We start from the raw sequence: 143479 nt of genomic DNA on the forward strand, positions 1-143479 counted from the left end.
TCTGTCTCTGGCAGGCCACTCTTTAGCTGATTGGTACAATCCTTTATTAGGGTTGTTCCCCGAGACATGGATGAGATAATGCAATGGTTTATAAATCATTCACTTCTGAGTCATCCTGTATGGAGTTCACGAAAGACACAAAGGGCTTGAGCTATTCCTGGATGAATGTACCGTAGAGACATCCAAACTCGGTGCAAAAGAAGCAGACATTCATATGCTACTGTGACACAGAATACTTAACCATTTAAGGTTTATGCCAAAATATAATGGCATCAACTGGGACCATCCCATTTTAACCAGTTGCATTTAGCAAGCCAGTTCCCGGACAGCAGGTGACAGCAGGACGTGGATCTCTCCCGTGCAAGCTGTTTTGTGAGCCTGCCCACTGCGACATGAAAGCTTATCTGTGTGTCAAGCTCTGGCATGGACATCTCGCCAACCACCGCCTCCAACCCAGCTCACGCTCACGTTCTTCCAGCAAGACTCACTGGCACCTCCCCACACCTTTCACAGTATGTTTTTCTTAGTCCGGGCACGTGCATACATTCTTCTTTTTTCTTTTTTTTCTTTTTTTTAACTTCATGTCCTACATGTTTTTGAACAACCTGAAAAGGAAGGACTTCTTGATTTTACAGGTTTGGATTTGTTCCTCTGGATTTAGGGCCGTATCTCTTAACAAAAACAAAATGCTGGAGTCCAATCTGTCAAATTAAAGCAAAGATTTACCAAAGGAAAATATGCTTACAAAGTAAATATAAATTAATTTAATTGGTTCCTATTATCACTTCTATTGGAGCCTGCAAGCATAATCTGGTGCTGAAGTAATTAATTGGGTGTGAAGTAGCTACTGTGCCAAAACTCACTTGTAGGGAATGAAACTCGCAGACTTCTTGGCCTGACTGTTACCTGCAGCGTCTTGGCTTTGTTATTTTGCAGAGCGGAGCAAATCACAGCACCGAGCTGTGCAATCAAACGCTCAGATAAATGCCTCACTTTGTGTTTTCATGACGGGGTGGTTACGACTACAGGCGTTTTCCCACCTGGGTCAGGTCGAGATTGGTTTCGGAGGGGAAGTCAGCGGACAGGTTTAGCGCTGCTGGGGTTGCAGGCACTTATTTTTGTGGTTTTCTGTGGCTTAATATAGTCTTGGCTTTAATGGCCCTGTTTTTTCCCCTCCCTGCTCTGGCCTTGCAATAAAGGAGCTTTGTCTGGTGTTTTGCAGAGGGGATGGGAAGCAGAGGGGAGCAGAGGATGCTGCGATGGCACAGGTCTGTTCTCGGCAGCAGCAGCAAGAGAGTCACCACTCATGGCCTTTCATTCCATGTTGCCAGGACGGTTGCTCGTGCAAGCTGGGAATTAGCACAGGCAGACCATCTGGATCAAAAATAACCCAAGCTCAATTAATGCAGAGGTTTTGAAATCTTGACATGTCCCGAGATGATGCTCAGCTGCTGGAGCAAACAGAAGAGAAGGCTCTTCCTGATGCTTCTTCCCACCTCCTGCACTTTTGGACCTCTGGGTGCTTCTCCCCATGCTTCTCTCCAGCCTCCTGTGGCACCTTCCAGCTGCTGTCATCTGCCACTTCGGGGAAGTCCCTCTTCCTCCGTGGCAACATCTGCAAGTGGAGCTGGGCACCATTCTCCCATTTATCCCTCACCTCATCTTGTAGCATCTCTAAACAAGAGGAGTTCCTCTTGTCCCTCTTATTTTGCAATTATGTTATATTCCCAAATCCCACTCTTCTCTGCACTGGGAGCCAAGCTCAGGAATTCAACCCACACTTACGCATTTCTCCTCTGTGTCCAAAGCAAGCAGGGCTGTAGCTGCTAAACACCCCCAAAAGAGCAGGTGTGAGACTGGGATGGTGCTTGGCGAGAGGTGCTGGGTGGCCATCACAGGGACCAGGCTGTGCTTAAGGCACAGGAGCAAAAATCAGCTCCAAACACACCTTCGTGCACCTCCTGCCTCCAGGGTCTCGCAGGCAGCTTACCAGGACATGGCTTTTGGGGGCCGCTTGGAGAAACACGCAAAAGCTTTAGAGGGACAAGGCAACACCAAAAATTCAAGGGCCTTGGGGTGATCGTTACCCATCCGAAGTCTTGATCAAAATTAAAAGTGGTCTTTGGTGGGGACAAGCCTTTACATGCCAGGACACCAGCTCTGCTCCCTGGAGTCTTCAGTAAAAACAGCCAAGCCAAAAGAAGTGCTGCTATTATTAGAGCTAAAATGCTGATAAAATGCTTCAGACTGAAAAAAAAAAAAAAAAGCTTTCTGAGCAAGAGCCCAACCTTAGTAGGAACAGCCTGATCATGATTTTCCGATCTTTTCCCTCCAGGGAAAGCAGAGACCAGCCCTTATCTTATGTCCTTTTAAAGTAGCATCAATGTTCTGGTTTTCATTAAAAGATTTGATTTGTTTAAAATTGTGCAGTTTTTGGTTTGTGAAACTTATTTCTTTCCACCTCTTCCTCTCTCCCTCTGTATAAATATTTACATATGTATTTAACCAAAAACTTATTCTTAAATATGGATTTCAACATCATCTTTAAGGTGTCTGAAGACTTTTGTTCAATTCCCAGCCCTGCCAAGGCCTCCTTTGTGCATCCTTGAGTTGCTCCCTCAATTTTCTTGTATCTACAGATTTGGCTAATGCAATCCCACATCACTGGTGGGACAGAGAGTTAAAGTCATTCTTGCTTGCCAGCCACACAGATTCTCCTGGATGTTGGATGTTCAGGAAAAAGGCCATCCTGTGGGATCCACAATTGCAGGGTCCTGAATTATTGTGGGGAGAAAGTCCTGGGGCACGGAGGAGGGAGCAGGAGCCAAGCTCACCCAAGATGGTGCAGATGCATCCCAGTGCAAAGGCACCCCAGACACATGGGTCTGGCCCCCAACCAAAGCCCCCGGACCCTGGGGGCTCATGGGGGGCATTTGCCAAGGGTAGCACTTCCCTGCAAAGCCCTGATGGACACCGGGGGAGGAAAAACACCCAGACCGCCCCAGGTAGCCTCACCGTGAACTGCCGGGGCTGGGAACGATCGTGGCTCACGGGCCAGCCCGGGCTGGGGAACCTCATAAATCATGTGGAAGTGCAGAGTTATGAGTTTCCTCAGACAAACATCGCTAATTGCAGTGTGCTCTGATTGCTGGTGCGAGGCCACGTAAAATGCCGACGAGCCTGGAGCAGGGGGTGCTGGATGGGGTGGTGCAATCTGCGGGGGGGCAGATGGACTAACACGTCCCCAGGAGGTGCAGGGCTGGAGCACAGCTGAGATGAACATCATTCCCTGCCAGCTCTGTCCCGGAGTTAGCAACCTCAGCGTGCAAAGCCTTAGCCCTGCAAATTGTCTGAATGTGCCCAGTTTTGCTCCTTTTGAGGCCGGCACTTCCCAGCAAAGGAAAAAGCAGCTCAAACTGGGAGGAAAGGCAGGCTGCAAGGCAGTCATTGATGGGAGCTCCTTCTGCAAAGGGCGATTACTTGGTGGTGCAAATACTCCAGGGCTGGGTCTTTGTAGTAAAGTAATCCTTGTGATCACTCCACGCCCGAGCTGAGTGACTCAGAGTAAAAATAATTAAATATGTTAATAATTATCAGGGGCCCCTTTGATTAAAACAAATAAAGCTTGTGGTGTGTAAGCAAGGAAGAATGTGTAGGTTTGCAGGGCTCAGCTCGCAACCAGGAGCCGATAGCAAAAGTGGATGTGGTGCCTGGGTCGGGCATCAGAGGAGCGTGGGGGAAGGCTCGAGTGCAACCCAACCGGAGATGTCAAGGGTGGCCAGGTCCCTGCTGTAGCAGTTGCCCCCATCCTTGACCCCAAAGCACTGCCCCAAGGCCAGAGATGAAATGGGGGACTGGAGGTATCACATCTCCACATCTCAGCCCATGCAAGTGGGAGACCCAGCAGGTTTTGGGTCGCTGGTCCAGGAACCAGCATCACACGAACTGCTGAGGGAAGGTGGAAGGCCATTTTGGAAGGCGAAGAAAAAATTAAATATGATTGATTACAACTTGAAGGGTGTTCATTCAGGAGCCCTGGGCACCCTATGGGTGGAGGAAGGCACTCGTGAAGGGAGATTCAGATCTCATGGGGGTTTAGTTGGGCTTCTGAGGTGCCAGAGGCTTGGGCATTTCGGTGCGGTGCTTGTAGGGTGAAGCTGTGCCATGAGAGGGCTTTTCTGTGCTAACCCTTGCCAAAACGCTGGTCCTGCTTGAGGTGGGATATGGTGGACGCTACTGAGCTTGGAAGAGAATTGCAAAAGCATTTCAGAAGAGGTGGACATGCCCAGAGAAGCGGCCCCTCAGCTCCTTGCTCTACATGGGGCACTTGTCCCCTCTCTCCTTGGAGCCCAAGGCAGCATCTGCACCCGCTGGGCTTTCTGACCAGCAGTGGTCTGCCTCAAATGCTGGAGATCTGCGCTTTTGGCCAAGGGAGGAGATTGTGCCGGTGTGGTGCTTGCACAGGAGAGTGTGGAGCTCCTCTCCTGTGCTGGAATGTGGCTGGGGGCAGGCAGGCGACAGGGGCACTCACAGCAGAGTCTGGAGAAGCCTTTCTATGGCTGTTTTGATCTCTCAAGTGTACAAGTGATAAGAATCAGGGCCTGACATGCTGGGAGGGCCTTTACAGACATAGCGAAATGCATCCGTGGAGCAGAAGGATGAGTTCACACCGTATCACGCTCAGCATCGGTGATGCTCTAGGGAACGAATACCAAAACCTACTGACAGGGTGTGTTTCCCATATGGGTGCTTATACAGCACCATACTTCACCCGTGTGTGTAACACCACATGCATGTTATGGCCATGCTGACTACCAGGAGCCGATGAAGATCTATCTGCCTCAGCTTCACCACAGCTTTTGAAGGCAAACTCTAAGTTGAGTGAAGCTGCAGCCATTGCAGCATCCCAGGGAGGAAACGCTCTTTGTATCTCAAAGCATTTTTATTCCCAGGATGGAGCTCATGTGAAACACAGGACTCAGGTTGTCCTCTCTGCATGGGGCTGAGTGTCCCAGTTCATGAGCAGGTGCAGATTTTCCACTGAAACACGCCACCTCTGGGGCAATCTCTGAGCACACAGCAAGACGACCCAACCGCTGGGAAGGGGAAGCAGGAAAAAAAACCCCAGATCCAGTTCAAACCGATGGGGGCCTTGAGGGAGATTCAACGCAACCCCTCTCCCTGGAAATCAGCCAGGGCACTGGAGCTACCACCCCTTCACAAGCCCAAAAGGGACCCAAAGACGGACAGCAATGGACACTACCTGCAAACAGGACACAGCTCTCGGACCTTTTCTTCCCACTCCTGGAGATGGGGCATGCGGAGGGAGGGTAGCCATCCCCAACACCTTCTGCCATGTGGTCTGTGTCTGTTATTTTGCATCCTGCTGCCCCGCTAATAAAACAAGCGATGTCCTTGTAGTGCTTTCCAGGGGGGAAACACAAAATGCATTTGCCGTTAGTTTATTTTTTTAAAGCCCTATTTAAGAAAAGGAGAGGAAAGGGATCCCTGCAAGGGGCACACTTGCTAACAGGAGAGCGCCATACGCTTGATTGCTTTTTCTTGTCCCGCAGTACCTCACTGACTCCCTGGGAAGGCAAAAAAAAAGGGTTAGGTGATGTAGCTATACAGCGTATAAAGCAGCAGCTCTTTAGCATATGGTTGTAGTTATGCAGCTGGGGAGCGGACACGTATTTTGGGAAGATACCTGGCCAGCGTGCAGCCAGCTGTGATCTGATATCCAGGGTAACTGCGCCACCTCATGGTCCCCAGAGCCAAAGAGTTCAGAAGTGGGAGTCGGATGCATAGCGTGACTCGCGTTCGCTGAAAAGCATCTTCACAGCCTCCTCTGAGAAAAGCTTTATTCACTGGAGTGAAGTCACCTCCTTTAGTAAGGCCAGGTGGGGATTTGCTCCTCCTGGATTACTGCCTTACTTTGACAATCGTCCCAACAGTCTCCAAATGAACTACTCTTCCTTCTAAAACAATGACGAAATAAGAGCTGGAGATGTCTTTCGATACAGATGTCCCCTGCTTGCCTTGGGACTGCTCCTTAGAGCACATGCATCACTTCTTCATCCAGTCCTGCTTTAAAAGACCTGATCCCAGTGCCTCCTGCCGCTTCCCTGCAGATGCAAGCTTGCAGCCCAGTAGATCCCATCGTGGAGAAGGGCTGTCCCAGATTATCATGTCCTGCTTCCCTTTCCTTTGATCCACTCGAAATAATCTCTCCCGTTTGGCACCCCAGGCAGCCCTTCTTTTAGCCTCCTGTTCTCACCCTTCTCACACTTGCAGCTGATTGTTGGCCGTGTCTCTTACAAGCTGTCACTTGGGCATTCACGCCTGGATTTTCCTGGTTTTGCCTCCGTAAGAGGTGTGGGGGAGTTTTCACCGACTTAAGTCCAGCACAAGATAGTCACCTAGTGCTCTCCCACAGTGAAAAGGGAGAACAGGGTATCATCAGGGTTAAGTAAGCCCACCCCAAGCTGGCTATCTAACATAGTCCTACAGCTGCCCTGTGGAAATGCCTCACTTTTTCCCATGGGCCACAGTGTGCGTCCAGTCAACTATGTTTATTTGAAGGCCTTAGAGGGCTAAAGTTGACCTGAATCCCAATGTACACGTCCTATCTGCCTCCTACGGTCCTCAGTGGTGAACACCTTCACCTTTTCCACTTGCGTTCATCCTTCTGCTTCTTCTGCAACCAAATGCATTGCCGAGTCCATGACCTTAACTCCATCCTAACTGTGCAAGGAGAGATTGTCTGAATCTCACCGGCTTCTTCCCCTCATATCTAATTCGTGGTGCACAGTCAATCCTGTCCAGCACTCCCGCTGTCTCCTCCTTATAAGTGTTCAGCCATGCAGACTGCATTTCCATGGATAATTTCCCTTTGCCTCATTGATCCAGCACCAGCCTTTGTCTGCAGCGAGATGATGATAAAGATCACCATTAATTTATGACAATGTCACACAGACTGCGTGTCCACGTATCACTGACTCTTGGCATGGGTAGTTCCTGGCACCATAAAACACATATAAAGTGCAAGCGGAATAAGAAATAATTCAGATACCTGATCTATCCTAAATCTAGATACAGCTATCATTTTTTAAACTTCTGCCCTGCCGGCATCTGTTCATAAAAGAAGGCTTTTGGGAAAAGACGCAATTTGCAGCAATGGGCTTATAGCCATTCTGATTATCGCTCTGCCTCGTCTTCCCCATCCCCTTAAGCCATCGCCTCTCTTTTTCTCCTGGTCCTTACCTGCTTTCAAGGAGCACTGCTGTTCGGTGGGAGCTGGATGCTGGGCTCTGATGTGGTGTTACAGCTGCCTGGGGGCGAAGGCCACTCTTACAGAAAGAGGATTCAGCTTAGGGAAAGGGGTTTTTACCTGCTTTGTTTGGAAATGCTGCCCCAGGAATCACCAGGGAAGAAGTTCTTCAGATCAGGCCAATTTATTAAAAGATGTGGGTTACTTGCAGTTTGGAAATCTCATCTCTGGCTTGACCCAAAATGCAATACAGAACCAGAACAAAATACTTACAAAATATAGACGTAGCTGACTTTCTGTACAAACAGTTTACAAGGTAAAGGAGGGATGAGGTGGGGAAACAGCTGAAATACAGCCAAGGAAACTTATTTCAAGCCATTTGAGAAGCTGCTTGTAAACTTTACTCAAAATCTTTTGTGCGTCCTTGCCTTCAGCATCCACCCTGGGTATGATCTCCCACTTTGAATTCAGTGGTTCTTACTGGAACAAAGAATTAGGGAAAGTTTTGAAGCAGAGAGGAGTGACTGATTGCTCAACTGCTGCCAAACTCCTTGACGTCATGCTTCAGCAAAGCAATGAGATGCAAGGTGTCCTTGGAAAGCTGGAGACATCAGCCCCGAGTAAAGGTGACCCAATAAACCCCATTGTGCTCCCTCCCCATCTCTTCCCCTGCCAGCTTTAGGATTAAGCTCCCAAATGCACTTCATATGCAGGAAGGGACGGAACTGAACAAACCCATAAAAAGCTGAAGCGTTGTGACCTATGTGGCTCATCTTACCACAACATCCAGAGCAGGCACGTAAGTATCTCAGTTGTCTTTATGCCAGGAAAATGAGCACTGCCAAGGCCCGTTCCCTGGCCCGATGGCCAGATGAGATGGAAAGGTCCATACCTTTGTCATTAATCTCTATCGCTTTCCCGAACAGTTTGGTCACACCCATCCTTGTCACCGGGAAGGCTATCTGGCCTGTGCAACTACAGGACTGTTTGGGACTGCTTGGTCTTGGCTAAAACAGTTCCAGGGACCATGCTATAAGTTGAGCTGTATGGCCAGCTGAGACCTGTGCTGGTTATTAGCCTGGATGCAGTCAGAGAGTTTTATTTGCTTGGCAGAGCAATGGTACCACAGCCTCGTCAGTGAACACTGGCCAAGCGAGGTCCAACCTTACCCCATGAGTGAGGATCAAGGGTTCAGATTCAGCTCAGGAGGCCACCTGGAAACAAAGAGAGACCAAGACTGAAATGAAAACCTGATCAGCTGTATTATTTATAAGGAGGAGAAGGAAGAGATTAAAAAAACCTCAGCTCAGTCCCAGCTCTTTTTTCCTTTACATTGTGTTCATGGCCTTTTTTTTGCAGCCAATATTGTCAATAAATCAGGCATCCAACCACTCTGTGCAAATCCCGTTTAACATCTCTCTGGAGTCAGTGGGACAGACTGGCTGGATGGGCTGATAAGACAGTGTCGTGTCCCCATTTGGGTCCTAGCTCTTCTGTCTGCCCTAATTTAACGACGTAATGAGGCAATTTGGCTTCTTCGTACCTGTGGCTGTAACATCCTGTCTCCATCTATGATCACAGCAGTCCAGGCACCACAGGTTTTGGAGCAGGTTCTAAGAACCACTGAATGAAAGTCAATGAGCCGGATGGTGAATTAGATCAGACTAGATAATTAAGCTGGACTCATCCAGCCTTCAAACGGAGGAAAAAGTCCCCATGTAACGCCTTTTAACTGCCAAGGTCATTATTAGTTCTCTATGATAAATCACAGATTATGCCATTAATTTCAGTGGATGCAAACACAAGTTTAAGGCAGCTTTTTTTGCGTGGTATTTGACCATTTGATTCCTGGAAATAGCCTCCATGCTGGAGCATGATTTGCGCACATAACCTTACTAGTTTTCTTCTTCAGTGTGCCAGAGAAACTCATGCAGTTCATTGTCCTCTCTGTCCCCCAGGACTTGTCAAGCATTTAAATATCACAACCTCTTTTGGTCAATATTGCTCTTCTCTGCTTTAGGATGGTCAGACTGAGGAACGGGGATGTTAACCTTACCCACAGAGTGGGAAAGCATCCCTTTGCAATTCAGAACAGTGCTCCGTACTATGCCAAGGTTTCTGCTGACCCGAATCACAACAAAGAAAGCAAACAGAATAAATGAGGAAAGGAGGAAAGGGATTTGCATTCAAACACACATCAGCTTTAGGTGCAGCTTTTCCATTAGTGGGAGCAGGTAAAGAGAGGAGAGAGCTACATATCCTCCCGTTCTCAAGGCTGTTCTTTGGAGATGCCGTATCAGACTCGGGGACCAGCCCAAGCTCTGGATCCCACCTTCTCTTCCTGCAGTTATTGGTTTTAAACTCAGACTGAGTGTGCTGTCATGTGAGTTCAGAAGATATGTTGACCATATTTGCCAGTCCCAGAATTTATATCATACAGTTGTTTGTCAAAGCCCCACCTATCCCGTGCAGCACTTCCTTGCTGATAATTGCTACTGCGATACAGAGCTAAATAATGGAAAGGGGAGAAAGCTCTCTCATTCTCACCATTATCTTGAGGGTAGCCTGTTAAAACATGAACTCTCTGATATTTTCTTCCAAGCTTCTCCCCTGAGATACGCCTCTGAGCATCCCTGGAATTTCCTTGCACTTGGACACTGCCCTGAACTGTCGTGGGAACATGGTGAAATTGGGAAGGTGTCGTTTGGTGTTGAAAGCTTCTCGGTTTTGTGAGGAATGAATGGAAACACAGAGTGGTGAGCTGCAAAAAGGAAAAGCGATGAAGATTTTTTGAAGTCTTGCTGAGTTTATCTATCCATTGTAATGGCAAAGGGATTATAACCCTGAGACTTCACATTCCCCCACAAAGCCTATCCAGGGCATGCTCATGTCTATCCAAGAGGGCAGAAGGTCTCTTAGTCCCTGTAGTGACACCAATGGCAGAAAGCCGTTTTGCACCAGGTTTCAAATCTCAGGCAAATGGCAGTGGCCTCCACTGCAGCCCTGGGATTGCTAAAGTCACAAGTGCAAAACACCACCATACATGCCAGGCTTGCCTACAAGAAAGGTGAAGATGGACTTTTTACAAGGGCACATAGTGATAGGACAAGGGGTAATGGCTTTAAACTGAAAAAGGGTAGATTTAGATCAGATATAAGGAAGAAATTCTTCACTACGAGGGTGGTGAGGCACTGGGACAGGTTGCCCAGAGAAGCTGTGGATGCCCCATTCCTGGCAGTGTCCAAGGCCAGGCTGGATGGGGCTGTGAGCAACCTGGTCTGGTGGAAGGCGCCCCTGCCCATGGCAGGGGGTTGGAACCAGATGGTCTTTAAGGTCCCTTCCAACCCAAACCATTCCATGATTCTATGAAAGGCAATATGAGTAACCCGCTGGGGCCATAGCTTCTACCTCAGGCACACATTGCTTAACCTCTAAGCTGGGTACCCTTTACATCTTAAGAGCTACAGTATGAAAGCTGCTACAGTCTCTAGCACCTCCATTTTGTGACTGTTCCCCAACTCTCAGTATAAGCTGTCAGTAACTGGGGGCAACCCTGCAGCCATGGCCAAAGGATGCACTAACCCCATCCACCTTGCTGTGAGCCAACAGAAGACAACCAGCTCTGTTCAGAGGACACACAGTCACCGCTGTAATCATTTTATCCAGTCCTGGCTCCTGGACTGCACAGTTTAGGCAATATCTGACATGGTTTCCCACCTCGAGCCAACTCAAACCTTGGAGTACAGGAGCTTAGAGTCAACATCTGCACCTGATGATGATACAGTTTGTCCCTAGGACTTCCCTCCCGTCATTCTCATGTCTGTCATTAGCACCTATTGAAATGGTGCCTTCCTCAGACACCCTGAGCTCTACACGATGTCTCACAGCCCTTTCTGCTGGCCACAGGGTGCTTTCAAGGCATTGCTGCTCTTCATCCACAGCACTCGTAGGTGCGTACGAGATCCAGGGAGAACAAACCGCCTGGAAACAAGCAAAGAGACCATCAGGGAGACGGGAAGGGGATGAGAATCAAAATGTCAGAGTAGGCAACAAGTGCTCTGAAATAGGAGCAATGATGGATGACAGCAAGTGTCTTATTCATAGAATCATAGAATCATTAAGGTTGGAAAAGACCCTTAAGATCATTGAGTCCAACCGTTAACCTATCACTGCCAAGTCCATCACTAAACCATGTCCTCGAGCACCACGTCTACCGGTCTTTTAAATCCCCCCAGGGATGGGGACTCAGCCCCTGCCCTGGGCAGCCTGGGCCAGGCCCTGACAGCCCTTTCGGGGAAGAAGTTTTTCCCAATACCCAACCCAACCCTGCCCTGGCGCAGCTTGAGGCCGTTCCCTCTCGTCCCATCGCTTGTTCCTGGGGAGCAGAGACCGACCCCCCCGGCTCCAGCCTCCTTTCAGGCCGTTGCAGAGAGCGATGAGGGCTCCCCTCAGCCTCCTCTTCTCCAGGCTGAGCCCCCCCAGCTCCCCCAGCCGCTCCTCCCCAGCCTTGTGCTCCAGCCCCTGCCCCAGCCTCGCTGCCCTGCTCTGGCCACGCTCCAGCCCCTCCATGGCCGCCTTGGGGTGCGGGGCCCAGCGCTGAGCACAGCATTCGAGGGGCGGCCTCACCAGTGCCCAGCACTGGGGCACCATCCCTGCCCTGCTCCTGCTGGCCACACTATTCCCATTCTGATACTTGAAAAAAGAGAGAGAGCTGAGAAAGCCTCACAGACTCTTATCTCTGTGTTAAACAGAAAATATTATTAATCAGAAACAAACCCCTAGGAACTAAAGTCACAAGCAGGTTTTGTCACAGCTTGATTTCCACCTGGGTCTCTCCTGTTCACCAGCGAAAGCGGCTCATCCCGCGCACTGTGAAGTCAGCAGAGACATCTAGTGGCAAAAATAGCATAAAAATACGCAGGGGAATATACTGGAGTGCTTTGCTTCATCTTACGGACAGCTCGATTATCGCCAGCTTTCTACTACACATAAAAAGGCCTGGTTGAGAGCTCAAGGCTGTATTTTTAACTGATCTGTTGAAAAATGTACTGGAATGCTGCTTTCCTAAATCTCCCAAACCCCAGTTTTATGGAGATAAAACACCTCTGTAACTACTGTGCTTCCTGCCTGTCCTCAGCCTCCCAGGACGTTGTTCACCCTGACTCTCTCCAGCTTTTTGAGGAGTTTGGAGATATCGGTATCGTGTCTGGTTCTGGTTATGTTTTTTGGTCATGTGTGAAGGTTTCTGTATGCCATTGCTGCTGGGCTGATTGATGTGATCTTGTTATACAGCTCAGAACAATTTTTTTTCCATCTGTTCGTTACAAATATGTTTTTTGTTAAGAGCTTTTTGGATTTTGGCTTTGATGGCACTGGGTTTTGTTTAAAGACTCACATTACCTATTATGTTGAACATCTTTGTGCAGCTGTTCCATTTAGTCCAAGCCTGTTCTTCACTGGACACAAACCAGCCACTATTCAGCTTTGGCAGCTGTTTAAAAAAAAACAACTTTAAGAATGTAACAAAGCAATGGCAAAACTCAATTTCTTAGTGGAGCAGGTAATACTGCCGATTTACCTACAGTGAAAATCTGGCTTATCTTCGTCAAAGCCTGTAGTCCTTACTCTGGATTTATTCTACAGTCACAGACAATGGATTAAACATAATTCTGCAAATGAAAAATGAGAGATGTGAACACAGAACTGCCAGTCTAGGTAGCAATTTTTACTTTTATGATGACTTTATAGGGGTCATGTACATCTCACGAAAGACATTTGGCCAAGGACAGGGGATCATCGCTGCGACGGCAGGACAGTTGCTCAAGCAAGAGAAGGCTGTGGCCCAGATTTTAATGGGTATTTAGCGATGTTCGGACTTACAGGAATATTGGAGCGTGAGGACGCGATCATAAGCAATCAAGAGCTCAAGTGAGCGACCTAGCATCCCAATTAGCAAATCTCTGTTCATCGCCTGGGCTGCAGTACCCAACCGTGCGTGTGGTCCTACCCTGATCCACTAGCAGCGTTAAATATTCTAGCTTATTGAAAGCCAGTAAGCTGTGGGCTCTTACATGAGCCAATCAGTTTGGAAAACCAAATTTAGGCTCTGAAGTCAATTAGGCATTGCAAAGTGAAACAGTGAAACACTGGAACACCTCATCACCCTCTGGTTGGGCTAAAGAGACAGTTAGGGATCTCCGAAGCAGTTGGGATCAGATATTTGATGTGATTCCATACTACCTGCGAAACATTAAAAGGTTTAGAGGATTCAGTGGAAAATGAAGGCAATACAAGGGGGTTTTTCTGAGTTACCCTTTCAACTTTGGTAGTGATTTTTTGGTAGTGATTTTTTCTTTTGGTAGTGATATTTCTTTTGGCAGTGATTCCTGACACATTTTAAGTTGCAAAGAAAAGCACCGCTTTTACCAGTAGTGTCCAGATCAAATCCATTAGGCAAATGATGAAGACCATTTTTAAATCGTTTGCAATCTTTCAGCTGTGCTCATAGGTACTCTGTTGAATACCTTGGTCCCCTCACTGTCATTCCTTCTCTCCTTCTGACTTGTCACATCCAGTAGAGGAAGCCTCCTCCACCTCCAAGCACAACTGAAGAAGAGGTAACACCAAAAAAGTCTGCCAAGCATAGGCTGTGCTGATGAGAGAGGAGCACTTATCTCAGAGGGACAAGGGGGTATCACCCAAAATCAATCTGGGGAGGACATTCACTTCTGGAAGGGGCTGCTGTTGTCCCCTCTCCTGCCCTCCTGTGCAACGCAGACCGCAAGGTCTCTGCACACAGAGCAGCAAAGAGCACCCACTCTCCCGTGGTCGGCGTGCTTGCACCCATGAGGCAGGGCTATTGCTGGAGGGAGCTACAGTCCCCCCTGTCTCCACTAATACACCTGCACCCAACTGGAGCACCATCTTACAGAAAAATATCTAATTTAACTCTGAGGCTTTCACGTGATGAAGAATCCACCCTGCCTTCTGGTGACCTGCTCTAGTGCTAATTACTCACCCGGTTGAAAACAACCTTCTTCCAGACTGAACATTGCTACCTTCCCCATCAAGTCCTTGTCTCCAAGCCTGCTAACTCCAGCAGTCCTCTGCAGGCAGGCAGGAATCCAAGAACGGGAGGACACCCAGTGTCTCTGCAGTTCAGAGCCACCTTAATATTAGTGGCTACATCTCTTCTAGCAAATAAAGATGATTCAGGGACTGTTTTCTGGCCTGGAAGACCATTTGCACAGCATAGCTGACATCCATACACGCAAATAATCACCAAAACACAGTGGCCTCAACCATCCTGCCTGCTGAGAGAGACCCGAGGGTTGTGCTCGCCCTGGAAACTGTTGGAGAGCATGGCCAACACCACACCAGGGAACAGGCACAACTACACAACCTGGACTATTTCAGGACAGTAGATGCCTTGGTCCTGGTTAGTTCCAGTACCCTTCAAAGGAAAGATTAGCTGTATAAGGATAAAAACGTTATCTAGAGCTGTAATCAGGAATATTAATCTTAAGGGAGGCTATAAATACCTATGGCTTAGTGTGTGGCTGAACCTCAAGCTACTAGGGAGAAGGAATGGGCCAGGAGAAAGCTTTTGCTTCAGGCACAATACATCCTAAAGAGTTTTTTGCCGTTTTCCCTGTGGTGCTGGGTCTGGCCAGTGTCTGCAGCAAGATACTGAGCTGCACTTTTACACAGAATGGCAATTTCGGTGATGCTGCAGACCAAGGATGTTCATCGTTTTCCAAAAGAAAAAAAAAAACAAACAATGGAGTTGTCCAGTGTGTCTTCCCTTTTGGGAACGGGGAAGATATAAACTAAAAGTAACTATTTATCTCGCAGAACTGGGAAAATCTCTTTTTCTCGGCACTATCAGTGTAATGTAGGAAGCAGTGAATGTGGCTTTTGTCACTTGATACTTCATTTCAGTGCAAGCCTGAAGAGCTCAAATCCACAACAGACCAAGCTCTAAATACTTCCTCAGGACAGGCTTGGCTGCTGTTCCCAGAAACCTCTTCCTTCTCTTCTCTCATCATTATCGGACTTGCTCTCGCAGTGTCAACCCATGAGGTGGAGGGAAACGCTTGGCCAGAGAGTGGGAGGCTCATAGGTTTTACAAGGCTCCTTGGCATCAATTCCAGCTCCCAAATTATTGCTTTTCACTGTTTAAATAATATGAAAAGTCAGTCCAAAAAGACAAGCTATCTGCATGGGAGATTCAAGACAATCTCTGAACCTTCAAAATCAGGCCATTTGTCTAAATATTTAGATATGAGCACCAAAGCATACAATCGCTTACTGAAAGGTGAGTAAGCATGACTTTTATTCTCATTTCTAACCCAGTAAACCCAATTATTACAATCTTTAAGTCCCTTTGATGGTCTCTCATTGCCACCATTTCTCAGAATGGCTGAGGTACTTGGAAATCTGAAATTATATGAAAGAAGACATTTGAATGGCGCCTGATTCCAAAGGCACTGGCCATGAACATACCGCTAGAAAGCCTTTTGGGCAGGGGCTGCAAATTAACCAGCTTAAACCTGAGGCGTCCATCATCACCAGTCTCATTAGAAAATTTGGATGCATTTGCCGGTGACAGATGCTCTCCTTCCTGGCTTGCCTTGCACATCCCTCCTGCTCCGGAGCACATTTAGATTAATGCAAAGAAGGTGAATATATTTAAATGCAGGTGGCTCTCTGTGGTAGGCAGACGACCCCGTAGGGCCATGCTGAAGGCTGCCAAGCAGGAATTTTGCGTTGTCTCTGCTTGCACAGAAGGACCTCAGTGACTTGGAAAGCATAGCATAAGGAAATGTTTTCTCCATGACATACTTTGTGCTGCCTACAATCAGCATCCTTCCTCGGCAGCTGGGCTTGATAAATGTTGTCAGCAGCCTGGGAGTCCTTTTGGGCTCCCAGTGTCAAGAACGAATCTGAAGCAATCAGGCAGGGACAAACACCCCTCTGCCAGAATCGCTCTGGTCACGCTAGAGCGAGTCCTTATGCGACTGGGCTGGAAGACTGAATCCTTCAGAATAAATTCAATTTGAGCTGCTTATTGAGAATAATCAAGTCCCAATTCTGTTATAAGTATCGCATTTAAAAGCAAAAAGAATCCTAATATACCTGGCTTTTCAATAGAAAAAAGTAAATTAATTACCCTATTTGTCTGCTAGGATCTACTAAGTTGCCAGACAGAAATGGCATTAACAGCTCTGCATGCTCTTACATATGCTGTTCTTTGACTTGGTATTTTTAGCCCAGTTTCTGAAAGAAAAAGAATTTTAAAAACCCTGTAATTGTGCTGGGGTATTTCTGTGAGCTTATCAAGCCTTCCACTAGTACCTTTGAACCAACTGGCCAACTTCATACACATATGGGGAAAGAAGACGGGTCCTGCAGAGCTACAAGAGGCAGAGACCCTTAAGTTCCCCTCACTATGGGAAAGAGACGGATGTGGGCTCACCCTTTATCAGACATCAGAGAATCCACACACGTGAGCTCCCCTCGGAGGCACAAATCAAGACGAAATGAAGCTTTTTTGGCTCTGCTAATCCCAAAACAACTTCAATGCTTCTCTTCAACAGAGCGAGGCGATGCCATGCCTTGTGCTTGCATTTCTCTGAGACACAGAAAAAAGGTCCCATTGCACCTTTCCTCTGCACCTTTTCCCATGGTATATATTTTTAAAATCTCTGCTCCATCACTGGGTTTCCAGGTTGACATTTCCACTGCGTTGGGACATTTGGAACAAACTTACCTTTCAATATTACCGCATTCAGGCAACATAAAGTGGTAGCTTAATGGTGCTGCAGGACACACAAGACTCTTTCCAATATTCCCATCATTTACAAAGACCCACGTAAGAGGGGGTCTGAGCCTTCCTTTTGAACCAAAGCTTTAAAGCAGTTTGCTTTGGCCTCCTTTAGAGCTGCAGGCCAAGCGAACTACAGCCATTTGTTCTGAAACCATAAATCTCACAAGCTATAAAGTGGTTGCCTAATCCTTTTATTTTACAGGGCACGCATTTTCTCAGCGAGCCGTGCCCCTTCTTAGCTGTGATTTGGAGAAATCTGCATGAGGAAACCATTCCAGCTTTCGGAGCTGGATTTCTCCAGCTGTTGCATTTTCCTTATTTTCTGGGCTGTCTGCTTGTACAAATTAGGTGCTCCAACCTGTCACAACCACCCTATAGAAGGAAAATAAAAGGATCAGCAGCAGCACCACAATAAAGTTGAACTTGGAACCAAATAAAACCTGTTGCAGAAATTCACTTGATTAATGCTTCTCCTAAAAAAACCAACGAAACAAATAAAACCCACTGAGAAATGAAGGGTTTTGTGGAAAAAAAACAAAACAAAACGAAAAAGGACACACACCTGAGCAAACAGATTTTGAGGTCTGTGGGCCATCCTTCCACTGGGCAGGATCAAAGTAACTCTGCTGGAGCGCATTATGGAAAAAGCCACACATAAATTGGGATCCTGGTGGCTTAGGAGACAAAAAAAAACCAGGGAAGGGCTCTGCTGAAGTTCCCTGTGACCATCCTACTGCAAAGAAATCCTGCACTTAAACATCTAACTGCTGTTGAGAAGGCAATGGGGAAAAAAAAACCTAGAAGGAATAGCACAAACTGCATATGACATTCACTCCTTTGGTCCTTCCATGTCCTCCTGCTGTGGTGCATCCCCTCCTACGCCGCTGAGGTGGTGCAGGCAGGTGGTGGCATCCTGCCTGGCTGAGGGAAACCACTTCCAGAAGACATGTCCTTCAGTGGCAGCTTAGCGGCAGCCACTGCCAGGCCAGCATGGTCAGCCAGTCTCTGCCATATCCACCCCATGATGCCATCTGTTCATGAGGTGGTTGGATATGCGGCTGGAGACAGGGGTTTTACTCATTTGTGAGACCTGGAGGACCTCCTGCCAGGGACAGAGTCAAGAAGGATGGGAGGTGTCTCCAAGGAAGCTGGTACCCTCTTGGTAAACCTCTCCTGCTTCGCCACCGCCATGCTGGGCACGGGTGGAGGAGGTGGGAATGGATGTGTGGATCATGCCCCATCTCTGCTTGCATGGGGAGAGGGAGCCAAGCTCTGCAGGTTACTGGCAGCTCTCTAGGGAGCAGCCAAAGTCACATCAGCAGTCCCCATCTCTGTTCCAATTTCTTACCCCGATCCTGGGTGATGACAGCAACAGAGCGACGCTTTGCAAAGAACAAAGGGAGTCACTGGTAATTTTTCATCCATAATGGGATATGGGCACAGTTTATTCCTAAAAGTAAAAGAAAATAAAACCAAGAAAGAGCTAGAGCTGTCAAACACATCACGGCTCTCTTCGGCCTCCAAGCACCACACTAGTGCAGTGCCTGGCGTACTTAGAGGTTGCTGCAAAATAGGTCCTTTTCAAACACTTGTAGGAACAACTGTTCCTGGGCATTGAAACGTCCTTCATTACAAAGCGAGGGTTTCATTTTAATAATTGCCTACATCGCAAGGGGAGTTTGCATGCTCAGGAACAGTTAGCCAAATGCTTGAGCTGAATCATATGTTAAGAAGTGGCAACGAAATAATATCACACAATGAACATATGAACATCGTTTTTATGTATTACACACAAGTACGGTGAAGTGCTGAGAGCACAGAAAAAGCCACAATTTCCCACTTAGTTCTGCTGAGCTTGTACTGAATCATGAACGTGGGAAAACTTTCCAGAACAACTTTTCAAGATTTAACTACAGCATCTGCAAAGTCTGTTCCAAAACACACGGATCTCAAGGACTCCAGGAAATTTGCACATACAGAATCATTTTGCATTTACCTCGGATCTCACCTGTGTGGAAACCGAAGTTTATTTGCCCACATTGCATTCCTAGTGAGAAATTGTTACTGCCATCTCTATTCCTAGTATACAGTTTTGCTTCTTGTTCTTTGCTTTTTTTAATACAGGAAGGAAACGTTAAGACTGTCAGGTCTAAGGTGACTGCTCTGTAATACAACACATATTTTTATTCCACATGGAAAAGGAATGCCACGTTGTTCAAATACCAGAAATGTTCGTCCTCTCACCCTGCTGCAGTAACACTTGTTACTTCTCTGTAAAAATAAGCAAAAAGCCCCAGCCCTAGACAAAAGATTTGCTTACTGCTCAGCTGTGCACTCACTCTAATGCCTTTATCTATCATGAAAATGAGGTGGCTTGGGGTGATACAGACATATGATTTTATATAGTATTCACCCAAGTTTTTCAACTGAAACTCTGTAAACCGGGAAAATGATGTGTGAATTGCTCTGTTTTCCTGCATGGTTCATTCAGGATGAATGAAACTGTTTTTAAGATGAAATATTTTATTTTGATGATATCTAACCACACAAGTTTGTCTTAATTTGTCTTCAATTTAATCTTGAGAGGATTTTAAATTTATAAAATTATGTTTCACACCAGATTATGACTGTTTATTTAAAAGATACCTTTTTTATTATTCAGGATTATTGTTGAATCAAAAATGCCAATGATTTTATAGCTCTGTTCCCAAATTCTTTCCCAGCCCAGGAGAAGTGGTTACTCTGTAAAGGCTATAATATATTCAAATATCCCTAAAAAAAAATTCTAAAACTGCATACTCATAACTCTTTATGCCTTTAGCACACTGAAATATCTATTGTGCAGCAGCTCTGGGACAAGCAAGGAATGCAAGATACATTTTTATCCGACCTAGCACAAGCCTTACGTGTAATAAGATATTACCAAATTGTCTGTAAATAAAAATCCTAGTGGAGCTCTGCTCAGCTCAGGGAAAGTATCACAATACTTCAGGAAATACTGATTTGCTGGAAATGAAGAAATTATTAGATTAATTTTTTGTCATTAGATAAACACGGGAGGCAGGTTTCTGAGTCAGCTTGTGGATATTTAATGTTTCAAATGGATGTTACCAACCTATGCTCCTTCCCTACACCCACGCTCCTCTCCCCAACCTGTTCCCACCTTCTGCAGAGATGCTCCGTCTCGGGGTGCGAGTGTCGGCGTGAAGAGGAAGGCACGAAATGGAACTGTTCATAAACTGCTGTCACTGCAAGAGGAGACGGTGCTGTTATGGGAGAAGAAGATGCCTAAATAACCAAAACCACATGGAAGGAGTTTCTAAGATTCTTCCTCTGCTGGTGATCCTTCCTTGCCCACGGCTGACAAAGCATGAATCCAAATGGATACTGATGTTAGGAGGGCCTGTCTTCTTACCTTTTATCAATACCATGAGCTGTACATTCATTTATCCCAAACTAACTCGCCCCTGCTACCCCTTCTCTTTAAGTATCGCTTGTCTTGTTTCTGCTGGCTCTCATCATGTCATATCTGGAAGTCCCCTGGGCTAGAGACATTCTTTTATAGCACCAGGCAGGGCTTTGGGAGACCTTGATATAGTGTTCTGATGCACTGCAAATTTTTCATGTGACCAGATGGAGGCCATAATCACTTCAGATATCTGATAACTGGGCCTTATATCCCAGAGATTTTATGAAAATAAATAAATCAATGACATCATAGAAAATACTCAAGAAATGGGGGTCATATGAATATCCATGATTGTATCTACGTGGTCTTTTGCATACAAAAGAAAGTGAGACCACCTGTGTCCCTAGCCAACCAGGAATCCTGGAGCCATCCCCTCATCTGCAGGAGAGCGCACTGGTCCTGCTTTCCACTGCAGGCTCCTGGCTCCCAGTCTGCTTGGAGCACGGGCGGAGGACAGGGTGAAGTCTGCCTGCAAAGACCAGAGACCTGACATCAGAGCAGACCACGATCAGCAAGGTTTACCACTCACGCAGAGTAGTAGGGAGTGGACATGATGATACAAATCAATATTTTAAAACCCAAGAGTCAGTGCAGAGAAGATAAAGTGCAAACAGCAAAGCGTGTGGATCTATACGACCTAATTCAACAGCAGAGTATGGATCCATACAGTCTGGTATCTAACCCAAACCCTCATTGCTAGAACACCTCCTGCTAAGCATGCTCTGCAGTTGACTGCCTATGTGACCATCACATCTCATAACGTTCTCGATCTGTGATGAAGACACAGTAGAAACGCTGCAACTTTTCAGCCATCCGCGATGGCTTGCTATGTATTTAATTTAATCAACGGATAATGACTGTGCCAATAACAAGCTGGTCAATCCAAGAAAAAGTAAGCAAAATAAGTAGCTGTTCCATGTGCATCCTGACTGTACGGGTTGCTACAGTCAGCGGGTAAAGCATCCCTTTGGGGTAATGCTATTTAGGAGCGTAAATTACTGATTAATACACAACACTGTAGTAAGGGCTGTTCCTGCACTCACATTCACCTAGAGGACACTCCAGTGTAAAGCCTAAAAACTTTTTTCATCAGTTCGAGCTGTTTTAAGGCCTTTTCCCGTCAGACTGTAAGGGTAGTTCCCTTGGCTGGGCTCCCTGCGTACCAAGGTTACAGAAGGAAAGCACAAATCTTTAATATTTGAAGAATATTGGTATTCAAAGAAAACTGAAGAGGAACTTGCTGCTTTTCTACAGTTGGGGTCCATAAAAGCAGCATTTTAGGATGGAGAAACAGGAGGCTAGGTGAGAAAATGAGTGAGTTTGTTTGTTTAAACAGTAAACCTAACCCAATCCATCTTGCCAATATGCCCTGGTCAGAATAGAAAAGAGTCTCATAAAGATCAGGAGCAACGACTAACATGTGAACCGGACTTGAGAAGAGAATGCAACTTTGCAGATAAAAAAAGTGAAGGACTGTTGGGCTGAATTTGGGAAGGGGAAAGTAAATGGAGTAAAGTAAAAAAAAATATAGCACGTGTAGTATTTAATAGCAGAAATGGAATACAGTGCATTTTTTCTGTTCTCCAAACCACAATTAAAATGAGGGGATGTATCGAAAAAGGCAGATTTTAAAATTCTTTAGAAAGGTTTCGTTGTCACAGGATCTACTGAAAGCCACCGGCGGCACGCAGTGTGATACCAAGGTAGCTAAACAATACAGCCCCAGCGCGCTCCTCAGGTGCTGAATTTTGTTCCTAGACTGAGATTTTAAAAATCTGTGCATTTTAATGCCTTTAGCTGTGTACGCCCAGCTTGACGCTGCTTTAAGGCTCCCTTCCGCAGAGAGAAGTAATGCTAAACACTTTCTAAAAATCACAGCCTTTCCATGCATCGCCAATTGAGAAACATAATACAGGCATCCAAGAACACCGACCTTTGAAAACACCGAGTTAGGCACAAAACCCTGTGCCATACAGGGGCAGAAAAATAACCCCCAGCCCTGGAAAGAGACCTCTCCTCCTTGAAGCTCTTCCCACATCAGTGCTGGGAGGAGTGCTGAGACCTGAAGGACCGTGTAGCAGCAAGGTGCGCAGCACCTTAAACTTACCTTGGAGAAGCAAATAGTGCAGCAAATGGCTGCGTTGGCGTATTTAGCATTTTTTTTCCCTGGAAGAGTTTCCCAGGAGCAACGGTCCACTCTCAGATGGGCAACTGCATCCAGGCTCTAGCTGTGTTGTCCTGCCTGAAAGGTGCAAAGGGTCAGGATTAGAGTTAAGAATCTGTTCCATCATCCCCGTTGTTAGAATGAGAATGTGAAATAGCCTGGAAAATGCAGAAATGCCTGATGTCAAATCGTATGTATTACAAGTACTTTCCAAATCCAGCTTTTACAATAACGCAGAAGGGTGCCTTTACGTACGCCAAAACCCACGCTGAAGCCACAGGGTTCTCAATAAACACTTCTTCTGCAACGATGATACGCTTACGGGATTAAAGTTTATAAGAACTGCTAAACGGAGAGAGGTCCGCTCACCTGCCAAGCAGTAATTCCTTCAAGCTTTCTGCCGCCTCCGCAGACACGGAGCAGGGTACCCTGCCTTATGCACAACATTGACTTGGAAGGTGTAGTTTTCTACGGTGGACTTGAAAAGTCTTAAAGTCAATGCTCACTTGCATGCTTCCACTTAAATCTTTTCAGAGCGGAGGGGAAAATATCTGACAATTAGCACGTGTTTAGGCTCGTGTTCATGTAACAGTTGTGTGCTTGGATCGTAGGGTACGGGAGGAGCTGCGTACAGTGTGGCCAAAGGCTCCCGGGAATAAGCTGTGGGCCTTTCACTGTGGGTGTGCTTCTTCGGAATCAAAGCACTGCTCAGCAAAGCCGACCTCTGCAAGACAAACAAGTAACTTCATCTGGCTTTGCATGCTTTATATACGTATATACACACACAAAAAATGAACGAAAAAGTGACTTAGAAGTGCTTATTCATTAGGCAGAGAAGTTCTCCAGGGTGCAAAGACTCTCTTCTCAGTGAGGTTCCTGGCACTCATAGCTTTCTGTTACTTTTTTATTATTAAAAAAGGAATTAAATCCATATTTTTCTCATTTCAGTAAGTACCTTTATGATGTCCAAACAACTCCAACAATAATATCATGTCTCTTTCCCCCAGGGAGGAATTTGGGCCAGACCGTGATATTCCTGCTCATTCCTGGAGCACAGAGCCTCACACCAAGGCGAAGGCAGCAAGCCTCACTCCTTGGGGGGGGAAACGCATGTCACAGCGCCGTCCACTTCATAACACATCCCTCCCTCTTCTTGAGAGCTGTTCAACACTATAAATTAAGAGTTAAGGCCTGAGTCCCACTAAGCCTGATCTCTGCAGGCAGATACCCAAGGCTGTTCTTCAGCGGGACGTGCTCACCAGACAGGATCTGCCCATATGGATCCTATTTCTCCATGAATGCTCTTCAGGGTATGCACAACATGTGGCATAATTGGGCTGCAGGCCTCCAAGTGGCCTCTGGTTTAATAAAACAGATGATTCACCTTCAACTCCTTAAGCCCTCCAGTTTAGGAAGGAGGTCAAACGTGCCTTTAGCTGGCTGCCTGCACGACGGTGGACTCGCAGGGATGGATGCGGGTCCAACCTCCCCGGCATCCTCAGCCTCCTCGCAGCCGCCTGCCGCCTCCGGGCTGTCTGCGAGGGACCCGTTCTGTCAGCAGCACAAAGCCCTCCAGGCTGCGTCTGCTCAGCCTGCCACCACCGCAGGCTGGCGGATGGGGATGGAGAAGACAACCAGGACCCCATCTGGGCTTAGCTCTGGGCTTACATCGTACGCAGGCTTGGAGCATCACACCACCAACCAGCCCGTGCCCTTGACCAGCTCTCTCATGTACCTCCCCACCCCTCTCCTGCCTCCCTCGTGACCCAAACCCACGACTTCTCCTTCCCAAAAGCTCCTAAACATCTTTCCTTCACCAAGTTAGCAAGCGCTAACCGTACAGAAGTGCCCTGCTGCTTCACGAGGAAACAGCCATGAAGCTTGAAGATCTGCTCTGGGAGTAAGAGAGGACAAAAAAGCAAGGTGCTGGTGGTAAGTTCTTCCCCGCAAACACCGTGTCCTGTTGACGGCAGATGCTGAAGTCTCTTGGTTGACAGAATCTCCCTGCTAGAAAATCCCACTGAGGCTTGTAGGCCATGTCAGAGGTGGTGTCTTGCTGAGTAGACCTTCTAGAGGTTCTTCCAGGAGCAAGGACAGTCCTTTCCCCAGATCCCCAGACATTTGCTGGCTGAAGAGGTGACAGAAACTGAATTTTCAGGCTCCAGCAGTTGTTTGTGCAGTCCCAGCTCTGACTGTAGACCGTCACAGATCATCAGAGACTCAGCAGTCACCTCTCAGTGAAAGACGCCGTGGGACACCTGTAACTACTGGCAGATGCGCTGAACTGCCTCCATCCTGGCTCCGACGGGGATCTCAATTTTTCAGTGTAAATCAGCATTGCTCGGTATCTTTAATGAAGGTAGAGCTGTCTCCCTAGCTGCTGCGAGGGAAGCCCGTGCTCTTGTCCGGATTCCATAGGGGACGTTTGCAGGCTCCCAGCACGGCTTCTCAGCACGAAGGATCCTCTGTGGCCCCCACAAACGTTTTGTTATCGCGTTGCTGTTGGTGGAGCACGTGGTCAAGAAGGCGTAAGGGTTTGTGGGAGCTCTGCAGATAGCGTGGGTGGTTTTGGGGGATGGTAAAAGCCATCCTTTAGTCGGCACCCCCAACTTCTACAACCAGGAAACTGATTTATTCCTGAAGAGTTTCGATGTCAATTAACATGGGCGCAGGGTCATTGGGAACCTTGGGCAAAACACTTATGCGGTAGCCACTGCAACACGGGAGCGTCATCTACCGTGAGATCACCCGGGTAGTCACACAGACAGTTTAACGGACGTATTTAACTTTGGGACACGGCGAAAGAGAGAACAGGGGACAACACGGGCATCTGTTCTGCCACTGCTGCTCTTCGAGCTCACTGAACAAACCTTATAGTACCCGCCTTGCCTTCAAGGAGGCTTCCAGAGATAGCTATGTTGCCAGCTAAAACAGAAGGCAAACAGGCATGGTTTTAAGAAAAAAAGCAAGCTTGCTACACAGAAATAAATTAATAGAAACACTGGACAACTCTGGGAATAATAAAATGAACAATTACTACATTGTGGAACATGCACATTGAATTCGATTAACAGTGTTATTTTGCAAAGTAAAGAAAACTTACAACGAACAAGCACATATTTTGAAATTGCTATAGATGTGTCTACAATTTCCAACTGCTTTTTTTTTTTTTTTGCTGATGCCTCACTACTTATACATAGGCAAAACGCTGGGGAGGCTGCTTTTCTTTGTAAGAACTGTTTTCCTTAGGGAAAGTAGGGAGCATTAGAGGTCTGGAAATTATTGAATATTAAGCCTGCTTTGGGCTAACACCTATTGTTATTCTAGGTTAGCAACTGTTTCTTGAAACAGATCCAGTAAAGAGATTTATTTTCATCTTCTTAGAGGAATTGGGATGTTTCTGGCGACTCTGAGGTTTGCAGCGTTTCAAGAAACGGAGCGCGGGGGGAAGAGGATAGCTGCACCCAGAATCATTAAGTGGTTCTGGTCCTCTGCTTCTTTACAGCAGAACCTTGGCAGCCAAACGCGCACTTACAGGATTTCTGCAGCCAGCGACAGAAATAACACCACAGGAGACAAAGCCCCAGGCTACTTTTTGAAGAAGCAGTAGTGATTTCTAACAGGAACTCTGTGCACGGGGAAAGGAAATCGAGTTTGTATATTCTTAAGACAAGCATTGCTTTCACAAAACACAAATCAGCTGAGCAGCTAAGGAAAATCCACTTTCGCTAAAACCCATGAATTTCTCAGCAGTGGTACTCAAAAGAATTTAAACAGACATATTGCTTCATTACACCGAGCATGCCAAAAAGCCAGGTCAGGGCAAGGTAAATACCTCAGATACACCTTGGAAATGCATGCTGCCCTGAATTGGCAGGATATTTAAGATGAGAATTTCCTCTGTCTCAAGAATTTGTTAAAAAAAAAAAAAAAATGGAATCAAAATTTATCTTCAGTGATTATTTGTCCCATTTTCAGACACTCCTCTGTCAGTCTCTGACCTGCTCTAGCAATAGTGTTCTCTTTAAAATTATAATGCTGGAGTCCACTTCAGTCGCATCCTTTCTCTGCACCCCTAGAAATAAGATGGGAGCCACTATAGTTTCCGTAAATGGTTTTCTCTTAAGTTAAAGGGGTACCTGCCATTGCAATCTGCTTTTCCTTTGCTCCTCCGCATCCTGCTGAACCATCACTATTCAGCACTACCTGATGGTTCCTAAGCGATGCACTGATGTGCCTAAAAAATGAGGCATTCCTCACCCAGAGGACAATTCCAACCGGCTAAATACGGAGCTTCTGATTGATTACAGACAACCTAAGCATCTCTGTGAAAGGCTGTGCGCACCAAGCCATCTTGGAGCCAGCTAATTAGCAATGCTGGTCCTAACTATGTCGCAGCTGAGCTCCAGAAGACACTTCTGTAGCTAAAGGAGGGTTTTACTGCATTTCCCTTCTTCAATTTGTCTCAGTACATCGGTCAAAAAGATCTCATTTACACAGTCAGAAAGTAGCCTTCAGCTCTTTTGGCCAATTGGGTATCAATTTTCCTTCTCCGATTACGCCCGTAAGCCTGGGCTCATCCAGCCTGACTTTACTGGTTTGGGGCTCACAGGCTCAGAGCTCACCACCACCTCGCACGGTGGTGTTTAGCAGAGGAACTCGCAGGCATTCCCAGGATAGGAAAGATTTTTTTATTTATTTGTTCTATTAAAATTGTAATTGAGATCTTCTTTAAAAAAGACAATTTTCCATATGACTTCTAATTAAAAAAAAAAAAAAGCCTCTTTTTTATAGCATTAACATAGATTTGGGCTATTTTCATATATTCAGAGGAACAGAGCAAGTTGTTAGCTAAAACACTTTTTACTGATCGAGGCAACAATTGCATTAACATGAAAGCATGCCGGAAAGCATATACAAATAGCAGTGGAAAGAAAAGATAATACTTTTTAAGAGTAATTTTTACTGCTCCAATGTAAACAAAAGCTCCTGAAAGCATTTCTTAAGATGTACATAGCCACTTTAATATCTAATCTTACTTAGTAAAGGCTGGTGGGTTTTTTCCAAATTTATTCTTATTGTTTAACTCTACTAAAACATAAAGAACTATTTGTCATAGTCTGCACAATCATTCAATTTTCTGTTGCTGGGGGTCTTTCCCACTGCAACTTGAAAGTACACCAAAGGACAACTGTAAATAAGTTATAAAATTGGCATGCATCAGGATAGCTGCAAAACTTAACTTTTCAACCATTTCAAGCTATTTCTACCTCTTGCAGTTAGACAGAACTTGACAATTAAAAGCACTGTATTTAGTGCTATCTCCAAATATTTTAAAAAAACCTGCAGCAGAACATACAGATCAGAAGTGCTATTACACAAAGGTTCCTGTCTTAAGACAATGCCATTCACTAGAATCGCAAAAACAACGGAGATAAAATTGCCAAAACTAAAAGGTACCTTACAAAAGAATACACATTCTCAAAGAGGCACAGCTTTACTAAGAAATTCAATACTATGTAAAAAGCAATTCACATTTTATTTTAAATTGCAATAAACTGTACAAAAATGTTTCATTCTTGCCAAAAATAACAGCAATATTTTCAATCTTACTTCTAGACAAACAACAAACTCTTATTTTAATCTTTCCTGGGTGAGTTTACAAATAAACAGACAATAAGATGCACGGGTTTGTGTCAGAGTCAGGGTGGAACGAAGAGATTTAAAGGTTTGTGGAATAAATTTTAAGATTTTAGTGTCTTTTAGGAATTTCAGTACTCCTGCCATGCCTGCTAAAAGCCTAAAGGAAAAAAAAAAAAGTTTTGTGTCTCACACAAAGGAATGTAAACAGTCATCGAGAGATTAAAGAGGTTGACTCTTCCAATGAAACCGTAAACGTACCTCTATACCACTAACATTCACCTTACCCGAGAACAGTCCACAGCACGGGGATCGTGCAATAGCTGCAGCCACTCTCCAAAACGCCAATTAAATATACATCAAAGACTTCTTTTTTTTTTTTTTTTTATAAAAAGTTTTCAAAAAGAATAAAATCCTAAGTAACAGAACTGAAATGGATTATACTCCTTTCAACATTTTGAGTTTTTTTTTTCTTATCCTAATTCATGAGCGAATATGTAACAGCCCCATCAGATCTACAATCACAATGTACTTTTTCCAAGATGCAATAAAGTAAACGAGCACCTAGTTAAGTCAATCAGATGCAGAAAGCATCTCTGCCAAGAGCACGGGCTTATTTTCAGGCTTGGTTTTGTTCGCGTAACACATTTAATGCAGACTAACAAAATGTAATTTGGGTCGCTGACCACAGCTCCTTCAGTTCGAGACCTAAAATGGAAATACAATTGCAGTGATTTTATAGATTTCACAGTTTTTTTTTTCTTAGCATTGAAACTTAATTAAGAAAAAGCTGTTTCAACAGATTGGTTAGAGCTTAAAAAATTAAGCCTCTTCTGTTACTTCAGAGTTGTTTGAGGGAATAAAGTCTTCTTGAAATTCCACTTTATATGGATAGAGTTTAATGTAGGTGTCCACCATTAAATCTAAGTCATGTTTTATATCAAAGTTTATGTTCAGCAAAGCTAGGTTGCTTGACCTTTGCTCTCTCAAGGTGTTTTTCACGTATGCCTTTAAACGCTTTCGTCCTATTTCATATTTTTCATTCTCCACCTTCATCACTGGAAGTATGCACAAGACTTTAAGCAACGCGTAAACATTAGGGAAAAACTTTATGTCAGGCAAGTGAAGCGCTTCATAAATAGTAGCTGGAAGTTCAATATCTTTTCCTCTGTGCTTCCACTTGATTCTCCAACAATGAAGCTCAGCAGAAAGCGTGTCTGGATTCGGCAAGTCATTTTTGTACATGTCAGCGTGATGCTCCTCAGATGTATTGAATTTGAGCTGCCCCATGACAGAGGGCACCAACGATAAACACTTAAGAGCTTTTAAATGTTGTTCTGAGAATATGTCTTTTAATTCTTGAATAATGTGCTCCACTGTGGGGACACTAAGGATTTCTTTGTAGTAATTTTCTGATGTTACCTGAGAGTCCAAGTTACCTTGTTGTGCCCTGCGAAATTTTCCTGGGAGTTTAATTTGTACATCCAGTTTCGCAGCCAAATTTGTTGCTTCCTCAAACCAAAATTCATGGTAAACTTCAATATTCTCCATCACTTCATTTAGAGAATGCAACACTGCTGTTAAGCTGCTAGCTGCAAAGAACACATCTGATGTTTGTCCTTGGAGGTTTTTTCCGAATGCTCTCGTAAAAGACAGAACGTTTTTCAGAATTACAATAGTGACAATGAAGTCAAAATCTGTTAATGCACTTGAAAGTACAAACGCTCGACCGGCAATAAAGTTGTTCCACCTGACGGATGAGTCACTGCTTACCGCATCCAAGCAGAGTACCAATGCCTGCATGAGGTCCACTAAAACCTCGAAAGTATCATGCCTGCCCGTCCACTGAGAACGGCAGATCTCCTTCAGCTCGTTACCCTTCTCCTCATTGTTCTGAAAAAGAACAGAAATTGTGTTGTCCAGTTCTACTAGTAATTGCGGAGACTGATTAAAAAGACAGCAAACTTCTTCGATTGTTCCTAATGCAATGGAAACACCAACTACAGGGACAGATTTTGCCAGCCAAACATTTAAGGCACAAGAGGAACACAGCGTATACACAGCTTGTGGATACTTTTCCAGGAGTCTTGTAGCCACAACTTTCATTTTCGAAGCAAACCCACTGGAGACGATGTAGGCTTGACCTCGGCAGTACTCCATGTTTAGACCCCACTTTTCAGTAATAGTCGTGTGGAACTTTACAGCTAAAATTTCAGGATCAGCCTCATAAGGTAAAAAGCCTATGAATTCTTCTCTTAGATTATGAGAATCATCAACAAATCTCACCAACACTGGCAAATGTTCCTCTCCCGCTATGTCTACTACTTCATCGGTGACAATAGAAAAGAAGTGTGAGTCTCTTACTTCCCTCAGCGTCTCTTCTCTAACACAGCTTTCACAGATCTCAAGCATTTGTTTCTGCTGAGTTTTCGAACAATACTCAAGATTGACTGCAGTCATCTCAAATCGTTTCCTCAGAACTTCATCTCCAGCATTTATTCTATATTCCAGTAGAGCCTGAAAGTTATCTGAAGTAAAAATACCTTCTGGAAGCTCATCAACACTATGGCCATCCAAAGGAATATTTTGTTTACCCATTAGGATCAAAATTTCAAACAAAGATTTAAGGTAATCTTTGTTTTCTCTTTCTTCCAGTGTTAAGGGGACAGCTTCTTCCTCTTGTTCCTCCCCTCCTTCCTCCGAGACAGTATTTTGTTGATTGCTTTCGTTCAATTCTTGAGTTGCCTGTTCCCGTTCAAAGGCTTCATCAACTACAAAAGGTAAAATACTGTAAGTGTCAAGGTAACATGAATAAAACCTAACAGTTGCTTTTCCCTACTGTCCCCATTACCTTTAAGTTACTGGAGTCCAGAAAAGAATGTTTCCAGTTTAAAAATGAATGAGTATTTCGGAAAGAGTTTAGACTGGCTGTTTGAATCAAGCAGCAACTCAATTATCCTCCTGATACATATAAACTTACAGTTGTGTGTCCTGCATTACCCTGTCAGCCTTAGTAAACAAAGTTTTTTTATGAATTCAATTATTTCACTTACTTTTTTGTTGCTTCAGTGTTCTTATTTCATCTTCACTCTTAAAAAACAAAAAACCAAAAAACCTTATATTGATGATAATGTCTAGCACATGACCTTAAAATATTAAAACACATCAAGATCAGATACAAATATTGTAGATGAGACCATTTTAAGAGTGTTAATATTTACCAAAAAGTGCTAGAAAGTCCAAGAGAAGGATGTTTCTTCAGGTAGTTTATTGCTGCCACAACACATAGCTACTAACTACATGAGAATAGTTTGCTGCTACTGCTAAGATTCCCATACTTATATTAGGAATTTGTTCAATATGTATTTTGTAATTATCAGTAAATAGATTCCACTAAAGAATTCTCTTTCAATCTGAACATGTGCTGCCAGCAGACAGAACCGTTTTTAACTCTATCTTAGTCAATAAACAGACTCAGTCCAACTCGTTTAGAAATTGTCTGTGATTTTCCAACATATAAGCAGAATTTCGGAGTTGACTTCCTCTTAATTGTCAGTATCCTTATAACCACAGAGACCTAGAGACACTTTTTCTATAAATGACACAAAAGAGGTATCGACAAAACACAATTCTACAAAAACCTGCTTGATCTTGGTTTTTTACATGGATCATCTTTTCAGAACAATAGGCTAAACCAAGCATGTCTGAATTGGTGCAGACTTCAGAAGTTAAACAGGTGAACTGAAGATCACAATCAAGACGTAGCAAGAATTCCAGGTTACTATGCATAACTCATATTCAGTTAGCGCTGTAATAACAAGAAAAAGGAAGCCATGCACTTTCTTTGGAAGACAGAATCAGCTCTGGATCAGTACATTTCATTTTCCAGATTATTTCATTCAAATTTCCTTAGTAGGTAAAATTTTTAGCAGCATAATATTTGGGCATTTCACTTATAATCAACAAAAAGATACCAGAATAGGCAGTACAGAAAATGCAAACATTCAAGTGCTTATATTATTGACATTTTTATACAAAAGTTTCACATGAACTTACTTGCCTTTATTGTTTCAATATTAAAAAAAAAAAAAAAAATAGTCTTACATTAAAAACTTACCAGCTCTTTTATCCTTTTCCTATGTCTGCTGTGGGGATTGTTCAAGTGACTCGTGAGATCAAATATAGTTGGCACAGCATTATCCCGTAAAACCGTTCTGTAAGGGCTCTGTAAGAAGAAGGACACCTAGATTAGGGATATCTTTGGGAAGATCTCACTGCGTGTGCACAAAAAGCCCCTGGAATTTCAGATGCCACGCCTCCCCTCCTTTTCTTTTTTCTACCTTTTTTTTTAAAAAAAAAAAGTAATTTTCACTTTCTGATGTTTCAAATTGAAGAGAAAGCTATGCTATGCAATTCACATCGTGAGGTATCAAGAGAACACTGAAAATGAGAAGAGAGATATTTAAAAAAAGCCCCCCACCCCACCCCAACCCAAACCACAAACACTTTATCCCCATTATCCTCACATCAAAGACCCCAGATGCAATAAATAATACTGTAATATTATGACCTTTTTTTTCTGGATAAAAAGACATCTATGCTTCAGAAAGGAAACCTTTTGTTACTATTGAGTTTTGGTTTTTATCACTTATTTCACAATTCTAGAAACAACCACACAACCATCTTCACAATAACAATATTCAACTGCTTCTTTATGTAGACTTATGAATTCCACAAAACACTAACGTGAAAGATCATATTGAAGGGAAATATATCTGCCAAATGAGCAGGACAAAGAAAAGACTTCTAGATGGTCATGTAAATGTTTCCAGCAGGTAAAGAAAAATATTTTAAGTAAAACTGTATATTTGGATATATTGTAAACGTATGTCGTCTAAACTGGGTCACTTCCAGTAAATACAGAATTTTAACTGATTATATTTATACCTGTCATTAGATTGAAATATATTTTAAACAAACTGAGTTTCATAAAGTTTCATTTCAGATTCAGAATTACTTCCAACATTCATTTGTTCGTTTGTTTCTGGGATGCTGGCTAATCGTGTGTAATACCACCAGGAGCTCAAAGTCTGGCCTGCGTATTTTAATTATCCTTCATAACTAAAGGACTGATTTTGCCTATGTATCAATGTAAAATTCAGCCTGGATATTAAAACATGACACAAAGCCCCAAATCCACCATGTCCTACTGTTACATAAGCTGTTAGAATCAGCGTTATCCTGTTAACAAGAACTGAAAGCTATTATTTCATTAACAGGAAACAGTGCCATGATTTTAGCTGGATAAAACATACCAGGAACCAAAAGCTTGACAGATGCAAAGAATGTTTAAATCTCTTGGCCACAACAGAGTGTAATTTAACTGAATCATAACCATGCATAACCACGTACACACTTCGTAACAGCACATTAATGATTTTAAATAATTAGAAGTATGCAAACTCACATACTTACACCCAATAAATTTATATAATGTTGTAACATCTAGTGACAATAAACAAAATGAGCATTGCTTTGCATGAGGAAAGAACTGCAATGAAGACCAGGGCTCCACAAACATATTAAACCGGCAGGAGCAGCCCTGCTTTTCCCCAACTGCTCATTTCCACTTCATCCTTTGTGCCAACATCTGCGAGGCTGTGCAGTACCCTGGACCATGACAATGATCTCCATTAAGACTAAGAGATTAATTTTCCCAAGGACCAGTTACGCAGGAGATCAAAGATTAAAATGCAACATTCCAATGAAAAACGTTAGTCGTATTTTGCAAGATGCAATAAACAAATGCTTGGTTTTACTTACACTTCTACATATCATAGAAGTCTCAAAATGTTTAGCGCACAATCTGTAATGCTTGTTGAGTTGATCTGGAGTTTTATCTTCTAAATCTGCCCTTCGACAGTTCTCTACCCATCTTTGACATCTGCACGTAAGCAAAAGAATTAGCTAGTTTTAAGACAAAACAATTCCAAACCGTACTCAAAGTCGGAGTCCAGTGAGCCCTGCCCTTTATGCAGGGCTAAGGAAAGTTCTGTGCACCTTCTGTTGCAACGTACCACGAAATCATGTTAAAAATTTGTTTTTTCTCCTTTTGCTCACCACTTACTACCACCCCAGCAAATTCAGGAATCTTTTCCCTTAATTTATGCAGTCTTGCCTTTGTCTCACACACACCAGATTGTAACGCAGTTGCTCATGAAACCTGACCATTTCATTCTTAAGAATTTAATCTTAAAAAGAAAAGTTAAATGAGACGGGCTTGTAGACGAAAGTCATAAAGCTTTTGAAGGCAGCGATTAAAATAGCTGTCTTCTCTGCCTACCTCCAAAATACAGCATTCTTCTTATTTATTGTGGCCATTGGGGAGTTTAGAGTAGATTTTTGAAAACTGAAATAATAAAAATAAAAAAAGCAATCATTCTACAGACAGTGCTCACATGCCTGAAGTTTTTGTTAGATGCATATTTTTACAATTTACTTCTGCTTTGGATTAGCTCTCCAAGATAGAACACAAAGCTAAAGAAACATTTCCCCTGCTAATTGGGCTCCTTTTAGGTATGCAAGATACTATTTCCTCTGGTGAGTAAATCACTTGCAGTAATTGATGCAAATGCATTAATCAGCTTGTACTTCCCCCAACGGGGTCCATGCAATCACTTTCTAGCTATGGATTTTTGAGCAACACCATGCATCAGTCTATACTTATTCTGCACAGCTACTCCAGTAAAACTCATCCACTATTTTATTTGTGCAGTAAAAATACATATGTAAATCAACAAGACTCCAACAGCTATTGATATCTCTGTATTTAAAAGTGTTCTATTTTTTTTTTAAAAAAAAAAGAGATTTCCTTCCTGTAAAAATAATCCTCTGAAGCTGCATTATTTTAATGCACTTGGTTACACCTCGTGGCATCACAGAGACACCAATTTACAACAGCACATAAGTAAACATTGAGTCAAAAACATGCAGTACAGATGACTAAAAACCTTCACATGAACACGACGGAGGATTTGTTCATTATCCTAACTGTACAGAGTGGTTACACAAGCTCCCATTCCTCCGAGGGCAAATCTTTCCCCAGACAAATTCAAGAACGCCAGAGACAACTACATTATATAGAATTACAGTAACATCACAATAATTCTACAGCAAAAAGGAGAAGGAACTTTCACTACAGTCTCAGCGACTTATTTTACTTCACACTCCATCACTTTGCTACATACTTTTCAACACAGACTCATATTTTAAAGTGTTGGGTTGGGTTTTTTTTTAATTGGTACATGTTGGCAATGTCCACAAAGTTCCAGGAACCTACACAGAGAAGTTACATGAAGAGCCTATTTCAGTAGGGCAAAGTGGGGGAGATCTTCCCACAAGCCAATCGTTGCTGAAATTCATGAAAGTGGAAAAAATGACTCGGTCCACTTAAAAACAAAAGGCTTTAAATCTTCTTTTTCATTCCTAAATAAAAAAGAAGAGGGGTCCCGACACAAGAAACAGCTAGAAGTTATAAGAAAGCAATTTTTTTTATTATTTTTGACTGCAAACGCAGAATTATTGCTCACAGGAGCGAGGAGGGAGAAAAATAATTAGTGATTATTCAACAATTTAGGAATGAAGGCTGTCTCGCCAGATGTTTTGGTGGGCCGCCCAAATGAGGAAATCCACAGCTCTGAGTGGATTCACCATCACCCCTACTTTAACTGAGCGCAATAAAGGGCGACTGCGAAGAGGAAAGGGGGGAATCCTGGATTCTGATCTCTGCTGGCTGGACCGTTTGTGCGTCTTAATTTTTCATTCATGCAAAATATCAAAATAACAGTAACAGCAAGTGCCATAAAACAGGGATCATTTCTAATATTGTTCTCATAGATCTACTCATAGTATCCTTAACAATGACTTAAAATAATAATAAGAAAAAAAAATACTGTTTCTTGCTCAGTTTTTTGGCACCACAGATCTCGTTCTCTTGCCTGGACAGTGCAATCACACCAATAAGAAAACAGGAGAGCGTTCTTCATTTAACCAAACGGTATAAACACGGTCTTTTCATATGGGGGATCTTTAGCATACAGATTATATTGAAACCGGCTCTCGTACTTTCTGAGTGGGTGCTGATTACTAGATAACTCATTAAAGGTGATCGCATCAGGCTGATGAGCCTCCCTATAGCCAGTGGGGAGGGTTTCAGTCCAGAGGGGTATCCAGAGGAAGAGCCTGACCCTAGTGGTCTCACCTGCCTCCCTCAGTGACCCAGGGAAGCCGAGGAAGACTGCCAGAGAGCAAAGTCAGAGCTGGGTTTTTGAACATGAGGATAACTCCTCTGAATCGCCTCCAGGCAACCACACGGGCACTAACCGGTGGCAGCGATGGTGCATCTAGAACTGGCAGACAGTTGTCAAGGAAAGACAAAAATCAGCCTGAATCCCTTCACCTCTGATGCTGCTGCCAACCAGAGAACAAGTTAAGTAGATACTCGTAATAGCTAGGGACCAGATCAAGAGTAATGAGTGATGGCAAAAGACGCCATGAGCTCTTCAGAGGGGACTTACTTGGAAAATGAGTCTCACAAAGATTAAATTAACCACCCAATATTCCTCTCCCTTCCCAAATTCTTCTACAGTTACATAAAAGTGGCTGTGGCCGCTGCCTTTTGTGCCGAAGGCAACGCTGTCTGAGCACACGATTCGCAAGAAGCCCTTGGCACGCAGAGCCCCAGCTTGCGGCTCCTGATCAGACACGGGCGCCAAGCTCCTCACCCCATCGGAGCAGCGGATCAGTAATCGGAGCTCTAGACATCTAGGAAACTCTACTGGCAAAGGCTGGAGCGCTGACATTTTCTCAGGTAGCTACAGGACCAGACGGAGATGGTGGAGGTTATGTGACTGGACTCAAACACGTGAGCTCCATCTGAGTCTGAACTCAGCCCTTCAGTCTTGCTATGAGTTTGGCTCCAAACCGAATGCTCTCCGAGGAACGAGGAATGGAAGAACAAAGAGAAAGGAGGTCAGAGCCCTGAAATCACCCAGCAAAGCTCTGCATGGTATTATCCAAGCAGCAATTAAAAAGATTTTAGAGTAAAACTATGTATCAAATTTTCTCCGTTTTTTTTAGTGTTCATCTAACGCACACCGTATACTGTTGCACAAGCGCTTTAGTTGCAAAATATCTGGCACAAATTAAGCGCCATTTCAATGCGATGTGTTACACCACTGCTTAGGTATCGCTCATTAGCTTTTAAGAAGGTTTTCCTCACTTACAAACCTTATATTTTCAGAGATCTGCTGACATCTCATGGAAGCTCAAATGGCATTTTATTTAGGTGCGGATAGAGTGTAACCCGTTTCTGTTGCCTCAATATCGGTCAGCTGCAGGAGAACAGCATCTCTTTGCTTAAGAAGTACTTTGTTCTAAATACTCACGCCTCACCTTACTCAAACCACCGTAACGAACAGAGTCAGAATGAGGGTTAAACAGACAGATCTCACTGTGGGGATCACTGCCTGTACTGTATAAAACTATAAAATATGCGTCCTTATTGGGGTAACAGAGGCTATTTACACTAATGTTTGATATGAAAAGACTACGTACAATCCATTAAATGCATCGGGTTCTTTTTCAAAGCCTAATCTGTGCACCCCTTCTCGTTTTCTCAGGTAGTGACAATAAATGAAGCTAGCTTTAACTAACGGGTTAGCTCTCACAGACTTGCTAACACTCAAAAGATCAGACTTGGAATGCCTAACTGGAACTGCTTAGCACTGAATTGGGAAAACGTAAAGGCAATTATTCAGTTATTGTGGAAAAAATGAAAGCAGTAAGGTAGTACAGAGAATTTACCTGGGACTACGTATTTCTCATCAACAATTTTTAAAAATAAATTTTAATTTTTAAAAAGACGTATTCTAATACCGTGATACTCAACTTCCTCACTGTAAGCTGCCAAGTGCAAACACCGCATTCTTGGCATAAAGTACTTTGCTCGCCAGACCAGCCTGACCTAGAACGGTAAGAGGTTTCTATGACAGCAAGCAGTACAAGCGACACATTGTCATTTACAACCGCAGAAGACTGCCAGAGTTCAAACAGGAGAATAAACCACTAACATCCTCCCGTTTACAAAGCCAAAAGGCTGCATGGATTTACCAGTCTTCAAATGCTGTTGTTAAAACAGAATATATGATCGACTTCCGACATTTTAACATCGGTTTAACTCAGAAAGGTGTAGGATATTGGGGGGGAGACTTGTAGAGAACTTACGAGTGTCATCTTCGTCGCTCCATGTTTTTAAGAGCACGACAAAGAAGCTAGAAACAGTTTAGGTCTAGCTTATCCTTCCTTTGGACAGTGGAAAGGTCTAAATGATCCTTCAGGATCAATTTTAACTCTACTTTCTACTATTCTGTTACAGGAACATTAATCGTATTAGCCTGAACTACTTCAAAGGGATTATGAAGTAGCTATGCACTCAGAAAGCATGCTTACTCACACACTGTAGAAATGTAAGCCAGCACATGCTTCCCAAAACCACGTCTGCGATCTGCTTTAATGCTTGCAAAAGAAACATCCATAAATCTAGATTGTTCCAACTCATAGTAGCTGACACGCATTGTTTTTTTTCCAAAGGTTTTTATTTCTAAACTTCCACAAATGGTGGTTAAAAGTAGTACTAGTCTAATTCCGAAATACAGTTAAAAAAAAAAATAAATCTTTAAAATTAGTGCATTGTTTAATTAACTGCATATTTTTTGATATATCTCTGTATTGCTACCATGGAAAACATTCATTCAAAATGTCTTTCAATAGAAAAAGTATAAACTGAAGGGGGTATTTTCTTCATACAACTGTCACGTATTGACCAATTTTGCACAACTTGACATGACCCAGATTTTACAGCATGGACTCCTTACAAATTAAGACTGAAGTTCAGACAGCACCAAATCTCTTCAGTTCCACACATTTGACTGTGTAAGAACCCGTGGCTCTCACAGGACGGAGCATGGAAAGAGACAACGCTAGGAGTGAATCGCACAAATGAAAGGTTAAGAGTAGGCAATCAACTATTTTGATTTCAGTTTTCATTGAACGTGTAAACATATGCAATATGGATCGTACTAAAAACCTTGCGGTGTGTGGGCATCAGGAGGAGGTCTGGTTATCCCAGCTTTAACGCAAGGCGTTGCATTCACCCAGGAGAGCTTGACGACATGCAAAAACACAGCTTTAAGCAGCAGCTACTACCTATATGAGCTTTTTGTATCTTCTTCTGAAATCACTTACAGGGGATTGTTTTCTTAGAAAAAACTATGTACCCACAATTCCCATGGGTTTTGATTTTTTCCAAAAATCAGGTCAAGCAGCGTCAAGGAAGGAAGCAAGCGACTTACATGTGTAAATCGTCAATAATTTCAGCCTTAACTACCTACTGTTAGGAGAGAGATAACTGGTATTGCTCTAGCACCTATGCACCTTTCAAAATTGTGAGGAGCAAGTTAAGTCAAATGATTTTAAGACCATTATCTAGATTTAAAGGTGAGCTTCTACATGGGGGTTTCTACATCTAAGTGCATGGTTTGTTTTTCATAGTATTGTCCACAGCCTGTCACTCACACAGTTCTTGCTCTACCAGCGCGCCATTCCTGCTCTTCACCCATTGGGAACTTGAATATCCCATTACTTCTGCTGTTGCTCATGATGCTTCACCACCAACCATCATCCTTGCAACCCTGTGACAGCTGCCTGTCACACCAGTGTCCTATTTGTCACGCACACACCTCGTCGTCCAGCGCCACATCACCTCAGTGCACACAGTACGACTGACAGACTTCCCCCACCTGAACCAGTGCTGGCCCTGTGTGAGCTCCCCAGGATGCATGGGTTCCCCTGCCTCATCCCATTGCTCCTGCACCCCTCCAGCTGCCCCACACCTCTAACAGCCTTACATCCCATCGCTGCCCCCCACCCCGAATAGATATGCACCCCCTTACGCCCTCCCACACCCCTCACAGCCGGGCAGCCCTCGCTCCCTCAAGCCCCCTCACAGCCAGGCACTCACTCACACCATTCCACACTCCTCGCAGCCAGGCAGCCCCTTGGCCCCCCACTCCCCTCATGGCCAGGCAGCCCCCCACTCTCTCAGCCCCCCACTCCCCTCATGGCCAGGCAGCCCCCCACTCTCTCAGCCCCCCACTCCCCTCATGGCCAGACAGCCCTTCAGTCCCCCACTCCCCTCACAGCCAGGCAGCCCCTCACTCCCCTCATGGCCAGGCAGCCCCCCACTCTCTCAGCCCCCCACTCCCCTCATGGCCAGGCAGCCCCTCACTCCCCTCATGGCCAGGCAGGCCCTCGGCCCCCCACTCCCCTCACGGCCAGGCAGCCCCTCAGCTCCCTCAGCCCCCCACTCCCCTCACAGCCAGGCAGCCCCTCGGCCCCCCAATCCCCTCATGGCCAGGCAGCCCACCACTCCCTCAGCCCCCCACTCCCCTCACGGCCAGGCAGCCCTCCACTCCCTCAGCCCCCCACTCCCCTCACGGCCAGGCAGCCCTCCACTCCCTCAGCCCCCCACTCCCCTCACAGCCAGGCAGCCCCCCACTCCCTCAGCCCCCCACTCTCCTCACGGCCAGGCAGCCCCTCAGCCCCCCACTCCCCTCATGGCCAGGCAGCCCCTCGGCCCCCCACTCCCCTCATGGCCAGGCAGCCCCTCGGCCCCCCACTCCCCTCATGGCCAGGCAGCCCCTCGGCCCCCCACTCCCCTCATGGCCAGGCAGCCCCTCGGCCCCCCACTCCTCTCACGGCCAGGCAGCCCCTCGGCCCCCCACTCGCCGCCCCCCGGAGCGGCACCGCCACCCATCACCCTCACTCCCACGCACCCCCCGGGGAGGGAAGAGGCGGCCGCACCCGCGCATGCGCAGCGCCTCTCCCGCCTCCCCGCCGCAGGCCGCGGGGTCCCGCGGAGCCCCGCCCTCCCGGCGCCACAGCCGGGGCGGCCTCCGCCAGGAGAGCCGGCAGCTCCGGGCGGCCGCCGGCCCCTCACACCCCCGTCCCTCCCCGTCCCGTAGCGCGGCGGCTCCCCCCCCCGCCCCGCCCCGCCTAGGTGAGGAGGCGCGGAGAGGGGTTGCGCGGGAAGGGGGAGGGAAGGAGGGAGGCGCCTCCCCGCCGCGGTGTCTCCTCAGGCGGAGCGGAGCGCTGCGGGCCGGCGGGGCCTGAGGGGAGAGGCGAGCGCGGCCCGCCCCCCCAGCCCGCCCCTCCGCGGCGCGGGCTGCCTTCCTGAGGCGGCGCCGGTAGTGCGCGGTGGGGGTCTCACCTGACCGGGTCCCGGGGGAAGCGGAAGAAGGCCAGGTCGGACTGGGTGCTCTTGCGGGTGCAGTTGGGAGCCGCACAGAAGTTCGGCATGGTCCCCCGGCTTGGCGCCGCTGCCCCTTTAAATCCGCGGGCCGGAGGGAGGAGGAGGGGGGGTGTGTGTATGTGGGGTGGAGGAGGAGGAGGACGGGGGGGAGGGAGGGAGGGAGGAAGGCGGGGGGTGGGGGGGGGAAGCGGCTCCACACTGCTGTGAGCGGCCGGGAGGATTCACCGCCGCCCTCCGCCGGGACAAGAGCCGCCTCCTTCCCACAGTGCACCGCGCCCAGGCGGCCGGCGGGGCCCGGGAGGAGCGGTGCGCATGCGTCCCCGGGGGCGGGGCGCCGCCCCGAGCGCGCGCGGCGTGACGCCGCGCCTGCGCGCAGCGGAGCGGCCGGCGGCGACGCCGCGCATGCGCAGAGGCGCGGGGGGGGCGGGCAGGGGCGGCCCGCAGCGACAGTAACGGCTGCGTGCGTGTGCTCCGTTGAGTATATTTACCTTAAAAACGAACCTAGGGCGTAGAATGAGGTGGTAACCTTTACATCTTGTCTGTTTTCTTCTGTTCTGCTTTTTAGGAAGGTGTCACTCCACAGCCCGGATGGATAATGAGAGAAACCACCAGGGTTTTAAGCAATAAAGTGATCAAACAGGGATTATACCTAGTGTGGTGGCTTTGCCAGGCCTGTTACGGGTAAAAATGAAAGAAAGCTTAGAAAAAAGAAACAGCAAACTGGAGACTGGGGAGAAGAAAAAGACTCGTTCACCAAATGCGGCCTGCTGGTAGTTTGAGGGAGTAGACGCAGCAGCTGTGAAAGGTATAAATGCCGATGGCACATGATGATTGTTTCAGGTGTAATAGTGCTATGGTGTAAGAATTCAGCTTTGATACATCTTTTATATATCTTTAAATCACATAAAGAGCATCCTGACATGGTGCTTAGGGACATGGTTTAGAGGTGGACCAGGCAGTTAGGTTAACGGTTGGACTCGATGATCTCAGAGGTCCTTTCCAACCTTAATGATTCTATGATTCTATGATTTGTTGGGCTTTAGGAAGCATAATCCAAATATGTGAAATAGCCAAAGTATATGTGTTTTCAAAAAAGTGCATAATGGAAAAACAACAAAAAAAATTATTCATTTGATTCCTGCTGGCTGGCTTAAAACCTTCTAAACTTTTTTATTTAGTATGAGTAGGACAAAAGCTGTCTTTTCCACGAGGAAGCCTTGTCATCAAGTGCCCTTCAGACTTGGAGTCTCAGAACATATTTCATTGGAGTGATTTCAGTAACATCAATTTATTTGGTGTTAATTCTTTGCCAGAATTCTAACTCGGGCATGTAGCCGAGTTCATTCCTTTTAAGTTGTTTTGAGTAGTCATTTAAGCCAATGCTAAAGATAAGTTTAGCTGCACCTGGCTGCTTTCACTTTACTGGGCAGTCGCCAATGTTCATATACAGTGAACTGTATAAGGAAGTTAATCAGATAAGTAACCTTTTTTTTAAATACACTCATTTTCCGTTAGGTTAGATTTAATTCAGGTAACGGCCACCTGATTGCATAAATGTTCATGCTGATGAAAGGGAACACAAAAAAGAGAGCAGGATCATTTTCAATTGCAGTAATAGTTTAGGAGCACGATTGCATAATGTTAGTGTGAATTTTAAAATACTTAAAACCTGTTTCAGTAGGAGAAAATACTTCTTCACCCTTAAATAATAAGAAAATTGTGAGTATCTTCTGCCCAAGATTGAAGGGCCTTTTGTCGTCCGAATTGATTCACCAAACAAAAGCGCGTGCGTGCTGAAACTCCTTAGGGTTCTGAACAAGCAAAACCAGAACATTATGATGTCAGTATTAAAAAGATATTAACCATGGCACATATCTCTGAACTGCTGCTTCTGACTGAAGCTTCTGTTGATATTGCGTCATTTGAATCACTGTACAAGCATGTTAGGGCTGTTATCTTCTCAATGTGTATATATTTGCATATGAGCTTTCCTAATGAAATGGATGCAATGACTTGTGCATAAAGTTAACTTACTGAAGTCTGCTGGATAATGTTTTTTATGCGGAGACTCATTTTTAAGTGATTCCTATGTAATGGAAAGAAAATGAACTACATTATTTTCAAAACCCAACAATATTACAAGAAGCCCATTATTTTTAAAGAAAATTAGTTTACATTACTACTTAGTTGGAAATTCCAAAAATTAGCCTCTGTCATCGAGTACAGAAATCATCAAACCCTGTTTTTTCCTGCAGAGTAGCCTTTGAAGTGTATCCACATAATTTGTATGCTGATGATTTTGTGTCTTTAATAATCCTCCAGATTATTCAAGTATTGCTCACGATATATTTCCAAGTGTCTCTGTTGTCTGTTGACACTGAATAGGGATTATAGACCGTATTAGTAGTGTTGTACATATAATCTGTATTCTCTGGATAAATTATTCTTAAAGGAATTTTGTGTGTTCGCATGGATTTTTTTAATTGCTTTATTTCTCCACTGTGCCTTTAAGGTCAGCTGTATCTTAAATCCAGGATTCTATATCACGTAACAGTGGTTGTAAAATAACCTCTTTAATGTACTTCTGGAAATGAACAGCATGTCTCTTTCCCAGGGTGAAAGTCAGTATGCCTTTATTTTCTGATTGTACTGTTTAGGTACGATTGTGTACTCCTGCAGGTTTCCTGCTATGAAAAGTTTATTAGCAAGAGAATATTTGAAGTCTGAAATGCTTTCATGACTCTTACTGCTATTATATTCTCTTGCAAGTCATGCAGCCCCATTGTTGTTGGGATAACCTGTCTGTAAGAAGTAAATGGACATCAGGTTGATCCCGTAGAGGTATTTTTGTAGATCTGTATCCATGCTCCCTTTGAGACCTGCTGAAATTCTCAATGACAGGATGAAAAACAAGTTGCTTACGGCCAGGGTTTGCCTACAGTTCTGGAGAACAGAAGACAGAGGTGAGGAATAGCTGTGTCTTGCACACTGTATGAGCGAGGACCTCTGAGACTATGTGAGTGCACGTGGAGTATGCGATACTAGTGACCAATATGCAACTTAACTCCGACCCTAAGTTGGGGTAATGCAGCATCCTGGCTCCTCCTTCAGGGTTATTTTTTTGCAGATGAAAGTTAGCGATGCCTGAGATGATATTCAAGGGTTATCAGACCAAATTCCCATTGCATTTTCCCTGTTTCACTGGGATCTTTTTGGTTTTGTTTTTGTTTTTTAATGATTCTGATTCAAAGAATGCTGGTTTTCATAAGTTTTGTATCAGGTCTTCAATATGAGGAAATCCAGAGGGCTGTTGGCTTTGCAACCCTGTACTTACATGCGAGGGTGTTGCTTGTGTCCGGATGATGTAGTTTTGCACACAGGCACAGCTTTCCAAATGACCCGTACTAAGTGATTTATTCATAGTGGTCTGTATTCTGGCCTACAGCTGCTTCCCTCCCTGTGTAGGAAAGCAGCCTTCTAAATTCCAAACAACTGCTTCGAGTCCAGTCCTTGCTTCCGCCTGAGCTCCTGCAGCTTCTGAAGCATCCAGCCAGCCCAAGCAGATGATTACAGCCTACCCTGCTGCTCTGTGGGCAGCACATGCTAACAGAAAGACAAAGACATTTATATCACCATGAAGGAGTTAAAGTGAAGGAATCTGAGTCATTTTTTATTTGCCCTATTTGCTTGCCCCGACCCAGGGGTGACAGGTTATCTTTATTTGTCTGCACGAGCCTTGCTAACCACTGGCGTTAAGACCAACATCTTAAAAAGTACATGAATTTTTCCCGAAGTTTCAGTGAAGGCTGCGCCGTGACGGAGATGTTACTGATGGTGGTTTGCAAACTCAGCACCAACTTGCTTTCCTTTTCTGTTGCTATTTTCACCCTGCAACAATACTGGATGTTTAAGTAAACTTTCGTTTACAAGGTGTTCCAGGATCAATAGAATGTCTTGAATTCAGGGCACAGAAAATGAATAGGATCCTTCAAAACGAGTTGGGCATAAAGAGTTTATAAATGATCGTATTGCTAGGAAAACCAAGGTCAGTGGTTGTCCAGATAAGCAAATGCCTAGTTTCATTGGCCGTTAGGTTGTTACGATCATTAACTGTTTATCCTGTTGTCTGCGGAGCTGCCTTTGTTGTCTGGTCTCCGGAGTGATGGAATCCTTTACAGTTGATACGTTCACTTGCTTCCCCAGCATTTATATAGCCCATCTAGCCTTGTAAAAATCTTTAGGCCAAATCAGGAGCAAATCATTCATTGATGAGTTGTCGTGAACATCCAAGCAATACACACTCTGTCGATGGGTTGGAAGTGCAACTGGAGGGAAAACGTGCAAGCTCCCCTAAAATACAACACAAATCGGGTCCTAGTGTGGCTGGATTCTGCTAAGTGCTAATCTGGGACGTGTTCTTCGAATTGTAGAAGTATGCTAGAGTTACCGATGGTTTGTAATACGCGTATGTGACCATAGATAAGGATGCAACTTGCACAGCGTAGCGATAACTTTAATACTTTGCCTTATTCCCACGCTTTCTATTCTGAGAAGTGCCTTTGCTTCTTTCCCAGCAAGTTTATACGTTCTTCACCAATACAGCGCGCTACAAAGAGGATGGAGGTTTGCATCTGCCTCCCTAGATTGCAGAGGGTACTGGCTTTAATTCGCTCTTTGGTATGCCGCAGAATGACACAATGAAGGTTTTTCTTCGTTATCTGAGGTTATATAATCAAGTTTTTGCCTCCGTGTAGCGAAGTGTTTAAATAGGTGCTCAGCTCGGTGCACGGTGGCGTTTTGATGGATTTAAGCCTTGCTGAATTTAGGTACTTTCAACATTGAAGCTCTTACGATTTGTAAAATAAATACATATTTTGAATATAATATGTATTACTTACGGGGGGGGAGGAATCTCTACTAACTGGCAACACAAAGCTATCTTCAGTGAAAGCAGTTGAAATATCTTTGCGGAATTAAATACAAATAGTCCTGGGTGACAATCTCTGTATCTGACAAGGCTGTATATAAAAGGCTCCTCTGGCAAGCTGCCAGCGCCTAAATGTTGCTGAGGCTTCTGCTCTTATCTTCACCAGGAGAAAAAATGCGACGGGGAAAGCGTTTGAGGAGGAAGAGAGAGTTTAGGAGTGGTCTGAGCGCAATAGAATTAAATTAAAATAGAGATGCTTGTGTCAGGAAAGCGTATCGAGTCACTGAATAACCTCTTAGGAGAAATGGAAACTCCGTTGGTTAGGCCATTTAACTTGAAAATAAAAAAAGGCCAAGACATAATTTAACTTCTGTTAGAATCCAGGCTATTTCTCTCTTATGCAAGACATGGAAGATACTTTAAACCATCTTTAAATTCCCTAAAAATTTAAATTACCTACAGTGTTGCATTCATCTTAGTATAAAAGCGTAGTGGGTTTCTTACTTCTTTTCTTAATTGCTGGCAGGCTGATATAAATAATATTTTTTTCCTTGATTTTCCAATTTTACTTTTGAAAATACCAACCTAAGACTCTTGGAAGCTGAAAATTCACCGTTTGTGGCAGAAAAGAGGCAGCTGCAGTAGCTGTGCATGATTCTCGTTTAGTACCAAGCTGATGTGCCTCTCTTCTACCCTGGAAAGGCTGCTCTGAAGAAAAAGGATTATTTCAGAGTCTGTATCAATCAGGTTGTAGCGATGCGAGTGGAGATGCAGTTAATAATCCAGCGAGAACCGCAGCGAGGCTGCTGTGCTCGTTTCCTACGAGCCCCCGAAGAGCTGAGAAGCGCAGCTTTGTCCTGCTGACCTGGGCTGCATACAAATCACCTTCTCCGCGTGAAAAAATCCCCGCTCCTCCCTTGGGCCAGCTCACCGCCGATGCTTCTAAGCTCCAGCTCATTGTCTTCCCTCTTCCATTGTCTTAGGGGATAGAAGGAAGTGTGGTGAGACATAGATTATTCTGTAAGTGCCCAGAAAGTTTAATTAATTAGACCAGTGCCTGTAATTGATGAGAATCGTATTATTTAAGCTGATGGGGGATTTGAGGATGTCAGGTCGCAGAGAACATAATACAAAGTAGGAGTGCTTGATGGTCACTGTATTTCTTTCCCTTACTGGAAGGAGGAATAAATTTGGCTTAAATGCATATAATTGAGGAAATTTTTAAAAAGAATACCCAGCAGTATGCTGTTATAAATAATAATGCGTGGCTTTTGTATATCACCGTCTGTCATTAGTTTTTAAAATGCTTTATAAACGTGGGAAACGGAGGCAGGAGAGAGGTGATACAACTCATCTGGGGTTGCTCAGTAGGTCACCATCAGATGAAGAATCCTGCAGATCCTGATGAGTCCCAGTTTCATCTCTGCTGGCTGTAACAGGAAAGCTAAGGGTGAGCCGTTCTTAACACATTTAGAGCTATGGCACCAGCCTAATATCACCAAGCTACAAAAATTCAGTGATTTACTGCTTGAAGCTGGTTTAATGATGTGAGTTCTTTGCTTGCCTCAACTGCAAAATAAAATGGATTATTACAAATTACTTTTACCTTGTGGTTTTTTACACTTTTGAGCATTGCCTCCTTAGGAAACAACAAAAAGTTGCTGCTATCGGCAAGTTTCTCTCTTGTTTTGCTTTCTGAACAGTCAGAGTGCTCTGTAATTTTGGGCTTCCTTAACTGATGACTCAGAGCCCGAGGATGTAGGTAATGAGAACTAAGAAAGTGATTAATGTCTGGAAGGCAACTAAGGCTAGAAAAAAATGCTGGCATTTTCACATTTGGCGTTTTCTTCCTTCACCCACAATGAATTTGTTTATTTTATATGAATTTACTGAGAAAATTTCACCTGTGGGACACTTACTCGTTTTTCTGTATTAATGAAGTAAGCCTAAACCATATTGTCTTTATTTTCATTTTTTTTAGTATATAACTGGAACGCTCTTGACAGTTTGTTCATCAGACAGAAAGAAATGCTGTCAAGCCTCAGCCTCGTTCGGGTGACCTCCCTGGATGAGGCTAGAAGATCCAGGCTGGCTGCGTGCCGTCATTCTGAGTGCAGATAACCTTAATTTAATCCGCTGGAAAGATCCGTGCTGCTCCTGGGACCGGTTAGGGCTTCGTGACTCCAGAAGACCCTCCTGACCAAAGCCTGCTGGGCTCGGCGGTAGCTCTGGTGCATCCGCTGGGACTCATCTCCGCGTCTCTGCAGGGACAACCTTGGTGGATCCATCCCGGTTGATCAACCACTGCAGAGCTCTGGCCTTGCTTCAGGTTACTTAGGCTTTTCAAGACTCATTATTTATGTGGTTTGGGGTTTTTCTTCTTTCTCCGTGGTATCTCAGCCCTCCCATTTTTATGGGTAATAGAGAATTGATCGTAGGTTAATCTGAAGTAAATGGCAACGGTGCTGCCAGAACTACAAGCGGACTTCGGACTTTCTGGACCTCTCTCGCATGTTTCCAAGTCTGGGTCTTCATCCTTAATAAAAATAAGAAGTATTCTGGGAAATCATGTTAGGACATCTGCAGAAACGCAGCAATCGCAGCTTCAGACACTTCATACATAACCGGCTCATTTTTTTATATCTCCTGTCTGCTGAAGGAAATGAAGCGTATGCCATTTTCTTGAGTACATACATATGCATGTGCGTGAGTGTCAGTGTGCGTCTGTCCACCTCGCCCATAATAACTTTTGATCCCGTTGGCTAGTTTCATCCACATTTGAAAAAAAAAAAAACCTAAAGATCTAAAAAAAATAACAAATTGATCTAATTTTTAATGACTATAGCTGCTGAGCAGGGCTGAGAAAATGTGTTTGTGCTCTCTCCGAGCTGCAAGGTTAGCGGAGATTTCACTGGAGAGCGTGTATGAGAGCACACAAACTCAAAACATTAGCTAAAATCTGCTCCTTACTAGACAAATTTTCTTAAAAAAAAGAGGGTTTAGTAGTTTCTTGCTCACGGAATGATTTATTCTACAAATATAAGGGTCAGCTGTTAAACACCTCAGATGTGATAAAACTGATCCTCTGCTGGAGCATCGCAGCTACAGCTGACGAATAAACCTCAAAAAGGTTATTTTATTCCGGGAAGCGGCGAGGCTGTCCTGCCTGTTCCTATTGACCAGAGTAATCCACCTAAAAGACACATTTCCAGACCGGTTTGCAGTGGTGTCTCTGACCTGCAAAGGAAAACTTCAACTTCTGGCACTACCCTGGTCTGCATCTTCCTCAGTTTTGTGCAAAGCTGAGGACGTTTATTTTTATTAGGTTATATGACGCAGAGATGATGCTACTTGCCTTCAGCTGGTTCTTGTTTAGGAAGGCATTAAAAAAGAAGGAAAATTGTTCTAACTTTCCTTTACTGTTCCGCTTAATTGTTTTCAAGTACTTGAGATTTACACCGCTGTGAAGAGCGATGGGAAATTGCAAGTGAGAAAATGTTCATCAGTGATCGCAGGGAAGAAACATTTTTATCTGTAGTTAGGTGGAAATAACAGCACTTGGAGATCTGGAAATAGGTGTTGCCATTCAGCACACGCCATCCATCCGCCTTGTCTTCACCTTAGCAAATGTCCAGCTGTTTCTGACATTTTGAAAGCAAACTATAAAATGAGATTTTCTGGGAGAGAGCAGAACAAGGAGGAGCTCTGCCCTCCTCTTCATCAAACTGTCCAGCCCCAGGGCGCCCGTTTGCTTTGCAAAATCTGAAAGCGTGCGAGGTGAAGCGTGGAAAACAAGAGCCTGCAGCAAAAATGAAGCCCTGTGAGATGGAGACCTGATAGCAGAAGCTCATCCTGAAGGGGCTTTACTGTGATTTTCCAGCGGTTGCCTTGCAGACAGTTTTATGGAGCAGATTTTTTTTTGCTTTCTCGCAGCAAGACGCAGCCACAGATTGATGCATTGTTTTTAAGCTTCGGCTGCACCCCCGAGATATTTTCTTTTCTATTTCTCATCTGATCTAAGGACTCTGAAGGAGATAAAATTAGTGCTTTTCTTAGAAATCTGCAGGAAAAAGTTATAATCACTGCTATATATAAAAGAGCTGCCAGGCCCAGGGCTCCTAAATGGGTGCTGGTGGTTTTGGGGAGTAGGTGGTTGCTCTGCTCCGCGGTGAATTGCCGCAAGGAGCAAAAACAACAACAAAAAACCACCCGGAGCGGTTGTGGATGTGTCTTTAGGGCGTGGATTTTATGACCTTATTGTTTGCACAGAAGCGTGGTGACTACAGCCCTGTAACCGGTGCCGGTTTGAAGTCAGAAAGCTGGAAACGGCCAAGTGACGTCAGGGCTGATGCCAACCCGGCCGGATTTCTTTGCAGAAGCGGCGGTCAGCCGTTAATGCCTGAAGTTTAGGGGTACGTGGGTTGCGTTTAAACCACGCCGCGCTTGCAGCTGGTCCGCCCCAGCCCCGGGCGGACAACGCGCGAGGTTGTTTGTCCCCTCTCGCCGCCCGTACGCGGCCGCCGGGCCATGGCGGGACGGCCGGCGCCGCTTCCCACCGCGTCGACAGACGCCGAGAAGACTACAACTCCCAGGCGCGCCCTGCGCCGCCGCGCATGCGCGGCGCGCTCCCCCGCGCCATCTTGGCACCCGCTTCTTCCATCTCCTCACCCGCGGCGGGTGGTGGCCGGGGAGGGCGAGGACTACAACTCCCGGCGTGCACCGCGGCGGCCGCGCATGGGCAGTGCGTCCCGCCGCCATCTTGGCCCGGGGAAGCGCTGCCGCCGCCGCCGCCACTAAACAAACCCGAGAGCGGCACCGGGGGGGAGGAGGGGCCCTGCCGCCGAGGAGCCTTTCGATGTGCCGGGCACGGCCGGGCAGGTGGGTCCCGCTCCCCGGCAGCGTCCGCCGTGCCTCCCCGCCTCGCCTGGGGCGCTTCCCCTCGGGGAGAGGGGCAGCTCCCCCTTCCCTGGACGGCGGGGACCCGCCGTCTCCTCACGGGCCCGGGCCCGCGCCCCGTCCCCCGCCTGCAGGCCGCCGGCGCTGCCCCTCCGCGGGGAAGCGGCCGCCGCCCGCTCCCTCCCTGCCGCCGGCGGGGGCCCCGGGGGCGGCTGCGCCCCGAACCCGGGGGGGACCCGGCGCCGCTGGCTCTCGCCGGTCCCCCCTCTCCCCCCGCACCGAGGGCCGGGGGAGTCCCCGGGTGGCGGCTGCCGCCTCCGGGCGCCCTTGTGGGAGATCCTCCCTCCCTCCCTCCCTCCTTCCAGCCCCGCTTTGGAAGGTGCGACGGCGCCGGGGCTTTTGTTCCCGGTGCTCACCCCCCACCCCCGCCGTCTTCCCTGCCCGGGGAGCGCGGCGCGGCCGCGGGCTGGCACACACCGACTCGCCCCGCTCGCCTCCGGCTCCTCTTTTTTATTTCTATTTTATTTTTTCTTCCCTTATTATCCTCCTTGCAACGGGGAGATGCTCCCTCCTTCCCCGCCACCCCCGGAATCTCGCCGCGATGCGATCGGGCGAGGGGGTGTTCCCGTGTTTGGGTTTTTTTGGGGGCTGGTGTCGGTACGTGGAAAGCAAATTTTCACGGTGTTTTTGCCATTCTGTCATATAATAGGCTAGTGCTAAAATGCGTTCCCCGGGGGGAAGGGGGGCGTGCGGTTAGCTGGAAGAGTTCTTATAATAGGTGCTCTGTGCATAAAGAGAGGGAGGAGACTTGAACATCAATTCGGAGAGCGTTTCAGCATGAAAAAAAGGCTTGGGAAGGAGATAGGAAACTCGGTAAAAAGGCTTGGGTGATGGATCTGAGCAAGAGAGTATAGGAAGTCCGTGCCCTTGTGAAACTGCTGAATTCCTGCATGGCAAAGCATGCCATTACAAAGGTTGGAGCAGGGATGGGAGCGAACCTGTCGGTGGAGTTGGGAGCAGGCTGAGGAGAGTCTACATTAATCGGCTCGGGAAATCGATAAATGATGGACTTGCACTTACTGCATTTATATTCCTTTTTCAGCGAGGCTGAGCTCTGTGGGAGCACAAACACAAGGGAAAGATGCCTGTGGTGTGGCCAACTCTTCTGGATCTCAGCAGAGATGAATGCAAGAGGATCCTTCGCAAACTGGGTACAGTAAGATACAATTTGTGGGTCTGTATGTTTGCCCTTTTAAGATTTGCCTGCCTGCTGCTTCCATGAAATACTTTAATATGTCTACAGGCAACTTACAAGTCATTTCCTGCATTTTGCATGTGTCATTGGTTTGACAGCCCTGGCTTAAAGTGATGTTTGGCAGATGCTCTCTGCCTGAGCAAAATGAATAGAGCAGAATTGTTTTGGTTTGGTAGAACCATGGATGTCCTGATCCATCTCTGCCTCGATCTTGCAGTGTTGCATTGCTGTTCTTTTGACGACTATTAACATGCAACAGGATACTCTGTGAGAGGAGCGTCTTCGTTTGTCTTCCAGTTCTGTATTAGGCACCTTTCTGTACCAAAAAAATCATGGAACCCTGGTTTAATTGACACGGTGGGACTGAGTTCAAGTACTAAAGGTATTATCGTAAAGACTTGAAACAGGAGAAAAAAAAAATTGTGATGGTCTGTGATTTGCAGTTACTCAGATTATCAGGGAAGTGTGAAAGCAATGTTCTCTTTTAACTGTCATAACAACAGGAGCTTTTTGCATTGTTTCAAATGTCTTTCAATATCTGAGACCCCCTGCCTAACAGATATATTTTGGGAGATTTTTTTGTGCTCTGTCTTTGTAAATACATGTGTACAAGGAGACGTGCTTTTGTATTTTGGAAGGTAATAAAAATATTTGCTCTTTCCTCACATCCACTGTTGGCTGCCACAGGAGAGAGAATCCTTTGTTAGACCATTGATTTGATCTTGCACAGTCGTTTTTGAGTTCTTAGAGCTGAATTTCTTTTTATTTAGTTAAGGATTTTTTTGCCAGTTAAATGATGTGTAGTATTGGAAGGGAAAAAAGCCTTAGATTTCTTTTCAGACTTTCTTCTGAGGAGCATAATCTAAGAGATGATGTCAGGAAGAAAGTTGAGACTGCCTCTAACTTCCTGTGACAGTCAAATCACAGCTTTTCTTGTTCTCATTTTACTTGAATGTTAAAAGATGATGTGCTGTACTTCTTAACTGTGCCAAGCTTCTTGTACATCATGAAGCCATCCACTTTATTTTCTGAGAGTTGAGAATTTATTTTCCCTCGCTTTGCTCTTTTTATTTCATTTCTTGGGAATCTGGGATTTGTGTTCTGTTGAAAACAGACTTTGACGCAGATGTCGCGCGCAACATTGCAACGAAGCTGTACATCCATTAGGGTGACAGCCCTAGGTCTTAAGCGAGGCTCAAGAAGTATGAAAACTAGGAGAAAGTGCAGGATGCCGAAAGATTTGGACTGGATCTGTGCTACTAAATTTTGTTAACGTAGCTCTGCTGGCTAGGAGCGTGGAAAAAAAAAAAAAAACTTCCCAGCCCAGCTGATGGCGGTGTGCTGGCAGAGCCCTGCTGGTGCAGCTGAGCCAAACAGAACTGCAGCTACACCTCCTTCAATGACATAACCTAGGCTGACAGGAAAAAAAAAAATAAAAAAAAATATTTTTATTTTTTTTTTGCTGGCATGAGCTGTGTCCCCACAAGGGGGCCCTGCCAGTAACAGAGGATCAGAGCCTGTAGCAGCCGTGTCTCTTCTAGGGTAGAGAAGCTCTCGGTTTAAATAGAGGCACCACAAGACTGGAGAGGGAAAGAGCATGGGCAGTGGGAGCGAATAGCTGTCTAACAGTCATATCCAGCAATATTCATCGGCTTTATAGGGTCCCGCTTTTCCATCTCTCAGCCCCACATCTTATTTGGTTGACCATTCAGCAGTAGCGGGGTGATCCAGAACGAATGAAATGCAGTGGTGTAGGTGAGGCTGAAATGCACCCTGAGGTGTGCAATACCTAGCGTTCCGCAGCGTTCGTGGTTTATAACTGAATAAAGGGATGATGGTAGCACCTTACACTTGAAATGATGGTATTTATTTGTGAAACCTCTTTTGGCCGTTTGATGTGTTTTGTGTTGGAAAGAGAGCGCACCAGTTAGCGATTTCTGTGTAGACATAAGGGTGAGGAAGCTAGTTACAGCTGTTCTGTAATCTTTACTAGCTTCTAAAAAGCTAGAATGTGCCTTTTTAAAGCTCCAGTGTAGAGGATCTCTATTAAAAATGCAGAAAGGGAAAAAAAAAATCTATCCTTGCTGAATAATTATACGGTTGTATGTGAGAATTACTTTATGTTGTTAACAGAGGAAAATAATTAGTATCTTAAATATTGTAACATGGTTGTCTAAATAAATGTTGATATTAGTAATAACCATTGCATTAATTAGCAAATGTTTTATAACTGAAGCTGTAAATGCTTCTGTAGGTCACTCAGCATCCCTGTGCAGGCTGCATAGTTAACCAAAGCAACTCTGCTTTGTGTTTTGTCTGCTTAATCAGGACAGGAGAGCAGGACTTCTTTTCAGCACAATTCCTTGATTTGATTTGTAAATTAGCTCTTTGGAATCCTAATCTGAAAGCTTTTCAGAATAGCATCAGTCTTTCTTTTGCAGCAAACTTCAGAGGTGTTAGGTTTTGGCCTGCCCCTTTTATTCTTGCTTTTGGTTAACTGGGATCTGTTGTGGGGTTGGTTTGGTTGGCTGCTGAAAGGCACCTACGTAAATACGGAAAGAATTTGTATTTCTGGTTTAAAGCAGGAGTTTCAGTAACCTGAAGTTTTCGGTTGCCTTAACCTGTGCTAAGCTTAGAATAGCAAGTCATTCTTTGGCAAATTAGCAGACTGCATTATTTGCACTAGGTGTATTTTCACCCTGCTTAGAAGGACAAAATTCAGAAGCTTCAGTAGCCTTTAACTATTCTATTTTTTTAAAACACTGATGGCATGACATTTACGTAGGTCACCTGGAATTATAAATTTACGTTAAATCGGAGTTGTGTTTTTGTGAGTTAATCTTTGTGATGGCTCTACATTTAAGAATAGCTGGATTGTTTCTTTTGTGTTGAGCAGGTTTAATTTAGTGCGTTGCATTCTTTTCAGATTCAAGCAGTTGTACGTATCAAGTAAATGGGCATAAAAGATTACGATGATCGTATTTAACAAACCAGAGCTGATGTTCTCTGTGCTAATTGGACTAAATGTGCTAAATGACTCTGTGCTAAATGGACTTGGCAGTGATAGGTTAACGGTTGGACTCGATGATCTTAAGGGTCTTTTCCAACCTTGATGATTCTATGATTCTATGAATTAAGGAAAAGCATTAGGAAAAAATCAGTTGCTCTTTTGATAGTGTATTTCTTTTTCAAGCCAAGCTTTTCCATGGAATTTTTAATAATGGTGTGTTTTAAAGATTTTTCTTCTCCCATTTCTAGAGAATTCTGAGCTACTCCAAATTTGGGGACTGTTTCTTCAAGCTTTCTGGCTGAACTATCAGCTCAGAGAGAGCTTGAAATATTCAGTTGGGTTTATAAACTAGATAATCCTCCGTGGTGGTACAATTGTTTCATAGAAAAGCTGTGTGCTGCAGAGTAATTGACTGAGAGAGTTCTACATCATCAATCTCTTTTGAAAAACACTAAATAATTGAAAGGCACGTTCCTTTTAATGATTTTGAAAATTAATAGAATACTGTCAGTAATACTGGAAATAACTTTTTTTTTTTTTCCCCCCCTTTGCTGTGAGCATTAAATAGAAATACTGTTTGCTCTAATTCTTCAGAACTGGAGGCATATGCAGGTGTCATCAGTGCCTTACGTGCACAGGGAGACCTTACGAAAGAGAAGAAGGACCTTCTTGGAGAACTCTCTAAAGTGCTTAGGTAACCCTGACCTTTTTAAAATAAGAACTGATGACCTGTTTTCTTTTAAGGTATTGCGTGCTTTTTCTATCACCAGTATCACAAAGCAAATCTTAAATTAGAGAAGTGATTCTCCATCTTGTGGAGGTTTGATTCCTATCCTGCTTGGAGTTTTTTTTAGTAAGGAAAACAACTGTGCTTCTGTGGTTGGAGCTTTACTGTTTTGGTGTTTTAGGAGATAACGAGTGTTAGAATCCTTACAGCTAACTCAGGAGTGTACGCTAGCTTGGAGTTCCGTCAAGGTAGGACTTCGAGGTCTTTGGGCCCAAGTTGCCTCAAGAAAGAACGCTGCACGTTCTGTGCAAATTTTTCTACTGTGTGTTTTAAATTTATTGCTCTCATTAGGGGGTTGGATTCTAGCTGTTTTGCAGTGGTACCCTGTGAACAGTAATGTTCTTTTTATTCTTCAGTAATATTTTTGAACAATAATACATTCGTTCTTTCTCACTGTGATAGAAAAAGTTAAGTGACAATCTCTTAAATGTAAATGCCTGTTCCCTTTTGTCTCTTGAGCGGATTATTCATAAGTTTCATTTTAGCTAGAAGTTTTAGATAAATGTTCATGTCTCCATCTGACTAAAATATATTGCTATTTTCTTTAATAGTATTTCAACGGAGCGACATCGTGCTGAAGTTCGGAGAGCAGTAAATGATGAACGACTAACGACTATTGCACACAAGTAAGTTATAGGTAATTTTCTGCGTGATTTCCACAGGTACCATTTGGAAAATCCGTTCTGCCTTAACTGAATGATAGAACTTTGAAGACTGATGGCGTTCTAAAGAACAGTAGTTAAAACAGTGTATGGATGAAGGAATTACTGTATGAGATTTACATCAGGGAACTAGAAACAGTTATTTAGTACTGTCGCATTCTGGATCTGAAGGCATCCCATTCACTGTACAAGTACAATATAAGAAACAGTCTTTTGTCATGAAGAGCTTTCTGTAAGATAGACCAGAAGAAACAGAGAGTAGAGGAAAATAGGGGTATCATAAGCAGGATAAATGTTTGCTTTATTATTTTTTGTTTTACCTTTAATTTTATTTAAATCTGGAAAGGTTATATTGAGAGGGACTTAACTATGTAGAAAGCCAACGGGAGGGAAAGAGGTGGCAGAGATTGGTGGAAAACAGTGTATCAGCATAGAGGGGAACAAAATGGTCAGAGTAAAAAAACTGCAGCAAGCTAACGGATGACATCAGTGTCCACTGTTCTCTGCGTGATGCAGCTGCTGTGCTGGCATCAACTGGGCTGGTTCCTCCTTGCGTTTGCTTTCGCAAGCTGCACATGATTTTGAGAGGTGGAGAGGAGCAAGAGGGCGAGTGCTTACGTATCTTTGATAGTTACCTAACAGTCTTACTGTTAAGAGCTGGATTGTAAGTGTCTGTGTCTTTTTCTGTGTTATAAGCATTGATTTTTAAGTTTGACTCCTGTAGCTTAGGTGTTATGGAGAGGAAAAAAAGGAAATCATACAAATAGCAGGCCACGTGGAGTTAGCAATTGTCTGATCCGAGACTCGCCAAAATCGGCATACTGTTTTAGTGCTGCAGAAGGACATTTAACATTTTAGTGTTTTAATGTTCAAGTTTACAGGGTTAGAAATAGGCTGTTTACAAAACAAAAACCACCAAGTTCCTTACACTTCTTTAAGGGGGGGGGGGGGGGGGGGGGGGGGGGGAGAAAAATAAGCATTTAATTGTCAAATCAGGATTCTTTTCTTGAATCAAGTTTCCTTTTTAAGTAGTAGTTCTCTTTTTAGCACTTCACAGAACAAGCACAAAGTTTGTCCTGAGATGTTGAACTTCAAACGGATGAGATATTATAATCCAGACAAGGTGCAATTGTGAAGTGCTGCATCTCTTTATTTTTCCTGTGATAATTCTTTGCAAGTGATGGTTGGTAATATAGTATTGGACTTAAATAATTCTCTAACTCATTAGGAAAGCCGACTTTGCTAGCTTTGCTATGTGCAACATTTGTAGTCGTATTTTTGATTTCAAAAATGTCTTTTTACCTCAGCTGATGTAGCTCTGCTTATACTGTATGAATATGTAAGAAGAACGCTGAAGCGTATCAGGATTTAACAACAGAGCAGATCCTCTGCATTTTACGAACTAATTTGTGGTACCTTTTGCTGCAACTTGCTTGTAATAGTTCACGTGAGAAGTTGTTTTTCAGAATATATTAATACATTAAATGAGTTGATTTGCCTAAGAACGTAACAGCATTGAAAAATAATTTGCCATTTTAGTTTTGCTGATTTGACAAATGACTCATGTAAAACAGTCATAAACAGAAACACTTCTCCATCTAGATAAGAACAACATTTTTTGGAACCGTTCTAGTTTGTGTTTAAGTACTAAGGTTAAGAGAAAATGAGAGCAGCAGGCTGGTTTCTGTTGAGGAAGATGCATGGGGTGTATTTAAATCATTTAATGTTCTGTTATCTTGTTTGGGACTCCTTTAAGTCTGAGAAACTTGTTCTCTTCAGGTAAAACAAGGTTTGCATTAGAAGCCAAGGGTTTTTCCCTGTAACATAATCAATTTCAGTAGTCTTATGAAATCTATTGGATGTCTAGGTATTTTTGTTATCCAGATCTAGAGAGTGTACCAACTCTACCTGAACAGTAGCTAATCTAATATGGGGGTTTTGAACGTGCCGTCCACAGACCTCTGTCCCTGTAAGGGCTCTGTAAAACAAAACAGTAAAAGAAGAAGCAATGCTTAAATTTTCTATGGGAGGATTTCTGCATCAGGTGGGAAAAATGTAAGGGCTTTCACGAAATGAAGAAAGTTGAAGGTTATTGCTCTAGTATGTCTTTAGAAATTGCCTTTTAGACTTTCACTGTTGAAAAAAGGCACTTAAATAAGAGTACTGAGCATTTTGCAAACTCGGCAGAATACTTACAGAATGTGCATTTCTGTTTAGCATGTCTGGACCAAATAGCTCTTCCGAATGGTCTATAGAAGGTCGTCGACTGGTGCCGCTGATGCCACGGCTGGTTCCACAAACAGCTTTTACTGTTACCGCTAATGCTGTTGCCAACGCAGCTGTTCAGCACAACGCATCTCTTCCAGTTCCTGCAGAAACTGGAAACAAAGAAGGTGAGAGAAAGCCGGGATTCTACTGAAGTCTATGGGAATATAAAAATAATGTCGCAGTATAAATTGTTAACTTAGATTTTAAGTGTTAGATATTAAAAAAAAAATCTGGATCATTCTTATTGCACAGTATTCATAGAAATATGAAAAAAATCTTTTTTTAAAGATGCCTTTGAAGCATCTGCAGCATAAATCTGACAGCTTCGTGTTAGTGAGCACGCTAGCAACTGAAATTAAAAAAAAAAACCAAATTGCCAGGAAATGAGGGGGAAATACACTGATTAACTCGTTAAGTTCTGTAAACTATAAAATCTCGGACTGATGGCTTAAGATTTTGTAAAGTTCTGTAAGTGATGAAAGATGTTTCAGAACACTTTGTTGTAAGAATGCAAGTAGGTTTTGGTGAAAGTCAAGAAAATTTTGTTGGTTTTCTTTTTTTTTTTTTTTTTTTTTTTTAAACTTCAGGCTAAACATACCGAGGTAACAAGTTAAAAGATTGCTTTCTGCTTTCCCTATGCCTTTTAAATAATGCTAGTACACATTCCATCTAACTTGGCTGAATAGGCTCAAATTATAACTATATATACTATATAAACTGTAAACTATATAAACTAGAGAATGTGTAACACTTCTTGAAATAGACTGTTTCATTCTGGTTTTGTGAGAAATACTGGATCATTGTACTATTACTTCTAAGCAACAGCTTAAAAAAGCCAATTAGCAAAATGAGTTGTTTGTTACTGAAGGAATATTTCTGGTTTCTTCAACTGACGTAGCGTTGAGGAGAGGCACTAGCTATTTTCTATCTGTTACCAGTTTAGATATGGTCATTTACAGAAAAGCAAAAAGATCAAAATACTGAATTAATGCTAAAATGAAAAATAACAAATTGTAAAGTAAAACATCAGGTTAATACGAATAAAAAAATCTAGAATCGGCAGCACAGATTTCTGGGGATGGGAGGAGGGGAAGTTAGATTTCTATGGTGTCTTTGAAGGCCATTAATTCCATGGCCATGCTTAGGTCAAACTGGGGAATACTCAACAGTAACAGGATTGCAGAGGCAAAGATGTGGATAATGACCCAATAAGCCTTTGGCTTCCATTTCAATTGTTAAAATAGTGATAGAATAATGGGATTCTGCACTTCAGTTATATGGAAGGTGTCTTTTCTCCTCTTCAGTGGTGGTTTGCTATTCCTACACAAGTACCACTTCAACCCCAACATCTACCCCTGTTCCAAGTGGCAGTGTAGCAACAGTGAAGTCCCCCAGACCTGCCAGTCCAGCCTCCAATGTAGTCGTCTTGCCAAGTGGAAGTACTGTTTACGTCAAAAGTAAGTGATACTAGCAACTGATTAACAAAAGGGAAAGAAAGGAGGGACAGTCTTGTGGCTGAAGCATGGACTGAGTTAAACACTCTGACCTTGGGCAAGTCATGTAATGCCTTTATGCCTTCGTTTAGTCTAAAGAATGAATTTATTGCTTCCCTTTTTCAGAGAAATTGTGTTCAGGATACATCCACTCACTGAAAAATGCTGCAGGGAGCAGTAATGGCAAGGACAAGAAGAGTGAAAAGTATTCTGAAAATAAAATATAGGAATTGCTGTATATCAGTGGATTTCTAATCCAGCTTGTTCAGAACTTGTCTTTGAGGTGGCTCTGCTGGTTGCTTCTCTGCAGAGGACTTCCCTCTTCCTTCTGCTTAAATAATGCATAGTAGTCACTTCTTTGAGTTAGAAAAGGTCCCTCCTTTCCGCTTTCAGAGTTGACTTAGACTTTTTTAGAATACAGTAGTTTGGCAAGCATTTATATGCTTACATTAACTATGTCTGACCATTTTGTGACTTACTTACTTGGAAGGGAATCTTAGTGAGGCTTGCATTCCTGGGCAACTGTGAAAACTCCATACGAAATCCCACCAGATACCGACCCTTATGTATTTAAATTTGAAAATCCAGGGCATAATGTCTAGAACGATCTTTTTTTCTTGTCAGCCCACCCCTTCTTTCTTTGGCTAATAAATCACTAGTTCTAAAAGCAGAATACGTCCTCATGCTTATGCCCAGCTCATCAAAGGTAGCTTATTTAACTAATAATTAAAAATGTTTCTTTCTGTCCTTATTTGGTGTCTATCAAAATGCAGGTGACAAGTAAAGATTAATAGTGAAGTTGATAAGTGCTATTTTTATGCTTGCTGTGGATACCTTTAATATTTTAAAAATTATTTTAATCTTTATGCTATATGTGCATGTTTGTATAAACTTCTAGCTAGTCAGAAATTTCATGTTGTACATAACTATAATGTTACCTGCAAGCCACCATCTTTAATGGCTATATCAGCCCACGGAACCCATTACATTAAGTTTTAAATTTTTTCATTTTTCTGATTTAATGCACTAATCACTCAGCTTTAGTTTAAAGATTCAGGGCAAAATGTTCTTAACCTCTTAAAAATTTAATTTGGACCTCTGTTGAATTATTACATGGTAATGAGTATAAAACCAGTCTAGACACACAATAGAGGGATGAAAGGTTCTCATTTTTATTCCATCCATCCCTAGATTTCATTTTTCCTCCACTTCGCATGCTTCATTTTGTTCTTTTTTTTTTTTTTTTTTTTTTTGTGTTAAGGAATCGTGTGTCTTTCAGAATGTGTTTTATCCCTCACGTTAGTTCTAAGAAACCTGCTTAAGAGCAAGCTCAGGAGGCCTGAGTTATAGTCCTGACTTCGCCACTGATCTGTTGTGTGACCTCATCCAAGTCACGGTCTGATTGAGCCATTAACCCCTCTGTGCCTCTGCTTCCTTGCTTGTCAAGTATGAATTATAGTCGAGCTGTATTACCTTTCAGCTAAATGCTTGTGGACAACTTTGTGCAAATGCAATTTCTAACATGAGATTATAGGGATAACGTTCTTGGAGAAACCCAGCAGTGAAAACAGGAGATGAAATGAGCTGTACTTAACATAAAATAATGTTCTGCTAGTTACTTGCTTACTTCTGTGTTGTTTTTTGGGTTTTGTTTTGTTTTTTGTGGATGAGGACTACAAACAAATAGCTTTCTCTTCAGTATTTCTTGGTGACCCACCAAAGTAACAGCGGTGTCCTAACATCCTAGCTGCATGTGGATTTTTGATTCAAATGGATTCTGAGATTCTGAAATTCCTGCACATTTTCAACATGATTAGTGACCTCACAGTTATAAGTTTGCGTAGTGCACTCACAGTAATACTTAAAAGCCTATTCATAATAGACCTTAAAGTCCTGTAACCAAATCTCTGCTTTATAGATGGAGATCACCACTAGGCTTGTTCAGAGCCATAAAGTAAATTGTTGATTAGAGCTTTGAAATCCGGACTCGTAGATCCATGCTTCATCTGTACTGCTACAGCCAGCTAAAACTATTTTTTGGAGTTCAAAGCAAACCTAAAATAGAGCCTTTGCTTCTCTTCGCTGCTTCAGTTTCCCATCTTTGTGTGGATACAACTGTCAGCCTTCTGAAGTGTACCTGCAAATGAGCTGGTACTCGTACCAGGGGAGAATCCCATTTTTCAGAAATCACTTGCTGTGCTGCTGAGCACTTTCTTGTCCATGTTAATTCCTGCATCTTCACTTTTCGAATGCCAGAATATTTAGTTATTTTAATTAGAGATTGACCGTAATTAGATCTTGACCCTAATTAGAGATTGACTGCCAACCAGGTTTCCTTGGGTTACCAGCAAGACTGCTTTTTGCTGTGACAGCATTTTTTGTCTTTAAGCCCCAGGCATACGGACCAATCTTCAGTCATGTTCGGTATAGGGGGGGTTGTGTCTTTTCAGCTTATCTCTGTTTTTTAAAATTGTTTAATGCTGGCTGATTTGGTAAGAACAAGTGCTACCCAGTAGGCGTAAGAGATTTTCAAGGTTATTAAACTGTGTCTTTCTGTAATGTATACCAATTTATGAACCTATTACCTACTTTGGAAAATTTCATATGGATTTAAGATCCATTGATCACGCTATTATCCTTTGCTCAGCTTGAATATTGCAGCAGATTTTTTTTTTTTATATGTGTGCAGCAGATGCTTGTGAGGAAGAATGAACTCCTTTGAGGCTGAACTTCTTTTGTTTTCCATGATTGCATGTTAGGTGCCGTTTTATATCTGTTGCACAAACTACACCAAACAAGGCAGAAGCTGATAAAGTGAGGTTTGACCTCCATAGTTAAAGTATGTCAAAAAAACCCCAAAGGATCTCAAGATGCTGTGTTGTGGTGAAAGGGAGAAGGGTACTATAATGGTAAGCGTGGCATGAAAGTTAGGTACAAAGGTTGAAATGGGAGAAGATAACAGGAGGATAAACTTCAGTAGTCCAGTTGCTGTAACCAAAACCAGCAGCAACAACAGTGTAGTGTAAAATTTTAAACTGCAACGTGCATGGCGTTATCCCAAACCCCTTGTGTGCGTAGTCTCCTTAGTCAAACTTCTGGAGACAGAGTGTACTGGCTCTTTATGTTCTTTTAATCTCTTAAACTGAATGAAGTAACCCAGTAACTGAGTAGCTTGGGTTTTTTGGGGTTTGTTTCTTTGCTTTATGGCACTTTGAGTGTCGTCTGTATCAAGGACTAAGACCATCTGTGGTGTGATACAGGTTAGTTGTGACCATAAGAAATAATTTATCCTTTATTTCTTTTTCTCTTATTTGAAAGCGGGTGTAAGACTCGGCAAGTTTGAAGTGTTTTAGAAAGCATTGAGAGCTGCAAATGGGGAAAATATAATTTAGAAAAAGTACTTCTTTTCCAGGTGTCAGCTGCTCAGATGATGATGAAAAGCCCCGCAAAAGACGGCGAACGAATTCTTCTAGTTCTTCCCCTGTTCTCCTGAAAGAAGTCCCGAAGGCAGTGACTCCTGTCACTAAAACTATCACAGTGCCTGTAAGTGGCAGCCCCAAGATGAGTAACATAATGCAGAGCATTGCCAACTCCTTACCACCGCACATGTCGCCTGTGAAAATAACCTTCACTAAGCCCTCAACACAGACAACAAACACGACAACACAGAAGGTATGTGGGGGAAGCTGCCAAATGTTACTTTATTCTGGTTTTATCAATGAATAAGATGTGATGTTTGACTCTTCCTTTCTATGAACTGTCTGGCTGTTTTTTAAGGATTGCACTTGGGATAAGGTAATCCCTCTTTAAAAAGAACAAAGAGAAAACCAAACTCTTGTATGAATTTAGTTCACCTGTGTGTGAAAGGACCTGGATTGACAGCCGTGGAGACTGAAGCCCTCTTTTTATCCACAGAACAGGTACAGCACAGGCAGCGGGAGTGCAAGCTTCCCCCAGACTGCCCCACCAATGTGCCTCAACCCTGACCTGAAGGGACCACTTCTAGGGATGAGAGGGGATTCAGTCTCCATGCTCATTCAATTCTTGGCCTCTCTGGTGAGACTGCCAACAAGGTTGCCAGTTAGTACCCTTTGTGGTGTTGGGTTTTGTGATATGGACACTAGTCCACTGAGAACTGGATCACATAGGCCACTGAACAGCCTTCAGATGGTAACAACTATTGGTCAAAGGTAATCTTTCTTATTTCTATTTTCCTTATTTATAATTATTCTTTGCAGTAGTAGAATTCCAGGAGAGGTGGCATGGGCTTTCCCTTGCCAAGCCTTTTGTCTAGAGACTAGTTTTTTGGGGTCTATAAAGCTTATTCTTGGAGCTGATCAAAGACTGGGGGGCTTTATTTTCCTTTCAGTACTAGCGTGCCATTTCTCATTCTACATTAACAGTGTTATAGTGCTCAAAATCAGTTGCATTATTTCAGCTGAGTGTGCCCAGCTTTCACCAGAATGCAGCGTGTGGAAAAGGTTTTCTGTGTTGAAATTTTGTATTGGACTCAGATTTTTACGTGCCCCATCTATGGCATGACTATTTTCCCATGCTTTAGGAAGCATTTCAGATGTGTCTACTTTTTTGTTGTTAAGATTTAAAAAAAGATTAATGGCTCAGACCAAGTTCATTCGTGGTACGGTTATTAATTAAGGCAGACTTGGGGCGGGGTGGTCTGTGGAATTAATTTGGCCTTGATACCGACAGACTCATGGTAGGCTGGCTGCTAACAAGCATTTTTTTCCAACTGTGACAGTTTGACTATTGAGCTCAAACCTTCACAGGGTATTTGTTTTATTAGTCGTCTTAATTGTTTTATGACTCTATTTGGATTAGCAGAGTTCCCATGTCCTGATTTTTGGAAACTTTAAAACCAAGGAAGATTAACTGAAGTAATGTGCAATAAAGAACTTGCTTTCTGGCCTTTTCCCACTTCAGAGCTCTTTGATGCTTTCATTTGATTCAGTGTTCTTTAACAGTGTCCTTAATCAAATTTCATCTCTGAATACATGTATAGAAATCTGTGAGTGAGCATAAGCCATCAAATAAAATGTCCTGCATTCAATGCAGTGAATCCACAGCTAGGACGGGGCTTAACCTACCCATTCCGTTGCTCTTGTTAGGCTCATCTTTTGTGCAGGAAGAATTTTTTTGCCTTAAATGTCTGCAGTGTTGTATTAAGTATGAGTGTTATATATCATGGTAGTTAAAGATGGAGTGTATTAAATCTCCGAAAGGAAGAGAATGAACTGTTGGTAGGGTCTTTTCTGCAGTTGTGCTTCTGCTTGTTCTGACATGGAAATTTTAGGGTTTGCTTTGCGTAGTATTTGACTCTCGCTAATCTGCAGTGATAGGAAAATCATCGCTTGGTTCATTAGGGAGCCATAGTAGCATTTGTATCTGAACTTGTCACACTGCCCTCTTTTGTTGGATTTAAGATATGCCAAAATATGTAACTGGATCATTTTGGTGGGAGAAATCCCTTTTAGTAGTTTTAAATCAAATGTCAGGCTTGTTACACTCAACTTGGAAACGTACTATTTTAAACAAGTGCTGTTGGATATGAGTGAGGTTGTTGGATATGAATGAAAGTCTTCGTTTCTGCATGCCAGCTTTCTGAATTGTTTTGACATTTTAGTAGGTTGGAGGAAGATTTGTCGTAACAACTAATAATGTCACAGCTCCAATTTCTGGATTCCCTTATAATAAAGTCCTCCGTCTAGGACCCAGAAGGAATCTAGCTAGTGAGGCTTCTGGCAGTTAATGCCTTTATGTCTTCAGGGACTAGGTTTTGATGTCTCTCAAAATAGAGCTGACAGGACTAATTTTAATGTATGTTAGGAATTAGTTTTTACCTTAGCAATTAAAACAAACAACAAAAAAAAAATCAACTTGCCTTTTTTTTTTTTTTTAAATCAGACAGTCTTTCTGCTGTAAAATGTGATGCAGTTTTGGTACCCACGATGAGGTTACTTTGATCATGTCAACATATGTGAGAAAATAGTATCTCAAAAATTGTTGTGATTTCAGCTGTAATAATTTTAAATTTTTACCAGAAAATTCTGTTTTCTGGATATACTTCATACATGAAGATCACTAAACTTTGTTCTGCTGTGTTAATTTTGAAAGAAGAAACAGAATAGAGACCCAAACCTGCTTAGTCACAGGACAGCAATCGTTGTTGAGCTATAATGCTTTACAAGCTTTTTTCCTTGCATGATTAAATAAAGTGCTATTAAGTCATAATCTTGGATTGATGGTTTTATCTCCATCTTTGAATGAAGAACAACGGTGTTCAGGACTTGTGATGATGCCCAGATTCATCCTACATATCTGTACTTACTTAGTTGAGATGCTGAACTTGCCCTGTTGTGCTATGGATTCTATAGGAAGTATAATGTGAATAATCTGCCTTTTTTAAAGGCAAGTTGTCCTTTGTATTCCTAAATTAGGTATTGTAGGTGGAATGGAACTGGCCCTAAAATTCACACACTTGGGAAGTATTTCTAGTGTTAACTGACTATTTAAGAAACAGGATAAAACTCCAGAGGCACATCATAGGATCTTTTCACCTGCAAGCCTTGTACCAGAATCAAGCTGTGTCATGTTCAGCTCATTTGTGTGGTCATAGCCTAAGAGCAATTTCAGAAGGGTGTTTTGATTAAATCAAGGTTAGGCAGAAGGCAAAAATAAGAATGACGCAGAGAAAACATTCTCCCTGGAGAATGCAATGATGTGGTGGAGCAGCAGATGTGGAAACCTTGTCCTTCAGGCATTGGTTAGTTGTGGTCAACCTGCTGCAGCTCGTGGAGGTAGTAAGGTTTTAGTTTTCCTCAGATCAAGATATTAAAGGCTTAGCTAAGTAGCAAGCACCATAAATCTAAGCACTGGGGGGGAAAGGAGAGGCAGAGGCAGCTGTGGTGGTGAAATTTGCTGCTTTTATTCCATCCATGTGGTTATCTCTTCCCCCCCCCCCCCCCCATTAAAAAAAACCAAACAAACCCTTTAATCTCTTACTGCTTGATCTGTCATTTAAGTCTATTTCTGGTGCCATTATCATATTCTTTCTTTTCTCTGTGAGGCAAGGTTTCAGTAGTCCTTGGGTAGTAGTGTAAGACTTACAGTCCGAGCTGACCCAGGTTTTCTTTACTCCTTCTGTACCTTTTTTCTATCTGCTTTTGTTGCATCAAATCATTAATAAGTTTTAATTTTCAGAGTTTTAATAAATGAATTTTTTGTTGGGACAATTGCATTATTAAAACAATTTCTCAATATTCTTGCATGGTAAACTGAAAATATGTTGTATTTCTGTGCTGTGTGTTTCTATTTTAACTGTGTGTTTGTAAGTACAAGGAGGTACATCTAAGCAGAACAAAAGGAATCTCTTTACATAAACAGTCCCAATATTCAATACATAAGAAATGCTTAGTTTTCTAGGTCAGTTGCATAAGAACAGACCTCTTCCAATGTTATAATGAATTCTATATTTTTTCTATGTCAGATCAGATTCATGGTGTTGTAATTGTAACTCACACTAGGGGTAATGTTTATTGTCTTTAGACAAATGGTTTTCAGACAGATGAGAGAGAATTTCTTGTTATTGAGAGCACTAATTAAAGCAGAAGTTGTTATAAACCTAAACCAGGTTTTTCACTGATGAAATACTGATTGTTTATAGCCTTGTGGATCAAAAATATTTCCCATTACTGACTCAGCAACTGCTTGTTAATCGTTAAAGAGAAAAAAAATCATCTCTTCTCTCATTGCTATTTCTTGATGTGTGTGCACGGTTTGGGAGAAAGGTGTTTAAAATGTGCTTGAAATCCCTTCAGTTCCATTTAAAATGGGCTTTAGGCTTCCTGGCCCAGTTTAATGAAGCCAAGCAGTTCATTCCTGTCTGTTTGCCTTCAGACATGAGATCATTCTGCTTTAATTAGATAGTAATTTCCTCAAAAAAAAAAAAACCAAACCAAACCACCAAAAAAACAACCAACCAAACAAAAAAACCAACCTTCTGATTTTAAGGAAATGTTTATCACCACTTCTTCAAACTAATTGAAATTTTTTTGTTGCCAGCAAATGTGAATATGACACTCTTAATAAACATGTATCCCTAAAACTAAACGCACATAGACAGATACATTACTGAAATTTTATGCTTTTAAATAAATGCAAAGAACAAATGAATTTCTTGTTGTTCTTTTTCTTCTTTCAGGTGATAATAGTAACCACCTCTCCAAGCTCAACTTTTGTACCCAACATCCTTTCAAAGTCCCACAACTATGCAGCAGTTACGAAACTTGTCCCAACATCAGTCATTGCCTCAACTACTCAAAAGCAACCAGTGGTTATAACTGCTTCTCAGTCCTCTTTGGTCAGTAGCAGCAGCAGCAGTAGCTGCTCCACTCCCTCCTGTACTGCAAATACCATTGCTGTGACTGCTGTAGTATCATCAACACCGTCAGTGGTTATGTCAACGGTAGCACAAGGTATGGCAATAATATATTTGTAAAAGCTCTTTCACTGATGAATTGGACTTTGTTTTGAGAACAGCATAGGGGAAATGCACTTTATGTTTACATATGATGAGTAAAGCACAGGAGATGTGAAAGAAGTCTACTGATGAAACTAATCCAAGATACTCAACAAAAGTTCTTGTTGACCTCTTTCCCTCTTTACTTCAACAATTAATGTGCACATCCTCTTTTTAAAGAGAATGTGGTAAGGTGATGTGGCATAGCTTTTTTATTTTGAGAAGATTTTACTTGCAGCATTAAAACACTATAGCCTCAAAATGACTGGCTTTAAGAACTCTGATGCATGGAAAATGGATGTTTCCAATAGTTGAAGATGATTGCTTTTCTTAAAGCCTGATTTACAAAAGCATGCAAAGTTAACATCAAATAAATACAGCTTATGCTTGACGTGCCTAGTCTTTAGAATATTTCTTGTGGTAACTAATCTTGATGACAATTCTGAAAGGCAGAGAAGTGTTTACACCTTTTTATCTGTGTTTTTTATCAGCATGTCAGTTTTCAGGTCCTTAAAAATTAAGATCTGAGTGAGCCTGAATTAAAATTCCTAGGTTTCTGATTTCTAATTCCAACTATGTACGCTAGCTTGACTGATTCAGCTCTGCAGCCACTAGCTAACATTTGGAAGGGAAGCTGTGGGTGAATGAAAGGGCCTCAGTGAGCAGCACTGGAAGAATACTGTGCCTGACAATGGCAAGTGTCACGTGGCAATTTTTCCTGGTCCATATTCTCCGTTCTCCTTCCATTCCACAAAAAGCCGGGCAACCAAATGAAGGCAGAGGAGGTATTTTGCCTTCCGTGTTGCTTCTATTAATCAGGTCCTGAAGATATTAGTCTACAGAGCACAAGGGCTTACAGCAGAATTTCATATTATTTGAACTGTGGATTTTAGTTGGGTTTGATCATGGAAGAGGCTATAATTCTAAAATCTATTAGACAGAGTGTCTCTTTAACAGGTTGTTTTTTTTCCAAGACTATCAGTATCGTTGCAGAAGATGCTGGTGAAATGTTTTGTGACGTAAACTGATAATCACTCCAAATGTGAAGAAAGTTAAATTCGTGAATGAAAACAGCAGATGAAGGAAATGGAGAAACCATCTTAGATGATGCAGTGAGAAAAGGGTTGCTTATTCAGATTGCCAGAATTGTAGTTTATTATGATTTCTGTCATTATCGCTGCCATCTGTAAATGTAGAGAAATAAGAAACGAGATTTTCTTTCTGTTTTCTACTACAGCTGGGACTTGGTTAAAAACTGCCTTTATAAGACATGGACTTTATGTTTGTCTTTTTTGGTGCCTATGGATGTGCAGTTTAGAATTAAAGATGAAGCCAAATTTTGTTGGAAATGTTGTGACAACTGTGTAAGGGAATGACAGAAATAAGTATTAAGATTTGTTTGGGAACTTTGTCTTTCCATCTTACCGCAAACTTGTTTTAATCACTGTATTACTTGTACGATCACCTAGCTTATCAGCACAAAAAATGTATGTTCCACAGTTTTCTAGATTGCGTACCATTACTTGATTCATTCTTTTAAAATAACATCACACTCACTAACAGATGCTCCCTTCTGATATTGATGGGTTTGATATTGGTCACCCTCATATCCTATTTTTTTGTAGTCATGATTTTCACTATATTTTGCTTTCTTGAAGCCTAAAGATCAGGCTTTGAAAATATTTTTGAATTATTTGTACCACAAAAGGTGCAGGCAGTAGACTGGGATCGTGATCTTTCCATTAGCTGCTGTTCTGCTGCCACGTTCAAAATCTGTGTAAAGCTGCCTTGCCTCTGAACAGAGCGCTTCTGCTATGTGGGAGCTTTTTTACTTATGTATATCTATGCATCTTTCAGTAGTAATGACAGTTTAAATGCAAAAATATTTAAGAAATAGTAATATTTTTCTTTCCTGTTGCACTGTTCAATCTTAAACCATTTACTCTTTCACAGGTGTGTCTACATCGGCAATTAAAGTTGCCTCTACCAGACTACCTTCCCCAAAAGGTTTGGTTGGGAATCCAACTCAGATCTTAGCACAGTTTCCCAAACAGCATCAGCAGTCCCCCAAACAGCAGCTGCACCAAATACAACAGGCCCAACAACAACAGCAGCAGCAGCAGCAGCAACAGCAGCAGCAACAACAACAGCAACAACAGCAGCAGCAGCAGCAGCAACAACAGCTGGTGCAGTCTTCTGTAGCTCAACAGCAGCCACAGCAATCTCAGTTGCCACCTGGCATCAAGCCCACCATTCAGATCAAACAGGAATCAGGTAGTTGGAGTTAATCTTGGGTCCTATTGCTGATTGGCGAGGTCTAACCACAACGCAAGGAAGTAGGGCAGAATTCTGTCCCAAAATGTGCATGGGGAGCTATCATTAAGGCATAATTACTTGAGTACAGGATTTGGCATTAAACCTGGATATAAGTAGATAGTGAAGGATGTCTTAATGTTTTCAGCTAACAATAATTCAAGAATTTGGTTCTGTCACTCTTCTTGTTTGGTTCAGGTCTACAGACTATGCTTTAGGAATAAATGTTTTATCTTTAGAGATTGAACGGTATGTAAATATCTTCAAAAGTAATGTGATTTGCAACCTGGAAGACATCGGTTTTACGAAGATCCAAGAGCAGTTCAACTGTATCAACTGGAAAAAGAAGTTAATCCATGTTTTAATTCTTTTCTTGGGTCCAGAAATCAAAACCTACTTTTGAGGTACTTAAAACAAATGCAATTAGATCTGAGACTGGAAGTTGGACTGGATTCTTTTTGTAACATTGATTCATTCCGTTGACTTTGGGCAAGTCATGTGATCTTTCTATGTTGGCTTTACTCTGCTGTAGAATACAGTTCTTATCTCCGTAAGATAGAGTAAGAAGTAATCCTTGCAAAGTTACCTAATTCTAAAGGAAGAAGTGCTATAAAAGTGCAAAGTATTTTTATGTCCATATTATATATTAATGATGTCAGTAAGATTATTATTTTATATTCATACTACTTAGATCAAAGAATTAAAATAGACCATAGAATGAAAAAATGATCAGCCCTACTCCTGTCCTTTGATAAACTTCCTTTTGGATTATAGGACCATTGCCTAAGAAAAAACATCCACTAATGAAGACAGATTAAGAGGCCCCCATCCTCCAGTCAGTGAACAATATTTGATCAATAAGGCCTTCACTCCTTGCCTTCTAGCATGGGTTTAGGCTCAAATGTTCTTTTTAGTTAAAGTTTCTTTGGAAATACCATCTGATACCTATTCTTTCGGGAAGATGTGAATCAGTTTTCACAGAGACTTTGCTTTTCATCTGGTTTTGTGTCTGGATGATGCAAAGGCTTGAATTTCCCTTTCCTAACTTCATTATTTAAGTTTGGAGCTTACTTGCTTCGTACTGCTTTTATAGTCAACGTAGAAAGAAGAAAGCACGGAGGAGGATGTTTCACATCCCGAGTGGACAAAAGTGTTCACCTAGAGATATTTCTGTACAAATACAAGTGCCTACATTTAGATGGGTTAATTCAGGCGGGGTGTTTCATGGCATTTGACCAGCACCACGCAATGCATTTACCTTGTCATGGAACAGAACGTAAGATGCCAGTGTTCTGGATATACTTTTGAACAGATGACCTGAATCTCCTGTTTCGCAACTGAGAAGTGAATCTCGCGGAGGTCCCATTCCACTACACAACTCGAGAGAGAGGGAGCAGTATCCTTGCTGTACCAAGGTGTCCTCATCCTTTGTTCTTGCTGATTCTACTCAGAGCTTGTTTCAGCCCAGTTCTTTTGTGGCTTCAAGATAACCAGTAAATCAAGAGGAGAGAGAGCAGTTTACTTAAAGCAACCTTTCCTAGCCAGTGTCACAGTTGCTTCCTTACACCCACTAATCCTCTGCGCAGAAAGCTTTTTTTAATTTATTCAGAGGCTTGAAATTCAACTAGGCTCATTAAGACACATGAGAATTTACAGACTAAATTGATGAAGAACTATTTCACTTCTAGATGGTGCATTGTATATGAACCAATTCAGTATTGGTTGTAACCTGTTGGTTCCTGGGAAGCGTTCTGTTTTTTGAGTCATGGACCAGAAAAGGTTAAAAATCACTACAACAAATCAATGATGGAATGGAATCCCATGCCTCAGTGGGAGTAGCTACGAATTGAAACAGGCACATGAAAGGCAAAGATGATGACTGTCTTGTTATTTGCGAAATAAAAAATAACCAAGCAAAAAAAAAACCAACCCAAACAAAAAAAAATTCTTTTCAGGATCAAGAATACATGGGCTCAGAATAGAAGCCTTGTGAGGCTACTTGCCTACTAGGGCTTGGTCTGAGAAAGCATTTCAGAAAGTAACTTTTCGTGCCTGTATTTTAACAGTGACCTTTCTCCTTTCCTAGGTGTTAAAATAATCACTCAACAGGTGCAGCCCAGTAAAATCCTTCCCAAACCAGTTACAGCGACCTTGCCCAGCAGTAGCAATTCACCTATTATGGTGGTTAGCAGTAATGGGACTATCATGACAACTAAACTGGTCACTACTCCCACTGGTAAGTTATGGCTCTGAGAAGGGAAGGGAGGGTAAACCCAGACATACAGGTGATCAAACATGGTTTATTAGGGTAAAAAAAAAAAAAAAAGCACCTCTCTCATGAACAGTGAGCACAACAGCACATTCACAATCCTGTTGTTATTTATTCTAGATTAGGATTTTTGCACTGAGTGCTCTTTTATTCCTCTTATGACCTTTCTGAATTGGTACACAAAAGTACAAGCATTCCTTCCCCACTGGGTTTATTTTAAAGGCAGTTTTCTTGCAACTTATACTGATACTTTGCACTTCTGTAGCACCTTATGCTAGATGATTTGCATTAATTTAACTTTTTAGGTACCTCAAGCAGATAGGTCAGCATCGTTCGCATTTTACATATATGGACTTTAAAAGACAGGTGACTTGCTCATAGTCGTGCAGTGAATTTATAAAAAGGCCAGTAAATTGAATTTTAAACTCCCAGTGTTTTTCTGGGGATCTAATTGTATTTGTGTTTTCTTATTGATTAAAGATCAGAAGTAACGCAGACTGTTCAGGTTGTAAATTTGTATGAGGAAAACTTGAAAGGCAGCTTTATTATAGTTTTCAGAAAACTCTAAGTTCCTGAATTTTTAGCATGGGTTGGGAATATTTGCGTAAACTAATGGTTAATATTCTTTTTTTAACTTTTGAAGTACTTCACAAAAACATTCTCAAGTACATTAAAAAAATCCAGCGGTTTTGCAGGTAATTAATTGGCAAAACCTGTATTGTGCTCTCTTGGATTTGAACACATGGCTTTCTTGTTATAACAAACTGGTTTGCTCTGCGATCTTTATCAATTAAGTAGTGCACTATCTGTGGCAGTACGAGCAGAATGGAATTACAATGTTTGTATAGCTGTTGACTCGTATTATTATTTTGAGCAAGTTTCTTTTGTGGACTCAGTTCTGCTTCCATTCTGAGAAGTAGGTCTGAAAAAATTGCATTTATACCATACCAGGAGGTTTCTTTTGTACTGCTAAATGCTAAATCATAAAATTGCATTATCATTGTAAATGATATTTTTTTCTCTTAGAGTGATATTTAGACCAGTCATTGGTGGTGTTCTTCATAAACAATTTGTCAGAGTATAGGTGTCTTTCGAGAGAGGAATGGATCAGTTCTGGTAGTGTCATCAGATGCCTAACTCTTGGGCATCTAAGGGAGCAAGTGGCAAACATACAGGCAGAATCTAAACACCTATTGAAAATTAAAATCCTAGGCACAAGGCTGCGAATTAAAATATGGCAGTCATGAAACATTTGGTAAAATGCTTCAGAAGATGCTTACATTAATTTAAAGTTGGTATATACTTGCATATTGGTCTGTGGGTTTAAAAAGTACTGGGAGAATTGTAAAGGGTGGTGATAAATTGCACTGTGGGGTCTGTTGGAATAAAATCTAATGCTTTTTTCCCTAAACTAACTTATTTTTCCACAAATACTAGTAGAAGATCATGTTCTAACAGTGAACTTTCTTGTTCTCTCTTTAAAACAGGAACTCAGGCAACATATACGCGGCCGACGGTTAGCCCCTCTATAGGGGCTCGGATGGCTGGAACTCCAGGGGCTGCTACTTACGTGAAAACTACAAGTGGTAGCATCATTACCGTAGTACCAAAATCCCTGGCTACGCTGGGAGGGAAGATTATCAGCAGTAATATTGTTTCTGGTAGGCATATGAGTACTTTGATATTAAGACTTATTTCAAAAGTTACTTTAGACTTGCTCTAATTGTTCAGGGCTTTTCTGCGGTTACATGCTCAAATAATTATTAGGACCTTTATTGGAGAAGTTGTTAATTCAGAAGAAAAGTAGCTGAGGATGAAGAAGAAAATAATGGGTAGAAGTTATGGAGGTAAAGTGTTCTTAAGGATTGCAGTAGTTGTTGTGTTTAAGAAGGAAACATCTAATGTGAGGGAAGCCTGGGAGGAAAAGAGAAATGTAGGGGAGAACTACTATATTGTCCTCTGTTAGAGGGCAGAAGGATCAGAAAACTGTATTAGTCCCAATTTAAAGCATTTTGTAATCTGGATCCTGCCCTTTTCTATTCTACTGCCCATCCAAAGAAACAGAATAAAAATCAACTGGGTATGTTAAATTCAGCTCTGCAGTCTCCACCTTATCTTGGTTTTGTTTTATCAGTTTCAGCCTGTCTTTCCCTTACCCCATGTTGTAATTTAAGTTTTTCCTCCCAGCCTCACGTGGACCCTGCTGCTTATCTCTGTTAGTCTGCTGACCAGCCTTAGTGCCAGTATAGCCTCTAAACATAGGGTCTTTTTAGGACCAGGACCAAGCACACCCGCACCAGTCACATTTTCATAGTATCTGTTTTGGACTTTAACAGTGCTAATGCAGAGAAGGTCTGCTGCATTTCCTAGCTAGGTGCACACGTACAGCAAGATCTGCTGGGTCTGTTCCTCCTGTCTAGTAGTATCTTTAAATTACTTATAAAGTCCTGTGCTTAGGAAAGACCTGACACGGCACCAGCCAGCTCCTGTCAGTGGAAGGTGCTGCACAAGCTATCCAGAAAACCCACCCTGGGCTGTAGTCTGGAAGAGGTACCTCAGTTTTCCAGATCCTGATTTCTACAAAATGATATTTAGGGCTGATACAGTAGCTTCTTCGGGAGCAAGTAACTTCTTTAGCCCTTTGTGGGTACGATGAGTTGTTAAGATTTCTAGATCTGTTAGTGAGTTTATACACACATGCAAGTATTATTTTCCTGAGCCCCCGCTAATGCAGGGAAACCCTTGGCTAGTCCTGATAAGGATAAGAACAATTGTCCTAAAACAACAGAAGTTTGGAAAGGATGCCTGCTTTCTTTGTTGTTGTTCCGTGGTGGGGGTTTTTTGGGTTGTTTTTTTTGGGGGTTGTTTTTCTGATTTTTTTGCTAAGGGAGCAGTCTTTAGATGCCTCTGAAGTCACTAGAATTAAGTAAATCGTTATCTTGTCTCAGCATGTCTTCCCTTTCCCAGAATTAGTAGGATTATTAATCTGAAATATGGAGTGAAATATCTACAGGCACAACTAACGGGTAGAAGGTAGCGAGGGGAATCCTTGGGTTTGCAGCTTTGCTGTGACTGAGTGGTACTTTCTTCAAGGAGAAAGTGGAAGGTGTTGATAAAAAGCTGTCGGAGGAGATACTGAAATGGCAGTCTGATAACACTGATGACTTACATATCGGTGTATGTACTCTTGTAGACTGTGGAGGGCTGACCAGAATTACCTGTCACTGCAGGTAAATCAAAACCTGAGACAGGGAATGGAACTAATTAAATACTGGGAGATGAACAGAAATAGCCAACACAGCTCTTCAAAAAAAGAACCTCCCCCCCCCCCCCCCAAACACACTTCTAAACTCAACTTCTAAGAACTGATTGTAAAACAATAGCATATTTTTCTTTTTTCCTTCTTTCAATCCACTACTCGTCACTTGTATTACAACAGTTCAATGCCAGAAAGAGCTGGTGTTTCTCTTGACTGGAGATACGTTCTTGGTACGTAGATTCTTCTACAGAGGTTACCTGTAGAAGAATATTTGTCTGTGCAAATAGGACTTTGAGTTGAGTATTAGGGGTGTCCTTTTCCCCCGGTAATTCTAGCCTTTGCAAAGTTAGACGTGTTAGCCTGAGAAAGCTGTATTGGTCTGCTCCGCAATTTGTGAGAACGGGCTGACTGTCCAAATATAGAATCAATTACTCTGTCCTGGGCGTGCCTGTTTTTACTGTAGGTGAAAGATTTGTAGAGTGGGCATCTAATCTTTATATGTTGAATTGGGTGACATAAATTCCCATTCCAGATGCTGCCCTTTTTTTTTGTTGTGCTGTTATATTTAAATACAATGATTCCTATATAGCTTACCAACTTCTACAGTAGAAGGAAACGTACATGTGATAAACTGCACGTTATTTCTTTTCCCACAAAAATTTAGGAACTACAACCAAAATCACTACAATTCCAATGACATCCAAACCCAATGTGATCGTTGTGCAAAAGACTACTGGAAAAGGAACTACAATTCAAGGGCTTCCAGGCAAAAATGTTGTTACAACGCTGTTGAATGCTGGGGTAAGTAAGAGTTTCAAGTCTCAAATCAATAGCCAAGTGACGGGCTGTGTGGTGGCTGCTGCATTCGTTCTGCTGAAGTCTCTATTAAAAGCAAACTGTGCATGAGCTCCTTAACAGATACAGCATGCCTTAATGTCAGGGATGTTTGAAAAGCAAGTATGGTTTGCAGGATATGAAAGATGCTTAAAACACGCTGGGAACGTTCTCAAAGTTAAAGGAAAATAAAAACTTTTGAGCTTGCCTTTTTTCCATGGTTAGTGATTTTGTAATGCTGAAGGGATTAAGTAGAAGAAAATTACTAGAATCTTATCCTGTTTGTGCTCTAGTGAGAACCACAGTCCTGTGTTAGAAACTTGCGTCTCCAACCATTTATCCTTTGGATGTAAAGGGCAGAAATAAACTGTCCCTTCGCAGCAAGGGTACCACCATTCAATTCATGTCATGTCTTACACTGTAACATCCTGTACCTGAGTATTGTATAGTGTTGAATTCTTTTTTTTGGATAACCTGATACATACTAAGAACAAAATCAAGTTTACAGCTTCGACTGGGTTTACCTATAAGTGCTAGTAAATAAAAATGATGAACGTGCTTTATGTTCCTAGATAGAACTGTGAGATTTAATGTATTAATCATGTAATCTTTAAAAGTCTACTTGAGTAGCAGAACTGAGTAGGGAGGGTTTTTTTAAACCTTTTAGGAATTTTTTTAAGATTTTGAACTTTGCTAGTTTACAAAACTTACAGCTGTATTTTCACACAAGTGGAAATCTCGTGATATTACACAGTAGGAACCACCAGAATGTGATGATATTTCTGAAACAAGTATGGTTCTTGGGATTTCCAGCTACTTGATGGGAATTGGTAGGGATACTGGGAGAACTGGCAACTAATGTTGTTCCTCATCTGGTTTGTTACTGTGCAGAGCTAAAAAAGCATGCTAAATGTCTTTGCTCTTCTCAGGCTATCAGGAGCCTAGTCATATGTCTATTCCAAAGTCAAATGTTTCCTATGAAACAGCTGTGAATCTGTATTTTTTCATTAAGTGAACTTTTTTTTAAAAAAAGTCCATATGTAATTAATGTCTTGGCCATGAGAATAATACAAAGATCTACACTTAAATAATTTCTTTTTAGAATCTCAGTTCAAGTTTTGTAGATGTCTTGCCAAAGTTAGTGTTAATAGAAAGAAGAGGTTTTAAAAAAAACATTTACAAAGGATTTGAGGGAAGTTCCAATTCACATGAGTTCTTTGAAGCAACTTCAAAAAACTTCTCAGTGTCTTTTAGTTACTCCTTTTTTTTCAGCTATTCAGAGCTGCTCAAAAGGTAAAGTAATGGAAAAGGGGATTTTGGTAGCTTTTCCATTCGAAGCTATAGGGTTTTTTGTTCTTGGTTTTTGAATGTTTTTTTGGTTTTTTTCTTTTTTATATCAAATAAGTGTAGTTGCAGCAGCAGCACGTTGATTTCATGGTACACGCGCTCACCTGTAACTGTGTATTTTTTTAGAGAAGTGGGTCTCTTTGAAGAATTTTGCTAAGTTAACCTGTAAACTTTGACTTCTCTACAGGGGGAGAAAACTATTCAGGCAGTGCCAGCAGGAGCAAAACCTGCTATCATCACTGCCACAAGACCCATCACAAAAATGATTGTTACACAGCCAAAAGGAATAGGGTCCACGGTCCAGCCAGCCACCAAAATCATCCCAACTAAAATTGTTTATGGTCAGCAGGGGAAAACGCAGGTACAGTGAGGACCCATTTCTGTCTTGAAATGTACCCCTAAATTTTAATGGGAAGTAAATAATTTTTCACTGTGTTGCCACATTTGTTGCAGGGTTAATATATGTCTGTGGGGAATGAGGCTTAGGGGTGTAACGAGGTGGCCTTGATTCTGATGTCTTGAGCACAGTGTTTGCATTTGTTAGCTGTTTCTGGAGGCCTAGAGCAAGCCAAAAAGATTTCCTAAGCCTGTTACATAGCCGAAACTGTCTGGTCATGGCTCTAGATGCCTGTTTAAGCCTTACAGCTAATGGCTAGATCGTGAGAAACAGAGACGCAGAGTCTGGACATAGGTCATCCATCAAATCTGAGGTTTTATTGCAGTTATTTTCTGGTTAACGTATGTTCAGGTTGTTCCTGCAACCTTGGGTAGTTGGTGGGGCTGTATACGGAGAATCTGGCTTATTTCTGGGCGCTTTCAGTTTCAGCTTTTTCTCTGATTGCACTTAGTATTTAAAAAGAACTAAACTTTTATCAGATATAAAATTTTGCGTGTCTTGATTGTTCAAGACTGTACTTATTGTGGGCTGCGGGAGAGAGGTGCTTGTCCTTACCAGTGCAGTGCATGTTCCAGCTCACTTGCGTAGCTTTTTCTTGTCACACCATAGCTATATCCAGCCCTGAAAAATGACTGGTTAGTGGTTTATTGTGTTAATTGCTCCAAATTACTGAGTGAGAAGTACATTCTTGTGCATTGCCATTTACTTGGGTTTGTGGTTTAATAATCAGAGCTGCTGAATTTACAGGTAGATTTTTTTTTCAGTAAATTATGACTATTTTCTTGAGTGCTTTTACCGTACACAAAATTTGTCTTTCTAATTAGGTTCTCATAAAACCAAAGCCAGTGACGTTTCAAGCAACAGTTGTGAGTGAACAAACTAGGCAGTTGGTGACTGAAACGTTACAGCAGGCGTCGAGGGCAGCGGAGACAGGAAACTCGTCACTCCCAGAAGTGAAAGAAGAACCACAAACCTACACCGATAGCAGCTCTTCCTCTACAGAGTCCTCCCAGAGCTCCCAAGGTGTGTAGTAGTGTCGCATAAAATACAAACGGACTGTCCCCCAAGCATGCTAGCTTGTTTCATGTAACTCGCCATCTCTCGTTTCAGCACAGGTTTTCACCCAGTCTGTTAGCAGTGAGTGTGTTTGCTTTCCTTGCGGCTTTATTGACCTTTTATGAGCTATTCACTGTATCTCTCCGTTTCCTATGTGAAAAGTGGAGATAATGGTTTCTTGCTGGGCTCTGACTTGCTGTTCCAATGCTTGTGGCCTGCAGCCTGTCCGCTCTTTTGGGGGAGTCTGCCAGAGGTAGGCAGTGTAGCAGGTTGGGTTTGTTCTTTTTTTTTTTGGTTTTTTTTTGGCAGCCCATGCTCTGCCACGCTCTTTCCTGAGTGTATTGAAGCATCTCTCCACTGCATGGATGAAAGCTATCATGTGACCAACATAAATTTTGGTCCTTTTATAGGCACATATATGTGCATCAGGACATATATCAGACATGCAGTCCTGATGGGGATGCTGCCATGGCTTCAAGCCATGATACGGATGCAGCTCTTTGTGTGGTCGAGGAGGATAAATAATATGGCATAAGTAACACCCAGCCTTTGGTCAGGAGTGACCGTAGGGCGTATCACTGCATCCAGTGAAAAAGCAGATGTCTCTCAGTGAAATGTGTGTACTTATGTGCCTTTCAGTCACCTTTTCTATATAATTGTGTAACTGTTGGTCTATACTACCATTTTTAGTAAATTGAAGAAATTTTTGAGGATTGAACAAACATCAAAATTTAGGCGCTGTTAATTCAGAATGCTGCATACATGTTCATCGCCTGTACTGCTAAAACCTTCTGAAAAAGAGTTCAATCCAAGGCAAATTCAACATACAAAGAAACTTGCTGAACTTTGTTCATACCAAAGCTTTTACAAACAACTAAGATATAGGATCTTTTTTTTGCTGGAGACTTCATAACATCAGCAGCGTTTTACTTCAAGAGTCAATTGTAATAAAAACTAAAGTGTCGCAGAATGAGAGTATGCCTCCCCGGCAGCGTTCAAACTGCTAATGGATAATGAGTAACCTGGTGTAATTTTGAACTATAGGCCTGCTTTAAAGGAAGAAGTTGGACAAGAGACCTCCAACCCAAAAGGGTTCTGTGATGACTTGATGTGTCTTTGTTCTTTTGCAAACAGATTCTCAGCCTGTAGTCCATGTGATTGCTTCAAGAAGTCAAGATTGGTCAGAACATGAAATTGCTGTGGACACAAGCCCTACGATAATTTACCAGGATGTATCCAGTGAATCGCAGTCAGCTACTTCCACGATAAAAGCTTTGCTGGAACTTCAGCAGACAACAGGTGTGCAAACACATGCAGTTGTTTAGGATAACTTCAAAGCTTATTACTTGCTTAAGCAGCAGTTTGTAACAAGTTTTGTAATTGAAAAGAACCTGTCTTGAATCAGCTTGATTCCTTTCTTCTTAACCTGTAACACTTTGTATCTATTATGTAATATTCCCTATCTATTTAATTAAACTTTTGCATTTATATTGGAGGTTTATTTTATTATGGAGGCTTATATATTGGACGTTTATTTTATGTTTTTCTTTTCTTCTAAAGCAGTGAAGGAAAAGTTAGAGTCGAAGCCAAGGCAGCCTACCATTGACTTGAGCCAAATGGCTGTCCCAATCCAGATGACCCAAGAAAAGAGGCATTCTCCAGAAAGTCCTTCAATTGCTGTAGTAGAGTCGGAATTAGTTGCTGAATATATCACAACTGGTAAGTGACTACGGTAGCGTGATGGTGGGTTTGCAGTCGAAGTCTGGGGACTTCATTTTGGAGTTTTCTTACAATGGGTTTCATTTTTGTGTTTCACTATAATTTGCTGTAGAGGAAATGAGTCTTTTCTTCCACTCTTGAGGCCCTGTGCAGGGGACAGAGATTACATCTGCTTTTCTGGGACATAGTGGAGAATGTTTCTAACTGAAACAAAGGGTCGTTGCTTCAAGACGTCCTAGTTGAATGGATCTTTCTGTTCCCTGATCTGATGGAGAGGACAGGCTGTCCCACTTGTCTTTAAGGAAAATGTCTAGTAAGGAAAAAATAGAAAATGAAGTTACAGGAACTGTATATTGGTTTGGGTTTTTTTTGTACGTATTGAGCGGAGTCAGACTTTGAGTTAGTTTAACCCATATTTGCAAAATGTTACTTGCTTACCAGCGCTAAGTGGGTTTTTAAGCTAGGTGTGCATTTAGCATGCTAATGTAGTCCCCGGTTTCTTCATTTGCTAGAAGCCTTTGAACTAATACATTTTTACTTTTTAAACAAATTATTCAAACTGACTTTATGTTCAGCTGTTAACTTTTTTAAACCCTTGACTCGTCCTAGCTGGTTGTCCATTTTGTGTAGGTCTTTGACTGTCTTGTCTCGCTGATGCTCCCTACTACCCCAGAACACTAGGTGCGAGCCACTTCCCATACATACGTGACAGGATCAGATTACCTGTTTTCCATTTTAATTTCTTAAGTCCACATTATTGGCCTCCCTACTTTATTTGGAAAACGAAAGTAAAAGCGTGTTGAAAATCCGCATTGGCAAAGAGGAATAAAACTTATATTAAATTCTATAAGTACATATCTGTAACTCCAGTGTTTTTAGTGTTAAATGTCTAATCGGATATTTTCATTTTTCATTTTCCTGCTTTGTACCTCCTCCCCTCGCTTCCATCCCGTGTGCGGTCTAACTTTAAGTTGTGTGAAATTGGAGCTGGGGGGGGGCGTTATTGTTATTCTTTTAAATAACACTTACTGTATCTGGCTTCAATTTTGAATGTTTGAGTCCATGCTCCCTTGCATCTCTTTTAAAACAAATTCAAAAGTACAATAAATAGTGTTAGCGTGATCTCCAATTAACAGTCAGTTATCTTCACTGACACAGAGACTGTGAGTTGTGCTTCTGTTCAAGGTTCCAGTCTGTGCTGGGTCTTGCTGTGGAAGTGGATGTAAAATAGGGCCCTTTGCAGGCAGGGTGGGAGATTACAGTCGCTGTCTTTGTAGATTTAAGTCCTTTTCTGCAGCTTAGAAGCCATACAAAGTACAAAAGCTGAAAATTTCCTTGAGCTATGATTACTATTTGAAATAGTGGGATTTTTATAAACCTTGAGGTGATATACAGGAATCTACTAGAGAAATGCAGGCTGCTGTGGGTTGACTAGCAGCAGTTTCTGCTACAGCACAAAACTGGTTCTTTTGCTCTTGGATTTTTGTCCCTTCCCCCGGTGTCTGTGAACACTGCCAGGGAATGCAGGTAATTGAGTTCTTCTTTTTGTTGTAATTTGTGCTTCTCAGGATTCATCAGTAATCCACGTAGCTATATTTTCTGCTAAAAATTCAGTAGTAAGATAGTAACCAGTCGATTAGCTGTTGTGAAGTCTCCTGCATGCGCCTAGACCAAAGGATTAGGCACACTTCAGTCTATATGGGAGCTGGGATTCAGCATGTGCTTCCTCGTGAGATGAAGGGAGCGGTTCACACATCTTAGTGTCACCATTTTTTGTCTGTCTGCAGACTCAGGAAGACAACACTGTATTGGTTCACATTCGGAAGAATATCTACACAACCATATAGGTTAGAAACTTTATTTTTAAATGAAATTTTCAATTGTGCAGGAACTGTTGGGGGATATCCACGACGGATCTGGCACAGCATGCAAGCCGGTATTGATATAATCCAACTCCTCTCTTGGAGTGGGAAGTAAAATTATCATATTTATTCAAAAGGTGACCTTTCTTTTAACTTTCAGGAAGGTCACTAGAAACTTTTTAACTTTATGTTACAACTGAATTAAATTTTGCTTGTTCTTCAGTTATTAATTATTTTGTAACTAAAAAGTTAATTAAAGCAAATATTTACATATTAGTATGGACAGGCATAAAGATTTGTGTCTTACCAGTGACTGCAATATAGAATGGTTTGTGGGGTTTTTTTCTCAGCGGAAGATCATTTCTCTGTCAATCCACTATTTAATTACAGAGCCATCACCATAGCTCCATAACCCATGCTGGATCTGTTCTAAAAAGTGACATAGACCCATGACAAGGTCTCCATTTTTTTGGTCTGTGATTTCTGATCAACCTCACTTGCTTTCATAATACCCGAACATTTTCTAATTACCAAATCTTTCAAATTTAGCCTATGCTCTGGAGAGTATTTCTTGCAGTTTATCAGTGATAGTAATTCAGTGAGCAAGGCTTGCTGTTCTTAATTGCAGTCAATTGTGCAGATGCTTTTAACAGTGTAAAAGCCACAGAATAACTTGTGCTCTACAGTATTACGCTGGTGCTGTATGAAGAACCCAGCTGAAAATCAAGTATAAATTCTGCTTGCAAAGTTGGTGTGTTGGGAGAGGGAGGCCAGAGGAGGTTTGGACCAAGTGTGATTACTTAGGAAGCAGAGGCAAAAGCAAAACCCCTGAGTTGCTACTTTAAGAGCCTTCTCAGAATAGATCTACACTTTAAGGTTGAAGCTAGCATACAGTAAACGATATTTTTCATACTCAGGTCTTTATTTCACTCATATATGCTTTCAGTTGAAGCTTAAATGCAAAGCAAATAGTTGAAGTTGCTGCAGTTAGTGCTGGAGAAGTGCCACTGACCTCTTTACTTGCAGTCAGTCATCGGTCCCAGCCCCACCAGCAGTCATCTCAGCCCCAGAGGACTCTGCTGCAGCATGTGGCTCAGTCGCAGACAGCAACGCAGACTTCTGTTGTGGTGAAATCTATCCCCGCATCTTCCACAGGCGCAATTACCCATATCATGCAGCAGGTTGTACCCTTTCTTTTCCCAACAGTCTATAAACAGCAGTAGGTTATATGAATTATATAGGGCCAGGGCTTGTTCTGAATGAGTATGTCATGGTGCTGCCCCTGGAAATGCTAAGCGTAAGGGCAAATTAATAGCTTAATTTTAATATTGCCTGTTTTGATGGTGAGGGTGGGGGGATAAAGGGGAAGCAGCTAATGAGATGACTTGAGATTGTTAAGTAGGAGGTATTAACAGCCACTGTGAAAAAGATAGTGCTTTCTAGATGAGTTCGTTCTGTCTGTATGTCATCCCTTCAACAGCAGCAAGCTGCTTTTTTCTATATGTTGTATTGCAAGGGCCTGGGCTCTTTGTGTTGGTGTTAGTGTAGGGGGAAGAGGGATGAAGCAGAATCTGGTCAGTACACAGAGCACACGGTGTCTTTTTCATTTGAGAACTTTAGTTTGTGAATAGGCAAACTTCTCTGAATCAAAAAGTAAGATCGTATGTAGACCAGTATCGTTAGGATCCCAAACACTTCAGACAAGCAGTGTAGCTTGTGGTGAAGTCTTGGTGAAGTCTTACTGAAGCCACTCTGATGCCTTTGTTCAAGACCTGCTCAACTCTGCAGTGCTTTAATTTCTAGGAACTCCAGCTGTGGACCTGGATAGTACTGTGTTAGGGTTACAAACCCACTTCAGAGAGCGTATTTTCACAGGTGTTTGAGTAGGCTGCTTCATCTTGATAAGGCCATTTATTAATACGTTTATACCACGGCATGCAAAGCGCAGTAACGTAGATCTCTTGCTCCCTCAAATTCCTCAAAAAATCAAACAATGTTTGCGCAATGCCCAAGAAAAATTGCAATAAAATTTTGAGGAAGGAAGGAGAAGAGAGCATCTCTGCTGAAATAGGGTAGGTAGGTGTATGAGGAGCTGCAGAAGAAATCATGGAGAAGATGACTAGGCTCTCAAGAGGCAGAATAAGAATTTATTATGCAGAGAGACTCTGGCTTTAATGAGGAGCTACTGGTTCAACCACCTGCTAATCCTCCTGCTTCGTATCCAACTGCCATGCAACCTTAGGGGCTTTGAACCTTAGTCTGACACACGCGAGCCTCCACTGGGGATTAGTTGTGCAGTTAATGTTGTCACATAGAGACGTATCACATTTTAACGTGATAAAAATAGCTATTGATTGCTTATGTATTGTGGAATCTGCATGTAAGGGTATCTCTTTTATACGTGAATTGGGAGTCTGTAATGGTAAAATAAGTTAAAGTAGTCCGGATGAAACATTAAAAATTATTTTTAGATTGTGTGTTCTTATAATTTGTATTTCTCTTTACTAACTTGCTCTAACTTCTTCTTATTAAGGCCTTAAGCAGTCACACTGCATTTACCAAACACAGTGAACAACTGGGAACTGAGGAAGGAGAAGTGGAAGAGATGGACACCTTAGATCCTCAGACTGGCCTGTTTTACAGATCTGCCCTGACACAATCGCAGGCACAAAAACAGCAAAAACTGAGTCAGCCACAGCTGGAACAGACTCAACTGCAAGTGAAAACTCTGCAGTGTTTCCAGACTAAGCAGAAGCAGACAATCCACCTGCAGGCCGACCAAATCCAGCACAAACTCCCACAAATGCCCCAGCTTTCCATAAGGCATCAAAAGCTAACCCCCCTGCAGCAAGAGCAAGCACAGACCAAACCAGATGCACAGCACCCCCCACACCACATGATGGCCAAAGAAAGGCAACTCCCTACCTTAGTGGCACAGCCACAGCAAACTGTAGTACAGGTGCTTGCAGTAAAAACCACGCAGCAGCTGCCCAAACTGCAACAGGCACCAACGGCACAAAAAATCTACGTGCAACCCCAACCCCCCCAGAGTCAAATGCAGCTACCTGCCTCTTCAGAGAAACAGCCAGCAAGCCAGGTAACGGAATATTGATAGCATGCAAAATACACGTCGCTGTTCAAGGAAAAAAAAAAAAAAAATCAAAACACCAACCCTGTCGCTGTAGCAGTGTTTTGTCCTGGCAAGAGAGAACTCCTCATTCCGCTGGTATTAATTACCCCATCAGAAGGTTGACACTAGGAAAGAGAAGCACATGTTATAGGGGAAAAATCCATAGAGCTCACAAACGTGTTTTGTTGGACAGTTTTTATGAATTTCTGCCACCACTGGTGCATGGAATTTGTCCCTAATTATTTTCTTTTAATTTTTAGATATGACACGTTATTAATTTCCGTTCCCGTAGCACTTTTTTATTTCTGTGGAAATAAAGATGAATACACTGCAGTCTCCTAAGGCTCTCCATTGTACGTCTTCCTTTGTAGTTTACATCTTCCTGAAGTTATATGGCTTTCATGTCCAGGAGTAATTTGATTTTCCTTGGGAGGGGAAAATGTAAAGACTGAGAAACGTGGAAAAAAAAAAAATGTATTTTAACTAACTCCAGAAAAGTACAATTTTTTTTTTTTTCGGCCCTTTCAGGAATACGTGTGAAAACAAGAGGGTTAACAAACATCACGTGGGGATGTAAATCCCAAAGGAAAACGAGACTGCTGTGGTATTATACTGCTACAATCCTTATCTAGCAGCCTAAAAAGCTGCTTTTCCCCAGGCTTCAATTAACTGTTACCATATCATTGCTAATTCCTTTGTTAAAACACTGAGTTTCAACTGTCTTCCTAATAGCAAGTATGTTGTTTGTGCCATACTGTCCTTGGAAATATTGATTAGATTTTTCAATAAAGAAAAAAAACCTAGCTGTAACATGCACAACAAAAATTTGATTTTCAGGTGCAGCATCCAATTATAACGCAAGGATCCACTGTTACAAAGATAACTTTTGAGGGGCGTCAGCCTCCTTCTGTTTCAAAGGTAGCAGGTGGCAGCTCTGTGCCCAAACTGGCATTGCCGGTTACCAGCCTATTTCCCACGCAGGCATCCGCGAAGACAGCAGTAGCAGATATTTTGAGAGTGTCTATGGTGGAAGCTCAGATTGATACAAACACAGAACATACGATAGTGGATCCCCCAAACAAGGCCATGTCCACTAGTAAGCTCGCTAGCGAAGCAGAGTCGTCACCTTGTACCCAGGTGCCGAGGGTGACTGCAGTAGGGATGACAGCAACTTCCATCCCCCAGCAACAGACATGTACAGAATCCAGTTCAAGTCCTCCTGCTGTTGGTCCTACTTTAACAGAGAGGAAACTCGATGCACAAGGAATGCCTACAACAAACCAGTTTATACACATTCAGAATATATCACAAAAGAAAGCTGAAGAGAGTTCATCAGAAATTGTTATCCAGGTAAGAGAAGACCAGAGCAAATAAGGCAAAGGTTGAGCAGAGCAAACTCGTGTCTAATGTGATGGTAGCAACTGAACGATGTTCGAGTGTTTTTGTTTTCCTTCTTCAGTTTTTGGTTCTTTTTCTACTCTTGTGCTTGTAACGAATTACTACTTCAAAGTGTGTAACTCTTAAATTGAGCTCGAGTTTCTCTAGCACTGTATCATTCACTGTGTCCTCGGTGTCTTCCTTTCTGTTAAGAAAACAAACCAAGCTCATCTAATTTTACCAGGTGCTTTCATTTGAAATGCTTAAAACCGTGACCTTCACCACTTATTATGGAACTATGATCTAGAATTTTTTATAGTATCTATTAATGTTACCTCCGAGTATAAAATTAGCGCAAAAAATGAAGTAGTGGGGTTCTGCTTACTGGGCAGGTTCAGTAAATAAGGTCTGGATTCAGAAGAAAGCTTAACTTCACCCACAACCAGTCTTATCACTTCTGAGACGAAATGACTATTGATCTTTAGCCGAAATGCTTTGAGTCGTTGCCTGACTGATGACGGATATTTTCATTGATTCTGCTGTCTTAAATATGATGTTTTATGATGTAATACACGGTCAGAATATCAACTGAGGAAGTATTTAAGTCATCCGAGGACTCATAGCGGTATAACATGAATCTTTGTAGACAAGTTGGCATTATATATGTTCACGCAAATGGTAGCATGGATTGAAATGGTTTTATTGTGTATCATATTTGTGTTACAGTGAAAATGCTTCCGCTGTGGGAAATAATTTGTGTACAGAGCTTTCAAATTTTTCACGCTACTTTGTAAAATCTTCATTGCGGCTAACTTCGCTTTTGTAGAAATCATCATTTTTGTACTCATTTTTAGTCCTCATTTCCCTAAATAGACAAAGGTAGATTTCTATTTTACTTCAAATCGGTATATTTTGAGAATCTGTATTGTTTATCATTGCGGCATGCTACGAGCTGTTTCAAAAGTAAAATACTGCCCAGAACTTCAGTTGTATAAAGTTGTAGATTGAGTTTCTAGAACCCATGAAAGTATAAGCAGAAATAAATAGCTCAGATTTGTGGTGTTTCCTCAGCCTCTGTGCTGCTGCAGCTCTGAGCGGGGCCGGAGCTTGTGTTGTATTGTGTACCAAAAACATAGCTAGTCCTTGTATCTGAATGTCTTGTCTGAAAAAGATAAGAAAAAGATAAGGCTGAAGGAAGTAGTCTCTCTGCTTTGCGTTTGAGGAATGATGGATGGTGGGCGTTGGTGGTTCAGCTGTTGGTTACGCTGCCACGGACCTTTAGTGAAGATCCAAGGCCAGGATCAGTGCCTTAAGAGCAAGATGATTAAAATTTTATCTTTCACAACGTAATCGGGTGAAAGGGTGCTTTGAAGCTTTAGCTAACGTAATGTCACGTGCAGCGGGCCTTAGCTAGGGAAAATTGCTCTTGGAAACCGAATATCCCTTTTCCATGAGTACCTGCTCTTGTGCAGACGCCTTTGCCTGCGAGAACTGCGCGTGTTAAACTTAAATCTTTTCTTTCTTTCAGACTATCCCTCACTATTCCATCCCTTGTCACTCCAGCTCCAATGTGGTAGTGGAACCCAGCGGGCTCCTGGAGCTCAACAACTTCACCAGTCAGTGCCTCGACGATGAGGAGACGGCAGTGGAGCACGATGTGGACAGTAGCACTGAGGACGGCACTGAGCCCAGCCCCTCTCGAAGTTCTGCTGAACAATCCTAAGGAATTGGGACACTGGAGTGCACTTTAAAATATCTTGGGATTTTGAGTATCCAAGATGCCCTTGTATTGTGATGTCTTAGAGCACTTTGCCTATTAGAGTTGTTCATTGGACCCTTGAAGCATCAGTGTGTTTTAACAAGACGGTATTGCAAAAGCTGCATCTTAAAAATTGTTTCCAAAAAAAAAAAAAAAAAAAAGAACCAAGATGTAGTTACCGAGATTTAGTAAACCTGTGACAGTGGAATGTACTCCTGTTAAAAAGCAAATCTGCAGCGAATTCTACAGCTCGTGCTATTGAAGCCCTTGCCCAGATACTGAAACAGCTTTCAGTGAAAAGGGGTCGTTATTTTGCTGTGTCCTTTTGTTAGCTGTTGAGCAAAACACCATCAAAAAAAGAGAATGTTTAATAAATATTTGTATTTTTAAATAGCATGTGAGAGAAAAAGTGTCTCTGACAGTGCTGGAAAAGCCCCAGGAATTTTGGAATTGGTTAGCTTTCTTGCACTTGTGCTCACTTAGAGTTAAGATTTTTTTCATAAGCCTAAAAATATAGTTTATTTTTTTTAAATTCTTGTTGGTGAATGTTTGGAAAAGAGCAAAATCACTAACTGGTAGCAAAGTGGATTTGCTAGTGGATTTTTTTTTTTTTATGCTTTACAAGAAGTAGGGTAATGCTGTATGAGGCATTTCTTTGTGCCATAAGCACATGGAACGCTCATCTGCTCTAGTTAATCTTTGATTATTTATTTAAATATAAAATTTAAAGTGAGGCCACGTTGTTTAAAAAGTTCCTGTGAAACAGGCAGGTGTATTAATTCTAATACAAACGGGGCGGGGGGGATGTATTTTGCTATAAATCAGTTTTTCAAAAATTGGGGATAAGCGGTTCAGCATCTTTCAAAGTTGAACCTCTGAATTTAGAAGTGAGCTAAGGCTTTTAAAAATCTGTATTTTACTCTTACATGCTGTTTTTAAAGTGACCATTCGGGGAGTTTAAAAGCTTAAATCAATATACAGTGGTAGGTTTCAGAAATTAGCCTTACGACTTGGCTTGTTGAAGCAATACGTGGGGGTTTTGTGGTAGTTACAAGCCGCAGAGAGAGGTTTGGGTTCGGATGGGATAAGAGAACCAGTTTTAATACATTCTGCTAATGAAGACAAACCTTTTTTTTTTTTTTCAAATGTATATAAAAACACGTTTTTAACTGTTTTGTATAGATTTCATTATAAATAACTAAGCATTTTAAGACTTTGACATATCATTTAATTGTATATACATCTATCAGCCTAACTGCCCACTTTTTGGTGCTGAAGTACTACTGTAAGTAGATTTCCTCCAAAGTCTAATACAGCTTTTTGCGTCAGTCTTTTTTTTAAGCTGTGATTTTACTGTTGATATTGTAGTTAAGATTAAATTCCAACTAGAGTAACTCAAACTAAAAATACAAAACCTAAAAAACCATTTATCTTACTTGTCCTGACTATCCACCTATGTGAGAAGATGCAGTAACCCCTAGATGGTGCTGTTGGTTTTTCATCTGGCCTCAGTTATCTTATAAATTCAGTCCCTATGGCTTTCATACACTGTTTTTTTCCCCCCTTCTGTTTTCTTTTCCATCAGCATCAGTTCCAAAGTAATGTAGTTTATTATGGTGGAGAAGTGTCGTGATAAATTCAACGTGCAAATGCCGGAATAGTGGGGTAGGAAACTAATTATTTTTGCATTACCTTGATGTTGGGATAGGTATTGGTTTGGTTTCTGCTGTACTTAGTGCTCAGGATGGAAGAGAATAATATATATGAAATGAAAAATACCATATTTCTTCCTCTAGTAAAAAAAAAAACAACAACCCTACCAGTGTACCATTCTAGGTGGTTCAGGTTTTGATAGTTTGGGAGCTTTTATTCTTGTTTTAGTGAAATAACGGTGTCCAACAAGAGTGAGCAAGTGATGATCTAAGTCCTAAAAGTTCCCCATTGCTACAGGATGACAAAAAGCGATTTAATACAGCTTTTACCCCCAGTGGGAGTGGAGGGTCTGTCGTGCTTTGCAGACGCCAGCGTAAGGCACGGGCTGTAGTTTCCCATAGGCAGTTCTGGAAAGCCCAGAGCAGATGTCGCAGAGTTCTTCTGGCTTCGATCAAATTTTCATTGTCACCTGGGGTCTTGCAGTATTTTGAGTGACCCTGGCATATCCAGGGCTGCAAAGCCATGAGAATATAAAGTAGAGCAAGATTTTTCTTAAGTGCTTTTGCCCAAGAACTTTGCCTTAAATTATGGTTTCAGGTTTAGGTGAATATATATGCTCTCTCCAGCCAAAAAGGGATACTAAGAAACGGCCTAAGGGGAATTCGACACTCCTAATGTTTGTATATTGTTGAGTTCTGGTCCAATTTATTCTGATGCTTTATGTAAGACTTTTGTTTGCATCTTTAGCGATGGCTTTACAGCGAAGGTATGAACAGCTATGGTGAACTATTTGTCAGTTCCTTGAAGACAGCAAATCTTTTAAAAGCACAAAAGTTTTTGGTGTTGCTGTGGGAGGTGATCGCTTTCAGATTGGCGAATTGAAGGACGTGGGGGGGGTGTCTAGGGATTGTGTAAGAAATTTAGAAAAAGGACTTTTCTAATCAGTGCATTCATTCTTGAAACTCCTCTCTTGATGATTTCCCGCATGGAGCTGAATTTTTTCAGATTCTTATTTAATTTGTCCCAGCACATCACCATATAAACAGCTTTAATAATAAGGAGTATACAAGATGAGCTAAAATTTAGGGTCAAGATGTTAATTTTTTTTTCCTAGTTACTTGATTTTTTGAGAACAACTATAAGAAGACATGCTGGGAGTGTTTGGCCTTCTCCCCCTTTTCATGAACTCCAGGCAGCACTGCCTGTTCCTTGTCCTGCCCCAGAGATGTGCGGATTTTTCCTACCTGCCCCTGGGATAGTTACTTCATCCTATTGCAGCCGTGTATCCACTCCTCACAGCTTTATAAATATCACTGAGCTGCTAAAAATAAAACATCAGTGTGTAAGATAACATTTGCATATCCCTTCTCCCTAATAAGCTGCATCTTCCTTCCTGAAATGAATTTGATGTCCCTCCTTGGAACAGAAGAAAGGTGAGCTGCGGTGATGATGATGATGATAGTCTTCGTTACTGGGAATTAGCAGGGAATAGGCTTGTAACATAGGAGGAAGTTGTGGATGAATTGGAGAGCAAGTAAAACAGCATTAAAGGGTCGCTTTGAATTCAGCATTTTAACAAACTTGCCCTGGCACTGCAATAGCACATACGTGAATTTTCCAAAAAGGGTGCTAAGAAAGTGAAATGAAGTCAGAGAAGTACCGAAACAAGGTTGGTGTTATGTGCACGTTAAAGATGCGTGCAATCGTAGAGGACTACATGTTTTGTGCAAAGATTTAACCATCAGGGTGGAAGTATTTCCAGCCTCAGTCTTTCTCCCACTGACAAAAGAAGCTTTTGAAATTTTGGGGCAAAATAGAAAACAAGAAGCTACTTGCAGTTGGGTCGTCTTACGTGTGGGGGACCCTTTGAACAGAATGCATGACTAAATAGATGGGATTTAAAAAAAACCAACACCAACGACCTTTAAAAAAGTCAAAAGTCAGGAAACTTAAAACTATATGCTTTTGTTTCGAGTGTAGAAATAGTTCCTGAAGTCTGAGGGTTTCACAGATGAGGGTGGCTATGCATCCCCATAGGTACCCTGCAAAGGCAGATGGTTTCAGCTTGGCAATGTTCAATCCAGAGAAGACTGATCGTAACTTAAGATAAGAAAATCAGACTATTTAGAGGTTTGTCTGTATTGGAAAAAACAGTATGTCTAGCACCCGTGAGTCTGTGCTGGGCTCAGGACTTGCTTTTTTCTTAGGTTTGATGCAAACCATGAAGAACGATTACTAGCAGCCTGTGCAAAGTTTCCTATCATGCGGTGGGGCTTAGAGATTTTCCCCTATCCAAAGTCCGTCCTGAAAACCTACTGCCATCTCTGAAACTGCTTTCTTCCAGTAGAAATGCAACACATAGCTTATGATAAATTTAGGGCTTAACGTGGCTTATCGAAGAGAAAGTTAGGGAAGAAGTACCTTAAGATGTATTTGTGGGTTCCTGTGCAAGAAGTAGTTGTCATTAAGGGCATTTTAGAGGCATAGAAATGGAAACTTGGAAAAAAATCAATACTAAGATTGAGGATAATTAACTAGGGTTACCAAGGAGTGCCACGTTTTCTGTCATCTGGGGTCTTTTCTCTCCAACGAGCACAGAGGCTGCGGGTTGAAATCCAGTCACCTCGTATCTCATATAGTGGCAATGAAACGAGACGTTTGCATTGGTGTCTTCAGGCTTTAAACTACGAAAAAACCCGTAGTACTTGGTGGTCTGTTGAGGCAGCTGGAGCTATGACTGGCAAGCGGAGGTGACTGGTGATCTTGGATGGGTTGCGGTGGTAGTGGGGTTTTTTCTCTTTCGCTGAACTTGGGTGCAAAGTTGCCGAAGTGTTGTAAATGGGATGATGAGTACCTTGTTCATCATTTCTAGAGAAAAGGATCTTTGAATTATTTGGGGTAGGAAAGATATTAAGAGGTTTTTAAGCACTAGGGACTGAAGAGTAACAGCATGGCCTTGAATCATTTTTGGAGTCCAGGACTGTTAGAATTGTCCAATTAATACTACTCCAGATCAGGTCCTGCTCAAAGCTTCATGTAATTCTGGTTTTGCCCAGTACTTGGCCACTTTTGAAAAACAGAATTTTTTTGTGACGATATCTTGATGTTTTTCTCCGCTTTCCATCTCTCAGTAAGTTTTTAGCAGTTTTGAAATTTTCTGGGATCCCATTTTCCGTAGCTGCCTTTATTAAATGGATTTTGTCATAAGGAAAAGATACTTGTATCGCCTCACTGGAGGTGGGTAATTAGGACCTTGGGCTCTGTGTTATCACTGAATCCTCCAGAGGTGGGTGGTAGGCGCGTCAGCCAGTCTCTCGTGGATTACGTATGGGATTTAGCCTCCATAGAACGGTTTGAGTTGGAAGGGACCTTTAAAGATCGTCTAACCATGTCACTTGAATGCCCAAACTACCTAGCACGAATCCTCTGCAGTGGAGTTTTAGCAGAAACTTTGAAAATTCTTAGTGTGAGAGCCTGTCTAATTTATTACTCGTTAGAGCAAACGCTGTTCAGGAATTGCTGTCTTTTATGGTAACAAATCCAGCTTTTCGCAGCTGTCGGCCAGAACGGTCCCAGAGGCTCGTAGGACTCCGGTACTTTGGGACTTTCTTCACGTCAGTCTCTACCAGAGGCCAACTAAAGGCTCTGGAAGTCTCTTTGCACAGGGTTTTATTGCTGTTAGGGATGCTGCTTTTTTTAATAAATACATCTGGAGCGCCTAACAGGCTGCTTGTCTCTAGAGATGACAGTGAGCCTGTCACTGCTGCCCTGTAGCCGTCACCATGGCTGTTGACTGTCTCAATAAGCATAAACCCTTTCAGCTGGGTGTTTGGCCAGGCCAGACTTTTCCTGCAGACTAGTTAATCCTTAACTGCCAAGCTCCTCCTTGATATTGCAGCCTTTTTTAAAAAGCAAAGCAAACCAATGTGCAGGGTATCCTTGGCTTGGTCTCTGTTTCAGGTCTCCGTTTTCCTAATTCCCGTTGTTCCTAGGAAGCTGCTTTCCCCGTAAGTTTAGTTCAGACCTGTAATCTGCTCTGCTATCTCCCATTCTTCTTGCAAGAAGATAAAGTATAACTTCCATAATTTCCACGGAGAGAATGGGAACGCTTGCATCCCTTCCTTGCAAGAAACGTCTCAGTACCTGAGACCTGAATATAGCAAAGGGCTGGGAACGGTTCTTCATGCACTCACGTGGTCAGCGAGGTTGGCAGGAACCTCTGGAGATCATCTAGTCAAGCCTCTTGCTCAAGCAGGGTCAGCTGGGGCAGGCTGCTCAGGGCCATGTCCAGCTGGGGTTTTGGAAATCTCCCATAATGGAAACTCAACAACCCGTTCCAGTGCTTGACCACCTGCACGTTATTTTTTTTTTCCTAGTATTTAAGTGGAATTTCATGGGTTTGAGTTTATGCCCATTATCTCTTGGCCTTTCCTTGGTTACTACTAAGAAAACTGAGGGCCACAAAAATGGTCAGAGGGCTGGAACAGCTCTGCTATGAGGAAAGGCTGAGAGAGCTGGGGGTGTTCAGCCTGGAGAGGAGGAGGCTGCGGGGAGACCTGATTGCAGCCTTCCAGTACTTAAAGGGGGCTTATAAGAAAGATGGGGACAGGCTTTTTAGCAGGGCCTGTTGCGATAGGACAAGGGGTGATGGTTTTAAACTAAAAGAGGGGAGATTCAGACTAGATATAAGGAAGAAATGTTTTACAATGAGGGTAGTGAAACCCTGGCCCAGGTTGCTCAGAGAGGTGGGAGATGCCCCATCCCTGGAAACATCCAAGGCCAGGCTGGACAGGGCTGTGAGCACCCTGATCTGGTTGAAGATGTCCCTGCCCGTGGCAGGGGGATGGACTGGATGGGCTTTAAAGGACCCTTCCAACCCAAACCATTCTGTGATTCTATGAAAAGTCTGGCTCCATCTTATTTACACCCCCATCAGGTATTTATACACATGGAGGGGATCCCCTTTCAGCCTTATGCCCAGAAACTTGAATGCTTGCAAAACCAGTGATATAAAACACTTTGAGAAATCGCTTCTGGTTTAAGTTTCAATAAGCTGGCCCAAGGCATGACGCTTTGTCTTGGGATGTTTGGTTTCCGACTTGAGTCCCCGCTGATGGGAGGATTTCAACTCCAAGCAATGCAAAATCTGCTGCTTTCAGGGCTCTGGGAAATAAATGCAGTTATAACCATTTGTCAGGGCAGCTTGGAGGGATGATAGCCATGGGCTTTTGGGAGCGTGAAAATAATACCAGGAAATAGTTTGAAATTATACCCAGAGAGGCTGGAATAAGATTTTCCTGTTGTGTATCACATGGAGAAGATCTGCCTCCTCCCGAGTCAGGATCAGGCACTTTCTGTGGGGTGTCTCCGTGTCCCAAAGACTGGAAAACAGGACTCTGTTCAAGGTTATGAATTTATCCAGACATTAATTTCTCCCAGAGATACAAGAACTGATTATTTTCTAGGGTTTTTTTTATTTATTTTATTCTTTGGGGGTTTTTTTTGTTTGTTTCCTGTCAAGATTTTTTTTCTTTGTTTGAACTAAATGTCACAGTGAGATGTCATAGCAAGCCTGGGCTATTTATAGTGGAAAGCAGCAGTATCTTGACTTTCAAAGTTTCTAGCACAGAATTAAAAATGCAACTTTTCTGGTCAGGAAATGGCAAAGGTTTGTTTTGAAATAAGCAGTAAAAGCAGAGCCTGTAGTATAAACAGCTACTTTGGGGTGCTGTGAGGGAGGGGAGCGCCTTTTTGGACACCGGGTCTGCGAAAAGTGTTACAGATCCTGAGCCAAAAGTGAGATTTTTTTATTTTATTTTATTTTTTTCTGTTGTGATTGCCTTTCTCCTTGTCCTGACAGGTGGTTGAAGAAGATGCTCTTCCCTCTGTAGTTCCACCTTTGGGATCTTTTCTCCTTTCGTCAATTTTGAGCCCTTCTCCTGTTAGCATCTGCTGAGAAGGGTGGTCACAAGAAGGAAAAATTGCAATTTATTTCCATCTGTCATCGCGGTGAAGAGCGGACGTGTCTTACTGCTGCAGCTGGGAACGTGGCCGCTTCACGTTCACTTGATCGTGTTGCTTTTAGATCAAAATGTAGAAGTTATTCAGTGGTTATTTGAATAATAAGAGGTTATTGCAATAGTCCACGACGGTAGGAAGAACTATCCGACGTTGCCGTCTGTCTTCTGATGCTTTCTGGGTTTGTTCAGCCTTGAGAAAAAGAGGCTTAGAGGCGATCTCATCACCACGTACCAGTGCTTAAAGGGGAGCTACAAAGAAGACAGAGACTGCCTTTTTACAAGGAGTCCCATGGTGAGGACAAGGGGTAACGGGTACAAGTTACTCCCAGGGAGATTCCGATGGGACAGGAGAGGTGAATTTTTCACCATGAGAACAGTCAATCATGGGAATAATCTCCCCAGGGAAGGGGTTGACTCTGCTATGCTGAACACGTTTAAGACTCAGCTGGACGTGGTGCTGGGCCATCTCGTCTAGATTGGGCTAGAAAGGTTGGACCAGATGATCCTTGAGGTCCCTTCCAGCCTGGTATTCTATGATTTGATGATTCTTAGCAAATTCTGCAGTCCTCCTGCAAGCAGTCTGCACTTGGGAATTAAGGGGCATCCTTCAGAGGCATCCCAGCCTAGCAAGGACTGAGCGTGAAGGGCCTTTGAAGCGTGCATGGTGCCTGCAAGTGTGGGATCCCACTGCGGCTGAAGCGAAAATCCAATGTAAAGGGTCAAGAAAAAGAAGTGCTGCTTCGATAGCTCTTAAAAAAATATTTGCTCTCTGCATACCTCGGTTTCACATGTTCGCAAAGCACGTGAGGGGCACCCCCTTCTCATCCCATCTGGCCATTTTTCTTAATATGAGGATGTAGTAATGAGATAAGAAAAATCACCTTAAAAGCAGACTGTCTAGCTAGAAACTTATCTGTTGTGGTTTTTTTCCAAAACCAAATTTTGTTTTTTAGTTGGAGAATAGAGCCTACTCTTTATTTAGAGGCACTACGGTGCTGCTTTTTGTAATAAGTTAAAATAGGAACATGTGAACTCATTAGGGGAAAAGAAAAAAGAAAAGAATTGACCTAAATTGTGGCTAAAATCCTTTGGGGAATGAAAAGGTTTCTGTTCAATTGTTTTTTGTATGTGCTGTGTTTTCTGTTTTTTTTCCTTGGTTTGTTTTGGACATGAAATAGAAATACTATATTGGTTTGAGAAGAGGTTAAAAACAGCATGAGAACAAACCACAAGAAGTAGGAAGTCGCACAAGTTTAGTGAGAACAAAGTTTTGTAGCTGCAGTGTTCCCAGAAATAGGGATATTTGTTTTCCTCTCCGGACTTTTGCTCGGACATTCTCCCTGCAGCCACATTTGGACTGCGGTGACGCAAGGCACTAACGAAGCATTGTAGTGAGCTCCCACTTTCTAGTATTTCTTAATATTGAAAACGTGTCCGGAGAAGGATTTGGATGCTCAGAAATGGTTTTTTTTTTCAGCTGCATCAGTCTGTGGCTGGATGCAATAGCTGTTAGTGAGCACTGTGCAGCCTCCTCTTTTTGCATGAAAATATATAATATAGGTCCATGGGTGACCGTGGCATGGTTTTAGCTCTGATTTATGATTTTTGCTCAAACCTACCATGTAAATGTGCAGCACGCAAGCCCAGAAGGACTAATTTGAGAACTGGAGGGCCGCCTTCCCTGTAAAGCAGTGATTTTGGTCAGGGTGGAGCCTGGCTAGCTTTGCCTTGAGGACACACAAACTCATTTGGTCGCTGATACTGCTTCAGTGCCTCCCTCTGAATTTGTCCTGAGGGATGGACAAGTTCTCCTGCAATAGATGGGATTGACAAGACCAAAATAACAATAAAGATCTGCCAAAGCAACGTAAGACACAGAACCCAGGAAGATGCTGCGAACCAGAGCTGGCTGAGCACAGAGAGCACAGGATAGGCTTTATTACAAATAATTGTTATCAAGTGGCTTTATTACAAATAATTGTTATGGAGTTAGACTGATATTAGTGCATGGACTCAGTGAGCAATTGCCTGGTCTGGTCAGCCGCTGTGAATCTACCATGGGGCTTGGAGTTGGATTAGATTAGCACGGGTGCTTTAGGGATGATTATTGTGGCCATGTTTGGAAATAAAATAGGAACCTCAAGCTGAAATAAACTGGGGTTGGAGAATGGGGGTTGCGAACTTTGAAGTTGAGGGTAAATGTAACCTGGATCATTTCGATTCTCTCAATCAAGGTGCAGGAAGACACAAGGACAACTCTGGCCCTGGAGCTTTAGTCCCCTTGCAAGAGTTGAGCAGCAGGAGTGGTCTGGGAAGTTGCTTGCCTTGGACATACGTGGCGTCTACAGATGGTGAGTGGGACGTGGGAAACGATGGTGTGCAGATGGTGGCAGGACAACTGGAGGGGAACTACCGACATCCCCTAGTGAGAGCTGCAGCTCCTGTTACGGTGAGACACGGTTAGCCCTGGTTTGTACCCAGATGGTTGATTTGATGGTGACACGCTTGTTTGCAAAGTTTACAAAGGCTCTTAAAGTAAAACAAAGTTATCAGGTTCCTGACTGAAGTGGACTAAGCACCCCATTACCTCATTCCTCCTCACCTTCCACCCCTAGAAAATAAATTTTAAATTCCCCAACTTCATTCTTAAAGCTCCTGAAAATCACTTTTCCTGTCTAACAACTTCCTTATGAGAGTGAGGTTTGTTTTCATCACAAATCACACCCTTGTTCTGGGTTCTGGCAGAAAGGATGTCCTTTGTGTGGTTGCCAAAGGACTTCACGGTTTTCCTTTCCCTTCTTTGTCCTTTTCTTCCCGGACTTTGTGGTTGTGCTACAGTAATCTCTACAGCATAGAGATTAGCAGGATGGCTGTAACAAAATGAATGGAGGTTTTCAGGTCAAATCTAAGTGAAGTTCCCCTTGGAAATCACCAAGAAATTCCTTAGTTGGTTAGGATGGCTGTGGAAAAGCATGGGGCCACTTCCTCACTGTAGGTCTAGAAGATCTGGATTCCCGTGCCTTGGAGACCGCGACACGGAAAAGAGGCCTGTTGTGGGATGGGAGATTTGGGAGGAGCGTGCGTGGCATGCTGACTGCGTGGCACGAAGCAAGAGGTTGATGTGTTGCACGCGTCCGTTGCCTTTGGAGAGACGCAGGAGCTACCCCACAGGTAGATGAAGCCCATGGGGCCATTGAGGAGCAGGAAGGAAGGAAGAGGACCTCTTTTGTAGCCTAGGACTGGTGAGCTCAGCAGGTGAATTGACACATGAGCTTGCAAACTTCAGGTTGTTAATCGTGCCGTTGAGAGGTGTGGTGCCATCAACCGTGCAATCACTACCACTGTCCCATGGGATCTGCAAAGAGTCCTGGGTGTGATACTAACCCCCGAGGACCTGTGGAGTCTCCTGCAAGGAATCTAACGTGCCTTCATCCTTCGCCTTGTTTTTTGTCTGTGTGCTTTTTGGTGGTAGTGTACTGTTCTCTGCAAATGAGCGAGCCTCCACTGCAAAAGAAATCACCCTTTCTGGACACCCCACTTGCTACAACATACCATGGCAATGTCCCTTAAAGTAACAACAGGTCCTTCTTTGGTTTTTGAGATCACTCATGAACCCTGGAAGATGTGGGAACGCCAGGATGCACCTGGATAGCCTGGGTTTTGTTCCTGTGGAAAATGGTGATTGTTTCTCCTCCAGACTTAAGATTTATTTGTTCTTTTTCTAACTTTTTGTTCTGTTGATTTATCAAAATTCAAATGCCTGTGATTTGAGCCCTCCATTTATTATATTCCACCCATCCTGTTCATCATACTCTTCGTTGCAGAGTGTGCATCCCTCATTGCCACCAAACCACTGCAAGAAGCCCAATGAAACAGGGCAGTCTTGCTCCTGCAGATCATGCTGTCTGGTGGGACTTGTCCAGCAGCCTTGTTTCTGCTTCCCTTGGCCAGACGTGTTGCCTATTGAAGTGCAGTAAGCGGTAACTTATGTTAACATAACACTCACTATTGCTGCTGTTGGAGTCTTGCCAAAAATATTGTTAGGTTTATTTGTCAGATTTTAATACCAAAACATAAATAATCCAGCCCAAGAGAGCTTAGTGTGGATACCTTCTGGTTGGCTTGGCAGGGACCCAGCCTAGCTGTGTGTTGACACAACACGCTCCATGCTGAGCATGGTGTCTTGGCTACGGTCTTGTTCCTCCGAGTTTGTGGCAGCGACATTCCCACTTTGCTGTTATGGAGTGTTTGAATTCATCCTGTTCTTCCACAAACCATCCATTTTTGAAAAGTTTCCTCTTAATGCTAGTACCTTGTGCTGATCTGTCTTCTCCCGATAGGAGAGGAGTCACCATGAAGGATGCTTGTGAAAGAAACTCTGGGACTTGCTCCTGCTTCCTCTCCCCTACAGTCTTGTATTAGCACACAATTTTACACACAATTTTAGTTTTCCATTACTATTTAGGTGGCACCGGTCTCTGCAGAACTACGTAGGATACTGCTGGTTTGTGATAATAAAAAAGCAAGGAGTCCTTGCAACTTCTAATGTCCATGACAGTGAGGAGCTCAGGGCCGTGTGTAGCACGAATGGGTTAAACCAAGAAACTAAAGGCCACCATTATTTTGGATTTCTGTTGGTTTCTGTGCCACTGCTTCAGCTTCTGTTTGCTTTTAGGTTCAGCTACTGAGAATTTATTGTTTCACCAAAAAAAAAAAAAAAAAAAAAAACAACAAAATTGTTTTGTCAAAATAATGGAACTTGATTATAATGGAAGCGGAGAAAGACTGCTGTTTAGGAAAGACTGACTCGTTTAATTGGATGCTTCGTTTCTGAAACATGAGCCCATAATGTTGTATGTTTGGTTTTTTTTTACTTTTATGGGTGCTGAAGGACTGAGCTGGCAGAAAAAGTACGTGAGTTTTGAATTAAACAAATGATCCCCCCCGCCCTGAAAACACATACTTATTGACGTAAAAGACAAATCAAAGGGTCAGGTGTCTTCATCGGTTGCCACCTGTGTGAAGCTCTCTAGGAATGAAGCCAGGCTTCTGCAGCCATGCTGCAAGCTCGCTCTTGTTTTGCAGGAGCGTAAACAACCCTATGCAGATGTTTCACAGCGAACCCAAGTCGGAACAACACAAACTGCATCCTGCCGTAAACACAGTTTCCTGTGAAGAACAATAATACTTAATCACTTTTTTATGTTGTAGTCTGAGCTTGGTGGCAGGCTGGCCTCCTTCATGATCACTTCACAAAGGAAATAGCTCAAAAAATCAAATTACTACCAGAAACCCCCAAAATTCTTTAATCTGGTCACGCCATGTACCATGACGTTATGAATATGAATTCTTTGCTTCTTTCCCAGACTCAACTGGAAGAGAGAAATGATGCTTTTTACCAATCTGAATTTAGTTCCTTATTCTGCCGTTCATGCCTTGACATTTGAAGTGGTGTCCAAGAGTGAACAAAAAAAGGTTCTGGTGAAAGTCCAGCTTCATTCTTTGTATGTTTTTTTGCAACTCTTAAAGGGCGACATTTTATAAGTGATATGCATAAGAATCAAAAACCTATTATTATTCTTTTCAGAAGCATCTTAAGCAGACTGTTCTCCAAAGTCCACGGTTGAAGAAACTGCGGTGGGATTAAGTTCACTGGTTAAAATATTTGTGGAAAATCCTCAGTTATTTGTCCTCATGAGAAGGAGGAAGGATGGTAGTTTCCTGTAATGGAATAAAGTGCTTATGTTAACCACTGAAGGCAGCGTATATAAGAGAAATGAGGGTTGGAGGGAATGCGAGCAGTGAAATCATAATTAATAATCTGCCTGTAAACAGCAAGTTTGCTTAGGATAGCAGGTGAAGATGACAGGGTTTTTGAGAAATGGAACTGAGCAAAGATAATATTTCCTGGTATTTAATCCAAGGCACTTTCTGTTCTATTCTAATGGTCTCTAAGGACAGGTGGTGGAAACTTTAATGAAGACTCCTGGGCAGGGTCACCATGGGACGTCCTGTAGGCAGCCAAACACAAACTTGCTGTAAGTCATGGGGATGACATGGTTAGTGTGCTGGTGTTTATTAAATTTCCATGGTTGCCATCCGGCTTACATTTCAAAGGGTAATGTGAAACGCTGGTGGAAGAGGAAAATTAAAAGCTCCTGCTTATGGAGAAGTGGGGATGAGCACCTGTAGCGGAGGAAGATGAATTCTGACTCTTGCATAGATGATGCATCTCCCATACTCTGCTTTTTCAGGTGGACTTTCATAATAGAGCTTCTAAGCACGAAAGCCTTTCGCTGAAGCAAGGAAGACCATACTGGATCCAAGTGACTAGGAGAGCATCCAGCAATGGTCAATTTTATATCGGTACTAAGCAGCCGGTCTAAAAACCACAAGGGAGGGCTTCTGTGTTGGGGAAAATGCGTTACCCTCACCCAGCTGTTCAGATGGCGGGAAGCACAGCTGAGAAACCGGTGGCTTCCAGGTCAGGAAGGATGCAGAAGTCCTTTTCTTGCAGCCTATGGAAAAAAACCATGCATGGCCTTAGTGGGCCAATGTCTCACCTCTCATCAGGACCCATCCCACTACCCTCTCTCATGAGCTGACCCAATGGTGCTACGCATTCAGCTTTGCCCAGCATGTGGACATATATAATAATGTACTTTTTTTCCAGTGGAAAACTTTTATAACAACACGATGATTTTTCAAATGTTTGTGTGTGAAATTTCTCTCTCTTCTCTATTAGTGTTTTTCTTATCCTCAGGCCTTTCTTCTCAAATAAATACCAGCAGGTTGCTGACCAGCTTCCCTCCTTGGGGGAAAGCATGCCTTTGTGGTGAAGGCACTGAACTGGGGCTCAAATCATCTGGGTTAGACGGTCTCCATGACCCCAGGCAAATAAATCACTTGCTCTGCTCTTTGCCTTGGCTCCCCGAACATTTGGCCATCTCCCTACTCCACAGGGCAGCATAAGGATAAAATCCATTTGTGATTCTCAGTTGCTTGGATACTGTGTGGACTTAGGGCTAAATAAAAATTAAATAAACAGAATAAGGCATCTTCTAGAGTCTTCCCTCTGGTCTCCAGCCCTCCTCATGTAATTAACCAACCCCTGTGTCTTTCCTCGGGCCGGTTTGCCATCCCGAGCTGCCGCTCTCACTGCTCCTCTGGTGTCCTCGCTCAGCAGCTCCCCACAGGGCTCTGCAACTTCTCTCCCTAATTGGCAGCTTTTAATTAGCGAATCATCGCCCTCTTTCAGCACAATTCCTCCCTTCTCTGCAATGTCCCTGAGTGATGCCTGAACAATAGAACGCAACTGATGGCCTCTTCCAGGGCTTTCCCCGCACCGTCTGCTCCTCAGAGGAAACCTATGCCATTGATAATGAGCAGTGCTCATTTTTAGCCTTATTTTGCTATTGGATTATATGTTATTTATATATATAAAGATTATCTATCTATATATATGTATAATGTTTGCTACCTAATTCCAGGCCAAGATTATGACTGCCATCACATGGCATGTATGGGACAACCCGTATGGGATTTGGCTGGGTTCAGAGGGGGTATACATTGATCAGCCTATGCTGATGGCCATAGAGCTACACTAGTTCAAACCTGCTCATGAGCCTCAGGTCCAATTAATTATATGCTGAGATTTATTTTTCAAATGAGAAGAAAATTACTTGTTTCACCTTAAGTTTTATTGTGCATGTGCGTTCATGATGCTGAGATGCTCTGGGGATCATTCGCAACAACTGGGCTGTAATAGCTGCTGATAACATTCATTTTCCTTCCTCCTGGCCTCAGCATCAAGGCTACACTTGCAAAGGCAGTGGGTTAGCCAGGATCATTCTTCACTTTGCTGGAATATAGGTATGTTAGGAACAGACGCACATTGTAACAAATTTACAGGGAAAAGCAATCTAGGTGCTGACTTTGTGTGCAAGATACAGCAGCTGCTGCCGTATGTTCTGCTAAACCATTTGCTGAGGGTGGCTGGGCAAATGCCGAGTACGTTTGCAGTGGTGTGGCTTTTAGAGCTGGAGCATGCTTCAATGGGGGTCGAATATGATAAGCTGCCTTTCCCTCTGTTCCCAAATGATCTTCCCACTACGTAGAAGGTCAGAAGGTACCACTTCAGCGACTCTAACAGAACTGAAGGTCATCCTGGGTTCTTCTTAGTTTTCAAAAGCCACTTTTATCTTTTTGGTCTCATTCTCTACTGTCCTGACTTACAGCAGTACACATACTCCCAGTGGCCTGACTTCATGGGCTACAAATCTCCCAATAAGCCAAACAGGGTCAGAGCATGGTCCTGAGCACGGTCCTGTGGCTGTCAAGACCTTAACTGTTAGCACAGCAATTGCTATTAGTGCAAAGCAATGTGAGATGCTTATTCACAAATCTGGGCACGTGCTTTAGAGTAAAATCCTCCTGGATGGAAGCAATGAAGCAAAACCCAGCTGTTTGCTCAAATGTAACTGCAAATAATAATTTCTTTATAGTACAAAGCAAAATCTCACTTCAAAATCAATCTCTTCGTGTCGCTGTGTTCTTTGTTTTAGGCTTTAAATGGTAAACTTCACATCTTAGCTGGTCCTCCTCATCCTTTTGTGGCTGATCATAAATACACTGCAGTGAATTCCATTTATTAGATAACATTTGTAGACTAGCATAGATGTGAATGGTATTTTATAGACTACAGATAAGACATACTCCCTGTCTAGGAGACTGAAATCTAAAGTAGTCAAGTTAAACACATGGCAGAACATGAGAAAATATTTCATCGTAAGGATTATCTGGGGTTACTAGTGATTAGAAAAGAGGAGTGCTGCTTGGAGAGCTGAATTTTAAGCAGTGCTTTGAAGAAAAGAGGACGTTTGACAGATGAACACAGGGAAAGGGCAAAGGCACAAGGCCAGGAATGTGAAGAGGCAAAACAAGAAATCAGATGAGAAGATAGAGATAAGCCAGTGCACTGTGAAATAATGGTCTAGATCTTGATCCTGGCAGGAAAAACTCAACTTATGAGGGTTAGGAGTGCAGTGCAGGTAGAAAAGGAGAAGTCTTAGGACAGCTGTGTTTACAGCTTCAAGTGTGTGATGGCATACTGTGTGAGGTTTTGGTCTCCCAGAGGGAAGTGTGGACTTGGGAATGAAAGAAAAGAGCAAGTGATGTGCTGCAGCAAAGACAGGAAAGGAGGAAAAAGAGTCAAAGGTCTGGGAGTCAGCGGAAGGTGGAGAGGTGGGATCTGGAAGGAAAATGTGTTCATTTCTGGAAAAAAGAGTGTTTGAAATGCAGGTCCTGGTGGGGAAGGTCCCCATGGGTAGTGCCAGGATAGAGGGGGAAGAGAGGATGGAGCCCAGCAGCGAGGTTCAGCGCCATGGCTGTATGGCAGGAGAAGCACAGACGAAATACGTCAGGAGAGACAGTGGATAGAAGGAAATACAGAGGACCAAAATCAGGATCCAGTTCAACACCAATACACAGAATACGACTAGAGAGAGAGGAGCCTTTGCAGGAAGGTCTGTCGGAAAATGCTCAGGGACACCTACTCCACCCCTATTCTGTCACAGTCGTTGTTCCCTCTGTCTTCTCACACCCAACGTGGAGAGACCAACTGCTTCTGCTTAGATGTGGCTATCATTGCTTACCTATTAGACGTCCAAAAACACAAGTCTGTGCTTTTCCATTCTGTGCCTTATCCTTCATAAAATTCCCCTATAGATCTTTGCAGATAGGCTCACATCGTCAATGCATGCAGAAACCTTGATGACTTTTGTTGGACATGACTGGTGCTGGTTGCTCTCAGTGCTTCCTTGTGCTCCCCTCTCTGCGTTCATCTGTCTGCCCCTTGCTTTATACTTTGACTGTGAGTCAAGCAGACCCTTCAATAGACCTTCAGGGTGCGGCAGTGATCCAGGAAAGTAATGTCCTGGTCTAGATTTTCCTCCCTGATAGCTGATGCAGGGTGGGTTGTCATGCTTCTCCTGGCAGAACTGGTGGAGCTCCCTCCCTTGGGTATACTTCTACGTGTCAAAAAGCGCACTCCATCTTTACATCGCTGTAATTTTCTCAAGAACCTGAGAAAAAATTAGCATCGTGATACGGATTCAGGAATTGGTTTGGGGCACCTACTTGGACACAGGATCTGGGAAACCCCCTGGTTTAGCAATATAAATGCGGACACGATGAGCTGTCTCCAGCAGCACAAAAGTAACAGAGGAGAGCTATCAGCAACAGACAGGGGAGTAGGTGGGTGGATTAAAGACAAAAATAAAGAAACCCATGAAAAAAAAGTTAGGAAGACAGGTTTTTTTTTGTCTGTGCTTGGTGCAACAATTCCCAGAAAAAGAATGAGGGTAGAAAAATAACACCCTTCCACAAGCCAAAATTTGATTATGAGTGGAAAAACAAACTCCTCTAACAGCAGCTGCTGTTTTATATGTTGGCCATAAAGCACGTAGTATTATGAAACTTGTAATAATATTTAGCAACTGCAGTAATCTAGTTAATTTTTTAATAGATGTTCACTTACATCCTGTTTATAAGATATCCCTGAGCATCTGCAATATTACAAAGTTGTATTGTCATGACAAGGTGATTAGAGGAGATTGTTTGCTTGGGGTGGCAGTGATTAATTAAAGTTTGAATTGCAATCTAGAAAATAAGTGGAACAGGATAAAGCTTTGGTTGATATTAAGACAGGTCTTCAGCTAGTCCAAGTTGGCCTGGGTCATTTGAAGACTAAAGTCTGGTCTGTCTTTCTGTTCTTGGTTTTAATCAAAATTGTGTCATTTTACAATACCTTGTAATTTTTGCCTATCATCTGCTTTAAGGTTTTCAGCATTATTTATACTGTGTTCTATTTTTATGATGTTACACAAACCATGTACATCAAGTTTGGAATTGAACTTGCGTGTTTCTAAAAAACCAGGTTTTTACCCTCAGAGTTTTTGACCCAAGAAGTCTGAATGAAATAGGTAGTCAGGAGAGAGCTGCGTAAAGATCCCAAATTCAGCACAAATTTACCAGGTTATAAAGTTTACATCAGCAAACATTCCCGTGCAAGAATGTCCTAGGAAATATCTGTGCACGATTGAGGAATCTCATGCTGCTTGTGGGATTTGGGGTGACTGGGGCATGGCCAAGTGCTTACACAACTACTTGAAGGATTGCAGACTTACCATATAAGCAGAAGGAGAAAGACTCCATTTCTTACTGACCTGAGCCCTGAGCAGCTTCATTGACTTGTCGGAGGCAGCAAGGCCTAAGTCATCGACGAATTTAGCAGGGTGAGCAAAGCTCGTAGCCGGTTTCTGTGCTGGTACAGCTAATCTCATCACTTGTTGCAGCAAAAGAGGCAAATGCAGAGCAAGGGCAGAGGCTCAGTGTCTCACCTGAACATCTTGGTGGCTGCATTTTGCCAGTGTAGAGTAGGGACAACGTGCATGGCCATGGTCTCTCCTCCACTCATCCTGCAGAGAAACAAGAGGCTCTTTTCCCAAGACCTATTTGGCAGCTTCCAACAGCTCCAACTTTTCTAACAAAGAACCAGGGGGGGAAAGCCCTCACCCCAATCAGTTTGTACAGTAGTAGCAGCGAGTGTTTGTGACGGCAGCCAAACAACTTCTTCTGCTCTTCTGGTGCGTGGGGGTGTGCAGGAGCGAGTCCAAAATCAATAATACCCAGAAACATAACAACAATTAGCACACATACATAATTAAACCTCCCTGCCTAAAATATCAGCTCAGAGCACTTATTTACCTACTCATGCTTCCCACTAAAAATAAACAGATTAAAGTCACAAACCTACTGTGTGAGTAGGTGGGGGGAAAAACACTACGTGTGAAGCGTAGCATGTGATAGAAATTCCTCTGTGCAACATGGTCAGGCTCCCTTCCCATCTCACCCTCCCTTCAGCAGTTTGGATTGAGTTGCTGGACAATTCTTGCCAACAAATACTGGGACAGCGTGTCTGCTTTTTGTCTATATGGTTATCAATTATCTGCAGCCACATTTCCAGGCAGAAGTTATCAGAAATTCTTCCTTTTTTGGTTTTTTTTTGTTTGTTTGCTTTTTTTTTTTCTTTTTTTTTTCTTCTTCCATTTTCAGCTGGAGATGTGGGGGCACCAGGTTAGGACTCAAATCCAAAGTTTGTTTTCTGGCTTTGCTGCTGACTCACTGGCTTTATCAGGAACAAGTTGCACTCATGAAGTGTGGCGTAGTATCAATCTGTGCCCATGCAAGGGGTTTTTCATTGAAAACAAAATTATTTGACATGTGTCAGCGCTGCTCCTTCAGCTCCTTTGCCGTTGGCTTTGTGCAGCCGGGCCGAATCTCTGAAGTGGCCAAAAGGGGTGTTTGCATAGCAAAAACAAGGAAGAATTGGTATGCTGATGGGCCTCATCATCTTCATTGTGTTTGATCTAAGAAACAGTAAGAAGCAACTCAATATCTTTTGATCGTGTCCTCCATATTCAACCCAAATAGCTAAACATGTTGGCATTTCTGCAAGTCCTTTCCCTGAAGGCACAAGTATTGTTTCTGTTAGGCTCAGGAAATGAATTTGGAGCCTCCCTTTCTTTTGGGTTGAAGTTGCACAAGAACTGTCCCATCCAAGAGCCCCAGTTATTTCTGACTCCTAAGCATGCCTTGAGTAATTCATTCTCCAAGGCTCTGTCTACACTAGCAAATTGGCCTCCAGCACCGAGCCAGCTGGCATGGGATAGCCCATGTCCGTACTACTAAAGTCTATTTGTCACCAAAACGTGGTGTCTGAACAGCTTTGTGCTTTTCCCAGACTGTGCTTAGTGGCACTTCAGGAGGGGGCTGGTTCATCCAGGGCAGAGGTGTATCAGGGATAGCTTAGCAGCACTGACACGGACACACAGAGTCTGAGTCCTCATAGAGTTTACTTTACTAGAGTAGATCATGCCTGAAAGGCTATGTTGGGTTATATGTTAATTTTCACAAGGTATTTGCTCATCTTCTAGAGTCTTCCTGATACACTACATTTTCTTCAGAAGCTGGAAAGTCCTTGCCCATTTCTTATTGCCTAGAGAAGAGGCTCCCAATTATTTTCAATCACAAACCTTCAAAGTCCTTGAAACTTCATACAGACCAAGCTGCACCTTTCTATCCAACTTTAAACGGAAAATATTATGAAGGTGCTATCATTCCTGATCTTTTATGCATCACTAGATGTGGCTTTGCACACCATGACTTTAGAAACTGATGCAGGGCACATTCTCAGGTAGGAACATAAGAATATGCTTTCCATCTTTGATTTTTTTCTCATTAACCGTATTTTTAGCAAGGGTAAGGCAAAGAACACGTCTCTCGTTGCTTTTTTGTGTGTGGGTGTGGGTGTCCCTGTATCATAGAATCATAGAATCATTGAGGTTGGGAAAGACCCTTAAGATCATCGAGTCCAACCATTAACCTATCACTGCCAAGTCCATCACTATACCATGTCCTTGAGCACCACGTCTACCCGTCCTTTAAATACCTCCAGGGATGGGGACTCAACCACTTCCCTGGGCAGCCTGTTCCAATGCTTGACCACCCTTTCGGTGAAGAGGTTTTTCCTAATATCCAACCTAAACCTGCCCTGGCGCAGCTTGAGGCCATTTCCTCAAAAAAAAAAAGAAAAATATCCCTGTATATGTATAAGGCCAATAATAACAACAGAAGGCTGACAGGCAAACTTGTGTGGTGCTCCAGGAGCCACAAACTTTCAGTGGTAGCATCTCTGCTGAGAGAAATTGGACCCATAGTCAACAAGGTCTGGTGAAGAATGACAAGGCCATTAGTCTTTCCAGTGTCAATCATTGCATCATCAAGTCGCAGTGTATTTTAATTCATTTCTCAGTATCTTGTTTTCCCTCAGTGCGCAATTGTCCTTGCTAACAGTTCCCTTACTAACAAAAACATGTCCTGAAAGAGCTGCTCTCTCTCAAAAATGTATTTTTTAAGTCCTAGAAGACTAGGAGGGAAGAAACCACCTATGTATTATTTTCTTTGGTGATCTCTGTAACTATTTAGAGAAGCTAAAGGAACTCACATGCTTGTTTTTTTCTGTCCTTGAATATGCCCACACACTGCTCTGCATTGATCAGACCAGAGGAAATGAAGAGAGCCTACTGACTCTTTCTCTTCTCAGTGGACCCGAGTCAGAAACCCAGCCCTACTGCACTGTACTTCCTACAAAAAAAAAATGTGTGATAACAACTTTGTAAGCCTAATCTGTGGCATTCATCTGGATCCTGGGTGACCGTTAGCCTCTCTAACAGGTGTATGTTTCTGCCCACAACCAGAAATCATTAACAGCAGTTTTGCAGGTTGCTTACCTACCATACCAGAATGGCCAAGCCCCCTTGACTCGTACAAGACTCAGTAATACACCATTCCTCTCAGTGAATACCCATGTCTTTTCCAAAGCATTTTGTCTTTCAGGAAAGCATACGATCAATTTTACCTTGTTTGGCTGATGGTTGACCCCAGTGATACTATTTTTCTGCAGCCTCTCAGAACTCCGTGAGACAGCAAAAGCCTTGTTTCTACAGCTTTGCAATGTAAGAATTATCATTAAAAACAACGGAAAACAAAACAAAAAACTGCAATTAGACACAGAGAGAGTGATAGTAATTTCGTTGAAGAGATTCACATCTCTAGTTTTTTTTTCCTGTGTATGCAAGGTAAACACATGGATATTAATTTCAAGCATGTTTTTATGAGTAAATAGCACAAAATTATGTTTGAGAGACATTCAGCCTAACTGATGAAGGCCTACGATTTCTTATAGGATTCACAGCATCATGTATTTGCTCCTCTGCCTGGTCACTTTGTGCTCATCTTCTCCTAGTTCATTTTTCATTTGGGGAAAGTGTGAGTTTAAGCTACCTGAAGAGCCTCAGACAGCAGGTGAGCCCCATTCTCGCCTCTGATGCTTTTCCCTTCAGTTCATCATATGATGCTTGAAGGACTCTGCTATGCCTCTCATGTAGGGAGGGTGGGGAACGGGAAAGTCTAACTATGTTGTGGTAGTGGACTGCTGAAGAGGATCCGGATGAAACACCATTTCAGCAAGCAAATGGAAAAATGTGTGTGGAGGGACAAGGATCTGAGATCTCTCCTTCTGTACCTCCCTCCCAACTGAGTCTTCTACCCCAGGACTGGAGTCAGACCCCTTCCCCAGCTCTCCTTTTGGCTTCGTTAGTTGTAGGATGTGTAAGTAAGTAAGTGCTGCATTCCTGTTCTGGCCAGTGCGAGGAGAGGCTGGGACAGGGGTGTCTGCTGCCGCGCTTGGGCAGGAAGGCAGGGTGTGGGCAGGAAGCCCTGAGCCCCGCCTTGGCAGGGTGAGATCATGGGCTATACTCGTGTGCTGTAAGCACACCCGTCTCTTGGGAAACTCCTGCTTCTGGCTCAAGTGTCATGGCATGGATGGGAGTGGTATGTGCCCTTTCAGACACTGCTGGTTCAATGCACGGACAGCTTGGGTGCCCAGCTGGGCATTACGAGATCCTCCCAAGCTGTCTTCCTGAGGGCCGTGCAATGGGACGTATCACAACACCTCTTGTATCACCCAAGTACCCCTCTGGTAGAACAGGGGTCTGATTCCTGTTGGTCTTAGCAGAAACAGGAGACAAAACTCCTAGTAAGACTCAGGTGTGTTGGGTACAGCCCAGGTTGAAGTTGGGTACCCAAGTTCAAGAGACAAACCAATAATCTCTTGCAAATTCTTCTGACATTCTTGAAAAGCTGAAGACATAAGTTTATTTCAGAAGCTTAATAGGGAACTAAAGTTACACCAAATGCAGAGGATCCCTTATTTCAACTGAGTTGATGGTCTACCAAAGTTTCTAAACTTGGGGCCAACCACCTCAACCAAAAGACCTGCTGGAATGTGCTTTGGCTCCCTCCTCGTACACGCGCCCAGGTGTTCTTGCTGGGGAAACCAGCACTGGGAAGAGTAGGAGGAAGGGTGCTGGGTCTCTTTCTAACACACACTCAGGCACTGAAAACTGCTGCTTGTTCCTACTATTTTTCTGTTCCCCTAATGCCCATCTCACACTCCAGCCGTTTCGGGATACACATAATAAGTGACCTGACAAAATCCCTGTTCTTTCCACACTGTTTTCCAAGTATGGGTTTGGGGACCAAGCTTGGGCATCCAGTGATTAACTCAGTGTAGTCTTCTGTTGGATCCTCATTTCATTCAGGATGTAAATTTTTCTGCTTTTTGTCCCCAAGGAAATTATTAGAAATACTACCTTGGTGCACCTGTACCACCTGCACAGAGCAGCAACTGGATGAAAGCCCAAGTTGTGGAGCACGAATTGCTGCTGTCGGTGTCTCCTGGATGAAGGTTATGGAGCTCTCCACTTGCCTTGAACATTTTGCAGTTGCTATGTGCTCTTTTCTTAAGAGCCCCAACAGGACCACTGTTACAGTCTTTTTTTTTTTTTTCAATGAGAAGAGAAATTCTTTGTGGTTTATTGCACTAGCAGCAAGAAAATAGGTAACAGATCTCTTAGTTAAAAACTAAAATGAAAAATCCATCATGCAGCAAAAAGAACTTTGAATTATATCTTCCAGACTAACTCTGAAAAAGGCAAACAGGTCCCCTATTTGTTAGTGATCCACAGTCCTGCACGTCTGTCCCAAAATATTCGAGTCCAGGCTGCCAGCAAAAGAAGGACTGGAGGTTAAGGGCTTGACCTTCCTGAAGAAACTATACTTGGCCAATAAAGACTTTGGATAAAAGGCTTACTGGGGGATGGATGAAGATTCATCTCAGAGCAGAAAGTGATGCCGGCAGTTTGCTCAGATGTAACATTTTAACTGGAGATTTATTGAGGTTTTTGTTTTGTTTTGTTTTGCTATTGCTTCTCTTTGCAAAGTTGAAACGTGTCCAGTAACACTCTGTGTCAGTCTTTTATATGGCTTATCAGACACTTAAGAAAAATAAACAAACAAACAAAAACATAACGCAATTTTCCAGCCACATCTGCAGTTCCTTGTAACAAAAAAAAAAAAAAAAAAGAAAAAAGAAGTTGAGAGTCAGCTAGTTTGTAATGAAAGGAGGTGGACTGGGAGATCTCTTAACAAACTTTCAGCTGAGATCTTGGCAGAACAAAAAGTAAAGAGCTGTTTTCCTTAGTTGCTGCCAGCATTTTTAATGTTTCCACCAGCTTCATTGGGCATCAAATGGACACTAAATTTGGATAATATAATTTCCAGCACAATGCATGATGCATGACTCCTTTGACAGGGCTGTGTTTGTAGGAAGTGTTGTACCTCGTGGTCTTTAACTAAACACAGGTGTAACTCTGAGTTTATTCATAAAGGCTGGGATTACTTCAGCCATCATCATGGAACAGAAAGATAAACAGAACTAATAAAGTAATGAAGCTTTAAAAAATCCTCCTGAGACTTCAGCCCATCTGTAAATTGCTCAGCCATTTAACAGAAACTGCACGTGTAGAGGAAGAGGAATACGGGGCTCTAAAGCCAGTTGTTGGGGCTTCATAACAGTTTTGATGGGTAGGCAGAACTCTCTCCGTATGTCTAAGTTAATGTCTATCTAAAGGCACCCCTGAATCTCTCCTGTAGCAAAAGGGGGTGTCGCTGAGTTCAGGATCAGGACTAATGACCTCAGAGTTGCAATGACTGACTCTCTCCATAGATTTAAGCTGTTTATTTAAACCCAAGCTTTGTTTCCCACTCCAGCCCAGATGTAACCAAGTGCGGCCCGCACCTCTGACCTTGTGAAATTTCCACTATTTGTATCTCATGGGATTAACTTCAATACGGACCCAAACCTAGCTGTCTCCTAGGCTAAATTTTATAAACTCCATACTTCCATTTATGCCTAATCCAGATCCATCTCTCACGCCACTGTTGAATCCAACCTTGATGGAGGGAATGGGTTTCCTTATCCAAAACCCATAAAGTCCCCAGGAGGACCCACAATACCTGTGATGATACCTCCATGTGATTATACCAAGTTTATGCTCGTTCCTGCTTTACAACAGCAGAGGGAACTTGCTCAGGGACATCAGTGTATAAAACACCCCAGCTGGCATCTCTTGTCCACATTAAAATTCAGAGTGAAGACAAAGGTGTTGAAAAATAATACCAAGATGATCATTCCCTTGGCACGATGCGTCTACCCTCTTGCAGCGATGCTGAGAAGGACAAAAGCTGCTTTTTCAGGGAAGCTGCCAATCATCAGTGGTTCACAGCTGCAGGGGATTGACTCACAGATATAAACTGAAGGGCGTTTAGAGTCTGAAAGAAAATAATGCTAAAAATCTTTGGCCTTGTTTGAGAGGGAAGTGAATTTCTGCTCAGGCTGAGTGGAATAAGTGGGTTGGAATAATCATAAGATAAGATTATATTAATCAGTGTATTGGGGCAGTCAGGAAAGACCATGCTATGCTTCAATGACATAAATGGGGAAAAATTGCTTCAGGATTCTTGTTAAGCAGCAGAGGGATACAGTCAGTGATGCACCATACCTGTAGTGGTAGGACAAGGGGTAATGATTTTAAACTACAGAGGGTAGATTCACCTCTTAAACTAAAAGAGGGTAGACAGCACCTCGAATACTGTGTTCAGTTTTGGGCCCCTGTCGTGATTTAACCCCAGCCGGCAACTAAGCACCACCCAGCCACTCGCTCACTCCCCGCTGGTGGGATGGGGGAGAGAATCAGAAGGGTCAAAATGAGAAGACTTGTGGGGTGAGATAAAGACAGTTTAGTAGGGAAGGGAAAAGCCATGCACGCAAGCAAAGCAAAACAAGGAATTAATTGACTACTTCTCATTGGCAGGCAGGTGCTCAGCCATCTCCAGGAAAGCAGGGCTCCATCACGTGTAACGGTCACTTGGGAGGACAAATGCCGTCACTCCAAACATCCCCCCCTTCCTTCTTCTTCCCCCAGCTTTATATGCTGCGCATGACACCATATGGTATGGAATAGCCCTTTGGTCAGCTGGGGTCAGCTGTCCCAGCTGTGTCCCCTCCCAGTTTCTTGTGCACCCCCAGCCTCCTCGCTGGTGGGGTGGGGTGAGCAGCAGAAAAGGCCTTGACTCAGTGTAAGCACTGCTCACCAGTAACTAAAATGTCCCTCTATTATCAACGCTGTTTCCAGCACAAATCCAAAACGTAGCCCCATACTAGCTACTATGAAGAAAATTAACTCTATCCCATCCAAAACTAGCACAGCCCTCACCCCAAGGCGGCCCTGGAGGGGCTGGAGCGTGGCCAGAGCAGGGCAGCGAGGCTGGGGCAGGGGCTGGAGCACAAGGCTGGGGAGGAGCGGCTGGGGGAGCTGGGGGGGCTCAGCCTGGAGAAGAGGAGGCTGAGGGGAGCCCTCATCGCTCTCTGCAACGGCCTGAAAGGAGGCTGGAGCCGGGGGGGTCGGTCTCTGCTCCCCAGGAACAAGCGATGGGACGAGAGGGAACGGCCTCAAGCTGCGCCAGGGCAGGGTTGGGTTGGGTATGGGGAAAAACTTCTTCCCCCAAAGGGCTGTCAGGCCCTGGCCCAGGCTGCCCAGGGCAGGGGCTGAGTCCCCTCCCTGGGGGTATTGAAAAAGGTCTTTTCCAATCTAAATGATTCTATGAGTCAGACCTAATATAAGGAAGAAATTTTTTACAATGAAGGTGGTGAAACACTGGCCCAGGTTGCCCAGAGAGGTGGGAGATGCCCCATCCCTGGAAACATTCAAGGCCAGGTTGGACGGGGCTGTGAGCACCCTGATCTGGTTGAAGATGTCCCTGCCCATGGCAGGGGGATGGACGGGATGGGCTTTACAGGTCCCTTCCAACCCAAACCATTCTATGATTCTGTGATTCTCAACCCAGCACACCAGTGAAATTTATTCAAAGGGTAAGTAACCATGTAATATTATTAATTCATGTCCAATCTTGGTGCTCTACACTTTTGTTCCCAGACTGGTGGTTGCTCTTTCCCCTGTTCCCCAGATTCACACCAGTACAACTCCATGGGAATGAAAGTTTTTGGTGGAGTAAACATGGCCAAGCATCAAGGAAAACTGGTGTGCTGATTACTCCTCCCAATCAAGTCTGTAAGAAATGCAATCAGTATGGCACTGTCCCATGCATGATCCGGTGTGGACAGAAATAACTGCTGCACTAATGACTAAGCAGATTGATTTCTTCCTCTACTGCACCATGAATCCAGCACAACACAAGGTTCATCGACATTTACTGAAATCTTGGTGACACTGGAGCTTTCCTTCCCAGATGCAAACACTGCATGCATCTCACAGTAAATGACATGGACGTCTGTGTGCCCAATTACACTTGTGCATTGATTGGCTTCTTCTCTCCAGCCCTTTAGTCCGATCTCATCGTTGTAAAGTCTCACGAGTCTGTTTTTCTTTCTTTCTGAGTGTTTACTATTGACCTGGAATAGCTGGGGAATCGCCATTGAATAATTATTTATCAGGAAGCCTACATTGTACGGTGGTTTGTAAATGTCACAGTCTTTTAATCTGAAAGAGAAATCTTATCTGGCGTGTGGGAATAATGTGTAGGAGTTGCTGGTCAACACCATTTTTTTTTGTCCTTTCTCAAAGTAGCCTCAGGCTCCATGGCTGTCTGTAAATTGCTGAGTTTCACTGTGTAAACTCCCCTTCATTTACCCGTAAGAACAAGAAGGAGGCTCGAGAGGGGCACACAGGGACTGCATTTCAGTATCTTCTGCCCCAAAATGTATCAGAACAACCTTGTTTCTGCTGTGCCTGGGTCCTGTGGGGCAAAAGGGGTTGGCACCATTTCTTGGCTGTCCCGACACAGCTGCTGCCAGTGCTTCAAGGTGCCCTTGTGCGGCACTGCGGTTGAGTTACTGCCTTGGCAGGCTGCTGAGCACCTCCTCAGTGGTTTCATCTCTCATGGTGGTTTCCAGGCTGTTAATCAGCATGCACCCAAAAATAGCCTCCAAGGCAGCCCCTGGGGATGTCCCCACCTTGCACACGTTGAGACCATGATGTGTCTGTCTAGAGGTGTTGGGGTCTGCACGGGTCCTTGCAGCAACATCAGGAGCCGAGCTCATGGCTGGTGCAAGCCCCATCCCATCCTCTTCTTGTACAGGTCAACGGAGCAGGGCAGTGATGGAGGAGTGTGAGCATAACTGAGCCAAGCACTGTCCCCAGGATGTGATACTTAGGTGTCACTTCACCCGTCACTGGAGTGCAGTTGACGGTTTTGCTGTTGGACGGTCTGTGAGTAGGACCGCCCTGCAGCCTGGGAGGAGGGATGGAGTGGCAGAGCAGGGATTTGGCAAAGACTGGGCTTGCAAGGAGCGAAAGCGATTAATGCTGTGGATTTGTGTCTTTATCTGTAAGATGATGAAAGCCGACGGAACTAGTTCTTTAGTTTGGGATTTGTTTGGGACAGCTGCTAAACTCAGTTCTGCACAATACCATTAAAAAAAGACAGAGGTTCTTTGTAGCTCAAATTGCCCCTAAACTCAGTTGTCTGAGTCCTGTGTTGGGCCAAATTTTCTGAGGCAAAATCAGCACGTATTGTGTGACAGACACGGCTTTTGATAGCCCAGATGTTTTTTCAGGGTTGTCTCAGTTATAATTAACTATGATGACTTGCAGCCTGAGAAGGTTTAGCAGGATTTCAAACTATCTTCCCCTAATTTGTGATAGTCATTTCTGAGAAGGGCAAGACGTACTTACACACCCGCTGCCACCTTCGTGTGTGGGTAGACCTCAGTGTGAGTCTAAGCTGGTCTCAGTCGGTGTGACCCCCCCCGCCAGCAGATCTGGAGGGGAAAAATTCCCCCAAACCTGCTGCTGCGGCTCTGCTCCGAGATGAATGATGCCAATCGGAGGTATGATGAGATGTTTCCTCCAGCAGCAATGTCTCCATTGCATAGACTGCTTCCATTTCTTCATTTCCTCTGCTCTAGCCTGACGCCGTCTTCTGCTTTCACTCCTACCTAGTGACCTTTGCATCCTCAAAGCAGCTTTCATTTTAATTGCTTTTATCAACGCTCTCTTTCAGACCTGGTCTGAGGATGTCTCACGTCTGTGTCTGGAGGAGGCTGGGTCCTTGTTAACAAAAAGGGGGCTAAAGTGTAATATTGCAGCATCACACCCAATTAACTGCTTTTGAAGTGCACAGAGTTACAGGTCTGAAGGCAATGAACGCTTAAACTCTTCACTCCTAAGACCTCTAAGGGATGTTTGCAGCCTCCAGCATGGGATGAATTCACATCAAGTTTTGCTGAGAGGTCAAGTTTCTTAAGCTGCTGTTCCAAATTCAGCTGAAACTGAACATAAAGAAACAGAGCTGCTGTCTCGGAATTGTCTGATGGTCAATAATAAGCAGAACCTAACAGATAGGAGCCTACAGAGCATTAAAAAAGATTAAACAAATAACACTGTGATGTCCTGAGCTGTGTGCTTCTCTGTAGGTAGAGGTCTCCTGCTGTCCCCCCCCAAACTATGAGGAGGCTGGACATCTGGAATATGTCCACAGTGAGTGGTAGTTTCTTCCTAAAAATTGTTGCTGCCAAGAGAAATCATCTTATGCAAGTCTTTGCTTTCTCAGAATTATTCCTTCTTGCCACACTTCCCTGGGCTGCACTCCCACCTCAAGGCCAGGAGAGAGCGTCACCTCAGCAAACAACTGACTCACATACACTTTCACCTCAAATTGGCAAAGAGCGCTCAAAGCCGGGCCAGACATATTTGTTACACAAACTCAAACAACTTCCAGCTAGATTTTTGCCTGGTTTTCTTGGTACTTTAGGAATTTTTTCATAGTACAGATTCAGTTGATTACAGCTCATTTTGTTGCTTGCTGTTCTGACACCACTATAGCTCCTTGGAGGTACATGTTGTTTGTATGGCTGTTGGTGCAAAACCAATTATATCTACTGGACTTGATGCAATGCTTGCTTTGATCCCAAATCTGTCTTCCTACTGGAGCCACACCACATGTTCCCACCTCTTGGCAATGAATAACAGATCTCAACAGTGTTGAGACCTGGGTGCAGGTCCTTCTCGAGGGGAAGGGATGGGAGGCAGCCTCAGGACACATCATCTGGCCCAATGATGTGTTCAATCACAGCAGATCATGCTGCACATGTCTGCAGTTGATGATACACAACCACAGAGCTCTGGTTGGGTTTGCTCTGAGGAGCAGGGGGCTTTCAGATACACCACCAGGTGCCTTGGAGATGATGATCAGCAACTTTCACTCAACTTGATGTTGCTGAGAAGAGCAGAGATGGGATCTGCAATCTCCTCGGGAGCCCTTGTGAGTGAGGAGGTGCTCTGCTATGTGCTGTGCATCTTGGGATGACTTAAAGGCAAGCAAAGTCTTTCCATCACCTCCAGCCTGCTCTGGATCAGGCCCAGGATGCATCATTGTGGCCGTGATGTGTGGTGCGATCATTTTGTATACATGACTCTGTTACCAAGTAAGGTTTCTTTTAAGGATGTAACTGGTTGTGCAGCAAGATCATGGGCTTACAGGGAGGGGACAATATAAGCTGGTTAATTTTTTAAAACCACGCATTCCTCCCCCCGTCTTTTCTTTTGAGTTTAATTTTTAAAATGGCCTGTTGGGTTTGCTGCCAAATACTGGTTCATCACTTTTTTTGTGAAACCTTCACAGCTGGGGACTTTCCATGGGATGGGTTGTTTGGAAAAAGTGATGTAAATTGTAAATCGTGTCTTAATTTGTCTTAAAACATCTAAGCCTGGGAAAACATGTCATCTTACTGAAGATAATACACATGCTCAGAAACTCAGCAGGTATCCGTTGAAAACTCACACCAGCCATAAAAGTCACAGTTATTTTTAAAAACGATAGTTAAAATGTATAGCCGATCCTAAAATGAGATAATTAAATTTATGCATCAGAAGAATCTTTTTTCCTCACCTAACTTCCTACTGATAATGAGCCTGTATAAGAGAATAATTGGGTAGAAATAAATGACAACTGAAACATTTTTAATGAGATTTCAATAAGCAACTGCTAAGTTAGCTACGTTTCTTTCAGTTTGTTGCTCCAATACAGAAAAAAACATGGCCTGGAGTTCAAAACCTACATCTTGAGCTAAACATTCTCTTGTGTGATATGTTGCTGTGTAGGAGAGGGGCAAAGTTTGAGAGATTCTGGGATTTTTTTGTCCCAGATGATCCCATTACTCTTCTGAGTATTTCCCAACAAAAACACAGGACAGGATGTTAAACTAAATTGAGAATGTAAATTCATGGCATTCAGTGAAAGTTCATCAGATGTCTTGATTAAATGATATCTTACCAAAATAGCGTTCTCTGCTTTTGAGAACTGGCATAAGGCATGTGTATACATTTGTACATATTTGTTCACTCTAACTTTATTACACAAGAAAAGTAAAAACATAGGTATTCATGCTTTGCAACTTGAAGGAAGTCATAGACTTTACTCATAATAGGTACTTAAAATAGTGATTTTAAAAAATTATTTATAACAAGATACCCCCCCAAATGCAATGGGACAACATATATGACATTAAACCTCGTTTGAACAAAAGTCTTTACTGAAATGCAACTGCTTGGTAGCTGAAATATTCAAAATCACAACTATTTGATAGTTCATTGCACTAGACCTTTTACATTCTGTAGATATGCAAGGGGAAGAAAGCTTAAACCACAGAATTTTACAGACCAACATTTTAAAATCATGTTCTTAAATTAGGCTTTAGCACCTATATTTAGACGCTTCAAGTCTGATAATATTTCAAAGGTGCTGAGCAACTCTGCTTTCCATTGACACAGAAAACTTCTTGACACTTCTCTAAATGAGATCACATTTCTCAGAAAGCCTACATATGGTTTTGCCTTATTTGTCTGAAAATTTTACAGTAAAACTGAGTCTCCAAACCAAAGACTGTAAATAATTACTGAAGCAAACCCCAATGCTTCAGGGGCTTGTGAAATACCTGCATGGCAGTTGTGACCCCTTACAGGGGAATGTAAGTTTACCAAGGAATTTGACCTCAAAAGTTGTGGCAAAGACACTTCCAGGAAAGGTAACTGACAGTAACAAAAGAGGTTTATGTTAATTGACTCTCTTCTGTGCCCATAATGTACGGGTTGGCATAGAGTCCTTAGAAATTGTAGCATAAGAAATCAAGCAGCACTTGAGCATCGCTCCTCATCCTGGTCTGGACCCAGCCAGGGCCATCCCAGCAAAAAGCAGACCTGATACCAGGGTGAGGAAAAATCTCCTTGTTGGGTCTTTTCCACATTCTTATTTCAGCTGAAGGCACCACTCTGCCATTTCAAGCTTTCTGGTGGTTTCGATCTAGAGTCACTGCGAATTCCCTCATCTCTTAGAGCTCTCCATGCCGTGTCTGCTGGAACCTCCTCATGATAAAGAAAAAGCAGTCTCTGAGATAAAGATACTGGTAGAGGTCCAAGCAGTTCTTATCCTTGCTTTTGCAGATGCAAGCTGCCCCAGATGAGCATCAACTAGGGGTGACGATTTTTCTCGAAGGCTCTAGACCACTGTTGAAATGTCCTGAGACCACCAAACGCAGGCCAATGAACCATCTCCAGATGATAATACCATTTTCTTACCACCAACTTTCTCCTAAAACCCACAACTTGTAACACTGGTAGGGCTGGGTGTGGTTTGGGTTTGGTCTCTGGAATTGATACCATTTGTCCCAAGTCTCGAATCCATGGGGATTTGTCAGATTCCCATTCCTCCTGCCAGGAGCAGCCCAGCTGCTCCACTGCTGTTTTGAACTCAGAAGTGCAGCAGTAACTGTGGGAAGGAAAATTAATACAAAAGATAAATTGCAGGATATTTTGGGTCAGGTTTTCCACTCGTGGTGTTTCAAGCTTCCATGCTTTGTGTAACATATTGTGGGATATGAAGGCACTTGCATCGCCTGTATGCCTCGTACACAAAGCATGAGCCTGATCCCCCACAGATCCCCCAGAGTTTTCATTGTGGCTGGCAATCCTATTGCAGCAGAAGGTTGCTACATATCCTGTAGTCCACAATGTATTGACTTCCTGTTGCTACAGAGATTTAAAAATGACAAATAACAGGGTCTGAGTCAGATAAAGTAGTCAGACCTCAGACCAGAGTACCAATTTTATATACATATATATGTATTGTATTGTATTTTTTATGTTAGTTAAAGAAATGTCATTTTGAAACGAGCTTCAGACTTTGCTGCAATGGCTGTCAGGTCTTGGGCAAGCCACAGAAGATGTGATTCCTCACACCTGGCTTTAGATGCATGTTGAGTCGCTGCCTATACATGGTCGAGTCACCCATTACAGAGAGAAGTGGGCACTTTTAGGTTGCGATTCAGCTGACTTGTTTTAGACATCTGCTTCCCAAGAAGGTGAATCGTGCCCCAGGAGTGTCTCCTCTTTGATTACAAGGAGAGCCCAGGGTGACTCAAACCCTAGGATGCTTTTGGTCAGACTGATCCCAGCCTTGTCTATGCCTCTATTTACCATCTTTAAAATGGGTCCACCTTCCCCCCCGGGTCAATGTGGTCAGTTGGTTGATGTCCATGCTGTTTGAATGTAAGGAGTGATGTACAAGTGACAACTGCTGTTTTTCACTATCAAGGCCCTGGGGTGTTCAGAAGTGGTATGTAATGTGTTAGATGATACAGTTATTTATTAGTTAATTTGTGGTAGTGCTTAAGTCAGAAGGATAAAAAATGAAACCACAGGAGCATACATCTAAGAGGTTCCAGTGGTATTTGAACTCTGATTTCCACCTTAATCATTTCAAATAGGGATGGAGAGAGATTTAGGAAGCCCCATTTTTCATGTTTCCTTCAATAAACAAGCCCTCAGGTTTCCCCAGAGGACCTGTTTTGCTGTCCTTGCACTTGCCGAGCTGCAGGTATAGAAATGAAGACCAAAGACTGTGCATTGGACAATCTGCAGTTCACTATTGATAATTTATTTCCTGCGGTGTTTCCCAGGACAATTTGCTGGCATCTATTTAAACCATTTAAAGCCTTTCTTTCTATGGAGTAAGACATGTCGAGGCTTGATGACACTCTTTATATTGCCTGAATTTCTCTGTCAGCCTCACAGATAAAAGTGCAGGTTAATCACGGGTAAATCCAACCCTGACCTGAATCAGGAACCTGTCTAGCTGCAAGGTGATCACTACATCAGGAGATTTTGAACTGTGTCCTACCAATACTGACCCAGGGTGGGGTGGTGGTGGTGGGGAAGTCTTGTCCTTTTTCTGCTCCCAGCAAAAAAATACTTTGTCATGACACTAGAAAGGTAAAGTCAATAGAGGCTAACTATGTGCAGAGGAGAATCACTGCATGTGAAGTGCTGACTTCAGACTAAAGTGATGACAAATCATTAAAAAAGGTTTAGCGGACGTTTACTTGTAGAGTGCTGAGAAAAAAAAATAGATGTTGAGATATTGCTGCGCTCATTCACTCCCCAGGAATTTCCCTTCATGCGGCGTTAGATTCATGACTAAGACTTCTTTTCCAACGCGTCTGTGCTGTAATGGAGTAAATGAAAACAATCTTGACTGTGTGGGGCAATAATTGTTTGCACCAGGGATTTTTTTTTTCCCCAGAACACGAAGATGATCAGATTATGAGTGGAAAAAAAAATATGTAAGTAAAAAAAAGTACAAATACACATACTCCCAAAATATCCCCGGGCTCAGAATTACTAACCATTCCTGTTGAATAGTTGGAGAGGGTATGAAAAACACTTACATATCTGCAGCGTCTCTGGACTGCTATTGGCAATACTTTTTTGTGTCACTCAGGGGATCTTGATTTCTTCCAGTGAACTTTAGAGCAAAGGACCTCAGGAGTCTGATGTCCTCTGCTCCAGCCCCATACGCCAGCAAGAATAAGCCTCCACTATTTACTATAGTTTATCTACCATAACCTACATACTTTCAGTATTTCTGAAGACATTTCTTCACTCAAATGGCTCGCATCATTGATAATCTAGAATTTATTTTCGCCAAAATGTTGTTTGTTTTTTTTTTTTTTTTAGGTCCTGGTAGTATCTGAAGACTTCATCTATGATCAGGGCTTTGCTGTGTGAGATGTTCTACAAGCATGGACTAAACAGGCATAACTGACATAAGTGGTTAAAAATAGTGGGCAAAAAGGATTATTCTTCTGTATACTGTGTGGGAACTGAAATACAGAGCAAAATCTCACAAGAAGGACATAGCCAGGAACTGAACCACGTCTTCCAGGTCCATGTATTATCCATTTGCTTAGAGGTCTAGGACATAGCAAATATATCAATTGTAGGTGTGATCTGAACTTTTAGACCCAAACAAAAAAAGATAGGGCAAACATAACTTGAAAAGAGGCCCGAGGTAGGAAAACCAGCTTGGTTTTGATTATGAGCTAAAAAAAGGGAAGCCCGTGTTGGTATATAAAGTTGGGAGAGATGGTTTAACTTATTTACAATGAGTGGCAAGGCATCTTTGTTTTATATTTGTCAGAATGAGAGTAAAGGAAGTTGCAATAACTCAAGCACCAAGATATTGAGAACAAACCTGTGAGGATGGTTAGGAGGGGCCATAGCATGAACGTGTGTAACAGAAAGAATGTGCAAAATGACTTATAGCCTAGATGGAAAAACTCAGAGAAAGTTTGAAGCTCAAGAAGACACTATGGGAAGATGCTGATACCTTCCAGGCTTTCAGGTCATCCTGACCTCATCCTTTTTACAGCCTTAAAAATCTCTTTTGCATTTAATGGAATATAAGCATTTTATGCCTTTTGGCAACAGTCTTGGGCTAGTGGGTAGATGGATGATCTCGCTTGTTTGTTTGCAGAACCTCAGAGCAAGGTAGCCAGGTGGGTTGTGCTCACCATCGCGCATTGGTACCACGCGCTGTGCTGCTAGGTGCCCTCAGGACACCTCTCTCTGTGTTTGTTCATGGCCTGCTCATCTGCAAAGGATGGACAATAAGGATTTTTTCTTTTTTTCCAGGTTTTTGGAGATTTGCTGATGCAAAATGCAGATTCCATGTTTATGCATTTTCTTGCTCCTCCTGCTCCTTGATGATGCTGTCTCAGGAGGCTACAGCCTGGAGAGCAGGTTGTAGGCATCTCCCTTCTTCCTTGCAGGCTCTGGCAAGTGGTATCAGACCACACGATGAGCAGCCTCTTACATGGGCCTCAGCCCCTTAACTAAATGAAACAGCATCCTAATATGTGGAAGTTAACAACACGTGAGCCCCATGCTAATGCTTACTCAGCCATTCCCAATATGTTTTTCTAATCCAGGTTCACTAAAGAGACAAATATTTCTTGGTTCATTCTCACAGCCAATACTCTGAATAGTGTAGCCGTTTGATGAGTTAGATGAGCAGTGGCACAAGCCATAATCAAGAAGAGAAAGAGCAAAGTCTGAGCTGTGACCTGCTCCACAAAACGTGCAACCAGCTGGAAACATCTCATCTGCCATACTTCAACATATGTACTGAATATTGCTTGGATGAGGAGGTCTCTAATCTGTTGCTACAATAAACACCAGCCCTGAGCCAGGGCTGCAGTATAAGGTTTTACTCCAGTAACAGGCTGTCCTGGTTTCAGCTGGGATAGAGTTAATTTTCTTCTTGGTAGCCGGTATGGGGCTGTGTTTTGCGTTTAGGATGAGAACAATGTCGATGATGATACACTGATGCTTTGGTTCTTGCTAAGTAGTGCTAAGCTGTCTCTAAATAGGTGCTAAGTGGCGCTCACACTGGTCAAGGACTTCTCAGCTTCCCCTGCTCTGCCGGGGGCACAAGAAGCTGGGAGGGGGCACAGCCAGGGGGAGTGCTGGCCCAGACTGGCCAAAGGGCTATTCCATACCATATGACGTCATGCTCAGTATATAAGCTGGGGGAAGAAGGAGGAAGGGGGGGGACATTGGGCATGATGGCGTTTGTCTTCCCAAGTAACCATTACGCGTGATGGAGCCCTGCTTTCCTGGAGATGGCTGAACACCTGCCTGCCGATGGGAAGTAGTGAATGAATTCCTTGTTCTGTTTTGTTTGCGTGCACGGTTTTTGCTTTGCCTATTTAACTGTTCTAATTTATTTTACTTCAATTATTAAACTGTTCTTATCTCAACCCACGAGTTTTCTCCCTTTTACCCTTCTGATTCTCTCCCCCATCCCACTGGGGGGGGAGTGAGCGAGCGGCTGCGTGGTGCTTAGTTGCTGGCTGGGGTTAAACCACGACACAGGCTTCCTCCAATCCTCATGCTCTTTAACAGAATTGGTGCAAAGAAAAAAGTTTTGCCATTAGGCAACATTAGTTGCCAACTCCTCCTCTTTTGCTGCCACTTCACTCCTAGACCTGTAAATAACAGATCACCCATTTGGCGACCACTTCTGTGCTAAGGCATGGTACCCAATGCGTAGTTAGGTGGTCAGATTCCTGTGTGTTTTTCTATCATTGATGAATTTCTTTAATTCTTTTTAAATGTCTGCTTCTATGAAGGTAAGAATGTTAACCATGAGATGGTGATAAATGATGTGACAAGGGAAATACTGCTGATAAATACAGATCCTGCACTACCTGGAGCTCCAGTTCCCTCAAACACAGACAGTGTCGCTGGAGCAAGGGCTCGAAAACCAAGCACTTGGTGAGTGTCCCAATAGCTCACCTGTTTTTCTGACTTGTTTTGCATCAGCAAGTTTGTCGCATGATACTAAATATTAAATATTTCATGTATCAGTGAGATAAATCTGAGGTGGTGCTATCTTCAGACAATAAATTTTGAATTCTCAATTGATATTCTAAGTACTTCGTAGACCTCAGTTTGTCCATTAGTAAAGAAATGGAGATAGGGCCAGCAGCAAGAAATATGACAGCCACATTTGGCCCAAAACTACAGCAATAAGCATCTGGATTGGTATGTCTGCAATTATTTAGTCACCGCTTGAGCAGACCCCAGCCAGTTTCTCACTGAGTGCATGCTCAGTGTTTCAGATTTAGCAAAGCAGAGAGGCCCATGTTAAATCCCCTGCACTTCAAATGGAAGTTAAGCTCCTTGCTTACTAAAAATGGACTCTTCAAACAGGATGTGCTCTACAAGCACCAGAGCACGTGATTAGAAAGCATATAAAATATTCCCTCCTGGCTCAAGCTTCTCATTGAAAATCCCAGCACCCTTTTCCTAACAAGGGCATCACCCACAGCCCAGATTGCATCATCACATTTATAAAACTGTGCTACAGAAAAACCATTTCCTCCAGGGCATCCTCTGGGGACCATCCGGCACATCCAATGCACAATGGCAAGGCTCTTCCAAGAAGTTATTTCATGGCTTATAAGACCCTTTGGAAAAAGGCAGTGCCCTCTCACCCTGACCAAGTATTCATATCTTTGCACAGCTCACAGCCGCATTCCAGAAGCTGCCCACAGCGTAAGCCAAATATTTTTCCAGTGGTCTGAAATTTGAAATACAGAGGATCATAAAGGCATGATGTCGTACTGGCCTTTCCAAATTCCCAGTAAGCAGGCTCTGTAGACCACAGAGATGATGTATGTTCGCTCTGTAACACATTCAGTTACTGCTCTGAATGCAAGAAAAACACGGTGTGTGAGTGATTAAGCATACATGGTAATCTTCTAGGAAGGAGATGTGTAACCGTCAGAAGGGTCCCATGTCCGCAGTGAGACCATATGCTGAAGGATGTCGTTTCTCAGCCCAAATGCTCAGACAGATTTGGGATATTAGATACAAGGAAGAAATCCTTCACTCTGAGGGTGGGGAGGCACTGGCACAGGTTGCCCAGAGAAGCTGTGGATGCCCCATCCCTGGAAGCGTTCAGGGCTGGGTTGGATGGGACTTTGAGCAACCTGGTCTAGTGGAAGATGTCCCTGCCCGTGGCAGGGGGAGTTGGACTGGATGATCTTTAAGGTCCCTTCCAACCCAAACCATTCTATGATTCTATGATTCTCAGTTCTTTTTCCAAGATGGACAAAACAGCCAGGCTGTGAGCTGCTGGATCCTGGAAATTTTAGCTGTCTTGGACTTTGGATATCCAGCCTGGAGTTGAAAATGGGCAGTAATAAGGGACTTGGATGGGCTTTTGGCCTGGAAGGTTTCTGGGACATAAAACTAGATGTCAACACACTTTCAAAACTCTAGCCTACCTTGTCCCATACCTTTCTCTCTGACTGCAGGAGACAGGGGGATTGTCAGTATAATAATATAATTTATCTCCCTGAATTGTTCCCAGCCCTGCCTCCCTGATCATCCAGACTAAAGAAAAGTTAATTTATCCTTAGGAATAAGCCAACTCTGTAGCTTTGCTCCCTTCACTCCACACAGTACTCCAGCATTGCCTGGGAAACCTTGCTCCCACAGTCACCTCCAGGACACCCCACTTGCACCCAAAGACGGACATGTGTCCTTGCCACCACAGTGTAAAACACCATTCTGGGGCTGCAACACAGAGCTGGTGAATTCAAACACTTTGAGAAGACACAAGCACAAAATACATATGTGTAGTGCTAAGAGCTATGCATTGGAAATACAGAAATAGGGTGCCCCATGGCCCCCACACCAAGGCCAGGGCTTTCTCCTTGGGGCAAATTCCTTTAGTTGTGGCTTTTGATGCCTGCCAAGGGCTTTAGAGGTCATGCAAATGCCCTTCTTGATCCCGACACCCACTTTCAAAGACAACCTGTTGTCATGACGATGTTTGTGTGAGTTTGCATCTTGCTTCTCAAGTTTCTGTGGATGAAAGCTAAAAATGTGGCTAGTCCTTACCCCTGGAGCGGGACACGGCTTTAAAGCAATGTGACCGTGTCTGTTTCAGAATGAAAACACATAATATCAGCAACCATGGGTTCATCAGAGTCACTAGTGGAAAAGGCAGCCAGATCATGGTCCACCAAACAGTAACTACAGCAGGTTTAATAAAATGCTGACATTTGAGCGGTTGGCTCAAACCATGTATTTCTAACTGGATAATGGCAGGGGGAGGAGGATCAGGGTAGAAATGTCTCTCTAGGAACACAGAGCATTTTCTTGGCTGCTTGCACATTGCACACTCTTTCGAGATCTGTTTATTATTTGATGCTGCCATGGAATCTTTCTGCACACAAGATGCTTGAGATAAGCTCATCCTAAGACCTATGTGTCAAGGCAGCTGCAAAACAGAGAACTTTCTGTCTCAGGAGGGCATGGTGAAAAAAACCTTTGCAATGAATTATGCTCTTCCCTGGGAGAGAAAGGAATGCATGGAATGATTTAGCTGAGCTGTGTATAGCCCAAGGCTGTGTGCCAAGAGACAATGGAAGATAGTCAGATCCCTTTTATAGCTTAGCCCCACACGGCTGGAAAGACACAGAGCAAAGTGGCTGAAATAGCACAGACGGAAAATGCCAAGAGTCCGCGAGCAAGAACAGGGAGCTGGGAGAGCATCTGAAACAGTGCTTGTGAGGAGGTTTGCTCCCCAGAGAAAGCAAAAGGTGCTCTGAGTTCCCACAGCAAGCACGTTTGGGCAAGTAGGAGTGCAGGCTGGGAGTCCCCAAGACAGGAGCCTGCAAGGGCATGAAGCAGCAGCGTGCGTGCTTTGTGCTTCAAAGTCTCTATTTCTGCAGAGACATGAAGACTTGGGAGATATGAAGAATATCAGCTGCCCCCGCTGGCTGCTGATCTTTGTCTGTAGTTAGTTTAACTCTTGGGGGAAGGAGGGATTTGAAGAGGGCGTAGCGGGAAGTCATAGAAAGGGTTATCACGATGCGTGTTCCTCATGGAGGGGCAGCAAATGCAACAGTGAACACGATGACAGCCACCAGGACAGTGACAAAAAGTTGTGTTAATATCTGTAGGACTGGCAGAAGGTGTTTAAACACCAAGTAACAAAGTCTGTGGCTCTTTGTAAGGATGCAATACCTAGAGGCTTGGGATAGTTAACAGCATGTAAAGTCCAGACTCCATTATTGAACCCCCACCAAGATAGAGATGTTCATTTCCCTGGCCATAGCTTTCGAGGTTCTTCAGATCTCTGTGTTGCTCCCTGTTTTACTTGATCTTCTTTCTACCTCTCAACTTCCCATGGCCAACCCTGCTTAATTTAGGGTCCCTAGCCAGCAACAACTCACCAGCCATCCCGCAGCACTTTGGTGCCCAGGTTGCAGTGTTTCTGGACCACTTACCTCTTCTTCTGAAGTGGAAACACATTGCACAAGGGATCAGCACATTCATAGCCTTATCGCTGAAGCCCCCGAAGATTGACTTGTTCCTCATGTCTCAGAAACCTTTTGCTGTAATCTGATGGCATAAAATCCTTCTTGGATGAAATCCCAAGCACCGTGGTTTAACTGAATAGATTTATTACTGTACTTAAAATTCCCATCTCACAATCTTTGTAATTAATGAATACCCAGAGAACATATTTTAGAGACCCTTATAACAGGAAAGGCTTTAAGGTCCATGAATCTGCTTTTTGTTCATTGCAATATGCATTTGAAAGGGGGTATTTTTTTCCTTATGATCAGGAACAAATTAGGTATGAAAAATACAGTAAAACAGAGTTCATGATAAGGGGGAGCAGATAACGCAACAAATGTATTCGTGTGGTTAAAGCACTAGACTGAACCTCAAAGGGTCAGATCTTGTTCCTAGTTCTGCCACAGAGTAGTCTGTGATCTTGACTAAGATGCTTTGCCAGATCTGGACTAAAGACATTAGTAATTGTCTGTCACTGTTGTGGTGGACATGGCAGACAGAACTGCTACTCAACCACTGTCTAGACCTGAGGTTGCTACATTTCTGCTAGCTGGCACCAACATGTTAATATCGTCTGCAGCCAACGATTTGGTTAGACTTTATGCCAAAGCCCTAAAGAGGAGTCTTAGGTTGGTCCTTTCTGCTACCTGATCCTACAGAGCTCTGAGCCTGAGCTTAATACATCCTGCACAAGAGACAGCTAGGTGACAACACGCATGTTTGCATAGGTCCTTCTTCACGCAGGTGACTCAGGATCTCATTCTTGCTCCACTGGATATGAAGAAGAGAATTGACTTCACTCCCCCACATATCGCTCTTCCCTAGGACACAAGCTGCCAAGCTCCTTACTGTTACGGGACGGGAAATGTTCTCTGAACAGAAATATTGGGCAATTGAATCTAGCAGCAAGGATACAAAGACTGGTGCTGAAGCAGAAGGAGACTCATGTCTTGGCTAGATGTCCTTAAGGCATGATCCCTTTTTGCAACCTGGCTAGTGGAGGAAGGTCTCCATTCCCCTGCATCTGGAGATCTCTTCACTGCATATACGCTCTCTAGGAAGGAGGCACCTTGCAGCTTGCAGACCTGAGGCTTTCATTATGTGGCAAGGCAAAAAAAACCCCATATTCTACAACAGTCACCAAATTGTTTTTAAAGTAGAGCCTGAAGTCCTCAGAAGTACACAGCTGCCCAGGTCGTACTGATTGCCATAGGATTCGGGTGCCGCATTAAACTTGCTTAGCTCTTCACCTGTAAAGTGGAGGTGACAACGCATGCCTCCTTTGGCTGGTGTATATGGGATGCTCTTTGGGAAAGGGGAATATCTTATTCAGTGTTTGGAGTGGGCTACTGTAGTACCACCTTGCATCTCTTGGTAATGCAGCTGATGACATTGCCAGGAGTCTGTATGCGAGTGCCACAAGCCCTTAGAGAGCTGTGGGAGCAATCAGAGGTGCTCTGTGAATGGCTTGGCAGGGTGACCCCCATATCATTGTCATCTCTCCCATTCAGATTTTTAATGAGTATTCTTGCCCTGAGAGCTCTCTGGAGTTGGGGTCTTCACTTGCCTTGAAGCTTTTTCCTGTGTGTCAGGGTCTAGAAAGTCAGTGGCAGGAGGAGAGTTTTTTTCCTAACAGCGACTTTCACACACACCATGATGAGTATTTCTGGGGAGCCATCACTAACATTCCCGGACCACAGAAAAATATGCTCATTTGGCGGCTCCAGAGATGACTGTAGGATATAAAAGGAGAAAAAGGGTGGGGCTGGGGGAGATCCCAGAGGACAGACAGTAGCCTGTTCCCACAAAAAGACTGGAGGGTATGATGCTGATCCCAGCCGTTCGCTCAGGGTAAACCAAGGGCTTGTTAACAGAAGTCAATGACATGAATTAAGCTGGGTGGTTGGGAGGAGAGCCATTTCCAGAGATGGCATCAGTCACAGATGAAGTCCTAATGGGACCAATATGTGGAGAACTTTGTAGACTGCAAATCCCACACCAGTGATCCAAGCGCCAGGGTAGAGTACAAAAATCCACCAAAATCATAAGCTGAAGCGTTAGTCATCGTCTGTAGAAATGAAGGCTGACAAGGCAGCAGCTGCCTTGATCAGAGCTGTTTCATATTTGAATGGCCCCATATAGAGAAAGTTTGAATCAGAAATGCAGTGAAGCCAAGAGGGAATGAGACATTAAGCCACCACGGGGGATAAAAGGGAGAATATTTCAACATGTAAACAACCAGAAATCTCCCGGGTAGCAGAGATGAATATTAACTTAGAGCAAGAGGACAATGACACAGAGTAAGAGGGGTTGAAGCAGAATTAGTTTCACTGTCTGCTCTGGGTTTTACATGCGAGTGAATTGGAAGGTCAATGAATAGGCATTTCCTGACTGAATCTTCATTGTTCAGTCACTCCTGGTTTCAGTTTAGTGTTGAATTGGCACTAATTACTTGCAGAGCACCACAGATGTATCACAGAGCTGCAGACAGCAAGGCATGGGATCAAAACTTGGGAAACTGGCACCAAATCCTTCCTGCACCGTCCTGCCTTGTAAGGCTTTTGGCCAGACTGCTTGACTTGGGTGTGGGACTTCGCTTCTCTGCAACAGATATTAAAATCTCCCCCGGCCTGTCTTGTCTGCAAAGATATGAACTCTTCATGCCAACATGACTGAAAGAGTGCCTTGGGTTCCCCCAGCTCTCCGGCCTTCCTGGGAAGCAGTTGAGTTTGGCAGGGCTAAAGGTGCTGAAAGAAAGCAGAGTTTTGGGTCACTGAGCAGATGATTCTGCTGGCTTGGGGTTGGCCAGAGACCTTTCCAAGTTGTTTTACAGGCAAGTAAGGGCATAAGAGTGACTGTGCTGAGACAGACCAGGTCTGTAACTGTTCTCCATCCCTCCTGGGGTGGAAACTTAGGAAAGGAACATAAAAACAATGCCAGAGGGTGGTGATACTGCCTCTGTCCCTACAGAGTTGTGTCTTAGGGACTTGCCAAGACACAGGTTATATATTTGTGTTGAAGAGCCTCTGAAGAACAGTTCTTCCCTCAGGTATGCAATTGCCTTTGGGATCTATATAAACGTTTGACATTAATGCCTGCCAACAAGGAGGTCTATAACGGAACTCCAGACTCACATCCAAAGAAGATCAACGAAGCTGGTGAAGGGTCTAGAGCACAAATCTTATGAGGAACAGCTGAGGGAGCTGGGGTTGTTTAGTCTGGAGAAGAGGAGGCTGAGGGGAGACCTTATCACTCTCTACAACTGCCTGAAAGGAGGCTGGAGCAAGGTGGGGGTCGGTCTCTTCTCCCCAGTAACAAGTGATAGGACAAGACGAAACGGCCTCAAGCTGCACCAGGGGAGGTTTAGGTTGGGTATTAGGAAAAATTTCTTCACTGAAAGGGTTGTCAAGCACTGGCCCAGGCTGCCCAGGAAAGGGGTTGAGTCCTCATCCCTGGAAGTATTTAAAAGGCCTGTAGACGTGGTGCTTAGGGACATGGTTTAGTGGTGGACTTGATAGTGTTAGGTTAACGGTTGGACTTGATGACCTTAAGGGTCTTTTCCAACCTAAATGATTCTATGATTCTAAAGGCAGAATCTTGAGGTTTTTTTCTAAGCCTACTGCCCAATAACATCATCTGATAACCCTAATTCTGCCATTATTGGAAACAATAATTATTCTCTTTGCCATGGTGTACCTGTTTCTAGAGATATTTATTACGTCTCTCTTGTGTAATCTCTTACGAGGCTGAACAGTCATATTCTTTTCATACACTTCTTGTGCAAAAACCATTTTACACCTCTGAGCCTTTAAAAGCTTTTAAAATTCTGCTATATCCTTATTGAGGAAAAGCTCAGAGAGCAAAAGAGCTTCTGAGATTTAGGTACTCTGTGGTTTAAGTGACATCACCCTGTAGTTCTCTATCCCTTCTCAAGTAATGGCTTCCCCATAATAGCTTTTCCTAAATGTTCTTTAGTCACAACGGAGTGTTCAGTTGACATTTTCATAGAACTTGCTCTTATGACACCAACATCTCCTTAATGAATGCTAAAGGGTGGTTCAGAGACCTTACACTGTGTAGGAAAAAAGGGTTGTTTATGTTGGTCCACACAATGAAGCATTTAGTGCCTTTGACTTCTATCCCTCAACCACTCTTTCTACAACTTTTCACATTTACTTTCCTCTTTAGGATTCCTAATAACTGAGTGTCCTTCACGTAGAATGTCCCCTCACTTTTCACTGCCTTTTTAAGATGATTTATGGATGCATGGCATGGTACAGACTGTATCCTAGATCCTGTGGACATCCTCTAGTGATATACCTCCACTGTGAAAACAAGTCATTTATTTCTACTCCTCAAGCAATATCGATCCCTGAGACTTCTCTTGTTTCATTAACTTCTTCATAACTAGTGTCAAACTAAAAGCTTGTATGAATTAAAATCTTCTATTCTTTCCCCTCTTCCCACCTTCTTAAGAAAAGACCCCAGAAAAATATCATTCATGTGGTCTTTCTTATCCAGCAGGAAATCCCATCAGACCCAGTGTAGCCATCATGGGAGTTATGTATAATTTAGATATGCTTGGGCAAACGTTCAGTTGAACACAACCTTCAAATCTTTGTAGGTCCACTGAGGGGTTTTTTCAGGTCTTCTGTTGATACAGCTGTATTTGGCCATTTCTGTGTACAAGTGCCTGTTTATGGGAAGAAATGCCCTGGTACCAGGCTAGTGATGAAATTCTACAAGTATGCAGTACCAGATAATACCAAAGTTTTTTTGGCTTGGTATGGCTGCTGTATGAGCAAACCATACTGGTCATGTGACCCTTTCTAAGCAATCGTCAGCATGCTGGCCAAGACTTGCTCTGTTCTCCCAGGCTTTCCTATGCCTCTGTCTTGCTACCCCATCCAAAACTGGGGAGCTACTACTTGTCTAGCTCTCTTCTCCAGCAGAAGGGAGAAAGAGGGTGTGGACGTGGTGCCGTGGTCCTTCTCACTGCCCCTACTTGGCATTGCCTCAGCTCTGGCAATGCTGCTCCCTCTGCCAGCAGCCTCAGAGTTGAGCAGAGCTAACAAACATGTGGAGATACTTCTCCTGGAAGGGAGACTCAAGAAGTATGTCCCACCTCTTCCCTGCCCTACTGAGAGTGACAGACCCCTGGTTTAGTCCTAGCTCCTGTCTTGTACCCTCTTTCTTATGGGCTATAAAGAGTCTTCCTTCCATGATACAGGTTTGGCATCAGGGGCCAAACTCCATTCACACCTGCAGCACTACAAACCTTCAGTGTTTCCACTGAAACTTCATCAAAATCATTCTATGTTTTCACCAGCAAGAACAGAGGTGACTTCACTCCACTGGTACCAGCACTAAGACTGTTTCATCTTCCTCCACTGCTGCAGTGTATTGGCACCCAGATGAACAAACATGAAAACATGAAAAAAATTCAGTGCCTGAATTTCTGGACTTGTACGTTATCCCTCTTAAAGCATGTAAAAGTGGAGGTTCAGGACAAACTCTGCATCTGCTCCTTAGTCAGTAGTCTTCTAGGTCTTTGCTATTCACTTCATTTACTTCTTTTAGGGTATTTTTCACCAAGGATCAGTCATCTGCCTCTGAAGTCTCCTACTGACTTTAAGCTTTCTCTTCTGTGTTAGGGGAAAGTTAATTCCTGACCGTAAAATCAGCTTAATTCCTCATGGACAGTGAGAACACAATTTCAAGCCCTGTCTTTGTACAGCGATACACACAACATTGATGAGGAATGCACATTGCGCTGTATTTTTCTCACTGAACTTACTGTCCTCTTTACATGTCAGTCTGTAAAGTATCCCTCCAGAGTTTTTATTTCTAGTCATGTCTGTGCAATGCGAAATGAAACATGCATTGGAATTATTCATACCATAAGATGACTCATAAAATTTTTCTACAAGAGACACTAGATTTTTGAAGTAGCAGCAGATGAATACAGGAAAATTAAGGAGCATATTGAAGGATATTATATCAGAGCCAAGGGCTGCAGGCAAGATGTTGGAAGGCCTATAATTTTCATTAATAGATCTGTAGACTTCAAATATGAAATTAACCCAAGATTAGATTCAGTCATGCAGCCTGGAAAAAAAACCTGCGAGTGTTACAGGGATTTTCTTTGGCTTCTGTGAGCTGGGATTCGAAGGCACTGTAAAAAGGGCACAATATCTGTGTAGTCATCAGTGTTTCTGGGTCTATAGTTTCAAGAAAGAAAAGAAGGTGAATTTGGTGGATAACTGGATAGATCCAATCCAGGTGTGTGGCAGTTTCCTTTAGTTAGTAGAAATCCCAGTTTATGTGATACCTGACATTCGCTCCATTGCATTTTCCTGCCTCTGGCAGTGGTCAGCAGTGATCGCTTAGAGAAGGGGAGTGTAAGGGCTTTCTTCCCCAGCAAACTCTTCTCTGCTAGCAACATCTGGCTTGGCAAGCAGATGAGCAGGTACTGGGACTAGGGCAATTCCACAATTCTAATGGACCGAAGCAGAGGCATAGCACTTTTTAATCATGCTTTTCTGCCCTGCCCAGGACTTAATCTGTCTTTTCTTTGCATCCACCAGAAGAAATCTCATCCCCTTTATGACTACTATGAACCACAGACCTCCAGGCAAATCACAAAGAAAGCTTTTCCTGGCAGGCAGGGAGCCTGATCATTTCTTAATTACATCTCTGGGAAGAGTTCAGTTACAATAGTTTCCTAAGCGTGGAAATAAACACTTTGCGCGGGTCGCTCCAGAGGTTAAGAACCTCCTACCATGCCCTGACTTACAGACCAAGAAAATTGTCTTCCTGCTAGGTAGGATTAAAACAAAAAAGTATCTTGTTTTAGCCCTCCTAAACCTGAAAGCTTCTTAAAAGTCTCAGAAAAACAAACAAGCCAAAAAAAAACCAAAACCAACCCAGCCATCCAAAAGTATTCCTCTGTCTCTTCTTGTCCATTCTCCTATGTGGAACAGCTGGGAGCAGCTTGTTAGGAGACACCAATTTATGGTCAGCCCATCCTCCTTCGCAGAAAGTGAATAACAGCTGAAAACAAGAGTGCTTCTGATGGTAGCCACCATGTAAACAGACAGCAAACAAGGGCAACACTGGGTAAGAAAGCTGCTCCCCTCTTTTTTCTTCATAGAAACCCTCATTATCTAAATGGAGCTGGGATAGCTCATTCTAGGTATCTTGACAGGTTAATTTATTACTCTTCCTTTTCTAGTAAAAGGGCCCAAAGCAAAAAAATTATTTTTTGATTTGGCCTGAAGCATACTGTATGAGATTCAACAAGGCTGAGTGCCGGGTCCTGCACTTGGGTCACAACAACCCCAGGCACCGCTGCAGGCGTGGGGAGGAGCGGCTGGGAGCTGCCCGGCGGGAAAGGGCCTGGGGGTGTTGGTTGACAGCTGCCTGAACATGAGCCAGCAGGGTGCCCAGGTGGCCAAGAGGGCCAATGGCATCCTGGCTTGTATCAAGAACAGTGTGGCCAGCAGGACCAGGGAGGTGATGGTGCCTCTGTACTGGGCACTGGTGAGGCCGCACCTCGAGTACTGTGTTCAGTGTTGGGCTCCTCACTCCAAGAAGGACATCGAGGTGCTGGAGCATGTCCAGAGAAGGGCAACGAAGTTGGTGAAGGGTCTGGAGCACAAGTCTTATGAGGAGAGGCTGAGGGAGCTGGGGTTGATTAGTCTGGAGAAGAGGAAGCTGAAGGGAGACTTTATTGCTCTCTACAACTGCCTGAAAGGAGGCTGTAGCGAGGTGGGGGTCGGTCTCTTCTCCCAAGGAACGAGTGATAGGACAAGAGGGAACGGCCTCAAGCTGCTCCAGGGGAAGTTTAGGTTGGATATTAGGAAAAACTTCTTCACCAAAAGGGCTGTCAGGCACTGGCCCAGGCTGCCCAGGGAAGTGGTTGAGTCTCCATCACAGCAGGTATTTAAAGGATGGATAGATGTGGTGCTCAAAGACATGGTATAGTGATGGACTTGGCAGTGATAGGTTAACGGCTGGACTCAATGATCTTAAGGGTCTTTTCTAACCTGAATGATTCTATGATTCTATGATTCTATATACCCATGGATATAATTTATCATTCCCATCCTCTCTCCAGTGTGTATGATGTGGATATCTCACTTCCAGTTAAGTTTTTGAGCAATATGAGCTTTATTCACCATAGTCAGAGGAACTGCTTTATCAACATGAAGCTTGACTTGAACCACCTTAAGACACACAGTTCAAGTGGCATCAAGGGTCTGATAATATTTTCCTGCACCAGGGCTAGTCTTTGAACTTTGCAGGGTGCCAATCACCCCAGAGCAGTGGGGTGGGCTGTGTTAGGACATGGAGAGAACTGACCCACCCACCCTCTCAGAGGCATGGGCCTTCTCATGAACCCCAACAGATAGCAGGGCACGGCTGCCCCCATCCTGATAAAAAGTCCAACAGGCGGCTGGATTATGTGGGATGTACGACTCAAGGGAAGCAAAGCTCTGGCTGTGGGAGGGCTGTCTCAGAGTAGCTGGAAGCAATATCAGAGGTGAAGAACATAAACCAGCCCTGAATCTGCTTTCTCAATGACTAACTGGGCTGAGTCTTGACTGAACATCAGGTGGCGTCTCATCTACAGCCAGATTCTGCTATCACACTCCACTGATGCTAAAAATGAATAGTGTGATAATCACCTCTCTGGGGGAGAAATGGTTAGCAGTGTGAAAGGTGCATCTGAAACTTTTTGAAACCCCAGGAGTCCTGTGGACACCAGAAATGATAAAGCCCAGTTTCCTACTGAGATCATAGAATCATAGAATTGTTAAGGTTGGAAAAGACCCTTAAGACCATTGAGTCCAACCGTTAACCTTATCACTGCCAAGTCCACCACTAAACCATGTCCTCAAGCACCACGTCTACCCGTCTTTTAAATACCTCCAGGATGAAGACTCAGCCACTTCCCTGGGCAACCTGTTCCAGTGCCTGACTACCCTTTTGGTGAAGAAGTTTTTCCTAATATCCAACCTAAACTTCCCCTGGAGCAGTTTGAGGCTGTTTCTGTCGTCGTATCGCTTGTTCCTTGGGAGAAGAGACCGACCCCCACCTCGCTACAGCCTCCTTTCAGGCAGTTGTAGAGAGCAGTAAGGTCTCCCTTCAGCTTCCTCTTCTCCAGACTAATCAACCCCAGCTCCCTCAGCTGCTCCCCATAAGACTTGTGCTCCAGACCCTTCACCAACTTCATTGCCCTTCTTTGGCCACACTCCAGTACCTCGATGTCCTTCTTGGAGTGAGGAGCCCAACACTGAACACAGTACTCGAGGTGCGGCCTCACCGATACCAAGATGTGGCACTTGGTTGTTTGCCTTTGGTGCCTGAAAACCCTGTGAGCTCTAACATATTTTTCTTGCTGTATGGTCATTTATAAAGTCTCTCTCTCTTGTTCTCTCCCCCCATGTAGGTTCTCAGATGAGCATTTGTAGGGTCTGTGTCCTGCTCAGCTGATGGGAACGCAGCACAGCTGAGACATGGGATAGGCACAAACACCCACTCATTACCCACAAAAGCCTTCTTTGGGGGGATTATACATAGACAAAATGGCTTACAACCAAATACAAAGGAATTAGAGAAAGTTAATAATTTCCAAGGCTTTGGGGCTAGCTGGGACCTTTGAGATAATCTTATCTGGGTTGTACAACTCAGGCCAAAGAACTGCACTAAATGTCTTCTGCATAAAGCCCTTATCTTTTTTTTTTTTTTTTTTTAGCTAACAGGCATCATCTTATAGAAGAAACAGTAAACTGGGATTTGAGAGATCAGCATTCAGTATCTAATCTCCTGTTTCACTTTGTCTTGCTTAATTAATTCAGTGCTTCAGTTCCTTCTGGGCAAAATATAAACCACAATACCTCACTGTTTCACAAAATTGTTGTAGCTGTTAAATGTTTGTAAAGTCATTCAGATACCACAGTGGTGAGAGCCATGGAAAAATCTATACATAAATCAGCGCTATTTATATTTGTGCTGATAGCAGAGATATCACAGAGTTTTTCTCGGGTTTTGTTTTTTTTTTTTTTAATCCCCGTGTGTGGAGAAGATGTCGCTTCTGTCATATTACACACTGAAAAAAAAATAATCTCATCAACATCATAGTACAAAAAAGGGGAATAAATACTTCTTAGCAGCAGTGTCGTTCTTCACATCTTCAAAGCACTTTAGAAATATCTGCCAGGAAGCTGACTTTCCACTCTGACGTTCAGATTCCCAGGGTATTGTTTCTATTTTGGTAAAATGTTTGTTATGACAGCATGACCTTCCTGAAAGAATAGCTCCAACATTTGAGAACCCATCCCTGGCAGAACTACATCGCAAACTGCATTTTTAAGTGGGTCTTCTAAAATATATCTAAAAGCACATATCAATAATCCCATTCTTATGAATTGACAGGGAGTTGTTCATACAGGGGAGAATGAACCAAGTCTTTCTCCTCCAATGTGTAATAAGGAGGTTGGAGGGATGCCTTCATGGGAGGAGTTGGGATTTAACATCATAAACATAGTTTTAGGGGGAAAAAGATGAAAGTTGAAATGGCATGTGCTAAGGAGACCAACCTCCTGTCATTCGCCTCTTCAGAGGTGAAGAAGGGCACAGAGAGATGTG

General features: G+C 43.2%; 2 protein-coding genes and 2 long non-coding RNA genes across 18 annotated transcripts; 2 read left to right on the forward strand and 2 right to left on the reverse strand.

Annotated features, from left to right (window-relative positions):
- Positions 1-20275: 20275 nt before the first annotated feature.
- On the reverse strand, positions 20276-26029 carry LOC309600755. The gene is made up of 5 exons (XR_014230469.1): positions 23688-26029; positions 23102-23456; positions 22676-22810; positions 20904-21037; positions 20276-20347 (listed from the first exon to the last, which is right to left on the reverse strand). It is a non-coding gene; the product is annotated as an uncharacterized lncRNA (long non-coding RNA).
- A 1548-nt stretch (positions 26030-27577) lies between these two features.
- THAP12 (THAP domain containing 12) lies at positions 27578-41862 on the reverse strand. 4 transcript variants are annotated; one of them, XM_082304084.1, is made up of 8 exons: positions 41700-41798; positions 39307-39411; positions 37156-37363; positions 34716-34781; positions 34196-34316; positions 32490-32597; positions 31426-31462; positions 27578-31143 (listed from the first exon to the last, which is right to left on the reverse strand). In XM_082304084.1, the coding sequence occupies exons 3-8, from the start codon at positions 37158-37160 to the stop codon at positions 29195-29197; spliced, it is 2286 nt and encodes a 761-aa protein (XP_082160210.1). In that variant the 5' UTR covers positions 37161-37363; positions 39307-39411; positions 41700-41798; the 3' UTR covers positions 27578-29194. The 4 variants fall into 4 exon arrangements, with proteins under 4 accessions (XP_082160210.1, XP_082160209.1, XP_082160211.1 ...); XM_082304083.1 differs by having other exon boundaries at positions 37156-39411; XM_082304085.1 differs by lacking the exon at positions 34716-34781 and having other exon boundaries at positions 37156-39411.
- Positions 41513-49175, forward strand: LOC309586727. Its single transcript, XR_014227422.1, has 3 exons — positions 41513-41734; positions 42307-42546; positions 48650-49175. It is a non-coding gene; the product is annotated as an uncharacterized lncRNA (long non-coding RNA).
- Positions 49176-51410: 2235 nt separating this feature from the next.
- On the forward strand, positions 51411-92711 carry EMSY (EMSY transcriptional repressor, BRCA2 interacting). 12 transcript variants are annotated; one of them, XM_082304282.1, is made up of 21 exons: positions 51411-51546; positions 52667-52780; positions 56388-56523; positions 57168-57242; positions 59496-59671; positions 60851-61003; positions 64452-64711; positions 69258-69531; positions 71529-71849; positions 73975-74124; positions 75645-75818; positions 78081-78217; positions 79785-79958; positions 80819-81017; positions 82185-82349; positions 82611-82769; positions 84557-84616; positions 85658-85812; positions 87165-87728; positions 88599-89111; positions 90667-92711. In XM_082304282.1, the coding sequence occupies exons 2-21, from the start codon at positions 52750-52752 to the stop codon at positions 90859-90861; spliced, it is 4071 nt and encodes a 1356-aa protein (XP_082160408.1). In that variant the 5' UTR covers positions 51411-51546; positions 52667-52749; the 3' UTR covers positions 90862-92711. The 12 variants fall into 12 exon arrangements, with proteins under 12 accessions (XP_082160408.1, XP_082160410.1, XP_082160409.1 ...); XM_082304284.1 differs by having other exon boundaries at positions 56424-56523; XM_082304283.1 differs by having other exon boundaries at positions 52667-52775; positions 56398-56523.
- The last annotated feature ends 50768 nt before the right edge of the window (positions 92712-143479 follow it).

The sequence above is a fragment of the Platalea leucorodia genome, assembly GCF_965183815.1.
Source record: "Platalea leucorodia genome assembly, chromosome: 2".
Taxonomy (NCBI): domain Eukaryota; kingdom Metazoa; phylum Chordata; class Aves; order Pelecaniformes; family Threskiornithidae; genus Platalea; species Platalea leucorodia.

Bases quoted from the DNA above. Each gene is read 5' to 3' on its own strand.
- EMSY (XM_082304277.1), top strand. From the start codon at position 52,706: ATGCCTGTGGTGTGGCCAACTCTTCTGGATCTCAGCAGAGATGAATGC. The intron at 74,125-75,644 runs GTAAGTTATGGC...TCTTTAAAACAG, and splicing joins ACTGGTCACTACTCCCACTG to GAACTCAGGCAACATATACG. The intron at 84,617-85,657 runs GTTAGAAACTTT...CTTTACTTGCAG, and splicing joins ATATCTACACAACCATATAG to TCAGTCATCGGTCCCAGCCC.
- THAP12 (XM_082304082.1), bottom strand. From the start codon at position 41,788: ATGCCGAACTTCTGTGCGGCTCCCAACTGCACCCGCAAGAGCACCCAG. The intron at 34,317-41,699 runs GTGAGACCCCCA...GCTTACGTGCAG, and splicing joins TTCCCCCGGGACCCGGTCAG to ATGTCAAAGATGGGTAGAGA. The intron at 31,463-32,489 runs GTAAGTTTTTAA...TTGTTTTTTAAG, and splicing joins GGAAAAGGATAAAAGAGCTG to AGTGAAGATGAAATAAGAAC.